Source organism: Podarcis liolepis (genome assembly GCF_965112155.1).
Source record: "Podarcis liolepis genome assembly, chromosome: 5".
Lineage (NCBI taxonomy): Eukaryota > Metazoa > Chordata > Lepidosauria > Squamata > Lacertidae > Podarcis > Podarcis liolepis.
In genome coordinates this window covers 51,516,999-51,639,447 of record NC_139556.1, presented here as the reverse complement: position 1 = coordinate 51,639,447, position 122,449 = coordinate 51,516,999, and the positions used below count along the sequence as shown (strand labels likewise).

Here is a 122,449-nt window from a genome sequence, read left to right as displayed (position 1 = left end):
CACAGGTTTTCCGGTTTCCCATTAATGTTATCCAGATTCAAAAGTGCAATGGAGTATTAATTATTCAGAGTCACTGTTGTCCCTCTTTTCCTCTAAAATAATGGTTATTGGATGGTATGAAAAACTACATGTCTCTGAGTGATGCTTTAAGATTGCAGTCCAAACAGCACCTACTTGAAAAAGCTGAGCAACAGCAAGATTCCGGGGTCTTGGCACTATGGGTAAAGAGTTTATCTTTGAGGCAAACCTGCGACTAGTGTTTTTGAGAATAAAGGTTTGTTTTATACAAATTTACAACCTGAGTTTTGATGGAGGAAGTGCAGAACATTACACTCCAATAGTGGCTCTCATTGCTCCTCTCATAGCTTCAGCAAGCTTGGGTCTAAAGCAGCAGCCAGTCATGTCCCCATCCATGTCTCCATGCAGCCTGTTCTAGCCAGCCCACATTCAGTTTTGGCCTTCTCCTTCCCCCAAACCCTTGCTCAGTTAAAAAGACAAGTGGTGATATCACACCTCATGTTACCTGATAAGTGACCTAGAGATAGGTCAATTAATCAAGAGTCTAAATTTAATCACACTGGACAAAGAATTGATAATATTGTATCCTTTGTGACCTTACTGCACAATGCACTTCTACATTGTTTAAATAAAATAATAAATACCTGTAAGTTAAAAGGGAGTTTTTTAAAAAATCCTTTTAAAAACCCTTAGACATGTCTTCTGAATTGTTTTGGGGATGGATCCAGGGCGGGGATAAGTGGGTGTCTGACCTGCCCCCCAATCAACATACTGCAGTGCGTTGTGGGGGTGGATTTTTTTTTTAATGTCTGGCAATGTTTTGTTGGGTGCCATCCATCACCAAACACCCTCAGTAGGCTGCAGCTGTTTTGAGCAAGTCTGGTGTTCCACAAAATTTGAAGAAAGAGAGAAAGAAAGAAAGAAAGAAAGAAAGAAAGAAAGAAAGAAAGAAAGAAAGAAAGAAAGCGCCTGCACAGGCAAAAGGATGCATGCCCAAAATGAAACCAGGTTTTCCACAACTCAGGGTGGGTGGGCTGCACACATTTTAACTCACTGTTTTGCACAGGTCTGGTAGATAAATTATTCAGGGTGGGTGGGAACACATATTTCAAATACATCCCATTGAACACTGCCCCCTTGTGCGGATGGAAAACAATGAGATGATGATTTTAATTGAAAGGGCTCATGTGTGGACATACATATGCAAAAGCACACATTAAAAAGTTTGATGTACGTGACGCACAAACTCATTAGCACTTGGGTATGTATACAGCCCTAGTCCTAGGACCTTCTGGGAAGCACAGAAGCACATGAAGGCAACTACCCTCTCCTATATCTTACCCCTCAGTCCTTGGCATTCAGAGGCATATCAACACTGAAATTATAAAGCATTTCCTTTGTTTTGAATGACTACCCTCAGTTCACAACACCGTATTTCAACCTAACATAAGGTGTGTTCTTTATTTCCAACACAAGAGCTCTTGTTTTTGAAACTGGATCTGGCAACCCTGCTTTTGCATAACCACTTTATGGAAGGGAGGCTTAAATTGCTGACAGGTGCAGCTGTCTAGCCCTCCGGTGTCACATAACATATCGGGATGCAATTGGCATGTGGCACATGGACAAAAAAAAATGACATTAAGGGATGTGAATAGATCCAACCTGGCCAGATAATGCAGGACACATTGCTGCAAAGAGGAGGAGACTGGGCAGATGGCTTTTTGTCCTCTTATTCATTCTCTCTCTCTCTCTCTCTCTCTCTCTCTCTCTCTCTCTGTGTGTGTGTGTGTGTTTTAAAGGGAGCTAAGGCAATTGTCACAGGTAGGTAGCAACTTTAATTCCAATTTGTTATTTTTGTACACCAAGTATTTCTGATTCCCAACACGTACATTCATCTTGCAACATAAACACTGGCAGATTTCCAACTATGTGTCTTTTAGCAAGCTACTTTTTCCATTGTGTCTTTTGTGTGGAGAAGATGGATAGGGAGCAGTAGAACCTTGCCCTCTCCAATGAAGCAGGAAAGTTGGAAGATTAAGGAAAAAATAAAGTACTTTCATACTTTACATAGTGCATAAATAAACTGGGGAATTTGCCCTCACAAGAGATTGTGATGGCCACCAAAGTGGATGTCTTTAAAGAAGCTTAGACAAACACAAGGAGAAAAAGACTATCAATTGCCACTAGCCAGGATGGCTGTGTTTTTACCCCCACTACTGAAGGCAGTATGCCTCTGAATACCAGTCGCTGGGAATCACAAGTGAGGAAAGTGTTGTTCTTGGTCCTCCATGCAGGCTTCTCCTGGGCCACTGTGAGACCAGAATGCTGGAAACCAATGAACCTTTGGCCTGTTCAACAGGGCTCTTTTTTCCTTTGCTAATCACATTACATGTATAGTTAGGGACTATTACATTTACATTATATAAGATCAGCAGAAAGGCAGGAATGTGAAGCCCAGTCAAGCAAAGTGTGTGGAGCTACACTAAATCAACAGCTATGTTTACTGTAGCAGTTTGATTGCTTACCAGAAGCAACATACAACTCTTTGATTTCAAAGTTGCCACACTTCTGGGATTAATATTCAGGGCCATTAACATGATTTATTTTGTCCACAGCAATAACACAGGTATTACGGTATATGCACCACAGAAGGAGCCCACGTATTTTTCTGTATTAATAATATATAAATACGAGTTAATGAAGGGCGGGGGGGAGAGAGCAAGAGAGACAGTTGTGTTAATTGACTTTCCGAGATGCTAATCTATGGCTCATTAGCTTTAAACATAGGTCTTGCAGCATGGTGCCATGTAGAAATAATGTACTTTAGCTGGAAACACAGCACAGTAAATGCAGCATGGTGTTCATCCATTATTCAGCTTATAAACACACACACCCCTCTATTTGTTCTCCGGAGAGTTTTAGGAAGCAGGATGATTAAAGGCACAGGAAGAGAGGTCTGCAGATAAACATGCATAATAAAAGCCTGGAGAGGAATAAAGAGCTGGTGCTTAAGTACCAGGAAGAACTGTTGCCTAAGCTACATGCTGTGGTGGTAGTAAAAAAAAAAAAGGCATCTCAATCACAAAGCAGAGATGGGGAACCTACATCCCTCCAGATGTTGCTAGACTACAATGAACATCATCCTTGGACAGGACCAGTCCAAAATATGGCAGAGTGAGACAGTTATCTTAGGATGGAGGAGGGGTGAGGACATTGGTGCTCCCCAGATCCTCTGCTCACTTCATTATTAACTTGGCATATATTATTAACTTGGCATATATGCTTAAAGCAGCCTTTTCTAGCTTCCATGACAAACTGTGAGAGCAACTCTGGTATCCTTCTGGCCACTTTGGCCAGAAGGTCTCATTCTGAAGGATCCCCTTGGCCTTTTCTCAGAGTGAGATGAGGCAGTGAGGAGGTAGAGCAGAGAAACCACCACTATTGCTGGTGATTGGGGGGGGGGGCACAGTGTGGAAAGACACAAATGTCTTTGCAATGGCTGAAATCTTAAAGATGCAAATACTCAATGTAGGGCAGAAACTCAAACCAATAAAATTTTATTGAAACCAGATATAGTGACATGCCAGCCAGCCACCTTATGATTCAAACAGCATCCACACCTTATTGCCAAAAATACACTAAATTCTATTTTGAAGCACAGGCACAAAACCATACCTTAGCCAAAACACATATATTTTCTCATCCTTCTATTTAATGCCTCCCTCTAGCCCAGGGCTGAGAAAAAATGTTGGACTACAGGTCCAATCATCCCTAACCACTGGCCATGCTGGCTGGGGCTGATGAGATTTGGAATCCAACAAATATTTAGAGGGACACAGATTCCCCACCACTCCCGCAGCCCTCCATGCGTTGGAGAGTTAACCTCTGCAGCAAGGCTTTTCTATACATGCAGGCTCCCAAACGGTTTAGAATCCTAATATTCCAGGGTTCTAGACCATGCAAGAAGCTTTCAGGACTAGAACTGGCTCCCTGCTGCAGAGGTTCAGCCCCCAACAAGTGAGAGAGCTCTGGGAGAGGTGACAATGAGGTCAGCCAGAGAGTATTGCCATGCTTCCACTCATGCAGTGATAGTCGCATGGGGCGAAGAACTCTGGAAGGCTTAAACTAGTGATTGACAATAGTTCATGCCGCCTTATGCTAAATATATGCAAATCTGTTCTCTTCCGAGAGTGATGAATTTCATCTTTCCTTTTGTTGGCAATGCATACATGCCCACCCTTGCTGCTTTTTATGAAACATTTAGACTTCTGTACATATTTTTATGGGACACTGGTGGCGCTGTGGGTTAAACCACAGAGCCTAGGACTTGCCGACCTTTCGGTAGTTTAAATCCCCGCAACAGGGTGAGCTCCCGTTGCTCTGTCCCTGCTCCTGCCAACCTAACAGTTCGAAAGCACGGCAAAGTGCAAGATAAATAGGTACCGCTCCAGCTGGAAGGTAAACTTCATTTCCAATCACTGCTCTGGTTTCGCCAGAAGTGGCTTAGTCATGCTGGCCACATGACCTGGAAGCTGTATGCTGGCTCCCTTGGCCAATAAAGCGAAATGAGCGCCGCAACCCCAGAGTCGGCCACGACTGGACCTAACGGTCACTGGTCCCTTTACCTTTACCTATTTCTACATGTATTCAGTGCTTTTTTCTGGGGGTACTCAAGGGTACACAGTACCAGACCCTCCCCCCCCGAAGAAAAGCACTTGTTAAAAGTGTGGCACTTACCATAACAACATCATAGTGAATACCGGCACCTTTTTCCTAGAATAAAAGCACTGCATACTTCCCAATCTCTGAACAGTGAGAGATTTGAAGGTGCGAGTGCATATCTCTTGTTTTGTTTCCTTGAAATTAAGATCACTAGAGACTGAGTTGTATTTGAGATATATGGCTTTATTTGCACATGAGCATGAAATTTAAGGGCTCAGAACATTAACACTCTTGCTCCCTCATTGTGCTGAAGTGGCGGGGCAAAGCCCTGTCTTCAGACTCAGCATAAGTCCTCTGTGTTTCCCCGTTCCAGATACACAAGAGGTAAGATGAGACTGGCCCTTGACCTTTTAGTCACCCACTGAGAATGACATTGCCTCCACCTAGGGGAGGGGAGGAAGACCTGCCCCCTTCTCCTGGAAGTATATCACACTAGTAATTCCTATAGGAACACGCCTGTACTTGGCCTACTATTTACTCATGCAAATATATACTTAGTAGAACTTGTTAGAACCATCACCCTAGCAAAATGACTACTTTTGCAGCCTCTTCCCTACAGAATCCCATCTTACAGATATAAAACCACAGGCTTGGAGGAAACCTAAGGTGACATCCAGACCAAGCCTGCATCCTGTAACATAATTGTTTACGAAAATGGACACGTGTTTCAAACTTAGATATTCCCTTTAAATATACATAAGCAGGGCCCTAATTCTTTCCCGCAGCACCTTGACATATCTTAAAGGGGAAAGCTGCATTTGAAAAAGAAGTATCAATGACTTGGCGGCGGCATTCCCCATCTGGCATCCTTACCCTGTAAGTCACCTTACACAAGTCTCATCTGATTTGTGCATAAGAGTCGGCAAGAGAATGTTGTGCAACTGGCTTCACCTCTTTCCCCAGCCTCCTGTGCAAAGTTAGCACAGAGGGACTTTCATAAGCTGTGGCAATTGAAGGGGACAGCAAGTGAAACAACATCCTGAGCTCCAAAGCAGAGAGGCTGTTAAGACAGAAGTCTGTTGCCCTTGCTTTCCCTGAGAGCAGGTTGTTTCTCTTCTCCTTTCTCATCCCACTTTGCTCAGCCTAAAAGCAGGCCCGTGGCTTAGAGATATTAATGCATGGGGAAATCCTTTTGGGTGAACAGTGTTATCAGCCAGGCTAATCCATTTTGGCCTGTGCACCTGCATCCCTTTTAAGCTTCGTCCTTGTCTCACCCCACACTGTCAATGGCTGTTTGGATGAGGAGCATTTCTAAGTCTGCCCAGGAGACCAGTAATAGCGCATGGCTATTGCCAAATAAAGGAGAGCCAAAAAAGCTACTGTATCATCCCGATCTTCTCTTCAACAAGCCTGCAATCCCACATAGAACCTGGGAGGTTATCAAAAGGCTTGATATCCTTCCTCCCGCCTTTGCTAAAATCAAGGTAGTTGTCTGTGTTTAATTTTATACTAGAGATTTGTAGGCCTTAACACCACCTCCTCACCAGCTGTTCAGTGCATCTGTTGTTGTAATGTGATCTATGTTCCACTCTCTGACTAAGGCTGCAATCCTATACACACATATCTGGGAGTAAGCACCACTGAAAACAATGAGACTTACTTGGGAGTAAATTTGCATGGGCTCGTACTATTAAATCTATGGAAGGGTGTTGAAAATATTAAAGATGTGAAATGTTTAATGTCCCATGAGCAGGGTAAACATTACGGGTGGCATTCAACTCCGTTTTACTCAGAGCAGATCCACTAAATTAATGAGCATAATTAAATTAATTTCTACAGATCTACTCTGAGCAAAACTGAGTTGAATACCACCTTAGACTTTATCCTTTTTCAAGGACCATGATTTCTTTCTTATAAGCAACATTTGGCATATGACACTTTTCAAGTCTTAATGAGTTTTACATAGATGAGTCCTGTAAGGCAGCGAGGTATTATTAGCGCTGTATTGCAGCTTGGGCATTGAGGCTAATGATCTGGTGTGTACATGATGGTAAACTGGAGTAGTATGCTTAGCATGACCACATGAATGCACCAGCTCCCAGAAAGCAACTCTTACTTGTTTGCTCCTCCCTGAGATTTTTAGGTCAGCATAGCAGAAGAACATGGTTGCACAGCAACATGGAATATTGGTTTCCCACATGCTCCTGCGGGTATATGATGAAGGTAAATTTTTTCCTCCATTGCTTTGCTGTCTCTACAAGGGCTAGACAGAAACATGTGTTATCAGTCATGAGCAGTGCTTCCCCCCCCTAGAAAAATAGGTGCCGTTACTCCCCATAAAGTTGTTACAGTAAGTGCCACACTTTTTAACAACCAAAAAGAGGTGCCAGTACTGCATACGTGGCCATTGCCTAATATCCACCTAGTGTGATCAGAACTGAGACATCTTCCTTTCTAGGCACCTCTTAGGAGAAAAGAAGGGGACAACTTGCAGCCTGTACCATCCCTAACTCACAACCCCGTTAAGAGAGAGCAGCACACCTTGCAGGTAGCAAAGAACAAAGAAACAGAATTTTGACATTTTCAATGGGCTTTCTGTGAGCATGAAAGGAAATGATACTCAGAGGAATGATAGTCAGATACCCATAGAGGCTAGTGGCACGGGGCACCTCCCAGCATCAGCTCGCCACCCTTGCGCACCTCCTCCATGCCCCGCTGAAGCAGCACCGCGCCCGGAGCCTCCGTCTGCCATGGCCACCACGGCACGAAGCATCCAGCTGAGCTGGGAGGCACCGCATCCAGCCTCTGCCTCTTCCCCACCGGAGGAGCTGCCCTCCAGTCACTGCCTGCCTCCTCCAGCCCCTCTAGTAGCACCATCCTCCCTAAAAAAAGGTCAAAAGGTCAACAACTCTGGGAAATGGGGGGGAGGGGCACTGGAGGGAGCTTTGCACCACGGCGCTGGATATTCTTAAGACGGCCCTGAAGATAGTACCTGTGACCTAGGGAAAAGAGGTGTGTGATCCAGGGAAGAGTTTTAAGATAATTGCTGTACTAGAGTTAGGAGTTAACACTAGCCAGTCACCATTGCTGTGAAATGAACGGGAATGATGAGTCTGGGAAACTGGAAATGTAGAACATTAAAACAAAGATTAGGGATGGAATATGAGTCTTCTCTTTTGAATGTGTGGTGTAGTGGTTAAGAGCAGTGGACTCGTAATCTGGTGAACTGGGTTCGCATCCCTGCTCCTCCACATGCAGCTGCTGGGTGACCTTGGGCTAGTTACACTTCTCCACTTCTCTGAAGTCTCTCAGTCTTACCTCACAGAGTGTTTGTTGTGGGGGAGGAAGGGAAAGGAGATTGTTAGCCACTTTGAGACTCCTTGTTGTTGTTGTTTAGTTGTTTAGTCGTGTCCGACTCTTCGTGACCCCATGGACCAGAGCACGCCAGGCACTCCGGTCTTCCACCACTACTTCCTCCTCCTCCTCCTCCTCCTCCTCCTCCTCCTCCTCCTCCTCCTCCTCCTCCTCCTCTTCTTCTTCTTCTTCTTCTTCTTCTTCTTCTTCTTCTTCTTCTTGCTTCTACCTTCTGCAAACACTTGGTAGCTTGTACTTTTCTAATTCTTTTTACTATAATGTTATTTCTAAGCGAATTAGTTTAAAAACTGTTAAAACTAATTACTCCTTTTAAGAACCTTGTTTCCTCAAGTCAGCATTTTACTAAATAGCAAATAGATCCTAATATTGTAGGGCTGTACCTGACATAGTCATATTCCAAACATGCCCACTGAAATCAAGTTAGTCATGACTCTTGACTAAATTAAGTTCACTGATTTCATTGGGCTGTGTCTGAGGTTAGCCAGATGCAGTCCACACTTTTTGCTCTAGGAGAAATCAAGGGCAGGTTTCTGGCAGTCAAAAGAGAAATGCTCAATGCTTTGAAGAAACTGAACGAGACACAGAACATGTGAAGCTTGCTTTTTCCAGTGTCTGAGTGCCCAGGGTACTCCTTAGTGTGGAACCACTGGAAAGCTGCCACATAATTATTATACCTCAAAGCATGGTCTCCTCATCCTGCACCAACTGTCCTCAAGCATAACTAAAGATCAGTTTGTACTCTGTGGCTTTATTATCATTGGTTATAAAGCCTGAGGTTAAAAGGCCGTATTGCACTAAGTTCCAGGGTGTTTCACAATTTTGCTCTTGGCCAACCATAAAATTCAGTTAAAAGTGCACAAGCTGCAGCATTTCCTGGAGATGTCTGATCTGGTGGTATATGACTTAGTTACATGCTATATGTGTTACATGCTATATGTGAAGTCTTTGGAAAGTCTTCAGAAACTTCAGCAGGTCCAAGATGCTGTGGCCAGATTACTAAACTAGATGAACTAGTGGCCTGACTCAGTGTAAGGCAACTTCCCATATTGCAAATTAGCAGCTTTTTTTTTTTTAAGAACATTAACTTTCTACAATATTAAAAAAGGATTTTTTGACAACTTTCAAGATGCAGAATGTGCATATGGTGGAAGTAATACTCACATACACTACAGAATCACTCTCCACTTTCATATGTGTGTCTCTCAATCAGATCCAGTAATGATAATTTCCTTTTCGGTTCCTTTTAAGTGTCACATTTTGTTGTTGCACCAGAAATATGAATGAGACTGCACTGCTGGTTGCTTTACTTATATTGGGGCTGCAGGGAAAGAGAGAAGAACTGCAAAAGGAAAAGTTTGGCAATGAATTTGTCAAGAGACAGTGGCCACGAATATGCTTCGGCTAAGTGCAGCAAGGCAGCTTGCGAATTTGTAAGAATGGATTTTGTGTCCGAAGAATGACAGTCCTGAGCTGCATGCCCTGAGCTCCGTGTCCTTGACTGGGAGTCCTCCAGATCTGGAAGTGGAGAAGGGGAAATCTCTCTGCTAGTGTCCCAAGTGGACTTCACTGCAATCTCTCCTGCCAGAGAGCGAAGGGGAAAGCATTGTCTTCATTTGCTGCTGTCATGTCATCCTGCGGTGGGGGGATGGTGCTGCCCAGAGGGATTTCTCAGGCAACTCTGCTAATATTCTCTCTCAGTTTACAGGTGTAAGGTTACTGTACTCAGTAGACCATGCATCTGACTCACTGCAGCAATTCTTTCTCTATGTTCCTGGGCTGATAGCCAAGGCTTGATGTCGGTGGAACAAAAAAAAAATATTACCCAGATTTAGCATCAAGAAAGACTAGAATATATGTGCCTAGAATATATTTTTAATTTTCTAAACAGCACCATCAAATACCTTCGTTAAATGTTATTCTCATTTTTATTTTGGCATACTAGTTAGACAGTTAAGAAAAAGAAGAGGAGGAGCATCATCAGTACAGAACAGAAGATGGTATCGGAGTGCATGGAAGAGGCACAATGGCCTTTGCTGTACAATCCTCTTTTCACAAAATGAATGCACATTTGTGGTGTTCGGTCTACGCATCTCCCTGCAAGGTAGTACTTTTGTTTTGATAGGATCATACTTCTTCAGCAAATATTCAAAGTGCAATTTCTCTAACCTGAGAAGATGAGTATCATTATTGTGATAGTTGGCTTCAATGTATGTGACATAACAGCATCCCCCCCCTCCATATTATTTTATGATTTTTACATAGTAATTGGGGGGAGGTGTTAATCCTTTTGGGGCAAGCCACTCTCCCACTCTAAAATCTGTATTGGGATATATTTAAGTGCAATAAGCCAACCAGCCCTAAAACCCAGACCTAAGAGTCCTCAGGTATCTGAGCTATCAAGTAGTTGGCCTATAGCTGACCTCAACTGTCATCTAGTATTCATTTTTAGAACAGGGGGGCCATTTGAGAAGCTTTCTTACAAATGGAAAGCTTCCCTTTTCCAGACTTGATACGTTTTACACATACACACACTCTCTCTCTTTTATAAAGCTCTTTGATGAATTAATGGCCAAACAGAGAATCATACAGAGCTTTGAAAACATTAAAAAAAAAAAAGCGAACAACAGCCCATGTTAAGTATGGGGAAAGGGAAAGGCCAGCAGTGGAAAGAACTTTAAATTATCTGGTATTTTCAGCAGTCCTTCAAATTGCAGAACTGGGATTCTGCAACAATAGCTCATGCCACAGCTTCTGAATCCATTGTGAGTTCTCAGAATATGGGAACAGCTCTCCAGGGTTTCAGGCAGAAATCCTTCCCAGTCCAATCTGGAGATGTTGAGAATTGAACTTGGGATCTTCAGTCTTGGGATCTGCTCTGCTTGCAAAGCTAATACACTATCGCTGAGCTACAACCCTTCCCCCTCTTTTTATATTCCATGTGCCTTCAGACCTTCACTGTGGTAGGTATCTGAATTCTTCCCCCACTCTTAAAATAAACATCTTGCTAATATTGATCTACAGTGAGTTTAAAAAAGTTTAAAACAACAATCCCCTCAAAAAACCTGAGACATTTTTGTTAGGAATAGTTCAGTCTGAAGTTCCTAGCTCTTAGGAAAAAATATATTTATGTACGCAACCACAGCGGCTCGAATTTTGATAGCCCAAAGATGGAAAGTGAGCAAGATCTCTAGTAAGGAAGATTGGCAACTTAAGATGATAGAATTTGTGGAAGCAGCAGGTTTAATTTATGGAATAAGAGAGCAAGAAGAATCTTTAATCAAAGAGCAGTAGATTTTTTTGCTGAACATTTAGAAAATAACTGTACGGTTGAAAATGCTGGTAGCATTTAAATGAATTCAACAGTATAGCAAATATTTGAAGGATGTAAAATGGAGAAACGATTAGATTGGTTATAGTAAAATATGCAGGAATGATAGATAAGTAAAATGAACCATGAAAGGGGAAGGAGGGAAGTCAATTGTTACACATGGTATTATGTAAAATGTTTATTTTGAGATGTATAAACTGAAAAATTAATTAAAATTGTTATTTTTTAAAAATAAAATATATATTGAACAAAGCTATTAAACTAGTTTGCCCAGTACTCTGGATACAAATGAATATGCCAGCAGAGCTTAAAATAAGCTGCTTGAAGTGGATTAGAAAAAAGAGAACAATTTCTCAGTTCTCAGGATTGGCTAGAGAGGTAGGCGTCAGGGAACAGAGGCTGCATTTGGAGACGGACTGATACCACTTTCAAAGTAGCAGCACCTGCTTGTGGCTCACCTTTTCAATATATTTATCTGTAAGCAACTGTATATCGCAGTTTCCAGTGTTCCCAAGGAAACCAAACCTGCTCTAAAATGTCCCACCGGTTGAGGGAATGTGGAGTGCAAAAGAACATGTAAAATAGTGTCAGGTTTTTATACTTTGCTAATTTAAAAGTATTAATATAAATCTATCTATAACTTGATTTCCCCTGTTGTGCAATGCTTTTGTTTTCTGGAGATTGTTTATAAGGTTATCAATCCAAAAACAGTTAAAATCTGATTTTGTCACAGCACGGCTCTTGGGTTTTAAAAGGACCAATCCCCCCGAAAGCTATTTTCTTCAGCTTGCAATGCATTATGTATTCTGAACAACCACTGGTGTTGCCAAATTTGTGGGGGGGGGGCATGCAAGGTGTCCTTGGTGCCCCTGCCTGGTATTTCCTCCCCTGCTGTTGCTGTGCATTATCTTGCTGTGGAAATTTCTCAACCCCTGCCATAACCTTTGAGTCAGACTCCCTGTTCTGCCAAGGACACTTGTTCTTTTGGATTCAGAGGCCTCCAAACATTGCTCATAAGGGAATGCAACCCTCAGGCTGAAAAGCATTCCCCAACCCTAACATAATGCTCACATTATTTTCCCAGTTCTGGTCAGAACCATTTACAAAATGGGTGGCAGATAGCTAGTTGTCCAGGCTGCTGCTGCTGCCGCCGCCGAGATCTCAGTGAATCTCATCTGGAGCCATGCAGCTGGTTTTTAAAGTGCACCCCCCCCCCATTTGCACTGAGAGATCTAAGCAACAGTTCTGCTAGGAGATCAACTGCAGGAGCAGTCCAGGTGGCTGCCCTCAGCTTCCTTTGGCCCCTCCCTGAGAGCATGGGTTGTGGGTTCTGTATTTGCGTTCAGAGACCCACCCTTGGGGATGTCATTCTTTATTAATGGAATCATCTGGCAGCGCCCGTCTGGGCAGGAGACAGTTGCGCAATAAATACAAAATGCCTTCGCCCATCCTGGGTTGATTATGAGCAAAACAGTGACATAAAGATGAACGCTGTTAAAGGAAATGCATTTCCCTCCAGGAGGAGGTGGGGAAACCCACCCTCCACTCTTAAAATAAACGTCTTATTGATTTTGATGATTTGCTCTGTCTTCAGGTTTCTAGTAAGCCTGGAAAAAGGCTCTAAGGCATTGCAAAGTGCCTCCATATTTAACCACATGATAATGCAGCTGCAGCACAAAGTTTCCTGTACGTATAGTGTCAATAACATTAATAACCACAAGCTAACAATTCCAACAGAAGTATATACTGCAATTGACTTTTAGCCCTCTTAGCAGTACACTGAAGTCATCAGGATACTTTTACATGGCCAGAACTGGCTGTGCCAGAATTGACAAATTTGACATAAATATAATATATCATACAGATTCTATAAGTATGCAGCAAACATTATATGATGAGTGTAGAAGGGTGCTGGGAAGGTGCTGAAGGTTGATATGCAGGAATTTGGACCAATTGCTTCCACTGTCTTTTATCCTGTTGCCGTTGTGATGGGGAAAACCTTTTCCAGATACGTTTTTATGCACCAACTGTTTGCCAGAGGATAGTAATTGCATACGATGCAAAGCTTCCATGGAGCAAACTGAACTATGAAAATTATTGCAAATGAGGCTGTTGCTCTGGGGCAGTTAGTTTGGCTGTTCCTTTGCTAATGATGCTGCACAGAGCAACACATAGTAATGGAACTACAGCAGCATCCTGCATGTAGTCCCACCTGCAACCCCACCCTTATGTTGCAAAGTCACTTGCAATCCCATAGTTAGTATAGACAAATGCCTTCAGGATACTGTGTAGGTTAAATACCCCTAGATTCATATTCATCTTGCCTATATGGCATGTTGCAAATGGCATGATGTCTTAGTGCAATCACTGTATTCTCTTTAGGGCTGCACTTAACAGTCAACCTTGTAGCAGAAAGCTGAGTTATTGAATACAGTATAAGAACATAAGAGTCCTGCTCTCCTGAATCAGGCCAAAGGCTGATTGGTTGACTGTCCGAGGTTGTGGGGAGCGGTGGTGGTTGTTGTTGTTATTTTGCAGATGACAGTGTGCACATGATTCCACACATTTATTCCCCTTACAGATATACTGCCTCCTTGTAGGAGAAATATCATGTATAAAATGAAGCAGTCCAGAGCCCACAATTCAGTCAGGTAAGAATTTGTATACTAATGACTAACTCTGCAAAACTAAATGGTCAGAGTGTTCTGCTGAGCCTGTGATAAATCCTTCTTCCATTCCTGGAATTCTAAGTATGCAGAAGCTGAAAGAACACTGGCCTAGGGTAAATAATGCCTCTGCAAAAAAATACACAAAAATCAAAAAATCCCAGGGTCAACTGTCCACCTTGTGCAAACTGACATTTAGTTAGAATACGGACAGAATGGAGTCACTCTGCTACTCCAAACAACCCTCCATTTTAACGTGTTCCCAGGTTTATTTTACCATAGGCATATTACAATTTAAAGCAAACTAATATAAATGCTAGTATTTTTGTTATGGTAAGTTACAACCAAGTCCTATGCACATCTACTCGAAAGTAGGGTCTGTTGAGTTCAGTGTGACCTACTCCTAGGTAAATGTATGTAGGATTGCATCCCAAGAGAATAAACAATTACAACTTTTTTGTAGCAAATCTCACTTGTTTCAAAAAGATTCACCTCTTATCCAGGAAGCTGTGTGTGTGTGTGTGTGTGTGTGTGTGTGTGGATTTTTAGCTGAAGAAAAGGAAGTAGCCTTCCCCTCAACTTAGTCCTCTTTTCACAATTTTAAGCTCCTGTGGCTAATTTTCCTTTAAGACAAAAACAAAAAAACAAGACCTGTTGAAATGAGAAGTCACAGAACTGCAGTGTAGTTTGGCCCCTAACCAAAATGTTAATTCACACTTTCTTTAGAAATTGAAAAGGCTCAGTTGTCCTAATACTATTCCAGTTAAAGGCAGCAGGAGACAGTGAAGACTTGCTGATTAGATCAATTAGGTATCAGCACTACTAATCATTTCCCTTATTTGCCTATGGGCTAGCAGTGAGTGACATCTGAGCTACACACAATTAATTAACGTGGCTCTGCAGCACAGAAGGTTTTGCAGATTTATTCAGCACGCCGGCTGTCCTTAAAAGCTGGCATAGACTTCTTTAGTTGTCTCTCCTTTTCCCTTTCTAGAGGTGCTCTACAGGCAGGCTGCTTGGTAAAATTGCAGAACATAAAAGACACAACCTCAAAACATGTCCACTGAGCGTAAATTCCCCCCAAAAAAGTCCAAAAAACCCCTCAGGGAAACTATTTATTATTATAGAGAAAGTTTCATGAGAAGCTGGCAGTAGATATGCTTGTAAGAATCAGATTATCTGGATCCATTTCAATCTGGACTCAGGCCCAGTTTTGGCACTGACAAAGTCTTGGCTACCCTGGTTTATTGATTTTCTCAGGAGTAAGATAGAGGGAGTACAATCCTGTTGATTTGCCTTGATCACCTGAGGGTTTTGATACTATCAGCCATGGTATCTTCCTGGATCAGCTCTGTGGGTTCGGCGTCAGAGGCGGGATGATATGGTGGCTCTGTGCCAATCCGCAGGACCATTTCCAGATAGCAGCATTGAGGAACTTCTGCTCAGCTGCATGGCTTGAAAGGTGTGGGGTTCTGCAAAGCTGCATGTTGTTCCCCTCACTCCTTAACATCTGATGATGCTGGAAGGGGTCGTCCAGGGTACGGGGTGTTATGCCATCAATATACAGATGACATGCAGCTCTGTTTCTCCTTGTCATCAGAATAAGGTGAGAACCATTATCTGAAGACAGTAATTGGCTGGATGCAGGTCAATAAATTGAGGTTGAATCTGGACAAGGTGGAGGTGCTTGGGCTGGTAACTTTCAGGTCCAGCAACTGAGTATATGGATGGAGTTATACTCCCCTTGAAAGAACCGGTGAATAGTCTGGGAATACACCGTGATTCAGCTTTCTCCATCAAAGCCCAAGTGATGTCAGGGGTCCAGCTCTGTCTGATCCACAGCTATTGCCATTATTGGATAGAAACATCAGCTATGGTAACCCACACTTTGGTAGCATGTTACTGTAATGCACTCTGTATAGTGCTTTCCATGGAGACAGTTTGGAAACTGCAGCTAGTGGAGAATGTGGCTGCCAGTGCGTTAGACCAGTTCAACTAGTTGGAATCACATAATGTTGAATCTGAACTGCTTACCTGTATGCTACTGAACTCAATTCAAGGTGTCAATGCTAATTTATAAATCTCTAGAGAGCATAGGAGCCAAGAACCTGTACTAGCTTGCCTGTGCAATGGGCTTTTGTTGGGTGAGGTATACTGTGCTGAGACATAGAGCAGGTTGTCTGTGTTGTGGTTCCTCAGTTATGGAACACACTCCCCTTGGGGATTTGACTGGCATCTCTGTTTTTCACCTTTCTATACCCATGTTATATCCCATAATATATCCCATAATAAAGTTACTGAGATTTAGGTACTTGCACCTCCCCGCGAATCCCCGCGGCGGGGTGAGCTCCCGTCTTCGGTCCCAGCTCCTGCCCACCTAGCAGTTCGAAAGCACCCCCAAGTGCAAGTAGATAAATAGGTACCGCTTTATAGTGGGAAGGTAAATGGCATTTCCGTGTGCTGCGCTGGTGCTGGCTCGCCAGATGCCGCTTAGTCACGCTGGCCACGTGACCCGGAAGTGTCTCCGGATAGCACTGGCCCCCGGCCTCTTAAGTGAGATGGGCGCACAACCCTAGAGTCGGACACGACTGGCCCGTACGGGCAGGGGTACCTTTACCTTTACCTTTATTTTTACTTCCAGTGCAGTCAGTTATTGGAGATTGCCTTGCTCCTAGGTAACAGCAGCTATGCCAAGCCAGCCATGGCTGTTATCAGCATAGGGCCCAGTGGCGGCACCAGAAAAAAAATCATGGGGAACACAGAAGGAGCAAAATATGTTTCTAGGTGGGAGGACTGTGTCCTACATGTTAAGATCTCTGAAAGAAAAATAACAGTTTATTTCACACTAGAACTGCCATCTTAGGAAACTCCCCCCCCCCAAGTTATATATTAGTTAATGTAGGTAATAATTTTTTATTTAGCATGTGTTAACCAGATACAAATTACAGTTAGAGTCACTTCACAAACATGTGGGAATACCTGTATTCACAGGTGAATGTGTATAATACCTGATAATAATCTAAAATCGAAATTGCCCCATTGAAGTTAATGGAAGTTGCATCTTCATAATAGCTAGGATACAGTGACCCTGTTAATGCATGTGCAAGGGCTTCTGGGTAGTCAGGAGGTTTTCTCCTATTTCGTCTCTGTTTCCCCCAACCTCGCTGCCCTGCACACACACAATTGGTGCTTCTTTTGCTGTAAGAAAGGATGTTGGTAAAGCTGGCTCAAATGTCAGAGAGCATTGTTGAATGATGCTGGTGTGTGTGTGTGTGTGTGTGTGTGTGTGTGTGTGTGTAAGTGTGGCTGTCAGAAAGAGAGGCCTTAAAAGGTCTACTAGGTCAGGCATGGATGTTGTTGAACTACAACTCCCATCAACCCAGGCAAGCATGGCTGATGGTCAGGGATAAAGGGAGTTGTAGTTCAGCAGCATTTGGTAGACCACATCTGTGCTACGCTGCATGATTCTTTGGACGTCAGTCAATTTTGATAGAATTTTTCTGTAATGATTTCAAGGGAGAGACTGTAGCTCAGTAGCAGAGCTGCTTTTTCAAGATGGGGAACCTGTGCTGCCCAGATGTTGCTGGACTCCATCTCTCACCATTCTTGCCCATTGAACACACTGGCTGGGAATGATGGGAGTTGGAGTCCAACAACATCAGAAGGGCATCTTGTATTGGAAGGACCAGGTCGCAAGTAATATGAAAGATCCTTGCCAGGGTAGACATGGCTTCCTATGATAGCTCCTCAGTTGACAGTTAGATTCCTTTAATGATAAACTCCTTGGCCTTCTGGGAATAAGGGTGTAAGAAGATGGACGATACTGCTTATATTATTGTGAGTTCCATAAATGCGGCAGCTAGACTGGTGACTGTGAGCGGCCGCCGAGACCACATAACACCGGTCTTGAAAGACCTACATTGGCTCCCAGTACGTTTCCGAGCACAATTCAAAGTGTTGGTGCTGACCTTTAAAGCCCTAAACGGCCTCGGTCCAGTATACCTGAAGGAGCGTCTCCACCCCCATCGTTCTGCCCGGACACTGACGTCCAGCTCCGAGGGCCTTCTGGCGGTTCCCTCACTGCGAGAGGCCAAGTTACAGGGAACCAGGCAGAGGGCCTTCTCGGTAGTGGCGCCCGCCCTGTGGAACGCCCTCCCATCAGATGTCAAAGTGATAAACAACTACCTGACATTCAGAAGACATCTGAAGGCAGCCCTGTTCAGGGAAGTTTTTAATATGTGACATTTTAGTGTATTTTTCATCTTTGTTGGAAGCCGCCCAGAGTGGCTGGGGAAACCCAGCCAGATGGGTGGGGTACAAATAATAAATTATTATTATTATTATTATTATTATTATTATTATTATTATTATTAAACTCAGTGGATATTTTACCTTCTAGACCAGCCTTTTCTTCTTTCTTTATTTCAGCTAAGTGCAATGTTTTGCCATGTACAGTTATAGAAATTCACTTTCAGGGATTCTGCTCATGTTGAGAGTTTGTCCTTGAGATTCGGGTGAAAGCGACTCTCTTGCATGTATGTTTTTTAATTGCAGTTTTTAGAAGGTGCAGGCAAACTTGTGCTGTTTCCCTTAAAATAATGACACTTCCAGGCAGATCAGATAAATTGCTGCATGCTTTTTATCCTGATGGGGCTAATGTCAGTAGCTATGTTCTAAATGCAATCATTTAGCAATGCCCCCAGAAATCTGAACCAGGCAGCTTTAACCACATCCTTTATTACAGTAAAAGAAGCAGGGTGTGGGTGCAGGGCAGAGGGCTGGAGAGGAAATTTAAGGAGCTCCAGACCTTTTCTAGGTTTCCCATTTTCTATGTTTCCCAGTATAACTAATCAATCAATCAATCTTGATTGATTAGATCAGGATGTTGAGTTAATGGTACAAACCATTAGCTACTGCGCTAGCTCGATAGAAGGAAAATGAAGACTAGGCAGATCCAGGATTGGAGAAGTAAGCAAAAGAGGAGGATTGGCTTCATCAAAAATCATGAGGCCCAGCCAAAGCACCAGAGACTGGGAGCAAGCAGAGGCTGATCCTTTAGGGCAACCTCAATTTGTTGTCCCTATGCCCTTGCCTTCTTGCTTAACAAGTTCAGGGGGTGACTGGCTGTCAGCTTTCTCATCCTTAGTCTCAACTTTGCCCTTGAAGAACTCTGCAGGGAGGGGGAGGGGGCAAAACTAGAATTAGTGGGCTTTGCCTGTCATTGTCTCTGGCTCCACCTACTGTTGACCTCCCTGCCTTCAACCCTACCGGTATCAAAGGGCACCAGCTACAACTTTTGGAAACCTTGCAATAGGCAGGGATCTAGGAGAAGGCTGTGCCAATTAGCCTTGGATGGAGCCTGAAGTGTTAATTCAAAGGGTGGACTCATATTTTAATTATCTTTTTTTTGTTTTGTTTTTATGAAGTTTTCTATTGTATTGTCTATATTTTTATACACCACCATCTGATATTGTATAAACTGGTAGTAAATATTTTATTGAATGAATGAATCAAAATAAATGTACGGCAGAGTCCAGGTACCTTCTTTGTACACTCACAGCCCAATTCCAGATATCTAATTATGATCATTGTAAAGTTTTGGGAAATTTGTGTTTGTGCTCAGAATGCAAGCGTTCCAGTTCTTGCATGATAATTTATGGTATTGACTAGAAATGAACATCGGTCCTTTTAAAGGAAGGTATCCTTCTTTGGTAGGCTCAGAACTTTTTTAAAATTGCTTTTTCAAGGATCTAGGAAACACAGAAGATCTCCCCTCAATCCATCTCCCCTCCCCCCAGATATGCATGAAGAAACAGCATTGGCCAAAGTTCCCACCAGTAATAAGGGTGGTGGTTGTTTTTGTACACATGGCAGGCATACAAGATACAGGAAAGTCTCTTATCCTTTAATGTGCATAAAATCTACCCAAAATCAGGTGCTGTTTTTCAGAAGCATGGTGCTGTGCACTGGAATTAAGAAGGCAGGCAGGTTGTCTGGTGGCAGAAGAGCCAGCCCCCGCCGCAGATTGCCAGGAATGGATAAGGCAAGGAAAAGTTCTTACCAACTGCTTTTCATTCAATAGTCACAGAGAGAGGCTTGGGAATGCAGCCTCTTGGAATAATGATGTTGCCCCGAGTGAGTCTCCACCCCACTTCTCTCCCTTCATGCGTCATCACTACAGGTGCTGAGAAGTACCTCCTGCCTTTGAGCTCTTTGCTCTCCTACTTTCAATGCTTGCCGGGTTCTGGGAAAGGCGGGTGGTGGTGGTCTGGAATGCTTTCTAAGGACACTGTGTCTATCAGCTGTCGCCCTCCAGGTGCTTCCTCTTCCTCCTCTCCCATTATTCCCTAGCTTTCCCCCTCATCTTCCTCTGAGCTGTGACCTCCCTCAAACCCCTGTTGTAATTCTGAACTGTCTTCTTCTTCTCTGGAAGGGTCAGGCTGGGGAGGCGGTCTCCACCATTCCTCCTCTTCCCAGTCCCTGACACAGGTGGGGGCTGGCTGAGGTTGGCGGGGCAGTTCTCTGTTTGCCCTAATAGACAGCCTCCATTGGATTGTCTGGCATGGCATAGCAGGGTGGTTACAAAAACAATGTACTTGGGTGTGGTGTGTGTGTAAGCAACAGTCTATCCAGGTGAGGCTCACTGCATGTTATATGCAACTGTAAGAATATACTATTGTAAGAAATAAACTGGATTTGGAGCCCAGTAACTGGGGGGGGGGGGGAGGAGGTTAACTCTTTCCTTGCCTCCACTTGGAGTTAGCTTCAAGTTGTTTTCCCATGTAGGGTTCAAAATATGTGTTTGCGACAGCAGCCTTTGAACAGATGGTGCTTCCTTGCCCCTAAGCAAAGTGTTGCAATCTGTACAAAGTTAGACTTCTTTTGTCAACAGTTCTTGCTGAGACGAGACAGAAGTGGTGAGGGGGGGGGGGGAGTATACAAATTCATATTTCTTAGCTGTGGTGTGAGACAGTGAAAGAGATGGGATATTTTTTGAGTCAGAGCAGCTGTATTATTTTTTTTAATCTGAGGAATTTGATCCCTATAGAATTCTAACTCTCGTGGCCACTTAGTTAAATTACTTCAGAGTAGTCTAATTAATACTAGTGGCATGGCTCCTGAGTAAGTTAGTTTCCCTGCAGGCCCGCCAAATTATACCATGGCTACCTGCTATTAGAGTGGAGCAAAAAGAGATCTCCAGGCTGTTTTCCTATCTCTTCATTTAGCTAGAGTCAGCTGAGGTGAGTGCTGCAGATCAAGTACAATCACATTCCATGATTCTTATCGGAGCTCTAAACAAGTGAACACTCTGACCTTGAGGGAAGAAAATCTCTATGCACATATTTAGCTTCATTGGGGAGTTGCAGTTACTTAAACCCTGTGCTAACACATGTTGCTGAAATCCTGTGTGTCTCTGTGTACGAGGAAGGACAAAATAGGAAGAAATGGAAGAAGGGGCACAAGGGTTATTTATTCTCATGCCTCCTCAACCTTGAAGATTCTTTCTGTATATTGCAAAGGGGCAGTTTCTGGGTGCTTCCAGGTGGGGCTTAATTTGAAAACAGGCCATAGATAGCACAAAATGTGTCATTAGGTTGTTTTTAGTGATTGGATTCCTCCCAGAAAAAGTAAATCTGGATTAAATGGGAGGGTTGCGGATTGGCATTTTGATGCCAATAACACACACAGGTGGGCATGCACGATGATGGCCAATCCTGCAATAAACATCCATCTGTAATCACCATTACTATGGATTATTTATTTTATTTATTGTATTTATATTCCCCCTTTTTCTCCAGGGAACTGAAGGCGGCGTACATGGTTCTTCCTCTCCTCATTTAATTAACTCAACAACCCTGTGAGGTAGGTTAGGTCAAAGGGCAGTGACTGGTCCAAGGTCACCCAGTCAGCTTTAGGGCCAAGGGGGGATTTGAACCCTGGTCTCCCAGGTCCTTGGACGATACACTAACCACTGCACCAAACTGGCTTTCAGCTCTCTAGTTTTTTAAAGGTTCCCAGTACAAGTGGCCAAAGCTGTGCTTGTGTGGTGCTTTAATGAGTACTATTGATTTATTTCCATGTGCTCAATTTCAACAGGTCTTGTTTTCCGTGAAGTAGTTTGTGTTGCATATCCGTTTTCACAGCTGAAAAATACAGGCGCCCTTGTGTACTTATTAACAGCCCTCTGTAACTCCTGCCCATTGTTGAAAGCTTTGCCTCCTGCCTCCTGCCTCCTGCCTCCTGCCTCCTGCCTCCTGTATTAATTTAGCCTGGCCTGACTTCATAAACAGTTTGTTTATTCTCTTAGGCTTTGGTTCTACACACTCTTACTTGGGAGCAAGTTCCATTGTACTCATAGGGCTTACTTCTCAGTAGACATGCCTAGGTTTCCACTGCAGCAATACTACAATCCCCTGCACACATACCCAGAAATGAGTCCCACACTGATCACAATGGTGTTTCCTCCCAGGTAAACATGCATAGAATTGGCTGGAATGTTTGTTCTGAATGTTTCATAGAATAAATGCTTTATTACGCCATGCAAGTGTGTAGCTTTGGTACAAAGGTGTTACAGCTCCCATTTAACTAGTCATGGCCAGTGGCGTAGCGTGGGTTGTCAGCACCCGGGGCAAGGCAAGTAATTTGCGCCCCCTAACCCGTGGATTTGCGCCCCCTAACCCTAACCCCCAGATGTTGCGTCCGGTGTGGCCGGGCCCCCCTGCACTCCCCACGCTACGCCACTGGTCATGGCTGCAGTTCACTTACTTTAGAGAAGAGTAAGGGCAAAAATAAATTTGATGTTAAATGTGTGAATGCAGTTTTCAATGCCGATAATATCATGTAGATGCAAACACACACACACAAACACACACACATGTACCCTGGCATGCATGATGCTGATCAGTCCCACAATAAACACTCATCCCAGTTTTTATTTTCTTAAATAATAGCAACTGGAGTGGGAAATCAGGGGCACTGGACTTCGGGAACATGGATTTGCCCCTTTCCTACTCCTGCAATTCTGATGAACCAACTTTTTGACCATTTCCCACAGGCATCTAGTTGGCCAGTGTGAGAATAGGAAGCTGGACTAGATATGCCATTGGCCTGACCCAGCAGGCTTTTATGCTCACCACCCCTCCCAAAGCTGCTTTCATCCCTAGGAGGCATCAATGGAAGTTTTCCTCCTGGGCTTAACAGCAGCTGTGGGGAGGAGGTGGCGATTTTCACTGGGAGTGGGAATGGACCCACTTTCTCATAGACCTGATGCCCCACCTGAGCTGTTATTTAGGGTGGGGGTGGGGAGACAGGACAAAAATGCACCCACACATTTAATGTCCCCTCTAGTTAGGCACATAGTTTCAAGGTGCTTCTAGATGGCAATTTATTGGTGCTGCTCATACACATGTTTGTCACGGCATCCACATGATAGCACCAGCATCCCAATGCTAGTCTGTACTTTCTGTCTTCTTGCATTCAATCTGGGTTTCTGCTTTATGCAGAAACATAACCTGTGATGCATCCACAGCCACTACTGGTGTGGCAGCTCCTTTGTTTGGTGGGAGGCTGGTCCCATGTGGGGGGTGACATTTCTTTCCCCACACCCCTGCTTCCGTTTGCTCCTCATCTGAGCACAAGCTAGCCAATTTGTTTCTGGAGGTGCAAGCAGTACAAGTGTGTCTGTTTGCACTGAAAGCGGCATGCTGAAGGCAGATTCAAAATATAAATGACCTCATATGGAGAGGATTACCTTGGAGACTGCAATCACAGAACAGACATAATTTATCATCCTTGTGGAAGTCTTGCACAAGTCATCTTGCCTAAGACTAGGGATGGGGGAGACACTTGATTCAGGTCTCGTTTGAAGCCAAATCCATCAAATTTGAACTTTCCAAAACAATATGCAAACCAAAACACAGCTATCCTTTGAAATTTGCACCTATCCAAATTTTGCTAAAGCAAACAATGTCTTCAAAACTGCATATATTGGGGGGAAATGTTCAGAGTTTTATCTACAGTTTTATTATGTGCACCACTTGGACAGCTCTTTAATTAGGTGGTTTATAAGTCTAAATAAACAAACAAACGAATGAATGAATGAGTAAATAATATACTATTAATTCTGTTTATGTGGTTCTTGTATTGTTTTTACTTTGATTGCAAATCATGTTAGGACTTTATTTTAGTGGGAAACCTAAGCTAGCCTCTATTTAAAACAAAAAAATTAAAACTATAGCTTCCTTTTGCACAATTAGTTCTAGGAGATTACATTTCCTTTCTATTGCTCATTATTGTAATAATGACAGTTCAATACAATTATTTCATGGTTTCAATTCAAACTCGTTATACAAATGGTACAAAAATATACAACAAAGATGCGCCTATAGAAAAGGTTTTTGTAAAGCTGATCCTTAGAGGAAATAGCCATTTTATACTTGTTACCACAAGGTGGCAGTATTGGTCCACTTCATGCAAGTTAGAAATCTATGAAGGAGGAAAAATAAAACACCAAAAAGTTTTCTTACTAATGTTATGTTGCTTATAAGGTATCTGCAGCGTTTGTCCCAAGCCCTGCCCCACCATCTCTCTCTTACTCTATCTATTGAACCTTATTAACAAATATTTATGCCATGTATCTGTCTGTTTCCCATTTGGAATTATATCACACAAGATTATATATAACAACGAGCCTAACCTGTATCTTCAATAAAATGATATTGTTCACTGATTAAAATGGAAAACTGAGAAAATGATGAACTGGCACCTTGGATTAGACTGTGATTTATTTATTTTTTAAGGCAAAGGGAGGAACTCTTGTTGCATGTTGGACCTCTGTCAGTTCTCTGTAGGAATGGGGGTGGGGGTGGGGCGGAGAATTTTGGTTCAGTTTGCATCTTAATGGAAACATAGTGTTATGAGTTTTGCAGAGCGTAGGCTGTATTCCAAGACCCTTCTAATTCCTGAATCCAGCAAGTTTTAAAATCTAAGCAAGGATTCAAATTCCTAGAATAGCCAGACTAGCTTCCTGGTGAGGTAATGGCCCTCTAAGTATGGGCCATTAAGGTAACAAAGGAAGTGGCTCTGTGCCAGATGTCAAATGGGTGCTCCTCCCCCTCAACGGGCTGGTAGTTAGAGAGACAAAGCCCCAGTGGCGTAGTGTGGGGGGTGCAGGGGGGGCCCGGCCGCACCGGGCGCAACATCTGGGGGTTAGGGTTAGGGGGCGCAAATCCACGGGTTAGGGGGCGCAAATCCACGGGTTAGGGGGCGCAAATTACTTGCCTTGCCCCAGGTGCTGACAACCCACGCTACGCCAGTGCAAAGCCCAGAGCTGAGAGCTGACAGTTGAGTTAGAAGCTGGAAGCAAGGCAGCAGGCTGGGATCAGTATGTGCCAGCTGGCACAACCCAGGCTCACAGTGACTGCTTTGCCTTACAATGTCAAACTGATTGCATTCTTTTGAGTGACATGTGTTATTGCTGAGAACAGTTTACGCGCTTCAAGGCCACAGTCCTGGACAGACTGCTGGAGGAGAGGGTTCTTAATGGCTATTGATGGCTATTAGCCATGATGGTTATTCTCTGCCTCAACAGTTGGAGGCGGCAATGTTTCTGAATACCAGTTGCTAGAAACCACCAGACGAGAGAGGGCTCCTGTGCGCATATCCTGCTTGTGGCTTTCCCACAGGGACCTATTTGGCCACTGTGAGAACAGGATGCTGGCCTAGATGGGCCATTGGCCTGATCCAGTACACTCTTCTCATGTTCATATGTAGGCCCTGTTGCAAGTTCTGCTTTTAACTGTTGCTCTTTCTCACACCATTCCCCTGAACTAGGAGATATTTGACATTCACTTAGATGTTATTCAGAACTCTTTGGTTGATCTCAAAGCCTGGGTTTTAGAAACATCAAACGAGAACTGTAATGGGGTTTATGTTTGCTGTACGTTCTTCATCAGCACCGTACTCTAATGTATCTTTGCATCTCAGCACCCAGCAGATGAAAGAAAGCTGAAGAAACTTAGTCCTCCTCCCAGTAATGTTAATATGTCATCTATAAACAAACTCCCTCCAGCTCAAGGCTCCCTTACTGGGGCAACTTTTCATTACAGATCTCTCAATAACCCCGCCGACAAAATTATTCTGACTTTAAAGGCTAAGCAGGTTATCCCTTTTTCATGCAGGGGGGACCACAAACCATCTGACAGTTTAGCATTTGGGAAGACTTCAGCCCATAGAGATTCAATTAATTTTTCATATGCCCAGAAACAGATTCAAGATGTTCTCTCTCAACTTGGACCAAAAGATCCCGGCCCCTATCTAAGTTCTAGATCAGCAAGCAGCTGACTTCAAATGTGCCAAAGCCGTAATTGCCATCATGTGTGCTCGCTCACGCAGGCGAATTGGAATCCAGCAAAAACAAGTCCTGGCACCGATTCGGCGCGCGAACTTCACGTCCATGTCGTCCTGCCGCTGGAAAGCATCTTCGAACAAGCCCACGCCCCAATTACAACGCACCTTATAAAATAAACAAGGTTGGACCCTGTCAATTTAAGTGTACGGCAATCTTCAAACTGCAAGCATACGTAAAACTTAGGTAAGCTTTGCCCATGGCAGCTTTTTAGTTTTACAGGCATTTTTGGCCGTGACCCACAGGGCTGTGCACAAGGGGACTTTTACATCCACCGAAGGGCCGCTTCTTACCAAACTATCCCTAAAACTCAGGAGTCCTTTCATTGAGAGCAGCCTTCAAGGCAGGACTGAGAGTAGAAAATTGCTAGGCCAAAGGCTCCCGAGGCTTTTTGAAACCTAAAGGTAAAGGGACCCCTGACCATTAGGTCCAGTCGTGACCGACTCTGGGGTTGTGGCGCTCATCTCGCTTTATTGGCCAAGGGAGCCGGCGTACAGCTTCCGGGTCATGTGGCCAGCATGACTAAGCCGCTTCTGACGAACGAGAGCAGCACACGGAAATGCCGTTTACCTTCCTGCCGGAGCGGCACCTATTTATCTACTTGCACTTTGACGTGCTTTTGAACTGCTTAGGTGGGCAGGAGCAGGGACAGAGCAACGGGAGCTCACCCTGTCGCGGGGATTCGAACCACCGACCTTCTGATCAGCAAGCCCTAGGCTCTGTGGTTTAACCCACAGCGCAACCCGCACCCAATTTTTGAAACCTAGCATCATGTTAAAATCAAATGACACCCCTGTAATTGTTACATCCCACAACAAAGTGCTGCAGTGGGGAATGCTGCTGCTCAGTATTCCATTTCCTGGTTTTCCAGGCTCCGCTCCTTTCCCAAGAGTCAGCATTTCACCATCACTGAACACACTTGGTCCTTACTGGACTATTTTGAAAGTTCTCCCCACCCTAGAACTTTAAGGCTTTCCCTCCTGACTAGTTTTGTATGTCTGCACATCTTGTGGTTCCCCAAGCCTGATACCCCCTCTTGCATGTTGATAGCAGTGCATTGGCTGCATAAGCAATGGCACTCACCTCTGGACATTGGAACAGAGCAAACGCTGGGCTACAAATGACGGTTTTTATACTACATACGTGCCCCAAGCCTTCTTTTAATATTGGAGGTAGTTAAAAATTATTATTTTTTTTTTTGCAGATTAACAGTTTTCTTTGACTTGCTCTTATCCCAGGGAACAAACACACATTCGTTTCTCAATTCCATCATGGCAGGGGTGTGTTCTAAAAATTTCTATGCAGCCACTGCTAAACTTTTTATGAAAAATGCACCCACATGGGTAGTTAACAGTATCCTACTATGCTTGTTTACGGTTGCGAGTAGTTTCTCTGTTGTGTGCACAGCCAGGGTATTTTTGTCTTATGCCAGTCTTGGATCAGTTGACTTTTTTTTTTACTCCTGAGAGATGTTAGCTTATAAAAGCAAATTACACATACATACTTGTTGAATTCTTCGTTCCCCAGATGGACGAAATTATATCTGGATGTGCTTAAGTTTATAAAATCCTGTTCTTTTCTTTTTTCAGTTTCTTTTTATATTTAAGAGATAAGAGATATGAACCACGTTATGGTTATTAGCCTTGCCTCCTACCAAATGAGGAGCTTTTTCATATATTTTGGTTTTGTCTTTCTGTTAAGTTGTATGTATCAAATTCTGTAAAGTGCATAAATAAAAAGGAAAAAAAGCATAAGGCAAAAAAGAAAAGGAAAGAAAAGAAAATGTAATGAAGCCGATTTGCAAGCAAAAAAAGAGTTTTTTTCTGGAACAAAAACTTTAGGATTAATTGAAAAAACATTGAAGCTCCCTGGGTGACTTTGGGCTAGTCACTTTCTTTCACCTTAGCCCTACCCCAGTCCCTACCCTACAGGGTTGTTGTCATAGTAAAATGAGGGGAGAATCATATATGCTGCCTTGAAGTCCCTGGAAGAAAGGTGGGATGGACTTGTTATAAATACATAGCAGGTTTTTTTTAAAAAAAAAAACAACACAAAACAAAAACAAAAAAACCCAGCTCAGCCAAAAGTGGTCCTCTCGAGATTTTTTTTTTTTTTGTCACAGATCATGATTTGGAATTGATTACTTATTTATTTATTAACAACTGCAAAGAGGGAGAGGGAGAACAGGATTGCTTCATACTGGAACTCTAATAATAATAATAATAATAATAATAATAATAATAATAATAATGTTTCCATTATTATTCCAATACGTTTCCGAGCACAATTCAAAGTGTTGGTGCTGATCTTTAAAGCCCTAAACGGCCTTGGTCCAGTATACCTGAAGGAGCATCTCCACCCCCATCGTTCTGCCCAGACACTGAGGTCCAGCACGGAGGACCTTCTGGCAGTTCCCTCACTGTGAGAAGCCAAGTTACAGGGAACCAGGCAGAGGGCCTTCTTGGTAGTGGCACCCGCCCTGTGGAACGCCCTCCCACCAGATGTCAAAGAGAAGAACAACTACCAGACTTTTAGGCAACATCTGAAGGCAGCCCTGTTTAGGGAAGCTTTTAATGTTTAACAGACTACTGTAGTTTAATACTTTGTTGGAAGCTGCCCAGGGTAACTGGGGAGACCCAGCCAGATGGGCGGGGTATAAATAATATAATATAATATAATATAATATAATATAATATAATATAATATAATATAATATAATATAATATAATATAATATAATATAATATAAAAAATAAAACCAACTTTTATTTGTATCCCTCCCTCCCCGACCGAGACCGGGCTCAGGGCAGCTAACATCAAATATAAACATTGATATAAAATCAAACAATAATTAAATCACCTCTTAAAAACAAGTCAGGATAAAATTAAAATCTGAATTAGATGGCTTTCTGCAGCATTTGGGTTGGGAACAGTAAATGCTCATCAGGCCCAACTGTGTACGCTGATCTTACTCTCCAGTAAAGAGGAGACTGAGTGGAGATATGATGGCCATCGTCAGATATCTCAAGGGTTGTCACATGGACAATGGAGCAAGCTTGTTTTCTCCGGCTCTGGAGGGTAGGGACTGAGCCAATGGCTTCAAGTTACAAGAAAGGAGTTTCTGACTAAACACCAGGAAGAAGTTTCTGAAAGTAAGGAGCTGTTCGGTGATGGAACAGTATCCCTTGGGAGGTTGTGGACTCTTCTTCCTTTGAGGTTTTTAAGCAGAGGTTGGATGGCTGTCCATTGTGGATGCTTTAGATGAGATTCCTGCATTGCAGGCGGTTGGACTAGATGACCCTTGGGCCCCATCCAACTCTATGATTCTGTGAAAACATCTACCATTAATAGATACCGTATTTTTTGCTCTATAAGACTCACTTTTCCCCTCCTAAAAAGTAAGGGGAAATGTGTGTGCGTCTTATGGAGTGAATGCAGGCTGTGCAGCTATCCCAGAAGCCAGAACAGCAAGAGGGATCGCTGCTTTCGCTGCGTAGCAATCCCTCTTGTTGTTCTGGCTTCTGAGATTTAGTTGTTTTTTTTCTTGTTTTCCTCCTCCAAAAACTAGGTGCGTCTTGTGGTCTGGTGCATCTTATAGAGTGAAAAATACAGTACTTTTGCTTCCTGAACATTTACAAAGCATCTCAGACAAGTCCATATTCACTTTGCAGCTGAGCTTGCCTGAGCTCCTTACAATTATTTCCAAATTCTCAAACTTAGTGTTTTGTTCCATTCCCTGAGTGGTTCGAAACTGCCCTTAAAAAAGAACGAGGCGTAAAATCCACACAGAAACACATCATTGCTTGTTTCAACTCGCTTGTGGGAGTGAAAGAAGGAAGGTCAACAACTGGAAGAATTAGAGGAACCATTGGAAATGACTATGAAAAGCAGTAGAGATATGAGAAGATCAGAACGTCCCATTAAAAAAATTATAATTTGGCAGAATATTTGGACTATTTGATATGCATATGTATAATTTGGAATATTTAATATGATTTGATTGGATTGTTAAAATGGAAAACTTAATAAAAATCAATTTTTGTTTTAAAAAAAGAATGAGGCGAGGCTTCTGGCAAGAACTATATCCCTTTCTCTCTACAAAAAAAAAAAAAAAAAGGTAATTCTCTTCCTAAAGATGTTTTCCTGGTGGCTAAGGACTATTTTGCCATTTGTTTCAGGAAATAGGCCAACCGATCAGGAAGACTGAAGATCTGAAATCATGCAGAGAGCTTGTCCTTTCACAAAAAAAGTCCACCCCTGATTAACCTTCTACTGTACGTTTCAGCAGCCTAGTTCAGGTAGGAAAGGTCATTCTGTTGTTGCTGTTGCTTTAACTGGTAGGCATCAATCAGAACACCTTCCTGATCTCAGTGGCGGACTTTGGACTTTAAAATTTAAGCGACGCTCTGTGCGATGCCAAAATTCAGCACCTCCCCACCTCTTACCTTCCACCTTGTTTGTTATTGTTGCAGCACCCTCTTAGCTTGGTGACCACTGTGTGTGAACCAGACACAATCCATTAAATAGAGTATCACAGCACATGGAGACTTCAATCTTTGGCCTCCAGTGATATATACCGTATTTTTTGCTCTATAGGACGCACTTTTTTCTCCTCCCAAAATTAAGGGGAAATGTGTGCGTCCTATGGAGTGAATGCAGGCTCCTTGGCTTCAGCGAAAGCAACGCGAAGCCTCCGAAGCGCAGAGGGAGCGCTCCCTCCATGCTCCTTGGCTTCGCGTTGCTTTCGCTGAAGCCTAGAGAGCGAGAGGGGGCGGTGCGCACTGACCCCTCTCGCTCTCCAGGCTTCAGGGATAGCCGCCTGAAGCCGGTGGAGTGCAGCGCGAGTTCCCGCTGCGCTCCGCAGGCTTCAGGTTCCTTTTGCTGAAGCCGGGAGAGCAAGACTCTCCTGGCTTCAGCAGAGAGGGAGAGCTGCACAGCTCCCCTTCAGCCAAGTGGGAGGAGAAATGGAAGGGGCTCCGTTTCTCCTGCCGCTTTGCTGAAGGGGCGCTGAGCAGAGAGGGGGAGATTTTTTTTTCTTGTTCTCCCCTTCTAAAACAAGGTGCGTCCTATGGTCCGGTGCGTCCTATGGAGCGAAAAATACGGTAGTTATAAACAACTTAGAACATGGCATATTTAACCTATTGTATGTATTAGAGAAGAACACAGAAAGAAGGATTGTTTTCTCTTTTGGAAACATTATCTACAATTGTACTCTTTTGTTTTGTCTTCTTTTTAGTGGTCATAATATGAAAGTCTGTAGTTCTCTATCTAGAGGGAAAGGGGGGGGGTGTGTCAATGTTCTCAGCCAGCCCAAACCTGCCTGTCTTCTTACTTACAGCCAATGTTGTGCGGCTCTGCCTGTCATCAGCTCCTTGCCTTCCTCCCTACCTGTTCACTGATTGCCATTAGAACTGGTTCCCCCAACCCCCCACCCCCACCTGCAGTCAGGAGCAAAGTAAAGAGAGAAGGGGTATTTAAACCCCCCCCATGGATCCCAATAAAACCTAATATTTGGGGCTTGGGGAAAAGGTACTCCCCGACTGGCTGCAGAAGGCTAGACTTCTAGAAGGAAAGTTGCTATTCCACTTCCATCTTAAAGCCTCACAAGAATACTAGAGTGCTGTGAAATTGTCTACATCTGGAAGTACCTCCAGTTAGTAGGTGCACAGGGCAGAACCTTCTCCATTAAGGCACCCTAGCGAATGGATTTTCTAGTCCATAAGATAGGATGAACCCCATCACTAATGATATGGTGATAGCTTTTTAATAATAATAATAACAACAACAACAACAACAACAACAACAACAATAATAATAATAATAATAATAATAATAATAATAATAATTTATTTATACCCCATCCATCTGGCTGGGTTTCCCCAGCCACTCTGGGCAGCTTCCAACAGAATATTAAAATACAATAACCTGTTAAACATTAAAAGCTTCCCTAAACAGGGAAGAAAGTTTTTTTCCACCACACCTGAAGAGCCGCCCACAAAACCACTTAGACCTCTTCCATGCTTCTTACATAACAAAAAGCAGCTGCAAGGGGCCCAATCGATGACAATGGCATTAGCCGCCATGCTGTTCTGCTGCCCAAACCTGCCTCTCTGGAGCTGCTATTTGGTGGCCAAAGGTACTCTGCGCAGTAATTGGCCTCAGTTGTGCTGCTATATCTAGCTTTGAAATAGCAGTCTGTGTGATAGGCACATTGTTTCGTTACTTTGTCTTCTCAATTGTCAGTTTTTATTCTGAGAATTCTATTGGTTAATCAATTAAGAATTCTTTTTTTTTTACATCTACCTTTTAAAAACTGGTTCATCTCTTCATGCATTTGCAGGATAGCAGACCTTTCCATACTGAAAGATGGAAAAACTGACAGGTTAAGCAATGAAAGCGAGCTTCTTACTAGATGCACAACAGGCCATCTGTAACATTCTCTTTTTCTTTCACTCCTTTGGTCCCCTGCTGATTAACTTTTTTTTTGTCTTCTGCAAATTAAACCCATGCAGTCTTGCTGCCCTACTGGAGAGTAGTTTGACCATAGACTGGATGGAAATGTGGTCTGCTACTTAACGAGCAAAAATATGAAAATAAGCAAAATCCGCCAGCTCAGAAGAGGCCGCTCTAAATTTTACTTAATGTCTCTGCACTGTAAAAGTTAATGCAAACCAGTCTCGCTGATAAAATCTGGAACTATAATATTAAAGAGAAGGAATTTGGGGGGTTCTTGTGGTGGGAATAAAGAGTGGCATTTAAATTCTGGGGATTTCCCTCTTTGCTTATGAGCTTTTTGTGTTAGCAGCTACTGCAGAAGGAGGAGGAAAAATCCACATTTCAATGGAGCAGAAAACTGAAGACAAAACAGCATATTGAATTTGGATCAGAAAGGGAAAAGGCACAGAGCAAAACCAGAAGGCAAGTGGGACCCACAGAGAGAGAGGCCAAAGCGGCAGGCTTTAGGTTAAACAAAAATCCTCCATGCTATTTGCAGTTGAATACAGAACGGGGGAGGAAGGCAAAAAGAAAAGTTCAAAGCCAGATATAGTAGCCGAGAAGGAAAATAAAATTCAAGGGAGGAAGGAGGGAAAATAGAAGCAAGCCTAATAGGTGTTTGGCTACATTAGCAGCTAAGGGTGATTAATGATTCTGTGTGTTATATCCACTTCCGGGGAACAGCTCCATTAAATTCAATGGAACTTACCGCTGAGCAGACATGTATAGGAGTGTGCCTAAACATGTCTAAGGTTGTGCTGGATTTGACCCATAAGATTTTCAAACAAGCTTTTTTAAATAATCAGTTTCCTCCTTCTACAATTGCATATCCCCCTCCCCCTGTGGATTGACTAAACGCCAACAGAGAAATACAAGCACATCTCCAGTAGAAAGAGGCAAGAGGGAGAAAGGTTAGAGTTCTAGGGAACAGCTTTTGCTCACACCAAATCAGTTTAGCTTCAGCGATGTGTGTTCATGTCTTTCTTTGTTAATTTGCCCAATGATGTTGAAGGAAACGCATCCATCTTGCCCTAAATTAAAACCATAGTAAACTCTTTCCTATCCCAACCGCCTGCTGATTCGCCGAGGGTGAGATCATTGGAGATGGTTTAATCTGAAGAGGAAAATCCTCTTAGCTATTTTCCTAAAGACTTGCTGAGTGGGCTAAGTGTAGGCATTCATGCTGGAAGGGTTGGAGGGGAAGAGCCATGAGATTTTCCCAAGCAATAATTTGCCAGAGAACCACATTAAAAAACACAAAAACCTCTTTTTTATATAATAGAGGAGATGCCTTTTAGGGCAGATCCCAGACATCCTAATAATTTCAATTAGCGTTACTCATATAACCATCCTGTAGCCAACAGGCCTCCATGCTACCGAATTTCAATCCGAACTTTAAATTTGCTTTGACATGGTAACTTCTATATGTTGGGTGCATGGATCAGGAATACCACACAAGACTGAATCAACTCTTGCTGTAAATGTTCTACAGGTCCAAATAAGCAGGGGGAAGAGACACTTAGTCTGGTTTCCATTTTCATGTGATTCTAATTCCCAACTTCCTTACACAATACGTAAACCAAAGTACAGCTGTCCTTTGAAATTTGCACTTCTCCAGCCAAATCAATGCACAAAAGGGGAGATATTAGGGGAAAGTGTGCATTGAAATGCATGTATTAGTGAAAATGACATACATCTACATGGAGGTGTAATTTGCTTTGCTTTGCATTTTAATGCAAACCTACCGGATTCATACTTCCCCAAACAATGCTTGAACCAAAATGCAGCAGTCCTTTGGAAAACACACTTCTTTGAAATTCTGCGATGCAGATCGCCAACCAAAAACTGTACTAAAATGCACCTACCAATATTTGTTAAATCATCATACAAAAATGGATTATATTAGGGGTGCTGCTTGCAAAAATATGTATTTTTTAGGTAAAGTTGCATGCAAAAATGTTTATTTTAGGAAAACTGCACACTAAGGTTCTCGTGAATTTTCATCACAATTTTTTTTTAATTGCAAATTGATGCAGAAATATGGCAAACTGAACTTAAGACTGGATAGATTAGAAACTGAGACAAACTGAAATTGTCCAAACTCAGCTGGCAGTGGAATCCCTTCTATGGTTAAATTATCTGGTGCTCCCTTCACCCAATGTGAATAGGGTTTCCATCTTGGCCCTTTCTCTAGTTTTTTCTTCAGCCTGGTGAGGAAGGTTAGGCTGAACGCTGGTGGTTGGCTCAAGATCACCCAAGAAGCTTCATGGCCAAATGGGTACTTGAACCAGTCTCACACTCTAAGCCCTACACCACCCTGGTCCTACAACAGCCCTGTGCAGAGCCAGGCTTTCCTAGACCTGAGCCTCCCTCCCTCACCTCCTTTCCTTATGCATTTCACAGGGTGTGCTGTGGCTCTGAGTAGAATCCTGCTCTTTCTCTCACCCAAGAATGCAAGGCGCCTAATTACGCAGCCTCTGTTCCCTGTAATTCATGTTTCCCCAAGAGCCCATTTCTCATTTTGTGTTGTATTCCCCCTTCTGTCTCTCACACTCTTTTATGATGATGTTGTGTAAGGTCTCATTAGATTATCTGCCTAATTTGAATTGGAAGGTTCCTGAGAGTAGCAGCCTTGTGTTTGGCCTAATGCATAATACTCCTCATGCTGTTAGAAGTGTCTCCGGGGACTGTATTAAATAGGAGTGGTATATCATTAAGAGAAAGCATCTGGTGGCTTATGACACCTGAGGTCTGCTCTGTCCTGGCATCAACAAAGTACAGTAGAGTATCATGAGCCAGTTTGGCCTCTTTAATATGTGGCCATTTCCACCCTAACTGTTCATAGCTTCATCCACTTCCAGTAGTGGCCTTAAAAAGGAGGAAATGGGTGATACGCGCCATGTTCCACTTTGCAAGCATCTGCACAAATATACTACTTATTGATCACGGCGCTTGTGCTAATCGCTCCCACTTTCCAGGGATTATGCTGATAGGCTTTAAAACAGGGGTTGGGAACCTTTGGCCCAGAGGCCACATGAGGTCCTTCAGGGCTCTCCCCAGGCCACACCCCCTCCTAAACCACACCCCTCTCTTAAGCCACACCCCTCACCAGCCCTACTTTATATCCTCCTTGAGTGTTTTTGCCTGTGTTGTTTCCATGGATAATGCCTCTGACTTGCCTGGATGGAGAGGGATGAGAGTGTGTGTAGGAAGTAGCCTACTCTACAAAGCTACGTATTGCATTCCTTGCTTTGTCCTGCCTCCCACCAGCATGTGGCCCCCGGAAGTTTGCCCAGACCAGAATATGACTGGAAAAGGTTCCCTACCACCCCTGCTTTAAGGCCAGCACCAAATGAAGAAACCTATATCTCCAGTAATGCTACCAAGACAAAGGCCACAATTTCTCTGGTGAGCATATCTTGTCCAATTAAAGCAATAGTCCTATATATATGCTTACCTGTGAATCAGTTGGATCAAACTCAGCAAGACTTACTTCTGAGTCGACGTGCAGAGGGTTGTGCTGCTACTGTCTAAAACTCTACATGTTCTGCATCCATGGTGCAGACTTTTCTGCAATGTCTGGAGTTTTATGACATGAAGCTTATGTATAAGCCAATAACCAAGCATCACTTCCAGAGGCAACGGATTAAAAATATAGTGAGTTGGTTGTCCTGCCACTCCAGCAGTAAACTCCGTTGACTATTTCAGTGAAAAGCCAGAATGGCTGGTTTTTGTTTTGTTGAGACGAAGGTAACAATAGAAACACAAGTGCTTCCTGCCATCTAAAAGAAGATGAAAGTCAGGAGTTTTGTGGTGGCATAAGAGTGATTTAAATGTGCAGTGTGGAAGTTGCCAAAGGCATCTGTAGAATGGGGTAGAAAAGCCCAGCTTGAACTATTCTGAGACATATTTCAATTGTGAATGTGCTCATTTCTTTTAGTCTTTTTGTGGTGGTCAGATTCTGCTCCAAGACATACACTGCCTGACTGCTCAGCACCTCTGAAAGTAAAGATTTAAAAGGGACCCTAATACAAGGAAAAGAAGTGCTTAGAAGAGCTCAGCATCAGAAAACTCTATTAAGGCTGGCCTGGCACCTAAAAAGAGAGATACATATAATCAAGGGGGATTTGTGAAAACGAGGTGCCTTGGGAGGATGGGGGGGGGAAATGGACCCATTATTTATTTCACATTTCTACCCCTATTCTTTCTCAAAGTATCTCAAGCAGCTTACAGATGATTTCCAGGTGGTCTCCCACCCAGGCAGCTTGTGCAGCCAGTTCTGCTTCTCTTTGGTGGTGGAAGTGCTCCACACGGCGTTCCTTGCCTTCCCATCATTCTCTGGCTATGAATCTGCTTGCAACTTCTTCTGCTCACACTAGATGGCAATATATGAACACAGAAGGATCGGCACATTGCTTGTGGGGGACTAGGAAACAAAAAAAAGAAAGAAAGAGTCAATTTGGAATATGGAACACATTTGGAGTAGAGTAAGCATACTTGGGTCTGACAGGATAAAAGGAGGATGAATAGATAGGCTGATAAAACATATGAAATTACCAAACTACACAGCAACAGCCATATGGGCAAATAAACTAAGTATGCTTTCATAGTGCTGATCACAACCATGGGGGAGAAGACTAAGGGAGCCATAAGCTTATTTCTTTTATTCCTCTAGAGTAAGAGGACAGGCAGACTTCAGACTTGTGGGATCTACTTTAAAAGAAAGAGCGAGTGTGTGAGAGAGAGATCCCTGGGGTCTTCCCAGCAGGCCAATTACAAAATGGCAGTGCAGGGTGGACCCAGCTACAAAATGGTGGTTTGGAGGGTAAACTCTGTCACCGAATGGCATTGTGGGGTGGCAAAAGCCATATGTTGGGCCTGCCTCCCAGTCCAAATCTGCACACAAGCCATTATAGATCAAGGATTCCAGCATCAGCCCCGCTAAAACGTACTATGGCAGAACCAACTTCCTGCAAAGCTTATCTTAAGCTGCAGAGCCCAACCTTCTGCAGGTTTCCTCAGAGGTAAGACCCAGCACAGCTACTTTTCCAGGCATTATCGGAACACCAGATTTGCTTTGCTCCGCTTGTAAATTCTAAACTTTAACTCGTTTTGTACAAAGGCAACCACTTGCAAAGCTTATTCTAAGCTGCAAGGTGGCATAGGACTGTAGCAGGCACAGACATTTTCTTTTCAACGGCCTTTAGCTGGGTTTAATGCCCAGCAGATAACACATTATTTTCATTCGGGCTCAGCCCTGGAACCTATGAATAGGGATCTCAATGTGTGTGTGTGTGTTTTCCTACAAAGGCTTCTGTGCCATTGTTGCAACTCAGAAAGAAATTTAGCAGGTAAAGCTTTTTTCAGAATGCAGATGAAGCGAAGGAGGAAAGCCTCACCTGCTAAATTTCTGTCTGCCCTGCAGCTGCCAATGGTTCCCTTTCACTGGACGTTCCACTGATATCAGTGGGTTGTATCCCCGGAGTAGACTCGCTGAAATTAATGGACAGGACAAATTATCAGTTGCTGATCCATTAGGGTGAATAGAACACTGCTTCACCCATCTTAGTCCTGCCTTCAGCCAGTGCCCCCTCCCTCTGTTGTTGTTGTTGTTGTTGTTGTTGTTGTTGTTAACCAGCCCAGCGGGTGGGTCTGGCTATCAGCTTCCTCCCTCTTAATCCATGTAGAACTCAAAAGGTCTTCTATGGCCTGGTTTGCACATCATCATAGGCTACTGAATTATGGTTTATTAAGCCATGGCTATTTTATTAATATTATTATTATTTTATGACATTTATATCCCACCTTTTTCTCCAAGGAGCTCAAGACAGTGTACATCGTTTTCCCTCTCCTCATTTAATCCCCACAACAACCCTGTGAGGTAGGTTAGATTGAGTCAGTGACTGGCTCAAGGTCACTCAGTGAGCTTCATGGCTGAATGGAGATTGGCACCCTGGTCTTCCAGGTCATAGCCTGACACTCTGACCGATACACCACACTGCCTCTCACTGGCTTAGTGTCATGTGTGAACCCTGACACTCCTCCCCAAGGCAGTCAATTATGGTTGGCAGAGAATGACTGAGGAGAGATTTGGGTGTTTGAAATCTTGGCCATTTTTTCTGTGGTTATGTGTTCTTCTCGTGTACCCCTCTTAATGAAACAAAGATTCTATCACAGAAGAAGGACACAGAAAATTTTAAATGTTGTCAACATCCTAAGAGAGAGTATCACATGTGCACTGTGAGGGATTTGGAGCCCTTAGAATATGTGGTAGCATTGAGTTCATCCAGGTGAACCATTATCCTACCACTTTTTTGATCACACATCAGGACCAAGCATATGGCCAAATCTTCCTTACCATTTGGCAGGGTGGTACAGAAAACCAACCTAATTCATGGCAAGACAGCTCAAGCCAGGATAGTTGGGGTCATTTGTGCAGGCTCCCTCCCCACCTCACCCCCTCCATCTGCTAGCAGACATTATTTCTCACAATTTATCGTGAAGAATCTTGACAAATAATTAATCCTTAATAGTGCCACAAGGCACAAGTCCTCATTTCCTTTATGTCCTGAGACTAGATTTTCAACTGGCAGATTGTTATCTTCACAGATTTGGCCAGATGCGTAAAGAAACTTATTATGAACTTATTAACTTTGAGAGAGCTGGGTCAGTTTACATTGGCTGAAAGCTGGGTTCCCTGCTTTCTGATAGACTTGATACTCCAACGATAATATTTTAGCTGTTGTATCTATGAAACCAGATGATCCCACAGATCCCAGGCATACTTTGTATGTATAAACAATAATAGACCGAGAGTTTTTTTGCCTTGTAAAAATACATCATTTGTACATTTCAACTTAATGAGCAAAAAAAGAGTTGCCAAGGTGCAATTATACAAAATATATACTGTGCTGATTAGGGATTCTGGTTCTTTAATGTTCTGAAGAAGGCTTTGAGTTCATACTAAATCTTTCTCTCTCCCTCTCTAATGAGATATGGCTTATCTGACTCAGGGCACTGAAAAGATGCAATTAGCTTGGGGGAAACCACAGTTTCATTGGTAAGGAATGAATTTATGTTGCAAAAAGTGTTAAGATGAAGGCTCGATTCTGTTAAAGCTCCCCCAAGAGAGTTATCTTATGGGGATGATGAACCTTGCAGTGAGCAATGTTAATCACTTGAAGATTCCTCAAGCGGGACTCTGAATTGTATGGGTATGGCTTGACACTACTCCCTAGTGCTGGGTTGAGAAACCTCTGGCTCTCCTGGTATTATTGGACTGCTATTTTAAAAAAATCTAAACATACACAAATGCACCTCCACACTTAAGATGCTATCAAGAACTGTCCTTTGTGATACCAGAATTGCTTCCCAGGTTAGATTGGTTTAGGTGAGATCAGGTGTGTCAACTTGGCCCCAGGACCATGGGTGCCCGGGGCCGTGGTTGCCATGCATGGCCTTGGCACCAAATTTTGTGGGTGTCCAGCCCCTTCATGGGGAATTTTGTGGATCCTTGGGCCCCCAGGGCCCCTGGGAGTTGGCACCTATGGGTGAGATTGATGGTCGGTGTGGTAGAAGCTTTTTCCTGAAAAGAAGCAGAATACATGCATTATGAGATGAGACTAACAACCCACTTTCTGGAATTTCATCAGCTTGACTGTTCCAGCTGATGCGACTCTATATTTATTCTATGGAGCACATTCTGTGGTTTGATATGTAAGCTGTTGCATTCTGGCTGCCTCCTAGAGATCTTTTTGGGTTCACAGAGCTCTGCTGCTCTCTAATCAACCCAGATCCGCCTTAATGTTGTTGGTGACATGCTTGGCCTGCTTAGCAAGTGTTCGGATTGGTAGGTTCATCAGCTAACACTAATAAGCAGAAGAGTTGCTTGCTATGGTATGAAAAACTAGAGTTAATAATCAGGGAAGTAGGGCGAGGGGGGGAGGGGAATTGCAACAGAGCCATTAAACGGAAAGGAAAGTCTATGGACTGAGTCAGTTTTTACAAATTCCTAGTGTTCATGGAAAACACTGGCTGGGCAGAACTATTTATTTAAGGCCCACCGCTAATGGCTTGATAATTTGGCAAGGAGAGTTCTTTTCTGCATATGACAAAACCCCTGACCTTTTTATGGATCACAGAGTGATTATAATGAAAGATTGTCTTCGACTCTGGAAAACTTGAGATTGATCGCTTTAAATATTCCAAAGTAGAGGCATTTTTAACAGCAGCCAAATGAGTTCCTGAATATGATCAGTATGTAGAAATGGTACATTAGGCATTTGCATACACAAGAAAAGGAGAACTTGTGGTTCTCTAGATGTTGCTGGACTCCAGTTCCCATAATCTCTGACCATTGGTCATGCTGGCTGGGGCTCATGTAGTTCAATAACATTTGGAGGGCCACAGGTTCTCTACACCAGATGTGCAACCAATTGATTTCATTAGGATTTACTTCTAGGTCTTCTTTTATGTCAAGGATCGTAGCCTTTTTCAGACTGAAACTACCGTATCTCTGTGCAAGATAGGAAAATAATTTTTAAAACAAAACAAAAAATCATTTTCATTTTCATTTAAGAGTAACGTGGGTCATAATTACAGATCATCGATGTGTTACTAAGGATCATGATATTAGCACTTATTTTAATTGGTTACTTTATTGATTAATCAGTTAAAATAAGACCTTTTGCTGATTAAAAGCCTTAAATTGGTTGAATGAAGGGAAATGATTCTGAGCATTTGGGAATATGGAAAATATTGCTCAGGAGGGTTCTTCCAAAGCCAGCTGCACCAACATGATAGTCCATTAGGGAATCCTAATGATATCATATACAGTGAACTGAGGCCACAACTCCTTCCATACCTTAATATTACATAATTGTTTCGGGGGAGGGAACTGGAGAAGACTTTAAAGTTTAGGGTTTGGTTATATGCCAAGGGCTTGGAACATAAATTTGGTTCCTGGGATATCATTAAAAAAAGAGATTGAGCAAATGAAACACATTATATATGATGGAGTTGAAGGCAATTATGCACATATCTTAAGAGAACAAACTTTAGTGACCTCTTTTCTCCCTTTCCCATCTTTAGTCCATATACATGTGATGGATAAACCTGACAACTTCAGTTTCTCTGTTTCTCATTTTTTCCAAACTAAAGTTCAGTTGTCTACATTTCTACATCAGTTTTCAAACTTACTTTAAAAAAAAAAAGAATGTCCTTGTGAAAATTAGCCAGCAGTTTCACATGCATTTCTCTTAATATACTAATTATTGTATGCACTTTTGCTTAATATACATGTTTTTGCAACCAATTTCAATAATGCATTTTTGCATGTTAACATATGCATTTTCACACACACTTTCCTCTGGTTCATGCATTTCTATACACGGTTTCTGGAGATCTGCATTGCAAAATTCAGAGCAGTGTGACTTTTTTTGTCAAAGGATAGCTGTGTTTGCAGTAAGGAGATAGTGTTGCTATAAATTTTCTGCTTTCACAGCTCTAAAGTTCCAGGTGCCTTGACAATCTTCATAAAAGTTTATCCCTCCTCTTGATTTGCTTCTTGTACTTAATCTCCTTTACATGATAGGAACTGTAGCCCCAAAACAGCTGGAGACCCAAGTTTGGGATCTAGATGAAGTGTGTAATCCTATTTCCATTTACTTGGGAGCAAGTTTCATTGAGATTAGTAAGACTTTTTCCCCCATGTAGACATCGAAGTTGGATTGAACTTATGTCACATTGAAATCATTATCAACCATTATGTCAAGGGGCTAAGTTTAGCCCCATTTATTTCAATGAGAACTCAGGCTGCAATCCTAACCCCACGTACCCGGGAGCAACTCCCAATGAATTCAATAGAATTCACTTCTGAATAAGGATGGGGGAGAAAATTGATCCACGAACTGGTGTATAAATGTGGAGAGCTGAATTTAAGACTGGAAAAAAGAGAAACTGTAATGAACAAATATGTCTATCCCTACTTCTGAGTAGACATGGTTAGGCTTGCCCTGCCCATGCAACTAATTTAGTCCAGGCCCAACCAGTTGTTTCATCTCCTAAGTTAAAATCCTCGGTGTCTTACTCAAGATTGATTCTTCTTTGACCCTTCATTGGTGATGCATCTATTTGCAATGAACAAGCCTTTGCCTCCATCCCATTATACACACTTCTGATCGTAGAAAGCACAATGACATTTTTCTTTTCCTACGCGGGGGCAGGGGGGGGATTCTTGCGTTAAAGAAATGCCTCCAAAGAACATAGGAATGGATGTGAATCTGCTAAAGGAAATTGTTTTGGGGATGTAAAGGCTGGAGTGGACAGCATGATTTTTACGGTCATTAGAAACAGTAATAAATATTCCAGATTGTATCCAAGAGAAGTGCAGAGGGACAAGTTCTCAGAAGCCCAACAGGATGACAGCCAAAGCTACAGTTGGGGAGGGAAGGGGAGTTGCGGGTGAAGACCCCCAAAACCACCCCCAAAAGAAATATACAATAGACACAGAAGTTTAGTTTAACATTTTTGGCATTAATTTGGCCACAACTTTATTGAATTACAGCATGTGAGTGGTTGCCTAGGCATTGGTTCCTGACTACCTGACCCTGCATCGTAGCAGGACAGGACTGACAACTGGACTCCACCAGAGGTCAATAAGGGAAAACATACTGGGGGAGCATGGAGTTGAGTGCAGGCTCCAGTTCACCCATATGCTCCCAGGGACTCTGGTGTGGCCCTAACCCCTGAAAGGGGATCGGACAAAAGCAAGCCGAGTGCCTGGGTTCTTTAACAGAATCCCCTAGCAGCAGCAATGGAGGGGCAGGCACAGCCAACCACTTCCCCTCCGCAAAACATTGAACCAATGCCTAACTGCCAACCTTACAAAGTTGTGACGATTTGCTACACAGTAGGCAAAAACCAAATGGCAACAGCCAATCAGCCAAATGGCAAAATTCCTACCAGGCCCCTGCTCCAAGACAGACAACCCCTAGACAGACATAGCAAGGCCAAAGAACAGCCCTAAATATAGGGTGGGAGGGCGGGTGATCCGATGCACGGCACAAGAAAGAGAAAGCTCCAAGTTACGTGCAGCAGCTTAAATAGCCCCTTGGTAGCCAATAGACAACCTAACAGGCCAAATTTCTGCCCCAGCAACCAAGGGACAACCAATGGGGTGTTGTGGCTATCCAAACGGTCCTGCCCCACAACAGGGAGGCAGTTCAGGTGATCTCACCACAACACGTGCTTTCCATGATGGAGGACACGATTTATCTGTACTATTCAGTTAGCTGGGGGTGGAACAATTGGGCCTTATTTGCCTGGCTTTGTATCCATCCCAGTTCCAACTCCTTACTTTTACATCTCTTACAGGGTGATAAAAATATTCTCATAATATCCTGAATCTCGATCAGAGGTAGCATTTCCCCCCACCAAATAAAACCAGATAGATATTTCTTTCTTATGGCTTCATAGTCAAATGTCAGATCTGAAGCACCAGGGCTGCTATTTTCTTTCATGTTCTCTGACTATCATTTCTGTCACAATCATTATTGCCTGTTATTAAGTTTGCAGAATACACAGTGCTTTACATTGCAAGGGTGGCCCATCCTGATTTTCCATCTGAGGCAAAATGAGAAGGTGGCACCCCCCACTCCCTGTGCCCCCGCCAAAGTCTCACTTACCCAGATTGTGTGGTGGTGGCATCAGCTTTCCAACAAGATCTCATGAGATTTCATGGAACTCTCATGAGATCCTGCAGAGAAGGAAGTTACGTGCTCCTAGGACCTCACTCTGGTCAGCAATTGTGTTGCAGCATTCTGCACTAACTGCAGCTTCCGAGGAAAGTGCAAGGGATTGTATTGCAGTAACCTAGTCTATATAAGGGAAAGTGTGCAGGCAGTATAAAAGGTAAAGGGACCCCTGACCGTTAAGTCCAGTTGCGGATGACTCTGGGGTTGCGGCGCTCATCTCGCTTTATTGGCCGAGGGAGCCGGCATACAGCTTCCGGGTCATGTGGCCAGCATGACTAAGCCGCTTCTGGTGAACCAGAGCAGCGCACGGAAACACCGTTTACCTATTTATCTATTTATCTACTTGCACTTTGACATGCTTTCAAACTGCTAGGTTGGCAGGAGCAGGGATCGAGCAATGGGAGCTTACCCCGTCGCGGGGATTCGAACCACCAACCTTCTGATCGGCAAGTCCTAGGCTCTGTGATTTAGACCACACCGCCACCCGCATCCCTATACTTTCCATTTATTCCCTGATCAATTGAAACTGTAATACTATATACTCATAACTAGGAGTAATTCCTATTGAGCACAGCTGAATTTACCTCTGAGAAGACATAGGTAGGATTGCACTGTTGATATCTTTAAACATAGCTTTTTACCTATATTGATGTTCTGATTGTTCTCCAATTGTTCCCTGCCACTTTACACAGTTTCTGACAGTGGACCCTGCTTGTACACTCTACCACACGGGTTACTATTTGTAGCTTTTACTCTGGGAACTAAATGCCATGTGACTATGTGGCGGGGCGGCGGGGAGAAAGAGGATCTTGGTTGGATGCTTTGCTTCTCCCTTCCTTCCTCTCCATAATTCATGTGCAAACTCAAGGGCATGGAAACATTGCCAATCATCAGAGTCTTAAGGAAAAGCCATAGAGAAGGCTTAACTAGCAGGCAAACCTTTTAAGGGAACAGGGCAAGATCTGATCTATCATCAACAGGAATTAATGTAGGAATAAGCTCAGTAAACACTAGAACATTTAAAAAGTGGGACTAATTTCTATCATTAACTGTTAGAATTCCTTGCCATGTGAAAAGGTCCCAGCTGCTCCCTCCAATCAGCAGAAGTGGACCAAAGCAAACATCTCCCATTTGTCGGCTCTCCAGTTGTCACTTTCTGCCTTCCAGCTGGAAGGAAAAGAGGCCCTTAATGGTCATTTCATGCCTGCCAAACAATTCTTGGGATTGTAGTTAAGCTTTACTCAGAGTAGACTCATTGAAAGTAATGGACCTATGCTTATTAATTTTGATGGGTCCACTCTAAGTGGGATTAGCATTGGACGCAGCCCTTGATTCAGTTTTTAGTTTCTTTTTTCTTTTTACCCCCCCCCCCCCGCAAAGTATTTCACTTTCATATCATTTGCCCAATTTGGGGCCAAACCACACAGGAATTGCTCCATCTTCATGATCATAGAAATCACATATTTAGAAATCACAAATCAGGAGCCATAGATCAAGAAATCCATGATGGACTGCTGAGTTCATAGCTACCACCCACAATGTGGAAAGAGAAAATATTAGATTATTTACTATTTTCATCTGCTAAATATTATGATGCTACCTTTTAAGTACAAATCCTCCTGAGAAATTAAAATTAATGCAACAAATACCAAAATGATATGCAAAACAGCACAGATTAAAATGTAATGAGCCAACAATAAAATCATTGAAAGCACTGATGGGATAATAAAGAAATTCAGGATCCTAGAACTATGGTTTCCCCTCCTGCTAAGTTATATTCAGAGAAGACCTATCAAAGTGAATGCACCCAAGTTAGTTGTGTAACTTAGAATGTACCTAAGTTAGTCATTTCAGTGGCTCAACCCTGAGTAGAACTAACAGTAGATGTGACCCAGTTCTCTCAAACATACTCTTTTGAACTAGATTAAGTATCCAGATTGCTAGGCTCTGTTTTCACAATCAGACTCTCAGGTTGAACTTTCAGGCTAGTGCTCTTGGAGTGCTTTCTCAAAGCCACTTCATATAGATTAGTTAACCTGTAACACACCTTTAACAACTTTATGACACTCTCTCACTCCCCTGTGCGCGCGCGCACACACACACACACACACACACGGATCCTCAATTCCATGATGATCTGTGACTTTTAATCTGGACGAATTAACCGTCAAAGTCATCATAATCACTATTGGCTGAATCACATCACATCATTACAATGAGAAATCGGGAACAGGGGGAATAGGTTACACAGTGTTAGAAAATGGTTAGAAAATGATTCAACAGACTGATTGGAAGCTTTGCTGTAGAAAATTTAGGAGTAGAAAGGATAAGAAATGGAATATTTGGAATGAGTTGAATACTTAGCAGGAGACTCTGGCATGCTGACTCGTGGTGTGCATTTTTGTTCCATAGACTTTGATAGGTTGGCTTTGTGGGAAAGAGTTCTCCATTTGTACTGTGTCTTTTGGGAAACATTTTGTTGTGTTAGCTGAAGTGGAATGTCTAGTGTGTGCTTTTTGTCTAATAGCAGTGTTAACATGCTTGTAGTTTTTGATGAAAAAGGCGATTTTGTGGCCACTGCTGGTCAATGGGATTTCATAACAGTGTCCCTTGCACACATGCTCAGTACAATATGAACCTGTTGTGGGAGGTGGTTAAAGCGGGTGGGCGTTGAATGGAATATTGGGTGGAGTTAGAATGACTCGAGCAGAGCAGGATGGTTGGAAATTAAAAGAGTAGCTGTGTAAGGAACAGAAAATGAGTGATGGATTGATATAAAAGCACTGACAAACCAGGCCTCAGCCTTAAAGAGTTTATACTTCAAGTAGGTCAAGTGTGAAAAGATACAGGAAGAAGAGATCACTGGAGTAAAAATCATTTGAGAGGCATGGGGTGGAAGAGGGGAAAATATCTGTGAGGTGTGCAGCACCTGGATTTCTGATGGGCAACTTTTGAAGGAACAGGGAGGCCTTTAAGGGAAAAACAGGAGGGAGATTTAAGGAGCAACAGTGTGACGGTAAGTGCTTTTATCTTCTGAATTCCTCTTTTCCTACTTCAACTTTGAAAGGGTTCGCCAGTTGACCTGAAAACTACCAGCTGGACCCACTCTGGTTCCCTTTAAAACCATACAATGTGCAGGATTCAGCTGGGGTGACGGTGGGGCATGGGAATCAACCCGAACCTTTGCTGATGTCACCCAAGGAACCAGCTGTTCCAGGCAAAAAAAGGCAGTGGCATCCAGTAGAAGTTAGCAACCCTGTTAAAGACACAGGAGCCGGATGAAGCAAAAAGCAGTTGTTGGCCTTTATTTCTAATCTTGTTTCACTTAACAACATAGGGGTGCACCGGTGGGGCTGCATGGAGTAACAGACCTAGTAGCACATCTGCAACCTTGCAATGCACAGCAGCCAGGGCAGAAGGTGGGGGAGGCAGATTGGTGTGACAGCCTGAAATTGGCACAGCAACCAGGCTTGGATGGAGATTGATGAACAATAAACCTCTCAGTTTAATATGTTGTGTTCAGGGCTTCCCATGTTTACTCAAGCTCTAAAATGTCAGGATATTACAGCTGTTAAGCACCACACCTTCAACAGATGTGTTATTTAGGTAATATGACTAGGGAAGGGTATCTTATCTTCTGGATCGTTCCAGCTTCATCACCTTTGGAGCTGGATGGTTGTCAGTGGCGGGGTGGTTAACTGAATGGAATCACCTGTCTAGCTCAGATGGAAGAGCAAACCACAGTTTCCTTCCGTAAAAATAAGTTGCACTGGATTTCAGGCTTGTGCTCCCACTCCTCTCCTCCTTCTCTGCAGTTGTGAGATCAGAACTTAAAAACAACAACAATAAATAGCACCTTGTAGGCAAAGCTTTTTGCTTACAAGAAATCTTAGTCTAGGGAGTCATAGTGTTTTCAGGAAGGCTGCCGAATGCAGACCAGTGGAAAACAAATTTCATTGGCAACAAAAACTCTTGTAGCCCTCAAATTAGAATTTCATCACTCATTGGATCATTTTTGCATGCAGTTTTCCCCTCTCATAAATTGATAAAAGGATTTGTGTGTGTGTAGGGAATGCAGAATAACTTTTTTGGCACAGCACAAAACTGAGAGCAAACCAGAATCTAAGACCATAGTTTGATCCTGGCTCACTCTCATTATTCCACAGTTTAAAAATAATAAAGTTTCCAAGTGCAGGTGTCACAGGAAACTGTGGTTAGTTTGCATTTTCTTCTTCCTATTTTAATCTCCCTCTTGTGGGAGGAGAAAGAGTGCTGATCCCTACAGCTTGTTCACCTGAACCAGGTGATAAGAGTGGAAGTTATTCTAGGGATTATTTTGTCTAATTTTGTGTGTTGCCAGAATTCCTTGGTGTTCATTATGCTTTCAGCATTTGAACAGAATCTGCTAAATTACATATTAAATCATTTATGCTTGAAAATGCATTCCTAAAAGGACAGATATATGCAGCTTCAAATTTTTGAACAATCAAATTCTTTAGTCTGCAATCCTTCCTTGCACACTTACCTTGGAGCAAGCTCCATTGAACATAATTAGGCTTACCGTACTTCTGAGGAGAAATGTATAGGCTTGTGTATAGGCTGCTACAACCCTCTGCCAGTAATCCACCGTAAACATTACTCACCTAGTATAGTCTAGGTTATTTATTTTGTTGTCTGCCATGCTCAAGTGCAGAATGCAGTCAATGTAAATTTTTGAATGTGTTAATAATAGTAAGAAAGAGAGAGGGAGAGAGAAACTCTGCCACATAAATTGGATGCAGGAGGACAGCTGTAGACTGAACAGGAAGCGCTGGCCCAAGGCTAAATGAAACAGCTGTTGCCATTGTTCTGAATAGAAAGTGCCTTTGCAAATTCCACACAGCCCAGGATCAGAAAGCAGATGTTAGTAATTACAACACATGAAAAGAAGGGCACAGGATCAGGCAAGTGACGAAAAAGCAGCAGGACCAATAGATTTATAACTCACTGCTGCAGCCCAGCAACTACCAAGGAGAGTGTAACAAGTGTCAGCATTTAGCTCTCCTTCTTCCTGTAAAGTTCACACTAGGGGTGTCATCACTCATTGTCTCCCCATGTTCAGCTTGCAAACAAATAACCAAATGAGCTGAGCACTGTAAGGTGAAGGTGAAAGAATTCTGTGATTTATCAAAACAAAACCTCCCTAATTCGACTGTGTTTAAACAAGGCTCCTTGGTACGCAGCAAAACCAGTACAAGATACTTTATAGTCAGTTAACTTTCATTTTTTGCTTTGTATTTATGTACATAAGCCTAGATTGGTGTTTTTTCTTCATAATTTTGAATTTATTCTGTGTTTGCTAAATTGTTGATTTTTGTTGTTTTGAATTTACTGGCATGTCCCGTATATTTGCATTTCCAATGTTCTCTTTTGTAATGTTTTGAATGTTTGCTATAAGCCACATAGCTCATTGTGTAAAAGCAGCTTCTAGGCTTCCGGTCCTGCCTGCCTTAATGGAGGCAGCCCCTGCGACATCAGGAGATTGTCTGTGAACAAAAAACAAGCATGGCGGAGGGTAAATCATCCTTGCAAATTCCCCCCAGGGATGGGGGGGAATGGGCTTCACTCGCAGTTCGTCTCGGTACCTGGCTCTCGCGCCAGCATGGAATATGGGAGGCAGGAAGGTGTGGAGTGCAAAAGCACTTCACCTGGCGAAAACCCTCCTACACTGCCATTAAGAAACAGAAGTTCTCCGTTTAATTGGATCTTTAATTGGCTTTAAAGTACTTGTGTGTGATGGGCAAGGGATGCAACAACATACTGTGCAATATACCAGCTACATAGATCAAAGGTTTGAATTGAAATAAGGTTTTATTTGGCATGAGAGTCGGCTGGGGAGAGGGAAGCCCGCAGTTTGTTTATTCTAAGCTGTTTTTATATATTTATGATTCGGCAACCCTCTCCAGAATATAAGATAAAAAGATATTTACAAGTGAGGAAGGGACATTGGAGTAATATTGATATTAACTAGCAAAAATGGAAACTGTGTGTGATCTAAAATAAAGAAAGGAGGGGGAGAGGAAGCTCATGTATGACTATGTTGGAAAGACAGAGTAATTCCCCTCACCTCCGTTTAAAAACAACAGACAAGGAAAAAGAGACTGAGATTTGTGTGTGCTACTGACGGAATGTAATCTAAGATAAAATTTAATTAAGCCATAAATCTCTACTTGGAAGGAAAAGAATTTGGAGGCTGTGATAAGAACGCTGCAGAGATTCTGGGAATTGGAAAGGAGTATTCAATCTTCAGCGCATTTGAAAACTGCCCACCTTTTTCTAAGCAGAGGAGGAAATGGCAAAGATCTCCGGTATGTTTTACTAGTGAGACAGAATGGTTTCTAGCAGACGGTCACCTGTTCCGAGACACTGAAGCAAGGGTTGGAGAGATAAGACCTCTGAGAAACTTCAAGATTCGGTTCCTCCACAAGCCACGATGGGAGAAAACAACAGCTGGGAAGTGAAAGAGACAACACCATAAATGGACAGAAGGAATCTCCAAAGACATAACAGTTTTCACATGCAGGGTAGAATAAAGATAATAGTTTGAGTTTCTCACTTGAAGCTTTATACATTCATATATTGTAACATCACGAATGGAAATCATTAATTATGTAGATTATTATTAAAACTGAAAAGTAACTGACATTAATTAAGATTATGGAATGTAGTGATAAAAAATCGGAAATGCACCCAAACCACCATGCGGGGAGCCACTTTAACTAAAATGTATTAATTGGAAGTTGATTGACATTTTGATAATTGTACAATTTGGGAATTAATTGTTATCGTTACAATTTGGCTATTATTGGGGGTATATTGGAAAGATAGATAGATAGATAGATAGATGATAGATAGATGATAGATAGATAGATAGATAGATAGATAGATAGATAGATAGATAGATAGATATCTCAGCATATAAGTGAAATCAATCAGTCAGAAATAACATGAACACTATTTTGAGGTTCACTTCCCTTGCATAGTGACAATCATATGAGAGGGGGCAAGCCTGTTCCATCCAACACATTGCTTTGAATTCTATTGGTTCTGGAGTCTATAATGAATTTGAAGCTACTGGTTGATTTTTGCAGGTGCCTTCTGGACAACTGGTTTCTTATTCTGTAGTCTCTGTTATTCCCTTACTGATGCACATCCAGGCCCAGTGTGCCATTGTGTGTCAATGCCACTGACGCCAGCACAAGGCCAAACATGACTCTGAGACTCTTCTGGATCTCCAGCATATTTAAGGAATCTCATCCTCCTCCCAGAACTTCTACTCCAGTTTTTCAGCAATTAATCCCAAGATGCAGCTCCCAAGTATTTTTGGCAAATCTGATCACAGATGACAAGGTAGGTTGAAATTTGACATAGTCAATGTTGTGGACATTCTGCAGCAGTGGTTAGGAAGACGTCTGAGTGACACATCTCCCTTACCCTTCCAACTTACTTCCAGCTACCAGGTGAATGTGCTGATCAGCTGAGATATGTGGTTATTGCCCCTTCTCTACTAGTCAGCTTAGTGGAGTCTTGCAGGGGGGTGGGGAGCAGAAAAAAATTGCCTGGGGCCTAAATCAAGCCCCTTGGACCAAACAGTGGACCAGTAAGATGTCAGCATCGCTGCTACAACACCAATGTCAAATATGGCTGCTATGGCTGAGAGATTTTTATACCCTTTTCTTTAAAAACAGGGACTGTTTCCTGCACTTTTGGTTTGGGGGTAAATCATACAAACAGCAGCGTAATAAGCTTCCATCCAGATATATAGCTTAAATTTCAGCCATAAATAGGAAAGAAGGAAGAAGATGTGATGTTGTGAGCCTGATATTGATTTTGATAAAGCGTTTTTAGGCTTAACATCCTTTGGACGTCTTCTCCATTATTTAAAACCATGCACACATTTAATCAGAAAAAAGAACACACACCCCCACAGCCCATAGCAAGGAGCACAGACTGTAAGAAAGGTTAGTCAAAAGGTAAACCATGTGTTTGCCATCTTTGTTCCTGATATGGAAACCATATGCTTAAATACACCAGCAACCATACTTAATATAACACTTTTTTTTATTAAACCTGGTTTTATAAAAAGCTATCCACCATTCTCTCTGTTAGTGACTTCCAGATAGGTCACATATTCCTCACTGCAACTATCATTACATATTTAGAGCAAATTAGACAGCCTGATAGACTGGTTTTGATTATTACTGCATAGGAGTAAGGGGGCATCTTATTTTTCTCCCCTGCCCCTGATAAATTAAAGGAACTGTAATGGGCAATTTCTGCAACCTGCAAAAAGGCAGGCCCATCTGTGACTCATTTAGCACTAAAAAAGAAGAAGATTTATTTTATTAATTTGGGCAGAATTTAGAGAGAATATAGATGCCCCCCACTGCTCCTTTTTAGTTCTCCTGCTCACGACTGGGAGAAGAAAAGGAAAAACCCAACCTTGCACAGACATTTCAGGAATGAAAAACTGCCAGCATGTTGTTATTATAAGAGCAAAGTTTGCTGCCTTGGTGGTGAGATAGTGGATGGTTGCCTGGCCAACTGGAAGAACTCTGCTCAGGAATGGCTTTAATATCCTATAGGCCCTCTGCCACCATAAAGCACTATACAGAAATGAAGCACTGCAAAGAAAAACGGGCTGGAAGAACTGGCTGCTCAGCCTACCTTGGTAAAGCATCAAAGAGACAATTTGCAAAAGCCCATTATTATTATTTTCAAATTAAGTTCTTTGGAATTATTCCCATGGTATGATTTCAAAATCAGTGACAAGTTGTGGAAAAATCTGCCTTCCTGCCATTGGTAAACTGCAGAGTATATACGCTACATCAGTCTTCCCCAATCTGGTGCCCTCCAGATGTTTTGTACTTTGGTTTCCATCAACTCCAGCCATTTAGTTCAAAACATCTGGAAGACACCAGGCTGGGGGAGGGCTGCTCAAGATAATACAGGTATGTTAACCTTTCATGCCTACATGATTTGCTCTTTTCCTGAATGAGCAAGATGGTTACACTGTGATAAGATTCCTTCTTCCGCCATTTCCCCTTGCATGTTGATGGAACCTTTCTCCATGGTTTGTCCATTTTGGATTCATCAACTTGAATTTGTCTTGTAATCATTAGCACAGTGTCACCACCCCACCACTTCTATCAGGCATTGGAAATCTGTGGCTCTCGACATGTCAGACTACATCTCCCAACATCCTTGGCCATTGGCCATGAGAACTGAGGATTTTTGATGTTGGAGTCCAACAACAGTTGGAGTGCCACAGATTCTCCATCCCTGTCTTAAATACTCACTTGAAAAAGTGGGAAGTGCTTGCTATTATAATGCTCTTTCATAAATGTTCTATATATTTCTGGACCCAAGAGCCGGCAAATGCTAGTGATAGTAACTGAAGAAACAGAAGTTTCATAAGCTGGAAAAATAGGGAGTTTGTGAGCCATCATTTGAGCAACAGAGCTACACAACACCCTATTGGCCAGATAGAAACTTGATTTTTTAAAGTGCTCATACACAAAAGGAAGCCTAGATTCTTATGATTTTTCTGAACCTGATGACCACTAGGGTAAAAGTAAAAGGTAGGTAAAGGACCCCTGGATGGTTAAGTCCCGTCAAAGGTGACTATGGGGTGCAGTACTCATCTCGCTTCAGGATGAGGGAGCTGGCGTTTGTCCACAGACAGCTTTCCAGATCATGTGGCCAGCATGACTAAGCCACTTCTGGCGCAACGAAACACTGTGATGGAAGCCAGAGTGCATGGAAACGCTGTTTACCTTCCTGCCACAGTGGTACCTATTTATCTACTTGCACTGGTATTCTTTTGAACTGCTAGGTTGGCAGAAGCTGGGACAGGGCAACAGGAGCTCACCCATTGCGTGGATTAGAACTCCTGACCCAAGAGGCTCAGCGGTTTAGACCACACCATATCCTGACTCCTGGGTAGTATGAAGAGTACAAGCAAGGGAGACAGCAGATTAACTGAGAACATGTCTGGTTTGTTCAGACCACATAGCAAGTCTGACTTGAAGCCTTTGATGGTGAAGTGAGGTGGAGTGGTGGTCAGGCCTACCAATGTTTCAACAGGATCTTATCATAGGTCATATCTGCATCATATATTTAAAACACATGACCTCCTAAAAAACAAAACAAAAAAAAATTCCTGGGATATATACTTTAAAGGTGGTGGGAATTGTAGCTCTTTAAAGGGTAAACTATGGTTCCCAGTGATCTTTGTGGTTTAATTGCATTGTGTGGATATTATCCTAGATAGCAAAAATAACTAGGGTGGCACATAGCCTGAATTTCTGAAAGCCACCACCGCTGAGAACTCTGTATGGGTGCAGGAAGGCTGGAACTCTCTTCCTGAATGTGTATGGGGAATGGTCTGTATGCCTGGCATGGCAACCCATTGAAAGCCATGCCAGCAATTCTATTAAGGCCTATACAGGTCCTTCTGGTCAGCATGCCATTCCTTCCATCAGCCTCTGATCTGTGTGTGGTACACAGGCTGGATCTCTGCTTGATGACCCCCAGGCTCAGGATAGGCCTGGGTCCTGACACACAGTGTGTTTCCTTATGGAACGGTATGAGGGGAATGGAGGTAACACCCCTTCTACCCCCGCCATTGCTTAAGAAGAGCTTTCCGTGCAGCAGTGTGTGGAGTTAGCCCCAAACTCCAGTCTCTTTATCTTTCCTGACAAGCAGGAAGAATGAAGAAGATCAAAAGCAAATGAAAATCGATAGGATTAAGGTACTGAAATTCTTCTGTTTTGCCACAGGCTGTCACTCTAACTCCACGTCCTTTGCAGCTGGGCAAGATTTCTCTTTAGAGGAAACCAGATGAGAGAGGAAAGGCAGCCAGACAAAGTAGTTCAGAAGTTTGCTCCTCCTTTTTTTGTTGCCTGTTTCTGAAATATAATCTCCCTGAAGATTTGTTTGGCAGTCGAAAGCCCCCCCCCCTCTCTTCAGAAGAAGAGTCAGGAACATTCATCTTGATAACACACATGCTGAGCTATAGGGAAGTAGGTTGGTTGTCGGGTTGAGTACGGCCAAAAAAAATTAGAAGCAAATCTAACGACAGCTTTAATGTTGCTGGGCTTTGCATGTGCGGGCCATTTGTGCACCTGCACAAGTTTGGGGAGAGGGAGGGGAGTCTATTTGCACATTGAGAGTTGCTGAGTCCAGCTGGGCAAAAGCCAAACTCCACAGTGGACAAAGGATGAGGGTGCCTCAATCGAATCTTTCAGATGTTTCCATTGACACCAGCCAGAGATAAAAGCCCAGTACAAACACTCCCCCAGGCTTCAAGCGTCTTTGCATAGTCTGTTGATGCCTACGCTCTTCTCCCATGCAGATAATGTCTGCTAAGTTCCTGCCTGTGCGGCAAAAGCCTTCGCGTGTTGCAAGGAGTGGAGTCTCCAACCTCTCCTGCCGTGTGGAGGTGCACCGCATGTGATTCCCATGGCTGTAAATATTCGGTTCACATGGTGGTTCTCTTTCAATAAAGCAGGGAGGTGGTGCAGATTGGACACAACGCTATGTTCACATTGGAGAGAGGTACACAGAGCCCTCTCCCATGTGAAAATCCTGGCTGCTACCCGAGTGAGCATTTGAAGCAGCATAACCAACATTTTTGCGCTAGCGAGAGGCTATGGCATGGGTGGGATGGTTGGTCTTCTGCCAGCCTTTGAATAGTCAATGGGGATTGTTTTCTTGCTGTCCTTCCATTTCAAAAGCAGGCCAAGGCATACAGAGGGGGAAAGGAGGTGTGAATGGGAAGTCAAGAGATGAAAAGTGCCTTGTCAAAGGTCAGTGGGACAGATTCAGTGTCCTGGAAAGTGCGCATGCAGATGTCTTGGGCACTACTGGACAAAGCTGAATTTTCAAAGTCCCAATGTTTGTGGGTCGGACAGACTTAAACTATGATAATCATAAGTATACTTAGTACAAAGTGAAAGCTATACATACCCCCTATTCTGTTTTTAGGGTTGTCTACTGGGATGCGGGTGGCGCTGTGGGTTGAACCACAGAGCCTAGGGCTTGCTGATCAGAAGGTCGGCGGTTCGAATCCCCACAATGGGGTGAGCTCCCGTTGCCCGGTCCCTGCTCCTGCAAACCTAGCAGTTCGAAAGCACGTCAAAGTGCAAGTAGATCAATAGGTACCGCTCCGGCGGGAAGGTAAACAGCATTTCCGGGCGCTGCTCTGGTTCGCCAGAAGCGGCTTAGTCATGCTGGCCACATGACCTGGAAGTTGTACGCCAGCTCCCTCGGCCAATAAATCGAGATGAGTGCCGCAACCCCAGAGTCGGTCATGACTGGACCTAATGGTCAGGGGTCTCTTTACCTTTACCTTACTGCTCCACCTGGTAAAGCTGTGGGCCACAGTCTAAGGCAAATAATCTCTAGGTTTTGTGGAGGGGCCATCTAGATAGAGGAGCTTGTGTCTTGAATATTGAATGCCCCAGGTTCAATCCCTTGCATCTCCAGGTAGGGATGAGAAAGGTTCCTGTCTAGCACCATGGAGAGAAACTACCACTCAGTGTAGACCAGGGATGGGGAAACCTGCCACTCTCCAGATGTTGTTGGATTCCAGGCCCCAGCCAGCATGGCCAATAATGAAAAAAAAAACCAACTATCCTGGAATGTGGCAAACAACTGATAATCTCCTAGAAAAGCACCCTCTGCCCTGCAGAAGCCCACCACCATTTTTTACGTACACATGCTATTCCTAAATTTATTTGACCCTCCTAAAAAAAACCCAAAAGACTAGTGGGCAATCCTCCTGCAGCAAGGCTGTCTTACACAATGCATGGGGAGAGGTTATTGTGAAACACCTGGATCAGACTTAGCGCTGGGAATAAAATCTGAATTAAAAAAATAAATAAATCTGGAGAGGAGTCTTCATCCAAGTCACATGGTCAGAAACTTAATAAGCTGCCTTTAAACTCACCTTTTTCTGGGAAGCCTTTGGATCCACTCCCTAATCCCTATTGTAACCAAGCCAAAGTACATCTAATGGAAGTCATCTTCTTGTCTATTCATGACTTCATTCCTCCCTTCCTCTGCTGTTTTCCCATGTCGATTTTGGACTGTAAGACCCCTGGGGCAGGGAGCTGTCATACCTGTGCTTTGCAAAGTGCAATGTACACAGATCAAGCATGGTGAGCATTGATGAAATGCAGCCTTTGAAGCTCTCCTGAGGCCACAACCCTCCCTGGCCCTGCTTTCTACCCTACTTCAATGGTTTTTGTCTGGCTGGAATCATGGAATTGTAGAGTAGGAATGTGTCCTTGTCCTCTGCTAATGCCTCCTGCTTGCTTGCATGAATGGAGGAAGTGGCAAACTGTACACAGCTGAATTTTGCATTTGTTGCTCCACCCACTTTTGCTTCTGGCCCCTTCCATGCTGGCAGGTGGCCCTAGAAGGTTTTCCAGGAGGGACTGTGGTCCTCTTGCTGAAAATGCTCCCCATTTGTGACATAGATGGTGCTGCATAAATAACAGCAATATGATAAAGACGATGCTGTCAAAACATCCTATCTGTATTTTAATTATTATTTAATTGGTTACTCACCATTTCCAACAAATCCAAACACTTGTGTGAAAGGAAAGTAGAGGGCAAAGCAAATTTGTCTGCTTTATAAGACACTGTAAATACAGTTTGCAAGGGACACCGATGGGAAGATTTTTAGCAAACGAAATAAACTCACTTGAGTTCTGCAGCAAAAGGCCCATTTAGGTTTTCTTTCCAGATCACCTTAGGGGGGGAAATACATTCACATGGTATGGGAAATGTTTGTTGTTTCTAACCAGCTTCATCTCAACCAATCCACCTCCGCAAGCTCCAGTGTTCCCACAGATGTTTCTTGCTGGTCAAGAGGAAGCCACCCTAATTATGATCACAGCATTCTGTCTTTGTAAAAAATAATTATGAATATGAAGTGCGAAATTAATTTGTGTGAAAATGCTCCCGTGTGCCATGCAAAGCAGAATATTTCTTCAAGCAAACCAACTCAGGAGCGGGAGGATTAAAAAGGAAAGGAAGAAGCAATAGAAATTCCCGAATTATTAGAATTATTGTAGTGTTGTGAAAGAAAACCAGAAGACTCGGCTCGCGTCCATCCATAATGCTGGCTAGGAGCAGGCGCAATTATCATTATCTGCTGTGGATACCCACCAGATGCTGTTGACTCCAACTCCCATCATACCTGCTCATCAGCCATGTTGGCTGAGGGTGATGGCATCTGGAGTACATCAATACCTGGAGTGCACCACTTTGGTTAATCCTGATCTACTGCAGTGAAAGAAACTCTATGTATACGCCTAGCAGAACAGAATGCTCATTACTGAGGTATCAACTGATACAGGACAGAACCAAATGCTGGTTCCCTGCTCTGAGTATCAGTTTGTGTGCTCAGTGTCTCCCAGATCAGAAGCAGCATCTGTTCTTGAACTGTTTCTGGACCTCAGAGGTGTATCCCAGAACCCCTGTAATGCCACAAAGTAGTCTGAAGAGTGCTTTGTTCTAGTGAGGACCAAAAAAGTGCACAAAAAAGAAGGTCCATGCCAGAATTATTTTGAAGAGTTAAGGGGAGTGGGTTGTGTACTCTCAGTTTGTGCAAAAGTTGGGACACTGGGCTGAATGCAACAAACTTGTTCCACTAGCAGAAACCATTGCAAGGACTCTCACTAGTGCAATGGGGGGCATGCCCCCCCAAATCTGCCATGGAGGGTCAGAAGAACCCCCAGAACAGTACAGGTGGGAGGGTGATAGTATAATGTTCTGTTGGGCAAGCAGACATGCTTGCGCTGAGGGAACCATCTCCTTAGTTCCACACTGAATTCCACCCTCTAGAAGGCACAGGCAAGAGTCATTCATAGTTCCACCAGAACTGAGCCCCAGTGCAGAAATTCATAATCTGTTGTGGCATTGCAATATTATTTCCTCCAGGTTTCACCCATGAGGGCCATCTCCTACCTTCCCCTCATGTTGAGAGACAACAAGGGCCACTGCCTTTATCAGAAAAGAGCTATAGCTGAGTGGCAGAGCATGCGTTTTCCTTAACGAAGTTTCAGTTTTAAATCCCTGGCATCTCTAGTAAGGGATCTTAGGTAGCACACCTGGAGAAGAAATCTGCCTAAGACTTTGAAGAACTCTTACCCATTGGGGACAATAATGGGCTAGAGTTGGGTAGCCAATGCGGTGCCCTCCCGCTGTTGCCAGATCACAGCTCTGAATATCAGCCATGCTGGTTGAAGCTGATGGGAGTTGTAGTCAAACAACATCTGGACAGCATGACATATGTGCTCATACGGTACATCTTTGGTTCACTTCAGCTGCAAACCTAGAATGGGGAGAGGCATGTAGGTGGGTCATTCATGTCTAACAACCTGCTGGGCTCTTGCCAGCAGGGTGGAAGTGAGGGTGGAGGAGTGCTTTGTGCTCTTCCATCCTTTTTTCCTGGTGGGTTGGTTTGGAAACAACGAAAGGGAAATAAATGAGATTGTCTTCTGCCAGCTCCAGGGTGTATGGGTGTTGGGAAACTGGGAAGTTATTGGATCTGTCAGATCTAAGCTTGCCCTGATCCTCCACAGTATTGGCAACACCCCCCTAACATGCCACCTTCTTGACTCTACTGACTTCAGAGCTTCAACATTGGTAGGGCCAGGGCTCTGGAAGTTGCTGTGGTGGCGGTAAGAGTTTGTCTTACCTGATATCTCAATCTAACCTTGGAGAGGGAGAGCTAATGCATGCCATGGCCCCTTAGATGGCTTTCCAGGAACCATAAAATAGGATAAGTTCCCAAGCAAGAAGCAGTGTTCAAGATCTACATGCATGATAGATTCCCTTTCTATACACTTTCTATACAATACACACCCCTTGCTGACTTCTGTCATCAAGCATCAAGGTTTTAATGTATTTTTAATCTCTGTTGGAAGCGTCCCAGAGTGGCTGGGGAAACCCAGCCAGATGGGCAGGGCACAAATAATAAATTATTATTATTATTATTATTATTATTATTATTATTATTATTATTAGGTTATATTTGCTGCTGAGATGTTTAGTTTGCTGGCTGACACTGTAGCTGAATCCCTTTGGGAGACTTTGCAGATTCTTCCCTCATTCCACAAACAGATTGATATCTGAATCATGCAGTTCAAAAAATTGCCCAAACCATTTAATTTAACCTGCTGCAGATTCCAGGGCTGGTTGGCAGGTGTCATTTAGAAAACTTTTCATGCATTGTGACAATCATTGACCACCTACCTGCTCATCCTTGCTTTATTTGACTTGTACATTGTAAATTCTGTCTGTGCTTTGTCAGTATGTAAACTGTATGTATTATATTTCCGGCTGATTTTATTGTAAGGAGCGGCTCATAAAACAGTTTATTTGACTTGTTTAAATGAGATATCAAAGGGCTTCCCAGTTACACATATTGTGATGGAGAAGTATAAATGATCACATGCAGATAGTAGAATTCTCATGTGCTCAAGAGGGTGAATCTCCATGCATTGTTACACTCCCTTGCCAATTTGGATGATCTTTCTTTTGTTTTAAATTTTATTTTATTGAAGTAGGACTACATACATTGCAAGATGAAAAAAGCCAAGAACAAAATACAAAGGTGGATACAAGAGCATATAGCACACATAAATAAAGCCATAATCCCATAAAACATGAAGCAGATTACAGCTACTATCATAAGGCAAGAAGAGTTCCAATAGGAAAATTGAGATGGAGGATGAATTCTTGCCTCCCACCTTTGTTGGTGAAAAACAGGGATGAGGAACCTTTTGCCCTGCTGGCGTTGTTGGACTACAATTTCCATCATCCCTGACCATTGGCTATGCTCTCTGGGGTGATGGGAGTTGGAATCCAACAACATCTGTAGGGCCACAGATATACCAACCTCTATGGAAAAGATTAACAGAACCCACATTTCAGAGATGGAATCTTGCCCTCCATACCTCTTGTCAGTTCACTCTGATGCATTAACTTTTTAGACAATGCCAGAAACAACATCCTTGTGGATCAATTATTGGGTTGACTGTACAGATTAACATGGTGAACAGTGTGTGATATAATCTCAGAAACTGGTTCCCAGAATGTCTTAACAAGTCCACCATGTGCATTTCAGAGACCGTTCTCCTTAGTGTCTCCTCAAGCACAAGGAAGACACTCATTGGCTAATGTGATGAAGGCAGATGGTGGTAAGGGGCCATCTATGTATGAAGTTGACTTGAGCAAGTCTTTGGCCCGTATGAATAACCTGTGGAACTCTGAAACAGGGATCCCAATGACCTTTTCACACATAGTTTTATTTTAAATCATCTATTGGAATGAAACCTTTAGTTTTGGGAGCTGAGGCAACAAGTACATTTTCAAACACTGTCAGATATCTTTTTTTTTAAAGAATGCCTTTTAATGAAAATCCATAAGATGCATCGGTTGGCCCAGGAAATGATCAAGACTAGCAGAAGACTAATGCTGCAGCCCTAGACAAAACAAGCGATCAAGCACTGCACACAACATTGCACAGCAATAGCGAGACCAGACAGTGGGAAAACCTTTTTCTCTATTTTCATAGTATCTCTCCAGCACAGACCAATTTGGGGTTATTTTATTCTATAGCTATTTAAAGCCAAATCCCACATTTTGAAAGATTCATTCATAAACATCTGTGTGGCACGAAGCCAGCAGAGCTCCTTCATCTGCCTAGGCTCACTGAAACATCCATCTTGGAATGGTTCTCTTCCCCCCACCCCTTGCGTATTGCTAGCCAGAACAAATGTGATCATCTTTTAAACCATTCTTGTGCTTTCATGTGGTGTTTTGGCATATTGGTGCCTGAAGTGTCCTTAATTGTTGCTGTAATAACAACATGGGCATCCTTTGGCTTGAAATGGCATTCTCTAGCTTACGCGCCTACAATTCCCATTACTAGCAGGATAACTGAAATTCTTCAGCAATCCCATATTTGCAGCAATTTATTCTAAATCATGTTACTCAAGGGAGAAGTGTGCACAAGACTTTAGAATAATTATTATCTTGCTGGAAATGTGCAAAATTTAATTCCAAAATGGTTCTTAAAATGAAATCCTCAATGAAATATATAGTGTTGACATCCTGGACCATTATAGTTATTATTTTTTCAGAACATTCTGAGTCTTTAATCTTGAGGGAATTATTTGGCATATCTCTTCTCTGATGTCCCTGTTCAAGTAGCCAAGAATCTCGCTCTGTTTGATATATAGTGAGTCTTTAAATCTTGTCTTGGATAGGGTTCCAACATTCTAGACTGGTGAATATCAGGAGACAATGGGGATCAATGTAATTGCGATTTCCATCAAAACCCTGTGGGTTTCAATGCAAATTAGCGGTCGAAGCAGTTCTTGGCTCCTGATGTTGGGGAATGCACGTGACCTTTCCTCCCTGTGATTTTCTCATCAGTAGAAATTTTAGTAAATAGGAGAATTTGCTTTTACTACATCAACTTAGGAATCTCTTTACATTTTAAATGATGTGTGTTTGTGTGCATTTAAGTGTGAGTGAATGTGGGGACAGGACCTTTTCTGTAGTGGCCCCACAGTTGTGGAACTTCCAACCCTGAGAGATACAATCAGCCTCCTTCTTGCTGTCATTTAAGCATGCTCTAAAAACATATTTATTCATGACTGCTTTTAGTGACATTGTGTAAGGGGGTAGGGGGCTCAATTTTTGTTGAGAGGTCAGACATGGATTAGAATAAATGAAATGTTGTTTGATCTTTGATATGGGTTTGGGTTATTTTTATTTGTTTTAAGATACCATGGGAAGATGACATATTTTAAATGTTGCATGTTAAATAAAACTAAATAAGTGGATTCAGGGCCTTTTCTTTTCTAGAAAAAGATGCTGGAACTTGTTGACCCTTTTTTAGGGGGAACACCCACCCCAAGTTGTTGAGTGAGTTCCAGCTGAAAAAAGCAGTGATTGGATTCTTATTCACATGCCAATCTCCCAGCAGTGAGAAGCTTCGGAGATGCCACCACCTACCTTGGATTGGCTTTCTCATAAGGAAGATCACAGAAGATGGTTGTGTCTTTGAGATATGTTGACTTTATTTATACATAAAAACAGGCTGAGCATAAAATGGAAGAGCTCACAGCATCAACACTCCAACAGATCTTCCTCCCATACTAGATTTCTAGGAGAGCACCCAAAGCATAGATTTGGACACAGCACAGAGAACAGGTCAAGCTGCTGTGCCTTCTGGTTCCAAACAAGACTGGTCTAAGTCTATTGCTCTCCTACATTTACTGATGCCATCGCCTCCAGCCAAACAAAGAGGAGCCTGCCCCTTTTAGCTCCTTCTGAAAGTATCTCCATCTCGTAGTTCCGTGGAAACCAGCCACCTGTGCTCTTCATTCATGCAAAGGGGTAAATTAACAGAGTTAGCTAGAGTCATCAACTTAACAGAGGGACTGGTCTGACCACTTTAGCAGCCTCATTTTCTGTAGAATCTTACAGATATAAAACCACAGGCTTGGACCAACCCCACCATCCTATGACAATATGCATGCTTTGGCCTTGCCTGTTGCTGGTATGCATACTCTCACCACTTTCCCCCAAAGGAAGCAGATAACCAGGGGGAAAATATTCCCCACCTATGCTTCAGAATGTTTCGACAATCATCTCTGAATGGTACCACGTGGTATAACCTCAGTTTTATTTACATCTTGCTCAACTCCTTAATATATATTGCCAAGGATGCAGCTTATTCGTCCACTCCTGACTCTCTTTATTTAACATATTGGTCTGGATTTGAGAATGTTCCCTTCCCATATAAATTAGCTTACATTGATTCATTAATGTGTTTTTCTGTGTATCTATCTCACATGATCGTATACTATATTTTTAGCAGGATCCCAGGCTCAGGAAGCTTTCAGGATCATCCAAGCTTAACAAAAGAGGCAGCTGTTCACTATTTATTTTTATTGTCTTTGTTCGATGTATGTCCACATACCCCTTACATTACATACCATCCATCCTCTGTAGTTAATCAGGCAGGGATCTTCAGTAACTATAATTCATTCATCCTGACTGTGTTGTGCTGCTTCTTTCATCAGACACATGTGAGCGCAAAATTAGATCCTGCACTGGACTTTCACCCGAACTTTATTGTTTTTAAACTTCGGTCAGTCCTCCATTTTACCAACATAATGTTTATGTGGAATAATTATTTAGCCTAGAAGTACAGAAGACAACTAGCACTAGCACTGCATGTTGTTCAGACTCAGTTCCCGGACTGCCAAGTCTCTTCTCTTTCACAGTCTTATGCAGATTCCTTTATGAGATCACCTCCAGGCAAGAATGGGAACAGTAGAGAAAGACATGTCCCAGGGGCAGACTTTGGTCTTTCAAGGCCAAAATTTGGATACACCCCCCCAAAAACATCTCACCTTCCCTTCTGCTGAATTCACTATGTCAGAGATTCCTGAAAAGGTTACCTGAAATTATCATTCCAAATCATATCACAGGTCAGACAAATGGCTACAACCTTGAAAGATTGTGATGATACGATACGATACGATACGATACGATACGATAATCTTGTCATTGTCCCATACAGAACAACGAAATTGAAAAAAATCTACACCAGACATTCAAAAACCCACAAGCCTGCTATCCCAGCTATCCCAGACTGGTCAGCCCCTAAAAACTCTGATACCCCATAATTGAATACAATATACCCACATAAAGACTACCTTACACTGCGTTTAAAACCAAAATCACATTTGGATAGAAACTGTTTCTCAGGTGGCTAGTCCTAGTCTTTATAACCCTGTACCTTCTTCCAGAAGGCAGAAGCTGAAAGAGATCATTTCTGGGGTGTGCACTATCCTGCACTATCTCTGCAGCTTTCTCATGGAACCTGGAATGAATGGAATTAATCAAATAGAAGAGAGAGGAAAGAAATGCTTTCTCCACCCTGTCCTTTACTGTCCTTTGTTCTTTACAACTCATACAGGCTGTGTGCACACCATACATTTAAAGCATATGGTGTGTACTCAGCCACAGTGATGATACAGTGCTAGGGATGCAGGTGGCGCTGTGGTCTAAACCACTGAGTCTCTTGGGCTTGCCGATCAGAAGGTCAGCGGTTCGAATCCCCATGATGGGATGAGTTCCCGTTGCTCTGTCCCAGCTCCAGCCAACCTAGCAGTTCGAAAGTATGCCAATGCAAGTAGATACATAAGTACTGCCGTGGTGGGAAGGCAAACGGTGTTTCCATGTGTTCTGGTTTCCATCACAGTGTTCCATTGCACCAGAAGCGGTTTAGTCATGCTGGCCACATGACCTGGAAAGCTGTCTGTGGACAAATGCCGGCTCCCTTGGCCTGAAAGCGAGATGAGCGCCACAACCCCATAGTTGCCTTTGACTGGACTTAACTGTCCAGAAGTCCTTTACCTTTACCTTTTAGTGAAATTTATTACTCCAAAGATTTGGCCTTCAGACTATGAAAATAAGGGGAGGGGTATCATATTAATTCTAACAGGCCTTGAATTATATCTACTTTCTAACTCGGGACTCTAATAAAGTATAAGCAATCACTGTTGCCATTTTGGAAAGAATAATAACTATAGTGAAAGCCTATATTAAGCTGCTTCGTTTAAGTATATGATTTATGCATTATAGACAACGTAGATGAGATGTGTATACACATTCCAGAGCCTTCAAAACTTACTCATGCAATGATTTATCACTTACCATGTGCTATAATGTTGCAAAAGATATAGAACATAGAGTTTTTTTGGTGGGGAGGCAATAAAAATGTTGTCAACACATGCTAAATGTATACAATTTTCAATTTTAGTTTTTCTGGGAATTGGAAAAAAGGCCAGTATAGTTATTCTATTACATGCAATATCAGAAGGAGTAGATTAGCAACACAATCCAGTTTATAGCACCATTTGACATGAAACTCTCGCTAGCTGGCCACAAGAATTTAAAGACATTCAAGACAAAGATTTTGGGGAGATTAAAGAGATTTTGGACTACCATGAACACATTAGGACAAATTCCACCCTAACCATGTTATTCTGGGCAAGAGACTACCTCTTGGATTCTTTGTGTCATGTGTAAAATGGGAACACTGACCAAACTCATAGAGCTATTGTGAAGAAAATGAGTAAAAAATTGCCCCAACGTACTTCGGGCATTAAATGTGCCAAGTTTATGTCTGCTATTAAATATCGAAAAGCCTTTGGTTGGAATTCAGTGTGGCACTATTACAAATGTTTTGGCTGCACAAGTATATCAGTTTGCCAGACAGAACAATTCCCCTTAGCCTCCCCAATGATTTTTGGGGAGCTCAAGGGGAGGAGAGTAGAGAAAGCTCCATTGTGCTAGTGCAAGCCCTTGCATAGGGCTTCCACTGATGGGGTTCATTAGGTGAATCCCATCTTTTATGACTATCATAACTGGATAGCTCAGTTTGTTAGCGCATGGTGCTGATAACACCAAGGTTGCAGGTTCGATCCCAGCTGCAGATTCCTGCATTGCAGGGGATTGGATTACATGATCCTCAAGGTCCCTTCCAACTCTATGATTCTATGTTCATTAACTCCACATGTATGACCAGTTTCTTTCTTTACATGTCAGATATCTTAACGAATAAAAACAGCAAATGTCAGTGATAACAACAAACGTATGTGAAAATGCTATTTCATCATGCTTGCTGTAGTGAAGTCTTTCGTACTAATTCCGTAAATTGGTAGGAAGGCAGGGGATAGTCACACAAAAAATCAAACTGCTAACTAAACAAACATAAGAATGTTTGCAGTTCAGCTTCTGTTAGAGAAGGGGAAATCAAATAGGAAGATAAATATGGCCTCATCACTGCTAGTCTTTGATTTATGAAGTGGATGATGTCTGTGGATCACTGCTAGTCGTTGTCATCATCATCAACAACATACTGAAGACATATTTATACAAGTCTTTGTTTGGCTAAATTGCTGCAACTGAATTTTCATATATTTCAGAATCTTGCAAGCTACCTTATGAAGGCTGTGTGCCCTGAAAAGTGGGTCTGAAGTCTTTTAAATAAATAATAAGAGATGGAGCCAATTTTACTATGAATCCACCATGCCTCCAAATGCCAGCTGCTGGAGTAAAACAGTGGGAGAGGCTATTGCCCTCACATCCTGCTTGTGGGCTTCCCATATGCAACTGGGAGAAACAGGTTGCTGGACTAGATAGGCTTTTGGTATGATCCAGTTCTTCTTATGACCACTCATGAGTATCAGCTGGTTCAGCAAAATATACCCCTGAACTATGGACAATAATTTGTAGAACAACTTGGTCCCTGAGCATGCTGAATTGGGCTGTCCTGGAACATTCCACTATTCTGATGTAACAGCAGATATATTCGGAACCTAAATTAATTTTTACTTCTTGGATGCCCAGGAGCAGCTCTGAGTTCTAGCCATGATGCTCTTAAAAGTAGTAAATTACAGACTAGAGATGAAGTGTGTTAAAGTGCACTTAGGCATTGCAGAAAGTGATTCATAAACCAACATGAAATGCTCTTAATGAGAAACGGATTACAATGTGGTCCAGATTTACAAAGCAGGGCATTAGATTGCAGCGTATAACATGGTTATGGATTACTCAAGGCACAATTCACTGAGCTTAACTTCTGCACAAACTTTCATTCACTTTGTCATTACACTGTAATAAACTATTTTAACACCTGCACTTGACATCTGTGCAACCAATATTGTTGTCGGATTTTTTACTTCATGGGCACATTAGAGTCTGGGGAGGCTCGTACACAGGATCATTTTGTGAGAAATGAAAGCATAACTGAACCCATTTGATGTATTATAGTATTTTAATATTCTTTTGGGAGCCGCCCAGAGTGGCTGGGGAAGCCCAGCCAGATGTGCGGGGTATAAATAAATTATTATTATTATTATTATTATTATTATTATTATTATTATTATTATTATTATTATGCAAGAAGGGAGACAGATCCCAGGCTGCACTGCTGTTGCATGGAACTAAGCACAATTTGAGGGGTTGCTGGTTTAGATAGCTTTTTAGATTGCTCCACCATCACCAACAATATTGCTGTGTATAATGTGATTGTGTGATTAGCACAGGCACCATTTGGATAGTGACTAAGGTTTCATTCATGACAAGATACACCATCCCCACTACAAGTCCTTGTGATTCTAAACTATCATTCACAGCTACTTCTACAGGAATCTTCCCTTGAAGAATCCGAGACCAGGGAGAAGAGTCGGTGGAAGAAGACTGGAAAAAGTTTAAAGACTATTTACAGAAATATTGTAAAATTAATGAATGTTAGAAAAATGTTGGAATGAAGTTATATGGCTTTAGTAGAAATGTTATAAGGAATTAATTATAAATAGATTAATAGAATATTAAAGGAAAAAATAAGGTTAGAATGTTAAGATAATTATAGGATAGAAAACAGAGGAAGATGGAAAGGAATTGCTGAAACAATTAATAGAAGTGGAATACAAAAAGGGAGGTGTGAGGAGGTCGCTGAAATAAGTGAATGAAAGATAAGATATTGAAATTATTTGATGTGTTTTAAATTGCTTTTGTTTTGTTTTGTTAGTTTAATGTGTTAGTGTTTTGTGTTAGTGTTAGTGTTATGTAGTGTTTTTGCATTGTATTGTATTGTCCATTCTTTTTCTTTTGTTGTTTTTTGTAGTGTTTAAATTGTTGGAAAAGCAATAAATATTATTATTTTTTTAAAAAGGAATCTTCCTTTGACTGTGGTGGCATATGCCTTGATTTCTCTTATCTTCTTTTCTTCTTCTTTTTTTAAGGGTGGGAGGACTTCTCATGGCATCAATAACTTGCAGATAACCCATTACTGTTGGCCTTGATTTTCTTTTCATGGATTCCAGTCTTCAAGAGGCTGCTAATCTTTCATTATGCTACCCAGGGAATTGCATCTACAAAGCTCACCTGTTGACTGATGCAGCTATACACTTGTCTAGAGCCTGAGAGTTTTGCTGGACTGGGATGCATGTGAATTGACCAGCATTCCCCCCCCCCCCAATACCAGTGGCACATTTTACAGTCAACCGAGTGCCAAACAGTTTTGAGAGGCAATTGGCATTTGTAGTTGTGGTCTGGCAGAATCGCAACCAGGCAATAGGGTGTGTTTTCTATTGGACTAGCTTGCCAGGAAAGAGAAAATTGAATATTTAGAAAGGGTTCCAAAACCAATTTTATACAAGGAGAATTCTGCAAGCTTAAAATAGTAACAATGATAGTGCTGGTCAGTGGATAATGTTGAACTTAAGCTTCAGTCTCAATCAATGCCAACCAGACCTAGGCTCACTAGGTGGTCTTGGGCAGACCACTTCTTCTCAGCCACATGAATGTGTCATCACTTGACTCTGAGTGATTCTCACTGTTGGTTCAGTTTCTATATCATACTTGAGCTGCTCAACAAGATTTAAGTGAGGAGAAAACAGCCACCACAACCAATCAATAACACTGGATAATTCCACACTGCAGTTTATTGTGATCTAGTGCACTGCTCATTCATGAAAGGTTTTGTTTTGTTTTCTGCAGCATCCACATACCATCCTCATCAAAATGCCATCCTGTCCTCCACCCCCCCAATTTAATCTGAATTTACCTTTTGTGGATTTTTTTTTTTGTTTTTCACTTATGGGATTTTCTGCAAAAACTGACTCAGAATTAAATGGGGAAATATGGGGTAACAGTTTGATGAGGATGCCATGTTGTGGGAAGCACACAACGCCCGTATGCAAGAGCAGCACACTAGTCTACAATAAACTGCTGTGCAGAAGCACCGATGACTTTAAAAATTTAGAAAACCTCAACCATCTGCTGTATAGTTTGGAAATTGTCTCTTGTGTCTTCATCCACACTGCTGGATTCAGGGGTGCAAACTTGAATAAAATATGGGGGAGCAGGTAAGTCCCGCCCTGCATAATTGATCACATGATGTGGTGCGCACACACCATTTCAATGCCAATGTCCACCAAGTTTGCAGAGGGACTCCTAAGATATTTTATTGGTGGGATGAAGGGACCTTGTTGGCAACAAACCACATAAAAGGCAAAGATGGGAGTCTGAAGGCAGGCTGAGCCCTCCATAGTACAGAACCCCCATTGCAATGAAGATACACACAATTCCTTGGAACTTTTATGTCTCCTTGAGTTAGTTAGGCATAAACAGAAGGAGTACAACAGATTGGCCTGCCTCAACCATCCATTGATTGGGAATATAGGGAACTGCCATATACTTGGTCCATCTAGCTCAACATGGTCTACTCTGACTGGCAGCCACTCTTCAGGGCTTCAGACAAGGGGCTCTCCCAGCTGTATCTGGAGATGCTGGAGATGGAACTTGGGATATTCTGCATGCAAATAAATGATCTACGACTGAGCTACAACCCTTCCATGTAGATTCCCTAGTCTGTATTTCATAGGGCCAATTACAAAAGTGGGTTGGCTAGAAATTGTAAAAACAAATGAAGTAAATTGTAAACATAATAAATTAAGTAAAAGATCAGTTCTCAGACACAAGTTGTCATTCATGGATAGGATGCAGTGATGATGCCAAATTTCAGAATGGGGGGAGGGTCAAAACAGCCCCATCCTAGTAATGACATATTAAGCTTATTTATGCTCTAAATTGGGCCAATTCTGTGCTCTTTCCCCTTTCCCCCAAAAGGTGCCATCCAGTAGCAGCTGGAAGGGAGGCAACAGAGAAGGCTGCTTCTCAGGCACTCTCACCCACATGCAAAAATCCTGGTACCTGGGAATTTTGGATGAGCCAGAAGCCTTGGCCAAGTAAAACACGCAGTGGACTTTGCACAGGGAACATCCTGCTAGTGAGGCTTTAGGGCCAAGATCCAAGAAGCAGCCCTCTCCTTTGCACACAGCCCTGACTGCAACTGGAAGGTAGGCTTTCAGGAAAAGGAAGGAGCAGAGGGGCTCACAACAAGGTGGGGGAGCCCCCCCCCCCGTTTCATCAGGGAAAGAGGAGTGGTAGGGGAAATTCTTGCTGTTGGTTTCCCTCCCTTGGATTCTTCATGGCTGGGGCCTTGCTGAACTTTTAAATAATTTTCTGAAACAGCTCAGAAAGGAAGAGATTGGGCCTTGTTTTGCTCATCTCTGTGGCAGGTCCCCTTACCTTCATTTAATTGCCTCTCTTTTGTACCATGCCTATTTGACTGTGATATGTATAATGCTTACAGAGGTTAGCATGAAGGGTGAAAGATGGTGGCTTTGTAGAATAAAATTAAGAAATAAATATTTGGGCCTGGATATGAAAATCAACTCACTACGTCAGGTAGAGGAAACCCCTTTGCTTACACACCAAAATAAATAAACTCCATTGTATCAAACAAAAAGGAGGCATTAAGGGTTTCATCAGCTTATCAATTATATCATTAAAATCAGTCAGTTGCAGTTTATCATTTTCTGTGCAGAGAACACTTAGGTCAGGCAACCAATCTTGGGATATTGTTGACCATGGATCATCCTTTATCCTTTTTAGTGTAGAAAATTATCTTTTACCAGTACAGTTTGTAACCATTAAACACAGGCACAATTTGAAAATTGTTTCCACATTTGGAAAAGCTGTCTGAATTTTCTCCTGGAATATTATTTGATCAGCGGCTTGGCTGGCCGCTTGGGTGCCCAGGGTTGTTCTTCAGTGTGCTTAGACTGATCAGGGTAGTCTGGTTGGTTTTCTCCTGTTTGAAAACAAATGTTCTGTATCTGGGGGGTTCTGTAGGGCTGCTTCTGCCTGTTGTACAAAGCCATATAACATCAAAATTAAATATTATAGTGATTCACAGTCATATAAAAAGAATCCTCACTTGTTCTCAAAATGCACACTATGTGATCTGAACACTTGTATTGCTTCACAGCTGACTTTACCATTTGATTCTTACTAAATGGTAAGTACGCATTTGTATAACTGTTATACAGTCATAGAGACTCATGCACCACATGTTTGATGTTACTAAGCAACTGGGCCTAGATAGTAAAAGCTGCCTTTAAACAAAATGGCAAGAGGCCAAGGTCATCCTAGGACCTAGATGGATGCCCTAGGCTGTAGCCCACTCATCCTGTATGTATATCTGGCACTACTTGGGCCCCACATACCTGAAGGGTGAAGCTGGGTGTTCACTGGTACTGTGCTTTGTAGCACATGCTGCCATTCTGTAAGCAAAGTTTATTTGAAAAGGAGGGGAGGGTCAGGAGGTACAGGGCCTCGCACAAAAGGCCAAACCACCCCCTAAGCAGACCCGTAGTGCATGGACTGGGCAAAAGGCAGGGAGTCCAACAGTAGGTGGCACCAGAGACAATGACAGGTGGCACCTATTCATTCTAGTTTTGAACCCACCCTTCTTCCTCCTGAGTTCTACAAGGGCAACACTGAGAAGGAAGAAGCTGACAGTTCCTGGGCTGGCTGCAAATAGGAAGGCAGGCAGGTGGGAGCTGGCTGAGAGCCTACTAATGTTGGTGGAGCACTGCTGCATTCACCCTCATGGACCAGTTTCCACTGCCCTGGTGTGCCCCCCTCTTACTCCTGGCAGAACTGCTGTTGTTCTCCACTCCCCCCCCCATTTCACTCTGTGCTACAGTTCCCAAGAGCCACTGCAAAACCACACCACCCTCATGCAGGCCAGTTTAGAACTCTTGGGGGTAGGGATTTCCCAACAATGTTCACAATTGGTTGCTAAATTATAATTCAATATGATGAGAGTTCAACCATCACTATGCAGATGCCAGCATCGGAAATGTGTTGCACTCATAGCTTTTTATGGAGGCTTCTGTGAATGGCTTTTGTGAGTAGCAAAAACAGATTTGCATCACCTGTTTATTGCAGACATGTTCCATTTAGGCTGATTGAGAAATAATTCCTTTAAGTGGTCATGCAAAGCAGGCTTGGCTAGCTGGGGAACCCTAGCACATGTGCAGTCAATCAGAGCTCCTTGCAGCTTAATAATTGCTACTGCTATTTGCTTTGCTCTCTGTATGGTAATGAGTTTCAAAACACATTTTTTAAAAAAAGTCTGAACAAGTTTCAGCAAGCACTTAGACCATCCTTTTCTTGCAAAAGAAAAAAAAAGCATTGTAGTGGCAAACAGATGTTAGTTTGTTGATGCAATTATCCGCAGATCACTTTTCTACAGTTATTGTCCACTTTTCTACAGTTCGTTTAGAAAGAGGAGTGGGGGAGAGAGAAAGGTTGAGCATAGCAAAGGTATTTGTGCTCTGCAAAGATTTGGTTATTTAGCCTCTGTGATTCTGAGCGACACTAAAACTTCACTAGAAATGTTACAACTATAGAAGACCCTTCCATGCAGCAATTAATGTGAAACCTACATGTGGATTATGACATGCCACAATCATCTCACATGTGGGATCTCATACTGCTTTCCAGCACAAATGCATGGCCCAGCCTTCCTCAGATGTACCATTTGAAATGCTAGCGGTAGTAGGAGGATACCTACATGTTCAGAGGCTTTTCACTCACGTGTGTACCCTACAGGTTTTTTTCCAGGTGGCCAGTTAGGTAGAGCTAGATAATTTTAGGCTCTGAATTTAATCACCTTTCAAGGCCTCCCTCTTTAGATGGTAATGTGTATGACTTTACTTCCTTCAAAGTGGGAACCCTGTTTTGTTAGGGGCTTTCCTGCTCATTCTGCTGAGCCGGGTTGTGGACCCAAAGTCTCCTCTTGGTGGCACCACTGCTGACGGTCCTATCTACATCTTCCCTAATAATTCCATGGTTTCAATGAAGCGGTTCCCGTGAGCCAGAGATAGCAAAATACAGAATTCTACTGAGCGCTGCTGACCTCTTGCCGCCATCAGCTTAGTTGCAACCTAAGAAAGTACGTCCCAGATGAACTTTGATAAACTGGAGTAATCCTTGAGAAATGGATTCCGATGACTGACCTTTTTGTGATGTGTGTGGGAATTGTTATTTTTGTGTCTGTATGGTTTGTGTACATAATACTGTTGCCATATGATATCATATCCTCACTTATCATTGCATCTATCAAATCTCTGCATAAATCCCCCCTCTGTTTTTAAATTATCTATTGGTTAGATCATTTTGGAATGGCTAAATATGTGTGTGTTGAACATTCTCTCCCAACTTCCCTCTTTGGCTCCCCCTCCCTCTTTCACCCACCCCCAGGAATTTTCTTGGAAGTAAACCCCACTTCTTGTAATGGAGTGTGCACACCTCAGTGGTTTAGCCTTGAGGTGTTACCTATTGTGCAACAGGCTGTTTTATCATACACTGTATCTTCACAAAGATCTTCTTTCGTTTGCATATCCTATTGAACATCTAACCATCTGTACTGGCTTTCAGATCAATGCCCCACCCCACCCTGCATTCTATAGGAAAAACCTGTCCTTAAAACTTGACCAATTAAATCTCTACAGAACATATTTTTCCTTTCAGGTCTGTTGTCCGCTGTTCTTGCCTGATGTGAAGCCAATATTTCACGTTAATGGTTGTGAGATCATTCTCATTGCTCTCCATGGAAAAGGCTGGTGATTCCCCCCTCCCCCATTTTATTTTGGATGCTTTATTTTAGTCTGGCTAGGGCTGAGAAAGGGATGAAAATGAACTCCCTGCCATGGTACAAGCAATAATGACCTCTGTAAGAATTTCAGATCTGTAATCTGACTACATTTTATGTAACGATCAGGGGGCAAATATAACTCCAAAGTCTTCCGCTGTTGAGTTAACTTAAGTTACTTGAAGGAGAGTGTAACAATGTGTATTTGGGCAACGACTGCTTCTCTTACCATTCCCAGAAATCACAGCATCAGCTCACAGTGGCTCTATGTCCCAGCCATTCGTTTCAAGTTATCTTTTATTTTAAAAGTTTACACACCCCAAAAAGGGGCCCGGAAAGAAATTAGAGTCAGGCTTGAATATTTTTATTATCTTTATTAAAATATTTTATTTTCAATTTACTTTTTTCCAAAATGATTTTTAAAATGTGTTTCTAAAATCCTTAACCCACTGAATAAGTCCAACGCACAGTTTAAACGCACTGCATCTTTTCTCCCAATCCTTTCCAAAAGGATAATGATGTGCATCTTTGTAGCTAGAAAGGAGTTTTTGTAATATTAGGCCAGGGATATCCGATATACACAAACTCACACAGGCTCACAATGTATACCACCCCTTCGCCCAACTGCAAAACTAACCACCCCATTTTGAACAAACTTGAAATCGCTCCACTCTCTCACACACAACCAAGAAACGCAGTCTGGAGCAGCTGACCAATGAGCCATTGATACCACAGATCGCCGCTCTAAGTTCGTCATCGCAACGTGGCCTGCTTTCTATTGAGTCTGGTCAGCGAGGCAACCTGCGAAAGGATCGCGGGAGGCGGAGGGCGGTCCACTGCACTCCTGTTTTCCTGTCTGTGGAATGCAACAAGGGAGCAATGTTTCTCCTAGCTTTCAAGGACAGGGGAGTGGATTGAGGACGAGAACTTTCAGCTTGTACCTTGTGAAGCCGAAACATAGCATTCTCCCAGATCTTTACGCACACTTATGCGCAAGCAAATCCCAGCTGGAGCGTGGGGGCAGGCTGTGTATATTTCTCTCCCGCTCCCTTCCTCGGACGTAGGGCATCCAGGTTGGCATCCAGGGAAACATCCTTTCTGTTTGGGGAGGAAAGGAGCCCTTTCAAAAGGACGTTTGCTCCGGAGAGGATCCCATTGCGCTCCAAGGCTTGCTTAGACAGAAAGTACTCGCCTAGAAGTCAGTTTTAAAACGGTCGGACGTTCAGTCCGAGGAACCTGGCATTTTATCCCGGCTGCGGTGCCAAATACCCTAAACCCCGTTTGTCACTTAAAGAGGTGTCGGTCGGTTGGTTTGCTTGTGTCATTACAAGCAAGGATTTCATCGGAGCCTGTTTTACGAGCGGCTTGTTTCAGGTGCCTTCGGGCAGAGGCGTCTTGCAGACAAGAAGAACCAGGCGCCCCGTCGAAAACCAGCCGCAGCGCAGCTTCAGAAACGTGGCTTCGCACAACAGAAAATCCTCCCGCAGCCCCAGCGCCTGCTCGCCCCCAATGCTTAAGCTAAAAATGTCTCTGATTCCGTTTCGGAATCGAGCCAACAAAACAGGTTGCCCTGTGTGACGTTAAATTAAACAACAACCCACGAACCTCCGAGTGCGTAAACTATCACGAACAAGGCAGTCTGACACACGAGACCCAGTCCGCGCCGTCTATCTTCTCTCGGGTCCTCTGGTTTGGACTTCCCTCGACTCGTTTTCGTGCCATGTGGGGCCACACTATTTAGGATACCTTTTCAGCTGGATGAAGGAATCCCGTAACCCTTGTGTTCAAATACCAGTTCAATGTCTTCTGACCTAAGCTAGCTCCCGTAGACTCTCTGGCTTGCATAGGTATGCAAGACTGGGTGTGTCCACGGGGGAGATAGTCGTAGATAAGCTTAGGAGTTCAGACGTTAGGTGCCCGAAGGAATATGAGAAGGTAGGACTTTTATGCTCAAGAAGGTACGATGCTGCGCACACACGGAGCTTGATCCACATTCCAGCGGACAGGGTTAAGCTGATCTTAAAGTCCCACTCAGTCAATGGAACTAGAAGCGTCCAGTCCTAAGCGCACATGGACTTAAGTGCCGCGGGCAAATCCTCAAGCGCACAGCTTCTGTACCTTGACTTGAATGAAAGTTTATGTAAGACAGGCTTGTTTTAAAAGCCACAACGGGAAGAGGAGAAAAAATGGGAAGGGGTTCCCGATACAATTACTCCGGAGCAAAAGCTCTTTGGAGTCAGCAAAAGTGACTGCAAATCTTTAGCAAAGTCGTCGCAGCTTCGGCTGCGCTAGATCCTAAGTCCTCTTACTTGGAGGATTAGCTCCGGGGGATTTACTTACTCTAGAGTCTAAGTAAACGTAACTCAGGGCGTGCCAGACATTCAAAAAGGGTTACAAAAAAGGAGAATCGTAGCTACGGATCAAAACGGATCAGGCCTAAGGGAACTTTTTGTTCAGTTTCAAAATGTTCCCAACTTCCTTTTCACGCTTCCATGAAAGCTTTACTTTCCTTCTATATCTGTCAAATACTTCACCCCAAACAAACCTATTTCTGTCATTAAAAACTAACAGAATTCTGAAGCTTATTTATGTGACCTCTCTCATAGATGTCCGCTCTTCAAAACATTACCTGGCGAATTTAGGATATGGGCATTAAGCCGATGAGCTAAATGGAAGTGGGAAAACCTGAAGGTTTACTTCTACATGGTGGCATAAAGCCTGCTTCATATATAATATATATAGCAACATTATTAAAAATCCACAATAATAAATAGGCTTTAAGGTTTAGATGCCAGACTGGCACCCTGGTTCTGCCCCACCCTTTTAAAACTTACTAAGAATTTCACTCAAAGAACTTCTCCCTAAATGGGCTTAGGGAAGAAGTGTGAAGTTAAGGCAGAGACTGGGAACCGCCCGGCCCATTCCTTTTGGGTTGAATTTACTCCCAAAGGCACACAGCTAAGGAGCCAATTCTAAAGCCCTGAGCATGCCCTCTTGCACTCCAGAGACAGGAGCCGTTTTCTCATGCCTAACCCTATTCAAAAGAGAAGGAGCAGCTCAAGAGGCTGGGGGATTGTGGATTGCAACTTGGACCTGTTTGTACAACTGCAGTTCCCTAACCAAGAAGCCGCCCTTCATTACTGGACACCGTCTTTTAAAAAAATCCCAATATTGGAGATTTCTTGGGAAAGGAGACAAGGCTCCCAGTGCACCTGCGACCTCATTCTAGCCTGTTCAGAAGACCTCTTTGCGTTGGTTTAAACGTCACATTCGTATTAGGCCCAGCCAAACTCCGCGCACAGGAGAAACGCCAAGTTCTATCTCAGCGCGTCACGTCTCGGGAGCGAGCGTGGGATTGCCGAGCGTTGCTGTTTGGGAAATGCACAGTTGGGTGAGGGAGGGAATCAGCAAAGAGGTGTGTGTGTGTGTGTGTGAGAGAGAGAGAGAGAGAGTCTCAATTCCGCATACTTATGTTCCTAGTCATAAGATGCCACTGCAAGCAAATTACGCTCTTGAAGCCCTTGAAAAAAGCATGATTTAAAAGGAAATAAGTATTAATTAGTATCCTAAATGACACTTTAATGTGCTAATATTGAATCTGTGCTTTAGAAGCGGGGCTGACTTATTATTTGAATGTGTTCTGTCTCCTCGGTTAAATTCCTTCTGTCTGTCTCCTCTGTAATTCACGCTCCAGACTGCTGGAAATGGGGAGAAAGGGGGGGGGAGAGAGAGGCTGCAACTCAAAAAATGAAAGCGGGAGGGAAAGGAGAAGGTGGGTGCAAAACCAAGCTCATCCAGGAAGGCCTAAAGCTCGTCAAAGCCCAGAAGAAGCTGCGATCCGCAAACCGCTTCAACAGGCGCTATGAGTTGGGGGTCAAGCTTGAATTCGCTCCAGGCCTGGGTGACGCCACTGAGCCGACTCAAGGTGGCTCTTTCTTGAATGGGGAAATAAACAAAAGGTCTTGGAAACCGACCACCGGAAAGAAGCCCGGCCGGCCTATCTGGTTGTGGATCAGTGGTAGCAGGAAGCGGCTCTGGCGGGAGCGCGTCCGGGAGCGCAGGACTAAATGGGTGCCATTGGATTGTGGATAAACTTCTCCACAGACGCATACACGAAATGTCCCGGATGTTTCTTCACCCCAGGGGTCGAAGTATTTCTCGTGCTTTCGTTTGTAGCAACGAAAGTATCCAACGAACTAGTCACAACTGACTTCAAGTACGAGCTCTCCATTTTAGCATGAGCTTGACTTGCGGGCCCCTCGCAGGACCCCGTGGAAACCGATAGAGGCGTTTGCCACTGACTTCAAGCGGGCCACATGCACTGTGTGAAATCCTTGCCCGCGATAAATGGGTGCGCTACCTCGCCACCACTGGTCTAGAGGCTTCAGAGCACTTTGCAGTCCTGTGAACTCAGGAACTATTACAATAATCATATCTCTGTCTCTGTCCACACCTACATACACATCCTTAATAACCTGTTATTACGCTTCATGCATCTGGCGATGTGGCCTGTACTATGAGAACGCTGGCTAACCTTTAAGGTCCTACAAAACCCTTCGGGTTGTATCCAGCTAAATTTCGCTTGGAGCAGACCCACTGAAAATAATCCACCCAAGTTAGTCGTGCCCCTTAATTCCAATGGGTCTACTCTGAGTATGACTATAGTTGGAGTCCCACCCTTAGTTGACGTTGCGCAGAGAATTGTTGTAAGGCAGACCAAGAAGACACAGTAATATCTTTCCCCATGCAGTATTACAGGAGAGAAAACGAGGAGGTCAGTGAGTGAATGAATTTCAGCACTGCAAAGGCACGGGCAGAAGGAATACATTGTGTGAATTAGATGAATATAATACACATCAGCATCTTGTGCACCATCTATTCGAGGACCTATGAAGTTTGAGGCTTCTGGGCAACCGATCAGGGCTTCCCCCCTATTCTTCTCTAAAGGAATCTGGAGAGAAACGGCCGATATTTAGGGCAGTAGATAACCCGCGGGTTAGCCACCCCTGGTATATAGACTCGAGGCCGAGGGGCAACGCGAAAAATGGCATGGATCCTTCCGAAAAACGGAAGTCTTCGACAATGGAAGCTGCAGTACTATCGTTCATCAGATGTGCGAGTCTTTAAATTGGCTTGTGGTTTGCGTTCATTCTAATCATTCTGGATTTCGCCACTGCTGGTACACCCCCCTCCCCCCCCAACCACGAGGACTAGAAACTTGTAAATACGAATCTAATCTGAAGTTTCCAAATGCTTAATCCACGCAATCTACGCTTTTAAAGGTTCGAGCCAGACTCTGCTAGAAACCACAAGAAAGTTCCCTAATGATTTTAATTATTATAGCGAATGCCCATTTTAAAGATGCTAAGAGACGGAGGTGGTGGAATAATCACAGCTTCGTGGTGGAGGTTATTGCAGCAGTACTGTGCCAAGATCCTTGGAAAGGTCTTATTTGGGAATTTCTATGGACGTTATCTGCCTTCTTCCTCGCGCTAGGAAGGACTAGCTGGGCCAGTTAGCCTGGCGAGGCTCCTGATCCTTGTCGACGCGACTTGGTCCGCCGAAGGCAAAGCGAGAAGGGGCAGCTGGAGAGAGCGGTGGGATTTGGAGAGAGCAAGCGAAGAGGTCGCTGGATCGGGCTTAAGAGTTCCGGACATCAGGCATGCATGAGGAAGTGGGGAGGGGGCTCCAGCGACGGGTCACAAGTCCAGCAGTTTGGAAAATTTTCGTGGAAGTCCCTGTCCAAACGGAGATCAAGGGAGCTCTTCCAGGGGGAACTGGCTGGCGCACTGCCTGGGGCAACGTGTCCAGGTTGCTGCCGCGCGTAAAAGGCAGCGCAGGACTTCGCGAGCGATCTGGTCCCAGCCAGCGCGGAGCGGGGCAGCGCTTCATAGCCCTTAGTTTATTATCTAGTCTAGTGGGTCTTGGGGTGTGGGTGTGTGGGGGTGTGGGTGTGAGGTTTATCGCCTCAAATCCCTAGGCTAGGAATCAGGCACATCCCGAGTACAGTACAGATCAGGTGGAAAGGAAAAGTCGCTTCCTCTCCTTACCTCAGGGTTTTGCCAGATGCAAAGAATGGGAGTTTGATTCCCACACCCAAAGGAGAAAATTGGGAACATGTTCGCCTGAAAATACAGACTTCAACGGAAGTGATTTGCAAATGAGGGGTCCAAAATCCATTTTCAAATGCACGCAAAGGTTTAAATTCCAAGAAAAGGGGCGGGATGGATTTTGTTGCTGCTGCTGCAGCAGCAAACTGGTATTTCAATAGAGCCCGGATAAAAACATTTCTGGAATGTAAGAAAAATGTGGAGAGTGGGGGGCGAAGAGCTATATTCCTCGCGTCTGATTTTTAAAAAAATAAAATTCTGGAGAAATCTATATATTCGGCACATATAATTCGGAAATGCAAAAGACAGCAGCACCAAATATAATTTTCGCTAACCAGCATTTTGGCAACTAGCACAGGAAAGATGCGACGTTTCACTCTGTTTTTTGAGGAGTGCGTTTGCCATCCCAATTCCAAATAAACTTTGATTTTTTTTTGGACATGAAAACGATAGAGAGTCTCGTAGCACCTCTATGGTGGCGTAAGCTTTCCTGACCCACTGTCCACTTTATCGGGTGCAAATTAGTCCCCATTCCATTGCAAATTAGTCGCAAGTGCTCTTTAGGATGGGGTACTAAAGCGCATAATAAGATACAGTAGATGAGCCAGGTGTGTGTGTGTCTTTAAAGACACTTCCCGTGTAAAAATAAGTTTATAATTTTCTTATGCGTATGATTTTTAAAAATAGCAAAATTATTATATCACGCCTTGGATATAATAACATCTCGAAATTGTAAAACACCATGCATTTATAGCAGTGTTAATGATGAACGGGTAAATTACAAGAAACGTGTATGTGTGTGTAGAAAAAGATCTCTTCTTCTGCGATAGAAGATCTCTGTGTTCGAGTTTTCCAGACGTCATCCACTAGGCGGCGCTACATGCACATATATTTTGTTAAGGGATGAAAGAAGTATTGGTTAGAATACTTTTTTCAAAAACGTCTTTGCTGAACACTAGACTCTTAAAAATAAAACATTTGGTAATGAGCACACATTGTGGAAATAGCTTAAAGCCCAAGTTAATTTGCAAAAGCATCTGAATTAGGAAAGGCATAGAAATTATTTTAAAAATTATTCTTAATGTAATAATTTGTTTTCTAACAAAATTGGCATTTTCTCTGGCCTGTTAGAACTTGTTTATATTAATATTTAGGCCACGCTCTTTCAAAATAATGCGAATAAACAATTTCCATACAAAATGAGAGAGAGATGTTTCGTGGAAAGTTGCATCTATCCTTAACATGATTTGAACCACATTTTGCTTCTCTCTGAGTAAATGATACTATGAAAAAGAAGAATGAGAGGGAGAGAGAAATAGTTTTAAACACATAAAATGTGCTGGGCAGAGTGCCGCCAAATTATGCTCGATGGCTGGAGCTCCAATCCGATTAAGGGTTTCAAAATTGCTAATTAAATCCTTAAAAGTTTCCGGCTTGGCTCGCTCGATTTTCTATTATCATTTAATTTCTGCTTCATATCAGTAATCTGATGCGATATGTAAAATAAGGCCGTTAATGCGAATTAATCAAGACCCTCACATCTTTTCTTTTCTTTTCAACCCTTCATCCTGCACATATATGCCCGAGATCTGGTATATATTTTGATACTGTTTGACTGCTGCTGGATTAAGCAAGCCCAAGAGGGTTCAGCCACGCCAGGGCTGCAACCCTCTACACACGCAATTACTTCGAGGTAAATTCCACTCCAACTGGAGGCGGCCTCTTCCAACGAAATGCGCTCTGGACAGGAAACCAACAGTTCATAAACAGAATAGGCAGGAAGATTTGTATCTGACAAAATTTGGTCCACTACAGCCAAAAGGGACAACGATTTCAGTCCAGTATTGGGATCCAGGAATACAACTCCAAAACATCCGGGAGTGACCGCCGTCCCACCTACATTTGTTTACTAGTCTGTTCCTACCTGTTTCTCTGCTTCTTGTTTTAATGTTGTTAATTCACAGTTGGGCTACAGGGGGGATCAGCCTCTGGTGGTTCGCTCAGATGATTATATTTGGACATCACGAACCACTTTATGACTCACGGAGTTTTCATGGGAACCCATCTGACGCGTAAACGCCATTACTCCGGTTTAAGCGCCCACTGCGTCATTACAGAGCCTGGGTCCTATCCTGCAGGCTGTACCAAAACTGGACCTCCGAGAGGTAGTCCAAAATTAGCACAGGGCAAACCTTTCAATCTCTCTGCTGAGCAACCCAAACACGTCCCCAGATGGTCTGCAAGTCGGAAGACTCTTCCCCAGGCTGGCAAGTTAATATCGCTTTCCCCCTGCTCTGCGCGCTGTTATTGGGAGAGTCGGTGTGTGGACTCTCTCACTTTCTAAACTGGTGTGTGCGCGATATATTCGGGGGTGGGCTGAAAAGGGATTTCCCTGTTCCAAATAGACCGTCCAGACTTTTAATTCTGACTCTGTTAGTATTAATTTTGAACATTAATTGCCCAGTTACCCCATTCTAATTCTTGACGTCGTGTGGTTCTTAGGGGATAGGAAGAGATTTGTGAATGTTAACTTGGATCTGGAAGAGAGAGGAGCAACTTGAGAAGTTTGCAGAGAGATGGGCAACTAGTAGATCGATTATCTCTCTCACGCACACACACACCCCAATCCCGTGTATATTCCCCCAGCAAACCCAGAGAGAAGGGCAGTACCAGGAGAAATAAGCCGTTACCCCCCATCCTAAAGAGGCTCAATGAAAAATGGGGTGGGGACGCTCCATTCTGTTCAAGGATGCATGGGGATCCTTCTGGGGATCTGGACCCGAGAGGATCCCAGGCTTCTTGGATCCCTCTGTGCCTGTTGAGGTTTGGGAACAGAGGAAGGTGGGGAATTGCAATTCACTTTGGCTGGAGGTCTCGCTCTCACCTCAGACAGCTAATCCACCTGCGCGCTGCGGAAAGCAGCTTGCGAGCCTCGGGCGGGGGCCGCCTGGCCTGACCCGCTGCCCACGAGCCTGGTGTCCGGCTTCCAGCCGCTCGCCTCTTTTATCCCGCCGGCCCGGCCCGACCTCGGCTCCCGTCTGATCTGCCTGCGCCAGCCAAAGAACGGCAGAAGGGCAAGGCCCGGGCCATCGCAATCGCTCCGGCTTATGGCGCTAAAGACGCTTTTAAAAGGGGGCTCGCAGCACGCCTAAATCTATTTGCGGAGATTTAGGAGCTGCCTTGTGCATTTAAGCCACGTAATTATCCCTCCAGTTCCCAGCCAACCAGAACCACCACCACCACCCCACCTCAGCCGCCACCCCGGCCCTGCTCAGCATTTTATTGTGGGCGCAATCCTGATCCATTCCAGTCAAGGGCGCCTGGGCCTGGGCAGCGTCTGAGCGACCTCGACGGCTCTCGGTTATTTCGTCAGGCTGGTCAAATTAATAAAATAATAATAATAATAATAATAATAATAATAATAATAATAATAATAATAATAATTAGACTAAAAAGAAGTGGACAACTGTGCGATGAGAAGAAAGATCACTGGGGTTGTGGGGTGAAGGTGGAAAGACTCAGATCTGGAGCTAAAAGGGATCTCATCTTGGAGAGGGTCCCAGAAGTCTCAGAAAAGACGGGGAGGTAGCCAGAAACGCCAACACTAGGGCAAAGGTTGGGCTTTGGGAAATAATTTCTAACCCCACATGCAGCAGGGTCAAGTGAGCGCCCTATTTTCCCCTCGCCTTTTCTGGCTCAACTTCCCCCGCTCCTCGTTGTTGTCACAAATATGCCAACCCTCTCGCAAAAGATCCTCTTTCCTTTCTGGAATCCAGAGTTCAGATTCTGCATGGTAATTTTTTGCCGGTGCCTCCAGCAAAGGGCGCGCCAGGCACCGGCCTAGGAGAGAGATGTCGGGCTGCGATTATTAACTTCCACAGAGAAATGTCCTGGCAAGAGTTTCCTAAGGCGGCGAGCGGCGCGTTTTCTAAAACCTAGCTCTGCCCGAGAAAAACTCGCGGGATGATGAGGGCACCGTCCGGCCGCCGCGTTGTCGGGAAACAGCGAGGGGGAGATGGTGGGCTTCCCTCCCCACGTCCGAGTTCGGTCTCCGTTTTCCACTCGCTGTTGGTTTAAAAACGGGGGGTGGGGGTGGGGTGAGCTGGATCGAGACTTCCTGCTCCGGATCTTGTTAGAGGACGCGATACCCCTTTTACATAGAATCCCGCGGCAAAGCCAGCTCAAAGAGGGTATCTATAAAGAGCCACGATTCGGGGACTTTTCAGCCGCGCGCCAGGCGACCTAGGAGGCTTTGGAAAGACCAAAGGCTTCCACTCAGACCGGCCATTCATTCACAACGGGGATCTCTCTATACCTGCGCAGAGAAGCAACTTTTAAGGAACTCGTTTGAAGGCATCCCTCGCGTTCAAAACAGGCAGGCTGAAATCTCCTGGCTGGAGCTATTTAAATAGTCAGATTTCTTTCTATGGGATATGCTTGTTTAGGAGGGTTCTTTTTTCTGTTTTTAAGCTGGTTGCCTTTCTTCCTTTAGCCCCGGGCTAGATTTTCCTCGCCACTACTATACGATCCCTTTTGGACATTTCAGACAATAGCAGGACTAAGGTTCTAACTTGGCACCTGGGTCATCCGAAGCATATTTATCTGGCATTCCTGGCCCCGCCATCCCGTTGATGGCATTAAAACACACACACACATCCGGGTAAATCGTGGTGAGATCTGGGGCCTGCCAATCTCTTTGCATTTGTAAATTCCCCTTATTTCAGCGAAACGCCCTTTCATACTAGTGCACTGAGGATCGCAGATGGGCGCCCTTACCCAAAGGATTTAAGAAACACACAATTCCCCACCCCCTTCCCAATAACCTACACCGAAATTAATGAGCTCATTCCCACTTCCGTGATGTCAGAGTGTAAATATGGTGAAATACTTGCTGCGGATCCCACCAAAGTCACTTGAGTTTCAGTCCAGACATACACGCAGGATGACCTGAATTGTGGATTGGGCTATATGACATTTTAACGTTGTCCAATTTTCTCTTGAGTTTGCCTGTAACACCAACATCCATCTCACCCCGCTTTGCTGGACTTTTAAAATTCACTTTCCATAACATTTGCGGGTGAAGGAAGGAGTCGAAATTGGTCGCTTTACGACGAGAGTTAATCCTTTAAAAGACAAGCGGGATTTTTTTTAATTGAAAAAAAAAACTTCAAATGGGTCGGTGGGTGAAGGCAAAGCAAGGCGGCTTTGAAAAGAGTTGTCCATTGTCTTTACGCTGCCCGTTTCGATTTTTAAAAAACCAATTAAAGGCACAATAAATAAATGACCACTTTATAGTTTAGTAGCCAGAATGTTGTATTGTATTGCAGGATGATGATGATAACCCCAAAACATCAAACGCAGGGAATAAAGGCAGATTAAAGAAAACACACACACACTCCTGTCTTCTTGGTTGCATACAGCTGCCAGCGTTCCTAATCTGTCCACACACTTCCACCCACATGGGCTGCAGAGAAATAGGTGGGATTTTTGCATAATTAATAGGGCCTAATAATAATTTTAGCCATATGCAAGCTCCATCTACGAGTTTATATTTATACCCAATTTATTTCTAGCTTGTGTGGCATCTGGTCGTAAGCATAAAAGCAACGCACTTTATACTGTCTCAAGTATGTGTGCGTGTGTGTGTGTGAAAGAGAGAGAGAGAGAGAGAGAGAGAGAGAGAGAGAGAAAGAGAGAGAGAAATTATACACAAAATACGGGGAATGTATATGAATTCACCCCCTTAGTAACTCCAACTGAAGGAGAGACTCCTCATCTTATTGCTCTAGTGACACAAAGTCTGGGTTTTTTGTTCTTGTTTTTTGTTGCTACCCGGACAATATGATTAAAATATAAATTAATTTTTTTTGTGTGTGTTCCTACAAGTTACAACGGAAAAGGCAGGATATATTTCGACTTATATTTAAATGAATGTGATAATCAGGGTTTTTAAAAATAAAAAAATAAAAGTATTCCATCAAATAGCTTTTATTAATAATATTAAAGGGATGCTGGAGAAACCATGAAAGGGAAAACTTAAAAGCTTTTGGAAACAAGCTTTCCCCTCCCGATTTCCATGTAGACTCCGCTGTGCATCCTCTGCACCTTTCGAAATAAATCACACCGCAGCGTAATAGATTTAAAATACGCCAGATTTTTTTTTAATCATTAATTGAGAACGTGAAAAATACCTGCTGGTACTTCACTTTAGAAGAGTGTAATTGGTAAAAATAGGAGGTTGATGAATAGATAATAGATCCTTAACTACCAATAAACAGTAAGCAGCAGCCAGCAGTACTAGGATGTGATCATAATTATTCGATCGCAGCAGCCAATGGGAGCGGGAGGACTCGGCCCTAAAAATCGTCCCCAAACGCCGCGGTAATCTCGAAAATGCGGACAAGGCCGGATTCGCCGCCCGTCCCTCTGCCGGAGTCCCAGCTTTGTCTGCAACACCTACCCTCCTCCCTCGTCATCATGCTGCCCTGGAGATCAGCAGAAGGCGGCGAGCCACACCCCCGCTCCCCCCCACCCCCGCCAAAAAGGTGTTTGGGGTTTCGCGTTTGTCTGGGCGCAGAAAACTCCTGGAGGTTTCCTGGGCGAAAACAGCTCCAGTAAGTCGACGGCTTCCTGCTCTGTAGGGCGGTTCTGAGGAAAGGGGGAAGCGAGCCACCCCATGGCTGAAGATCAGCTCGGGGCACCCAAACAGAACCGACAGAGAGGGCGGACTCGAAAGGCGCTGGGAGAAGGAGAGGACAGCAGGCGGTAGACATTTGCCACCACTTCCAGCACCGAGAGAAAATCCTCGCCACAATTCTTCAGTTGGGCTGTTTGGGGAAAGCCAGATTTCAGGCGAGCGAGCTCGGTGTTGAACCCCAAGGAAGAGTCGTCGTCTTCCTCCTCCTCCTCCTCCTCCTCCTCCTCCCCCGCCCCCCCGTCAAAGTTGTGAAACCTCCCACGCTCCTACCTGCATCCTGGAGGGATTTCGACTCCGCTCACACGGGTGGGACCTCTGGCAGGCTGCGTCTGCTGCGTCTGCTGCGTCTCTCTCTCACTTTCCCCCCCTCTCTCTTCTCTCTCGTGACTTTCACCCCCCCCCCCTTTCCTTCGCGTTCTCGCCCGGCACAGAGCGGTGGAGTCCATTCCAGTCCGGGCCCGGATCCATCCCTCCAGGATCGCGCCGGCCACAAGTTCGCCTCTCCCCTCTGACGCACTTTAAAGAGTCTCCCCCTTCCACCTCCGGGCGAGTAATAGCGACCAATCATCAAGCCATTTACCAGGCTTCAGAGGAAGCTGTTTATGTGATCCTCGGCACTAATTAGGCTCATGAACTAACAAATCGTTTGCACCACTTTGGGCAAAGGGACCCGATCGCAAGCTCGCTCGCTCGCGCTCTCGCCTCGTTCTCGCTGGATTGCCGCTGGACCTCGCCGGGGCCGCCTTGGGCGCTGCACAAAAAAGGACAAGACGGAGGTGCGGGAGGGAAGGGAGGAGGAGGCGGAGGAGGAGAAGAAGGGGGCCAAAAGAAGAAAGGCAGAACTTCGCCCAGCAACTTTTTCTCTTCCCCACTTCGCTTTCCCGTCGGGCGGATGAAGTGAGCGCAGAGCTTTGCAGGGCGCTCGCCTCTCCATGTGGCCGCACGGCTCTCTTGCTGCTGCCGCTGCCACCGCGGGCGGCTGCCCGACTGCCAGACTCTGGATCTAGGCGGGCCCGGCGCCCCGATCGTCTCTGCCGGACCTCGACGCCTCCGAGGAGGAGCCGCGGGCGCAGCGGAGGGCGCGCCCGCCGCCCGGTGGCCCCGGTGCCGGGCGCTTGGCCGCCAGGATGTTTCAACCGGCGCCGAAGCGCTGCTTCACCATCGAGTCTCTGGTAGCCAAAGACAGCCCTGCGTTGCCCGCCTCCCGCGCCGAGGATCCCATCCGGCCGGCGGCGCTGAGCTATGCCAACGCAAGCCCCATGAACCCTTTCCTCAACGGCTTCCACTCGGGCGGCCGCGGCGTCTACTCCAACCCGGACTTGGTCTTCGCAGAGGCCGTCTCGCACCCGCCCAATCCGGCCGCCGTCCCGGTGCACCCGGTGCCTCCGCCTCACGCCCTGGCCGCGCATCCGCTGCCGGCCTCGCACTCCCCGCACCCGCTCTTTGCGTCGCAGCAAAGGGACCCCTCTACTTTCTACCCCTGGCTAATACACCGATACAGATATCTGGGCCATCGGTTCCAAGGTAAGGGCCGAACGGAGGGGGTTGCCCCACCCCCCTCAGCTGCTGGATTTCCTATTGCACATATTGGAGGGAGGGAAAGGGGTCGGGAAGACCCGGGAAAGTGCAGAAATCTCTCCGACCAAGGCAGAGAAAATGGGAAAGGAAATGTCTCTTTTTCCAAAGGCCGTTTGTCTAGGCGACGCAACGAAAGCAGAGTTGAGGATAGGCGTGGAGGGGTGTCTGTGTGGGGTGGGGGAGGGGGCAGAAATTCTGAATCTCTCTTAATTCCGTTGCAAAGGCGACTATTTGCAGAGGAAGCGAATTCGAGATTGTGCTCTTTTTTAGAATGTTGTTAACTTGAGCGATTGTCGGAAGGGTTGGGATCAAGGGGCAGGCAGCCTAACCCTCCCTCAGTTTGGTCTAATGGATTCCCTCCGCAGTCTCCCTGATCCCCTTCAGGAGGATCGTTATGGAACGAGGGGCTTCAGGAGTGAGTCGGTCTCTGCAGCCCGTTCCTTGAAACTTTTTTAAAAAATCAATCTTCCCTAAAGAGTGAGTTCAAGAGGACAACTCCCTCCAGTGAATTAGCAACCGAAGGTCTTGTGAGAAGAATAAGAGCTGAAAGGCAGGTAGAGAGACAACAGGGGGAAAGGGGGGTTGACAATACTAAAAGCAGGAGGGGCGGGGCAGAAACGATTCTCTTTATGACTTTAAAATGATTTAAAGAAAAACCTCGCAGGTAAATTTCTCCTTTTAACCTCCCAACCAAAGTCGACTTCAGCGGAGAAATGTGGAGTCAAGTCAAAGAGCGAAGCTTTCTTTGAGAGGCTCCCAAGACAGCCCAAAACAAGGCTAAATTGCAGAGTTAATGGTGGTTTAATTTTTTTAAAAAGAAAAATGGGCACCCCTTTTATTTCTTGGGAACAAAACCGATAGCCGTTCCAAGGCACTTCCGAAGCTGCCATCTCATTCACGCTCCAGTGAAACTTTACTGGGAAAGAACGCTCAGTTTGAAGTCAATGACTCCTAAATTCCCAGTGTTGTTTGTTTTAAAAGGGATCGCACTGGAATATTTCCCCAATATATATATATATTTTTGCCTCTCCCATAAGCCCACCCCGACCATCTTCCAGAAAAAAAGAATAACGAAAACAAGGCAAGAATTGGAAAAAGATTTTGTAGAGAAATAACTTTCTTCCTTTCACTTTTCCATGGTTTACACGGACAAACTAACAGGAGAGAGAGCACAAACGGGCAGGGCTAGAATATTGCTTTCGTGTGTCCCCCCCCCCCCCAATGAAGGAGAGAGAGAGAGAGAGAGAGAGCGCACAAGCCATTTGTCTTCGGGAAGCCAAACGTTATAAAAACGAGTTTGAAGGGTGATAAGGAAGTGTGGCCCGCACTCAAAGGAGACCCTCCTACCTGCCTCTTACCCCACAGTTGTCCTGCTAAGATCTGGAGCTTCTGGGGACCCAGAAACCGAGTTTGTTTGTATCCCACTAGTCTTATTAACTTCCTTGCTAAGTCCCCCCCCCCATCAAGTAATTTTACAAAGTGCAATAAGAAGTAACCAAAGGGGTTGGGAATCCATGCAAGCACCTCTTTTGAAATGGAATGGTTTCCAAGAAGAGGGGACGGAGAGGGGGGAGGGAAGGGAGGGAGGGAGAGAGTCGATTAGGGTTATTAGTATTATCGTTATAACCTCTCGGTGGGAAATGAGGGGTTTCGTTCACCCAGTCATTTCCCCCGCTGTCGTGAGCAGCTTTCTGAAGGAGGCTCCATCGCAAAGGAGGGATTTGCCTGCCTTGCTATTGTGGCCCCGCGTCGGATGAAACGACCGAGGCGCAAAAATAGGTAGAGCGATTGTGGGGATGGCGGGTGTCTCTGCAAAAAGCCTGGCGAGGAAACTCTTCCAGCAATTGACAGATGACAAACGCGGCGGCTCTGTGGGCATTGGAAAGAGAGCCCCCGCCCTCCTCTTCTCCCATTTTCAGCCCCCATCCCTATTTAAAAGGACGAGTCTGGATCTTTTTGCTTTGTCAGATGTTCGCCAAAGCAGCTCTTTCTGCTGGAAGTTTTCAAGGCGGTCGAAGGTGGCGACTTTATACCTGGTGCAGGTCTTCGAAAAGATGGTTCTTGTGCGGATTTTTATTTTATTTTTAAGTAACTACCTGCATGTAAAAGGCGGTGTCAGAATAGGATGATAGGAAACTCCTTGGAGGAAGAGAGGGGGGTGCCATTTTTCGAAACTGGGGTTTCCTAGAAGAGTGTTGCGAATTCTCCTCCTTAGCTCGCTGAATGTTGGGGAGATTAATTTCCTTGTGAAATAATTAGTTGCTTTCTTGTATTGAGGGGGCTCTTTCCCCCTTAATCGGAAGTCAGCTGTCCCCCTCCCCCTTGCACACCTACCCCCCCCACGCGTTCCTTCAAATACCCAGAGTTTTTGTTTTTTAAAAAAGATATATGAAGCCGACCAATTGGCATTTCCTTTCCGTCGCTTTCTTCCTTGGGAGACATTCTCTGAGTGAATGTTAGTTTCGTTCTGATCTTGCAGGGTCTGCACCTTTTGTCTCTCTCTCGCTCTCCTTCCCTCCCCCCCCCCCAAAAAAAGTCAGTCTGCTGGGTGAGAATTTAAGCACATGTTAAGTAGGGAAATCACTTCCAAGCAGAGGTGCCAAAGACAGAAAGGTTTAAAATAATGGGAAGACTTTCCGCTTCAAGTCCCCCCCTCCCCCCCTCCACCTTCGATTAGACTAGAGATGCAAAATGCTAATAAGTAGGCTTGCTTGGCTCATGAATGTTTTTTTTTTTTTGTCTCGGAATCCAGGCAATGAAACCAGCCCGGAGAGTTTCCTCTTGCACAATGCACTAGCCAGGAAGCCCAAACGGATCCGCACCGCCTTTTCCCCTTCCCAGTTACTGAGACTGGAGCACGCTTTTGAGAAAAATCACTACGTCGTAGGGGCAGAGAGGAAGCAACTGGCGCACAGCCTCAGTCTCACAGAAACTCAGGTGAGGTGCAGGAGGAGCGTCTCTACCCGGCAGGCCGCTCCGGCGCGCGCTCAAAGACAAGGCCTGGGCCTCTGAACAAACCCCCACCGCCCTGGGTTGAGTTTGCAAGGGCTGCGGGGGGCGGGAGAAGCCAGGTTCACGTGTAAGAAGATAGAGGTGTAGGCTAACGTGGGAATTCTAAATTCTGTCCCTGTGTGTTGGCAGCCGCGATTCTTTCTTTCCTCCCCATCACAAAAGCATTCTGGATCTTTTCCCAAAGATTTGTCTTGTTTTGTTTCAGAAAGCTCGTGGAGTATTATTGGTATTGTTACTGTATTAGAAAAATGTATGTTATGTCAATTATTATTATTGTAGATCTAGAGGCTACCTGTTTAAGCCAAAGTAACAGGATATTTCGCCCCAGCGGCATGAACAAGATTTTTATCATCTTCTATCAAGGTAGTTCGGTTTAAATGGCTTCCGGATCGTACCGTTGGGATTATCCAGGGTCAAATTTGAAGGCGGAGAAATAAATTGCATTTCTAAATTGAACTCCATTTAATTAAAGAAAATGAGGAGTTTTGAAATATTTAATGTGTGTTTATCGCTGAGAACTATCCAATCGATTTTTGGTTTGGTTTGGTTTTATAGTTTGTGAAACTGCGCAGTGCAAAGGGAGCGTTTTTGCTTTGTTATTCGAGGAGCAGACTTGGTTTGGGAAATAGGTGTTGTTCGTTGTGTCTTTTTTCCTGAATGTAGGATTTAAACGATTTCAAACTATAGACAGAGAGACCTCAAGCGGAAAGTTGGGAGTTCTCCCCCCCTTTGTTTACTTCTGAAATTGAAAGTAGGTTCCTCCATACACTTAACTCCATATAGTTTAATCCATTCCCCCATTTACACCAAATTAACAATAATTAAACCCTTTCACAGTCCCGACCTGAATACATTCCGATTCCATTTCGGTAGAAGTAGACTCTGAGCGAAAGTGTTTCGAATACTTTCTAGTGACGTTCTATTGACCCAGCCCGACGTTAAATACTACGCATTTTAAATGTGTGATAAATATATATCTACACACACTCACGTGTTCAGTTTGATGAAGCGGTTTTGAGTCCAGGAAAGCTTATGCCCCAACAACCGTGTTAGCCGCAAAGTTATTTGCGTGTTAACTGGACGCCCCAAAAAACCCCTGCATTTTGCATCAGAGTAACAAAACCGCTTTAAAACCCCCGTATTTAACTGTGCTGCGGACCGGGCGGTTTATTTCCCGGGGGGCTGGCAATATTGGTCGTTGTCTCCCCCCTTTTCTTTTTCTTTTTTGAAGCCCTTCCCTGCCAACGGCGTATGTCCCGCTGACCCTCCAGCAAATTGTGCCAGTGAAATAGAATGATAAGGTTTGGGGAGGGAGGGAGGGAGGGAGGGGGGGACCACATCAAAAAGCTGGTGCGGAGGGCGATCCGGCGATGGGAAGAATGGCGTTGTTTGACAGTCGCCCAGATGAGACTTGCGCTCGTTTATTGGAGAGTGTGCCAGGCAGAAAGATCAATTGTGTGAACCTTGCAGTGTGTGCGCGCGAGATCAGATCAAATTAATCTGTTCGACTGCCCAGCTGCCTTGCTGTATATATGTGCGTACGTTTCAAACCAGATGGTTGGTTCGGCTGCTCGGGTTTTTTGTTTAGGATGCATGCCGTCGTTCTTCTTTTCTGTTTGTTTGTTTGCTTGAGGGGCTCCGTCTCTGGCCTCCCCCCCCCCTTTTCAAATATCTCGATTTTCAGAGGCTTTTGTTACTGCTCTCCTCCCTTAACAGAAGTTCGATGGCCTTTTCCAAACGCTTTTCTCTCTTTCCAAGACGCCGGGGCTATTTCGAAAGGAATGTTCTCTCCGGGGCTCTGCATTTCAAGGAAGCGAAGAGGGGGAGCAAGGCAGAGAAGAAGGAAAAATAGGCGCAGCTTAGTTCAAAGTTCCCAGTAAACAGTAACGTTCTTTGGTCGGATTAAGTTGTAACACTTTCGGCCCCCCCTCCTCATTTTCTCTCTCTCCCCCCCCGTCCCCTTTTCCTGCCTTTCTTTGGGGGCGCCTTAAAGAGGGCCGGGCCTTTTGTTTTAAAGATGTCTCCCCTAACAAAACCCCCAGTAAATGGGTCGCCCCTTTGATGAGGTTCGCCGAACAAGGGCCTGGTCACAGCCTGATTTCCACTGGCAAAGGCCGTATTTAAGGTGGTCTTTGTCCCGCTTGATTCCGAAGCTGGTCGGGGTCTATTGTGGCGGTGTCAGGCCTCCAGCCCCCGACAAAACGAGCGCCCCTTTGGAGACCAGGCGTGGAGAAATGAACCGTCGTCCCCTTCAATTAGCAAACTGAAAAGCGAATTAAACTCGCCCTTGTATATCCCCCCGCTCAGCTATTTAAAATGGGAGGCTTTTTTTTTTTAAGAATATGAAAATGCGGCCGAGATGTGGGGAGAGGGAAGGGTGGGGGGCGTCTGGCAGCGAAGGGCTTCTGAAGGGGCAGCGAAGCGGGTTAAAGGAGCTTATTAAAATGGTCCCGTTTTCGGATTTACGTCCTCCCCTCCCTTTACGGGCAGCGTCTTTATCAGGCATTTTCAGGCCGAATCAGAGCAGAAAGTGCTTAAAAAAAAGAAAGAAAGCCGAACAGTGTTTACCTTTGGCCGCAACGAGGATCGTGTGTGTGTGTGTCCCTCTCTCTTTGGAGATAATTTCGGGATCAATAAGATCTGCAATTAAATGACTGACAGGGTCAGCTGGTTATGTTTAATTCAGATTTAGGCGAGCCAAAGCAAATTCGTAGGGGGCTTCCCTTCTCCTTTCTTCCCACCCCCTTCCCCGAGATACTTGAAGGACTTCCCCATATGGCTTGCAACCCGGGCCGCTGTCACCGAAGCATCACCGGGAAATATGTCCTTCTTGCCCCTTTGATGATGAGGGAGGCAGGCTCGGGGTACAAAAGACACGTCGATTTAGAGCAGGCAAATTCGAACCTCCTACTTAATTAACGCAGCTCTTCAGCTTCCCCCTTTTATTATATTTAATTAAGGTTGAATAGTCCCCCCCTCCACCTTTAAAACCTGAAACCGGGCTCAGCTCCTTAGGAAAATATATCCATATTGTAGGCTTTAAAGACCAGTTTCACAGCCAGGAGTTTATAAATACGGACGTTAAATTTATATAAAACCGGTTATGAGATAAGTGGTGGTGAAGATTTAAAAAATGCAACCATCTCGGTTTGGTTAATTGCTTGATTTCGAATGGCTGCCGATGCGATTAATATTTGAGGGCGGGGAAGGGGAAAATGCCCTTAGAACTCTCAATGTCCTTCTCAATCCCACCGTTTGTAATGCAAAGTGCAGTTGACACGAGTATCAAGAGAGAGCTGCCTGGAGAGGAAATATGTGAGCTTGAGAGGAGAGACCGGGACACGGCATTCACACACGCACCATTCATAGGTGCACGGAATACACGTGTGAGAGCAAAGCGAGTCGGAGTACGTGCGGTGTTTCTAAAACGCATCTGTAGCAGATAGTATGGGCGGATGGGTTCACATCTGCAGAAAAAGTGTACATTGCAATGCATATATGTATAGGAGCATCGTGCAGACCTGACTGCCTCAGAGTGGCAGATCACCCACATACAGATGCGGAGAGAGGGGGGGAGGGACGCCACAAAATATTGTCCTTTCTGCTAGTAGATCACATGCACAGCGTCTTTCTAAAGCCAGACAGACGGTCTAAATTTGAAGGCTCTATATAGAGACCTGCGTGCATATGGGAATGGGCACGGATTGCCCAGTGGGGCGATCTCAATTTCTGCTCACAATGGAAGTCAGTCTGGCTGAATCCACGGGGCCCGTTTCCAAGCAAACTTATTTAGGATCGGAATGTAAGGCTATACAGTAAACAAGCGAACTTATCTGGCAGTAAAATCACTTCTTAAGGCTAGGGGACTTGTTTCCGAGCGCAGCCTTTGGGCCTACGGTTGACTGGGCTTATAAGGAAGATCAGACGTGCGCTGCCTATAAGTTGCAGATCCCCCAGGCATTAGGATGGGCTCTAATGACTACTCTGGAGTAAGTAAGTGGAGGAGCATAGACTCGGTGTTCTCCTGAGTTGAGCGAAAATACATCCACGGCGGAGACGCCGGCAGGATCTTCTGGGGTTCCAGCACACGAGGGCTGCCTGCACCTGGGGAGGGAAAAGGGAGAGGCTCCTTGTCTGGGCCGTGCCCCGCCTTCGCGTCTCCATAGTTACACTTCCGGCTCTCAGCGCGACGGGGCCACCGCGTGCAAAAAGAGAGGATCGCCATAGCTGTAGCCTCTGCTTCGGAGTAAAGCCAGATCTCCACTGTAGTCATTTGTTTACACTGAAATTCAAAATCCAGTTCCCCCCATTGCGATCCACAGCGAAGCTGAAGCGAGATGCTTGGATTTCCAATGCATCGGCACGATGATCCTAAACGATTTGTTGTTGTTTTTTTCCTGGGACGTGAACCCTTATTGATTTCATATGGAATGTAATGCCACAAATGAGTTCAGAATCGGGGTGAAAAGCTGCAGTCCTAAGTTGAAATCAGTGGGGGCGCATTTCCAAGGGCTGCGCTCAAAGTGGGGGATTAGTCTTAAAACCCCAATTACTGCGGCTTAACTGAGTCCTAGGCGAGGCAGGAGGTGAGCTCCCGTGAAGTCAACGAGATTGCCTTTGATCCGGGCATTGTCTGTCTAAGCAACAGGAAGTCCCATTAATTTATATGGCGTTTACTTCCCAGTAAGCATGCAAAGCAGGCGAGAAACGCCACATCTCCTCCAGTCCTGCTATAGCCAGAGGATTCTCCGAATCTGAACAGAGCTGTGTCCACGCGATTGCTTAACAGCAGACTGAGCACAGCCCGGCCCCTTCCAAGCGAACAGCCATAGGATCGCACTGCGTGGCCACATGGCACTTCCAAGGAGAAGGTATCGAAGTCAGGGAGGGGAAATTAGGAAGCTTGGAGTGCCTGACCTAAATACCCTTTTTTAAAAAAATCGATTTCAAACCCGACCTTGTTCCTAATTACTCAGAAGCAATTAGTTTGTTTTAGTGCTTTGCGTTTTATAATGAAGATTTTTTACTGTGTAAGCCGCCTTGAATTCCTGCTTGGGGAGAAAAAAGACGGGATGCAAATACATTAAATAATCATCACAATAACCCCAATTGAGTTCACGCGCAGAGGGTCGTTGTTGCCGGGTTAGTGGGTGCTGCTAGGGCGAGAATGTCCCACTGCTGCTATGCTGTGTCCATTTTACCCGAGACAGACATGTCTACCTGGTGTAAACCATCAGGAGACCTGTTTCCGAAGCGAGGCTTATTCTCTTTCTGCAGTGGACCCGGTAAAGGTGCAGAAACCGCCCCTTGTGTTGTGTGTGTGTGTGTGTGTGTGTGTGTGTGTGTGTGTGTGTGAGAGAGAGAGAGAGAGAGAGAGAGAGAGAGAGAGAGAGAGAGAGAGAGAGAGAAAGACCGACCCTTGGGCCACGCACATCCGCCGCCCGGGAGCTGACAGCCCTGCTTGTGTTGTTTCCCTTTCTGCAGGTAAAAGTTTGGTTTCAGAACCGAAGGACAAAGTTCAAGCGGCAGAAGTTAGAAGAGGAAGGCTCGGACTCCCAACAAAAGAAAAAGGGGACTCATCATATTAACCGGTGGAGGATCGCCACCAAACAAGCCAGCCCGGAGGAGATCGACGTCACGTCGGACGATTAAATAATCTCTCACTTTAAAAAACACACACAATAATAGTAATAATAAAAAGACGACGACGACGAAGCGGCGGCGGCGGCAAAACTCCCGGCTGGCACTTAACAGACTTTCCCACGAACAACTCAAGTGTTAAAGGCTCGCTACAACCGCAGGAAAGTGAGTGGCGCGGCCAGGGCGAGGGACAGCAAACCGGCTGGATCCCACCAGGCGATTCTCGTTTTTCTGTTTTTCTGTTTTTGTTTGTTTTTGTTTCTGTTTTAGAGAGGGGCAGTTTGAGAGGGGGTGAGAGCCGGCCGGCCAGTTTAAGCGAGCCCAGAAGTCAGTCCATCAAGGGTGGGGGCCTTGGCTGGTCCTGCACTGGTACAATTTTGTTTTAAGCGCAAAAAAGAGAAGGGGGGAGGGGAATCTGTCAATCAAAGCCAAACCACCAAGACGAGGTGATTGACCAATATTCCGTTTCTCGCCATTCGAACTCAGATCGCTCCAAATCTTTAAAGGGATCGCGTACACACGCAACCGTACCGGGACACTTTGCAGTTGACGAGGGATTTTGTTCTTATTAATGATGATTCTGAGTGTCTCCCAGGCTTTTAGGAGAGAGGATCCCATACCCAGCCAAAATCGACACACCTGTTTCAGAGAAACTTGAACTGCATGCTTTCTTTTTAAAAATTTTAAAAACCTCGAGGGAGGGGGAAGAAGAAGGAGGGGGGTAGGGCCTTTTTTTTTTAATGGTCCCTAAAGTCAGACATGAACTGCGCTTTCCCCCCTCCCCTCCTCAGAGACAGGTTCTGTGTGCTTTTTAAATTTATTTTACGAGAAACTGTGCAGTCTGTAAACCTTTTTATGATAACTTCTGGCGTCAACGTGGTTGTGAAAACTCAATGAAGTAGCGGTAACAAATTCTAATTTTTTATTTTATTTTTTTAATTTTGTTTTTGCTTCCCCCTCCCCCCCAATGGATATAACCTTTGAAGAAGAAAAAAGGGGATGGGTTGTTGAGGGTGGAGGGGTGGGGAAGGGAACTTTTGCTGCAAAAACAGACAATAATAAAAAGAGAGATTTAAAGAAACTAGTCCCCACATTCTAAAACTTCGATTCTTCCTTCTCCTTGGATGGGGGTTTGTACTCAAACTCCCGCAGGACTTCAGAAGGAGCAAGGGATCTTGCAGATCCCTCTGTAGAAAACATTTCGACCCAGGCCCGTTTTCATTGGGGACAAATTTCAAGCACTGATGTTGATGATCCAAGATTATAGAGCTACTAAAAATGACAAATGTTTCCTTAATGTCTTCTTTACCAGAATGTAAATATTTTTGTGTTTTTTGTGTTTAATTTGTTAGAATTCTAACACACTATATACTTCCAAGAAGTATCTCAATGTCAATATTTTGTCAATAAAGATTTATCAATATGGCCTAACAACTTTAAGCACAGTTTTTCCCTTCGGAAAGGTTAAGTCCCTGCCACTTATCTCTTCTCTGCTGGCCCATAGACCCGATGACCTTGATTTGATGCTAGCAACAGGCAGCCACCCCTCAGGAGACGTTTAAATAACAGGGAAGCCCAATAGAGATCTCCTCACCCTGACCATCAAACGCATTCCTCCCCCAAACCGTTCCCAGAGCAAACGGAGGACTTTTTCTACAGTATGTCAGAACCGGCCCAACTAAATTCTAAGTGTGCATCTAAAAATGAATTATGGATTTCACGAAAACGTATGGGTGTGAATTCGTGTGCCGTGCATGTGCAGGCACCAGAAAGTCAGAATTACCGTAGCTGCCTGCCCTGAATGTGCAGCGCCTACGCGGTGGCAAACTCGGGTTTGCTTGAGTGTGTGTGTGAAAGGGCCCCGTGATTCACAGTAATCGGAAGTAATCTTTCCTGGAAATAAATGGGCTCTCCTTCGTGGGCGCGTTTGCATAGCTGCTGTTTTAGTTCCGGTAGAAATCCAAATACTCTCTGACACTGGCTTGTTGATCGCTCTGCTGGCGAGTCCAGGTACCTATTAGTCAAGGACAGCTTTGTTAAATCGGAGGCTCCACTTGAATCAACGCGAATTTACTTCCGCATTAAGGGGGGGGGGTATAGAGCTCATTTGGTCATTTTTCTTTCTTTAAAACCTGGCGTCGCGGTTCCGTTCCTTCTTTTTAACCTCGCCTCCAACACACGCAACTGAACTCTTTTCAGTTCCACCCGAACTTCCTGCAGCTTTACACTCACTTAACTTGAGAATGCGTCCCCGGTCTGACTCATTGGGGCTTACTGTTGAGTAGACGCGAGTAGGATTGCGCTGCTTCTGGCATGTTTTTAGGATAAGCGTAGCACGACGCTTTAGAAGCAAGTCTAAAACGAGGCGTTCCGCAGCTGTAGCAGGCTTGCAAGAATTCCTTGGGAGCAGGAGAAGCTGGTAGGATTTTTATTTGTTTCCTTGTCGTATTAATGTTTATACTTTCCGAGAGAGAGCGAGGTGGGGACATAGGAAGGGGAAGGGAGGGTTGCCAACTTGAAAAAGAAAAGGGTAAAAAGTTTCCCCTAATCCTTGAGGAAGCTAGCTGGCTTTCTGGGGTGCCCCAGGTTGTTGGTTTTTTCCCCTCCCCCCCCAACAAAAAAATTAATTCATGCTTCATTTGCTCCTTAGCCTGATAGGCTGCATTAATCAGTTTTCTTTCCATTGACAGCGCAAACCTCGTCTGCAGTGTTCCAGCTACAAAGACTTTTTTGTCGAAGTGCAAATCAGTTTAGGCAATTATCATACCAGGAATATGAAGGGGAAAGAGGAGCCATTGCCCAGTGGTCTCCTTTAATCTCTTAATCCGTGGATCCAGGGGGGCTAGTTGGACATAATTTAGGACAATCTGACTACCCTTTACACTGTGATAAGGCGAAGTTACAATGCGTCGCGAAAATACCAGCTTTGTTCAGCATCCTGCCTTGAAAGTTCAGATTAGGCATTCCGCGCACGTGCTTGTCCAGTATATGGCGCTATGGAAATTCGGTTTAAAAGGTCCGGGTCGGGTTCTTTTCTTTTTCAGGCCTTTAAAAAACAATGATGATGATTAATCATAATAATTATAATGACCGTTCTTTGTTTCTCCTTTCGATCCTAATGGGTGACTTTCCACCCAGAGAGCAGTGAGAAAGAGAAGGTGCCCTGGGAGAAATTCCCTCTTCTGTCCCTTCAACCCCGCCGTTTCCCACTCCACATCTAGGAGCCAAACTTCTAAGGTAAACTTCTCTTCGCCTTTCTCTTTCTCCTCCTCCTCCTTCATCTCTCATTCTTTCCCCTCCCCCAGCCTTTCTTCTCCTCCTCCTTCTCTGTCTCTCCCTTTTAAAACTCCTCTTCCAATAAAATCGGGCCACGGGAGTTTGATTTCTTTAGCACCTTAAAAAAAAAAATCCCTGCTATAAAATAAACAATTGTTTCATTTCATTTCATTTTTTTAAAAAAACCTCTCCACATTACCCATCTTCCTAGGCTTTAGTCCTCGAAATGGTTTCCTATCTTGATTTTTTTTTTGGGGGGGGGGGGGGAAACAGCTTATTTTTTCCCCTCTGCGAGATGCAGGAGCTTCTCGCTTCGGATAAATAAATAAATAAATTTCGCCTCTTTCTTCCCTTAAACCGCAAAAAAAGGGGGGGGGGGAGAGAGGAGATTGAAGGAAAGGGGAGAAGAAGAAAAATATATATATTAAGCGTCCTATGTAGCGTAACAGCAATAAAATCTTCAGAGAATGCTATTAGCTTTGGGGGGGGGGAGGGAAACCCCTAAAAGCTTTATTACAAACCAAGCTTTGAAAATAGGGGGGATTAGGAGTCTGAAAGAGTCCCACAATGGCTAGAAGAAAAGGTTTCATGCTAATGAGGTTAATGCCCTTTGTATCTGAGGACTCCACAACTTCATTACTCGCTATCTCAGGCTCCACCGAGCGGCTCAGAACACTGCAGCCCACTCCAGCTTCCCCCTTCCCTGCCTAAAGAAGGATTTGATAGCAGCTCTGTTCAAACTAGATAATTATATCTTTTCAAGTCGGAATTAAGATAAAGAAAGTGAAGCAAAAGGCGGCTCGCCTTGATCCACTGCAAACAATTTGGGCGCACTTTTCTCTCTCTCCCTCCCTCCCTCTCCCTCTCTCTCTCCACCCCCCCTCCGCCCCCGTTTCCATAAGAAGCAGGACGCTCGGAATTATTAAGTCCTCATTTGCTTTATTAATTCATCTCTTTTAAAGTGCGCCCGGATTACGCAGGCCGCGCTGCGGCTGCTGCGCCCGGCGCTGGCGTCCGAAGGCGGGGAGGGGACCAACTTTGCGCCCCCCTCCGCAAAAATAAGATGCGACCCGATGGGACGGACCCCGGGGGGGGTCGCAAAGCGAGGTCGGGGACGTGACAGTGGCGGAGGTGGAAAGCGGGAAGCGGAGGCTAGGGGAGGCGGTGCGGGGAGGAGGAGGAGGAGGACCGCGACGGGGCTGACCGGGCGCTTTCCCAAAGTAGGTGCTGGAACGACTTCGGTCGCCTTCACTCCTGGTGTCTAGAAAATGCTTTTCTCCCTGGCTCTGCCGTCTCTCGCCCTCCCTCTCGCCCTCTCTCTTTTAGCCCGCTCCAATACTTGGTTGACTAATAAATCCTTTCAATAAGACCAAGGAAGCGCACCTGGCTTGTGTTCCTCTCCGTGACGCACGGAGGGCGATCCAATGCCGTGCAAATAGGTTCCATGGATGTAACTGGGGGCTAAGCCCTCGTTGCTTTTACACACACCCAAACAGCCCAATTCAGTTCCAGACAGTTTATACACCCCTTGAGCCAAATGGGGCTTCATTTCCACTAAGCTCACCTCATAGGAGCCAGCTCCTAGGGGGCGTGGGGGATTCAGTCCCCACAAGGAAATATTTGTGGCGGCTGCGCCCCTACAGAGTTGATGGGCATTCCCATTCAAATAGTGTTTGTGCACTGCGTCATGTGATCGATTATGCATGGCCTGGCTTACCTGCCCCCCCCCCATATTTTATTCCAGTTGGCACTTCTGGCTCACCTTGCTTTTTCGCCTCCCCCCCATTTCCTCCCTCCTCTATTTCCTTAGGTCTCCTTTCTCGTCCCACTGATTTTCCTTTTTTTAAAAAAAAAAGTTGAAATGAGTGCGCATGCGTGGTTCTCTTCTGAATGGGGCGGTGGTGCGTGCTTGTGATACTGTGAGGCTCATTCTCGTCTTACTTCGGATCACCAAGCCACGGTCCCGAATGTGGGTTCTTAAAAACCTGTGTCTTGCGCCGTCCCCGGGTCCGCGCGCCCCCTTTTCAGTCGGCAGGGCAGGTTCAGAGCAGGGCGCCCCGGTCACAGCTGGAGGCCTTGGTTGCATTTGGGGACGCGTCTTTGATCTGGTTCGGTTTCGTTCTGGGGCGCAAACGTGCACCAGTCAACTTCCGACCCAGAAGAGGTTGCTCCTGAGACGTTAGGCCTAGACTCGGAGGTGGGGCCAGAATTCCACCCCGCCACCTTCACACGCGCTTCCTAGGAAGTCTGGAGTGCTTTAAACAGGCTTTGGGAGGGGTCAGCCAGGAATCAAACCTCAGTCTCCGAAGACATGTCTAACTGGGGTGAAAAGGAGCCTGAACAAGGTTGTCACTCCCGTTAGACTTGTCTTTTGAAACTGAAGTTCTCCCCAAGTTCTGGCCTAGAATCCCAGAGGTGGTAAACCTGTGTACCTTGCGACTAAATGCTCTTCCAGATAAAGCTAACGCTCCCTGCACGTAGACAAGTAGCATGTCAAGGAGAAAGCTAGATCAGAACCTTCCGCTTCCCGGCTTGCTTCCCCTAGTCTTCGGGTTAATTCCAGTGGACTGACTTGTAGCAGGGCAAGCGAATACAAATTTCTGCAGAAGTCACTCCCAAGTATGTTTAGGATTGCAGCCTAATGGACGGGCGCATGGAGAGAATTGTGGAGCGTTTCCCACTTCGATTATTTTCCAACTCGGGTTAGATGTTAACTGTATCTGCAGAAACAGAACAATGTATACAATGTATGCGAGGCCCCAGTGGCGGGTTTTTTTTCCAGGGGTCTGTGCGCATGCGCAGATATTCACCAACTCCTGCGCTGACCATCTCGGATATTGCCTTGATATTTTTCGGTCGTCTGGGTACACAGGCCTGGGTGTGATCTCACGGAGGCCACTCCCATCAGTGGCTTTTGCCGTTCTCGCTCTGATCCTAAACCCAGTGGCGCAAACCTTTGCTTACCTGGGAGTAAGTCGCGTGGATCTGAGGAAGTATAGAATTTTAGAGTTAGAAACGGGAATCTTTTCGCCCAAGGTGGGACTCGAACTCACAAACCCTGAGATTAAAAGTTTCCTGCTCTGACCGCGTCCCCTTGCTTGAGCTTGGAGACGGTCCTGCGATATTGAGGCTGGAGATGGCAACTCTACAACCAAGGCAGAGCCCTGTTTTGTGGCAAAGAATGTGAATGCTTGTGATTATAATAAAAGTAAAATCCAGAAATGAGCGGCAGAGGTTAGGATCGCGATCCCAGACTGATTCCCTTTCATTTGGGTATGCCTTGCTATGAGGTGAGCACGCCAGAATGGGATCCGACCGGAAAACCGTACGTGCTTGGAAGTTCAGCTGCTTGCAGGTCTCTGGGAGGAAGCCTCACCCAGTTCAAAGAGACTTATTCCCTAGTACACATGCCTAGGCTCAGACGACTGGCGTAGCTCTGTCGGTAGAGCAGGAGACTATCAGGACCGAGAGTTCGAGCCCCAAAATGTTATGGATGCTTGAGCTGAGATTCCTGCATTGCAGGAGGGTGGACTAGATGAGCCTTGGATCCCTTCCAAAACCACAATTCTATGATGCTGTGATGACCCCGGAGTCCCTTCCAACGATTCTATGCCGGCATTTAATGGGTACACTCTCATGAACACGTGTTAAGGTGCCGCCGGTGTGGAAACACCCTTGTTCCCTAGTCTTTTGTGGTTTGGACTCTGGAAAGCCCCTGATGATTTAGGCTTGACTCTGTCGGCCCCAGATTCGTTTGTGGGGGTGGGGTGGAGGGGGGACTCTGGATTCTAAAGTGGGGCTTCCTTTCATTTCAGTTCCCCTTCCGTCTGCTTTCTCCGAAGTAAACGAGATGTTCCGTAGCGTGTGCAGAGAGCCTGGACCGAGCGCTCAGTTTCTCTGGCCGGTCACCTCTGGGTAATGAATGATCTTCGCCCCCAGCCCCAAAGGCGAACCGCTTAGGCGTGAGGTTAGGAAATGAGACGGGAAGCTCGGCTCGCCTCTTCCCGCGCCCATGCCATTGATCCAGCCCCGCCGCTCTCCCCTCTTTCCCCTCTTTCCCCTCCAGTGTTTCATAACTACTTAGAGCTCATCATATATCAATTGATTTACTTCTCCAAATAGCCCCCGCTGCGCCGTGGAAGTCGGAGTTTAGAGGACCTGGTGACCCCGAGCAATAACCTCGCTCCTTGCCGGAGCTTGTCCTGCTAGGACGCTCTCAGCCATTAAAGCGCAGCGCGGAGGGAAGAGAAGCAGCACTTGAAAGCGAAAGGTCTGATTAATCGGAGGCAATGGGCTTTTAATTGGCCTTTTGTGATTAGCGCTTGAGCCAGGGAAGCGAGATGTCAAACAGCACAGAGCGGATCCCAGGACCCCCTCCAGCTTTGGCCAATATACTAATTCTCCCTTTTAGATTGGCTGGGACTCCAGAGCTTCTTAAACTCGCTGTTAAGTTTCTCCCCGCCACTGAGGAATGACAGCAAGGTTCTTGAACATCCCTGGCGTTTACCTTCAGGTAAACGTGTAAAGGATCTGGGATGTCAGTCATTTGCTTATGCCCAATATATTTGGCGTAAGTGGCTTGAGGAGTGAAGTTTGACACCCTTCAGTCTGAAACAGGAAATTGAACAATGTGCAGTCCTCGTCTATGTACCTTTTACTCAGAGGTAAGTCTCCCTTTGCTGGGCTTTCCAAGTGGACCATCTCTCCAAGCTCACTTTCCACGGAATGAAGTTCCACTGACACCAGTGGGGGCCTGCTTCCAAGTAAAAGCTGTTCAAGGAAGGGATAAATGTTCCTAGAAGCTCGATCTGCAAATCACTTAAGCCGATTTCATAAACTGATTGTCACAGCGTGCGCTAATCAAAGGCGCTTGCTTCCTCCGGAGACTTAAACCGGATTCGTACCGTGTTCGCTGGTACGAATGTGGGCTTACAAGGACATAAGTGGGTTAGAAGGATCGGGCAAGGCCCCTTGAAATTAATGGGAGGGAAAGCTGTCGGACTTACTTTGATTTCTGTTGAATAAATCTACCTAGGATCGGAGCATACTTGACAACAAGTTTCCCTGAAAACGACGGGGGGGGGGGAGGAGGTTCCCACGTGCTTCGAATCCAAGAATGCACGGAAGTCTTCTGGGAAAGGAATAGGAGCGAAATCAAGGAGCGACGCGTGTAAATAGGTGGGTTTAGGGTCGCCATAGGCCTAGGACGCAACTCTTGGCTTACCTGGGCGCTGCCTGGTACCTTGGAAAATTCTAACCTGAAGTGCAGAGGGGAGAGTGTCAAAGAGGCGGCTGTCATTTGACGCCTCGCCTGAATTTAATACGCCGGCAGGTGCCTGGCTGACCCGTGAGCTCACAAAAGCCTTTTCTTTTCCAAATCAACACGGCTCGGACGAGTCTCTGGTCTGGGAGCGGCTTTCGCCACATCAGCACCTGACGCGTATTTGAGCATTGTTTGGGGAGAAATCCACGGACTTCTATCACCTTCTTTGGGCATCGTCTGTTTGCGGAACAGCAGCCTTATTTGAGCGCTGGGACTTGGGCTGTTCTTTAAAGTGCTTTAAAGGCATATTTTTAAAGGAAGGGTTAAAACAGTGTGGGGGAACCGGGCAGGTCCTCATCTTGATATTCTAACTGCAGGATTTTCTCTTCTGACCGGCAAGCAGGCGGTCCCCTGAAACCAACGAGACTTCTCCATTAAAAGTTTAGGAATCTCCACTCATCCAGCTGTTTCTCAGTCACAGCAGCCAATCTTTCCATATATAGATAGATAATTTCTTCATTGACACCTTCCCCTTCTTTGGCTGTATGGTTACAATTAACATAATTTTCATTCATTCACTGACTCTGGCCAGTCACTTTCCCTCTGTTCTCATCCCACTCATGCACGCTCCAGCTCGATCAGAGACAGGATTTCCCAGGCGTCGATTCCTCCTCCATCTTTGCCCGCCCCCCCCCATCCCTAGCGATTGAAGGAAAATCCGCCTCCTAACCAACTCGCCCATCACTTGGGCTGCTCCCTTTCGCCTCTTCCCCTCCGCAACCTTTCTCTCGCGCCGGTGTTGATCAACATTCCGAGTGCAGAGGGGTTTTATCCTTGATGTCCACTGCAACGTATTTGTTGGAGCAGTTTCAGTCGCTGTCAGGATCCCCCAAAGGGCCTTTTTTGGGGGGGGGAGGGGGTGACCCGCCCCAGCCCCAGGCCTTCCAGCCTTCCCTTCCCTGTCTGGGGAAAACCGGCTAATATTTATAGCTCAGCTCTCCATTGCACTTGGCTGGACCTGACGTCAGGAAAAAGGAAACAAACTCTCTCTCTCTCTCTCTCTCTCTCTCTCTCTCTCTCTCTCTCTCTCACACTCACACTCACACACACACTTGATCCGGCCTGCTTCTGAAACTGATCTTGAAATGAGAGAACAGACTCTACACAATTCCCATGGCCTTGACATAAGGTACAGCGATAAATATACACCACTAATGAGCAATTACCATATAATCACCTTCCAATTAGTTCGCATAATGATGAATTAAACATTCTAGCCGGCTGGATTAGGTTTCTTACTTTGTATATTATTTACGAAGGCTAGCTTCTGCCTAGCACCAAATATCAAATGAGATAGGGAATTTTCTGTTGGGGTTATTAGACATTCATATCATGTCCTCCTTTGGGGCTTTAAAGAGGGGGAAAAAGTTATTCGCTGGTTTGTTACCACTAGCCTAGCAGGAAATTCTACCGGAAAGGTACCGGCCACCCCGTCGCTCTGCTTCTCCCATCTCTAATTTAGGAGAGAAAGTGAGAGTCTTCAAGACAGTCAGGCTTCACCGTCCAGGAGCTTCTCATTTATGTTACTTGGCTCTGAGAAAGAGAATTTTGCACGTGGTCGGTGCGCTTTAAGGCTCAAACATCTTCCAGGTTTCTCAGTCCGGTCCGCCCGTCCCACCCTGAACTGTTATTTATTTCCTTGCAAAAAGCCTTAATCAACATCAAAGGCTGGAGGTACCAGGCGCCCCCTCCCCGTCGGAATGTTGTGCGTATGTTTCTTTTCTTCTCCTTTCCACCAGGACAATGAAAGATCAGCGAAGCTTCTTTGAAATGGGGAGGAGGACTAAAAGGAGCCTCTCAACGTCCGCCGGCCGCTGAGGGGCGCCTTAAGGGCCATCCTACGGCCCAAAAGAGCGAGGGGGGGGGGAGCCTGGGGGTGTGGGACTTTGAGCAACTGCCGATCCACTAGCTTGCAAAGTTTGGGGGAAAAGTGGGGATTCCAGACTGGTTCTTTTCTCTCTTTGGGTCGTTTGTGAATGCCTTTCTTTTTCCGAGGTCTGCTTTCATCGTCGTCGATATAGCGGAGCGAAGGAGAAAGGTTTTGGAAATTCAACTTGAAGTCGTGGTGGGAGAGAAGGGAAAGTGGCTGCGTCTTGGCTGTTTTTAGTTCTCCGGTGCAAAACTTGCCTACCCCACATTTTTAAGCCAGCAACATTCAATTCAGATCAATCGTTCATTAACACGGGGAGCTGGGAACGCAAAAAAGCCGTTCTAGGTTTTTTTGGGGGGACTGACCCACAGCAAATGCTTTGAGAGGCTGACCCAAGCTGCCTCTGCTCATTCCCGGTGGACCCAATGGGCTCGATCCAGCCACAATGAAACAGGTCGGGATCCATTCGATTATACCCGGAGAGAATAGTGGCGCAATCCTATAATGCTTCCTGAGAAGTTAAGCCACTCTAAGTTCAGTGGGGTTTATTCCCAGGTAAGTGAGCGGAGGATTGCAGCCTAAACTTGCCTTTCATTCCCCCCACCCCACCCCATGGCATTTCACTTAGGCTGCATCGTATCCCATGAAATTTTCTATCCGCAAAATATTTTGTTGCAGGGTTCCTGGGCCAGGACCCATGTAAATAAGGCAGGAGAAGAGAAATGTTTCGCTCCTAACTCTTGAATTTCTTGCCGTTTGTTAGTTTTCATTGATGACCTTTAATGTGCTTTAAATTAGTCATTGGCCTGTAAAGGAAGCCCGTGTCACTCGCCCCAGCCCTGAACCAAAGGTTTTCAATTCCTGGTTATCAAATGAGCGCGGGCACAGACCTGGCGCTCGAAAACCTCATTCAGTCGCGATTCTCACATCCTTTCGACGCGTTTTTCCACGTAGATCTCAAACTTCCTAGCAAATCGGTGTATGCCTTAGCTGGTCAAACCACATGGTGGGGGAGGGGAGGGGTTTTTCTAACATACCAGAACCTTGAATGCATTTACTCTGGAGTAGTTGCCCTTAGGGTCAAGCCTGGTTTACTATAGGGAAAATGTGCAAAGGATGGCAACAAGTTTAAAAGAAGGCTGATTTGAAGGCGACCAGGTTGCATTGAAGAAACTTATTCTTGAAAAGATTTCCATGCCGAGAGATCGTAATCTGCTCTGATCTTAATTATGGAAGAAATATTCAGGAGCAATTCGCACCAAAAGACAGGAAGAAGTTGCGTTGGAAAGTTCTGCCAAGCATACGGGGTGGGAAACAAGAGACCAGAATAAGGTCCCATATAACGGAGATAATTGCATAGGAGCAAGGAAAGACGTGGAAAGGAAAACGGGGGGGAAATCTTAACATTTTTTTCTCCAACACGGTCTCCTCCCCTCTCACTTTTGTACTTTTGCTCTAAATAGTCTACCTCCCCCTAGTTCACGTGAATGCTGGGGGATGTAGAGATGAAAGACTTTTTTTTTTATTTGGGGCCTTTTAAAAAGAAGATAGTAGAGGAGAGGAAAGACCCCCTCCCCCAAGCATCAGTAAAGTAATACCTTTATTAGGATAAACGAAAGCCTTGCAAAATGGCAAGCAAGCTTTCCGGTTCTTCACTGTTGTTCAGTATGGATAATAAGAAAAAAAGGGGGGGATGGCGGAGGGGACAAAAGAGAAAATCCTAGATATGTCTACAGTTGAGGGGGAGCTGCAGGAGATCAGTCTTAGTAACTGGTCCAAGTCCGGCAGCCTCCTCAAATACTGCAGCGGCAAGTTCGGTGGGTTTTAATGGGGCTTACACCCAAGTAAGCAGGCCTGATACTATAGAAGTGCCGCCCACCTGCCTTAGATTCCTGTGTGTGGCCGTGGGAACGACTTTTCCGCGCGCGTAAATGTGCTCTGGAGACGAAGCCCTAAGCGCACTTCATCGGAAGAAAACCCCGTGGAAATGAACTAAAGACGCAGAGCCGGATCCTATGCACGCTTCCACGGAAGTAGGTTCCGCTTCACTCAATAGGACTTCCTCACGAGTGAGTCCCGGGGGCGGGTAGTCGGGTTTTCAGACTCGCTTTCAGGTAAAGATCCGGTTGCGCACCTGGCTTGAGCGCAGGAGGAGGTGGGTTTGGAGAGGTGAAGCCGTGTCCCGGAAGGGGAGAGCTGTCCGTGGGCCCGTGGCCTGCGCTTGCTTGGCTCACCAAAAGAAGGCGGCAGGGCATTTCCAGACGGTCTTGGGAATCTGGATCTCATTCATCTAGCTCGCTCATTATTTGAGCAAACTTTTCAGGGGTGGGGGCTCTGTTTAGAAAGCAAAACCACAGGGCTTGACTTTCTTCCTCGAGAGTGAGGGGAAAGAGGGAAAGGAGAGCGTTCTGCTTATTATTCTAGCATTTGATCGCAGTAGGTACTAGAGCCAGAGAAGACACAGCAGTCTCGAGGACTCCAAAGAGAGAGAGATTCCCAGATAAAACTCCCCGGCGAGTTCCATTCATAATCTCGCTAATCGCTGTTATTTTACTTGGCAGGTTGGTGTTCCTTACTTTTGCGGGCGAAATTCAACCCAAACCGTAAACCTCTCTCAGAAAGGTTGTTTTGGTCGTATCCAGTGGGAGGGAAAAACAAAACTCCGTTGGATTTTTTTAATTAAAAAAACCATTTAAGCTTTGGGATCCTGCTTTCTCCGCTCCCTCTTGCAGCCCAATCTTATGCACGTTTACGTGGAAGTAAGTCCCACTGCGTTTAGTGTGTTGTGCTTTTTCCTAAATTAAGTGCGCGCAGAAGAATGGTGTGTGGTGGTGGGGCGGAGGGAGAAGAAGTTAGATTTGTGCCTCTATTATTATTTTTTAAACCTGAACTCTCCACCCCTTCCTCGCCCGCCAAGAGCCACAATATTTACCCTTGCTGATGAACGTCAAGAGGCCCCAAACCAGCTGCTGGTTCCAAGCGTCTGGGAGTAACACTCTGTTATGGTATGGGGAAAACAGAATCCGAAGATGTACTGCAGAGAATAAAGTGCTGGAGGTCTTAAAGTCGGTGGGATTAGAGTGAAGTGGGAGTCCACAACCAAATGTATAATCCCATCCAACTGTATGTTTACTGACTCCGAAAGTTCACTGTGTTCAGTGTAGCACGAGGTTGCAGCCTCAGCCACAGTTTCTTGGAAATAAGCCCCATTGAACACAATAGAGGTTATTTCCATGTAAACACGCAGCGGATTGAGATTTTTCCAATCCTAAATTATAGTCCTACTGAACCTGCATCCCAACAGGCTTGTAAATTAAAAAATAAATAAAAATATTCTTGTTTTTACTCTGTGGATTTCAGTGAGGGTTAATTCTATGGAAGCCCAAGCAGACTTACTTGTGAGTAAGCCACATAAGTTTACTGAATTTAGTGGGACTTGTTAATAAAGATTGTGGTTTAAGGGTGTTCAGAATGTCAACCTGAATGCAGCAGTTGAACTCTGTGAGACTCACACCCTGGGGTTTCCGAGCACAATTCAAAGTGTTGGTGTGGACCTTTAAAGCCTTGGCACAGTATACCTGAAGGAGTGTCTCCACCCCATCATTCTGCATGGATACTGAGGTCCAGCGCCAAGGGCCTTCTGGCGGTTCCCTCACTGCGAGAAGCAAAGCTACAGGGAACCAAACAGAGGGCCTTCTTGGTAGTGGTGTCCGCCCTGTGGAATGCCCTCCCACCAGATGTCAAAGAGATAAACAACTACCTGACATTCAGAAGACATCTGAAGGCAGCCCTGTTTAGGGAAGTTTTTAATGTGTGACATTTTAATGTATTTTTAATCTTTGTTGGAAACTTCCCAGAGTGTCTAGGGAAGCCCAGCCAGATGGGGTACAAATAATAAATTATTATTGTTATTGTTATTATTATTATTATTAGAATTGCCTTCTTGGTGTGTTAAGCACTTGATGTGTTAAGCACATTTACAAGCTTCTCCTGGGATTGCACTCTGACTCCAGCCAACCCCTCCATTGGAATTTGCATAAATTGAATGACAGTATTCCTTCTTTTATGCCTCTGAGGGCAAAGTAACTTTAGGCTGCAATCCTATATACACTTCCCTGGGAATACGTTCCTTTGAGTTTTGCTTTGGAGTAGAAATGCATAGGATTGTACTGTTAAAGTATCTGGCGCATATCATTGGGAGTCTCAATATGATGCTATTCTGTTGATTGTGGGATGCAAATGGTCCACCTCCTTCGATTTTAGGGAAGTGGGCTGGACTTAACAACTTCAGATTAGATAGCCTGTTGTTGCCCACAAAGCCACTGCAGTTTAAATGTGGATGGAGCTGACCTGTTCCTGAAGCGCCTGGGAGCAACATCAGGCAGGTGAGTGTGTGCAGTACCAAGCAAGAGGCATGCTCTTATCCAGTTCCATACATGGAGGTTGTCTTGGGACATATCCAGAAGACCTTTGTATTATGAGGACTTAGGAGTGGTGCTAGACAACTTCCCCATTGGATGCAGTCAGTGGGGCCCAGGCCCAGGCCTGGAATTGGCACTTGCCTGTAGTTAGACCATTGCAGTTTCATAGATTAGAGCTCTGTAAGAATTAACCACAGTTTACTGGAATCAGCACTTACTATAGAAAGCTGGCTGACTGATGGAGTGGGAGATATGAGGCCATGCATCTGCACCTGAGATCTACGTCACTGACTCAGCACCATGTAACGTAGCATGGGGATATCTAGGACATCACAACTCTTTGGAGTCGGCTTCTTGCCAGATGTAAACATTGACAGGTCATGGGGATGTGACCCCAAACACAGATGATCAAGTTTCACCAGCATTTCCGGAGAGTATATAAGGTTGAAGCCTACCTGGGCCACTGGGAGTCTCAATGCAGACCTTGCTGTCAACACTGGGTGCTGCACCAACGGCCTGTGAGGCATTTGACTCATTGTCTTTTCCCCAAAGGGAAGGGATTCTTCACCAGCAGAGGAGACCATAAGATGATCTGTCTGTTTGCTCTTGCTTTGCTCTTTACTCTCCTCATCTTGTAAATAAAGCCTGTTAAAGAGAAACATTGGTGGTCTTCATTGACTATCTAAGTCCTAAAGAACTGCTGCCTTTGACAAACAGGTAGCAGCAGAATGCAGGCATGTGAGGCGAGGGAGGAGGAGACTGAGACGCCCCACCACTTCTTGGTGATTGGTCCCTGTTCCTTTGATTTGGAGATGTTTTGGGTGGGTGGGGGCTCTCCCAATCCTTCCTCACCCTCCAAATTCCTGTCCTACATGGATCCTAATGACCTTGGGGGCATTTTGAGTATAGCATGGCTATTTTAGGAGACATCTCCTTTAAGTCAAGGGAGCAACAGCATTCAATACTGCTGACCTTCTGATTGGGAAAATATATGGTCCAGTCCTTGATTTATTAGAAGACATCAGCATTTTTTGACACTCTGGTGATGGTAGAGAGTATTGTGTCCTCCTCAGGACTATCACAGAGGCTTAGAAAGAAGCCCCATAGAAACAAAACCCAACCTTTAAGCCTCCCAGTCTCATTGACCTTTTGCTGGAAGTAAGTTCTGCCCATTCATTCTTAAATGCATAAAGATGCTTGGGAATTTCCCATAAAACTGAAGAACGGGGAAAAAAAATCCTGTCTTCAGTTTTATGGGAAAATCCAAAAGTTGTTTTGTCATCCAAAAGTTGTTCAGAGTTAGGATATTGAAAAGACAAAGGCTGTCCACACATCATACATTTAAATCACATACCACACCCAAGAATCATGGGAACTGTAGTTTACCCATCCCAGCACCCAGTTTTCACAGTTCTTTGGGGTAGGGATGTGCATTAAATGTATGATGTGAAGTGCTATTGGAGGTGGATGAGGAATAACCTGAAGAAAAATAGGGGAGGATTTGGGCCTCTCCCCTGTATGATCAGTTAGTCCACAACTATTTCCACTTGCTGAGTCCCAGCTCCCACTCCAAGAGGCAGCTAGGACTGCTGAAGTCTTCAATCCAATCCACACATTCAAAAAATGCTGTTACTGAAAATCCACTGAAATCCACCATGAATCACTCATAATCTGGAGCACATGGTTTGTGGGAGAAGGTGGTTAAAAAGCAACAGCTGTGTAGGTGCTGGTGAGCGATACTCACTTGTATTCAGCTGACCTAGATTGTAAACGTGCCCAATGCAGATAGTATTACCTGTGTTCTGTACAAAGCTGGCATTCTATACACTGTAATTACCATTTCTAGAAAACTGCCGCTACTACTACTAAGTTAACACTGGAGTAATTTCTGCTGGGCTAGGATTAAGATCCAGGTGGAAAGGAATGACTCCAATGAAGATGCAGCAGAAATTATCTTCTTGCAGGGCTTTGTGTGTGCTTGGGCTTTGCAAAGCAGAGGCAAACTTGGGAGACTTCTGGGACAATGGCTACCCATTTGGTCAATGGCTTAGCTATATGGATCATAAGTGACAAACTCAGTGGTGATCGAAGTTTGTTTGGAAGGTCTCTCTCTCTTTCTGCTTAGGAGCTTCAGGGTCACCTTGCTCAAAGGTATCAACAAACTCCCAACCACAGAACCTGACCTGGGAAGTTCCAAATTATCATTGACCTTCTTTCACTTAGCTAACTTCGCCTAACTGATTCAGACACCCTTTTTACCTGGGAGTAAGTCCCACTGAGTTCAATAGGACTTGGTTAGAATAACTCTGTTAGTCTTTAAGGTTATATGTTATATGTTGGTCTTATTGAGAAGAATGTGACTGGTGGAAGCTGGAACAAGCAATTTTATTTATTTATTTTTTTAAAATATTATATTTTCCGTTTTTCCATTTTACAGCATTCAACAATGGATATAAATATACTCAAATCAAATATTTTCTGCAACTTCCCTCCCTACCTTTCCATGGTTTCTTATTTTTCTATCATTTTCTTACTGCATATCCAAATTTATCCTTTTTACAAATTTATCAAGTATAATTCCTTTAAATTTCTTACTGTTCGTGTTTATATCAATCCTGCTAACGTTTTTAATTGTTTACAATTTGTTTTCATATGTTCAATAAATTTCCCCCCTTCTGTTACAAAAAGTCTATCATCTTGTTCTCTTAATCTTCTGGTAAGTCTCCCCATCTCTGTGTATTCCATCAGTTTTAATTGCCTATTGTCTCTATTTGGGGCCAGTTCCAGGCATATATCATTGAGGCAGTTGTGGTTACATACATAGTTTTTTCTGGTCTTTCAGCACCTCTTCTCTGAGTATACCTAGAAGAAAAGCTTCTGGTTTTTTTTTAAAACAAAGGTTATTTTCAACATTTTTTTCAATTCATTATGGATCATTTCCCAGAAAGCTTTTGCAATCTTACAGGACCACCACATATGAAAAAAGGTATCTTCTTTCTCTTTACATTTCCAACAAATATTACATTCAGACTTATACATTTTAGCCAGCTTACTTGGCGTTAAGTACCATCTATATCTCATCTTCATATAATTGTCTTTTAATGCATAGCACGCTGTAGATTTTAAATCTCCATTCCAGGGTCTTTACAACACTGTCATATCAATATTATGACCTATATCCATTGTGCAATGTATCACTGATGACTTGACTATTTAATCCTTTGTTTGCCATTCTAATGATAATTTATACATTTTAGACATTGCCTTTTGATTATTCTTTAGCAGGTCGTTTTCTAATTGAGAGGTTTGAGTTGTAAAACCATTTTTCTTATCAATCTTGAATATCTCATTTAGTTGGTGATATTGTAGCCAACTTGTTAATATTCCACTTATTTCTTCAAACTTCTTTAGTTTAACCTCCCCTTCCACCCCTATTAACAACTTCCTGTATGTTACCCAGTCCTCTTCCATGTTCTTTCCCCCCTACTGCTATCGCTTCTACTGGTGAGAGCCATGGAACAAGCCATTTTAAACCAACTCAGTCAAGCCACCAGCTGAGTTTACAGTGATATCCTATGCATGCCGGCTCAGAAGTAAGTCCCACTGAATTCAAGCAGTATGCTTTCAATATACTTTTTTAGGCCTGTGGCCTTAACTCTCCTTTCTGTTGCTGAGTTACCTTCCCTTCCCTTTAAATTCAGGGTCACACATGGTCTCCTTTCCCCTCTAGCCACTGTCTCTTAAGGATGTGTATTCAGGAGTAAATCATTTTTTTTGAGTGTAATGACTTGTAGGTGTGTTGAGGATTGCAGCTGTAGGTTCTTCCCAATTAGGGATGTGTAACTATGTCAGTTTTGGTTTCTCTCAGTTTCTAATTTTTCCACTTTCTACATTTCTACATCAAAATTGCAATTAAACAAAATCTTATGAAAGCTCATCATCATTTGAGTGCAAATTTATCCTAATATGAACATTTTGGCATGCAGGTTTGCACCCATAGACACATTTGTTTTGCAAAGCTTTCCCGTCTAATATAATGTATTTTTTTTGTATACTTCACTCATATATGTGTTAAGTTCACATTTTATTTTAGCTATGTGCAATTATGTACACATTACTTGGTTGGAGAGCTGCATTGCAAAATTCACAGATGTGTGAATTTCAAAGGACAGCTGTGGTTTGGTTTGCATCTTGTTTCAGAAAGGGTGTATTAGGTACCGTAAGTTTGCCTTTAAGCACAAACTGAATCAAAATTCTCCCCATCCCTACCTTGAATTTGCAATCCCATCTCTAATCTGGCTAATCAGAATTTCAAACCAATGGAATGATGTTGGAAAGCGAGGGGGTCCATTGTGGTGGTGGTGAGCTCCAGGACCAAGACAGCATATACAACTTATTTTCTACAAAAGGACACTTACATATCTCCCACCCACCCAATGATGTTCTGTTGATCACCTTTAGAGGCAATGGAATTATTGGAGGGTGGGAAATAGCTATTTTCCTATGCAGTTTTTAATGGAAAATGCTGCACCTTCCACAGAGCAAAATCAAGGCAAATCTAAGAGGCGGCCACATTTATTCCACAGGAGCCCAAGAAATGCCAGATCAAAGAAAGGCAGCATTATAGAAGTGTTGGGTGGCTATTTGGACAGAACGCCAGAAAACTATGCTGTGCATATGTGCTTGTACATGTCTGTGTCAATGCCTGTGTGTCTGTCTACTGAAGCTTCTTTTCCTTCCTCCCCCCTTACAGCCATTCCTGCTCCAGTTTGGTAAATGACTGTAATTATATGTTTCTATGGAGGGGGAAAACCCCCCCAACAACACAAAAAGCGGCGTCAAATAATTTAAAGCAGTTCAAGTGGAAGGTCTGTCAATTCTTTAAGTAAATGATCCTGTGTTTATTCAGATGTTTCTCCCCATAATTGTTGTCTGGAGGGAAAAGCTCACAGGCTAAACCCCAGTCAGTCTCCGAGGCTTAGGAGGAGACGTTGATTTGGGACTGATTTATTGAAACAGGGTGAAGATGAGGGAGGGGAGGTGTCTTTCATTTCAGCTGGGCTTCGGCAATACATGGGGCCTTTGCCAAAATAAGAGGTGGGGCGGGGAGAAAGGAGGAGAGCAGCTCTGCAGCTCCATAGAACCATCTCCAAACGGACTGCCACTGATTCATTGTTTGAACAGGTTGAAAGTCTGATAATGAGGTTTTGATGAATCCTGAACAAATAGTCTTCCTTCAAACCTGATTATACTATGCAGAGAAAGGGGATGGCGCGGGGAAGGAATGGAGAAGGGAAAAGGCATGGGACTCAATAGGAAGAGGCTACTGCAGAACTGTTGAGCCCTTGCACCCAAACAGCAGTAACATAGGGCTGTAAGCATAACATGCATGTAGCTCCCATGCACCTGTTCATCAATCAGGCGTTTTATTGGATTGTTATCACCTGGCATGTGAAGGAGGAAAAATGCAGGTTGGATGATGATGTAATCTCTTTGCCCTCTGTCGCTAACAACTGGAACTTGGAACCCAGCGGAATTGATCAGAAGTAGGTTCCAGAGCATACAAGGGAGGGAGGCGGTATTTTTTGCACAACACATAAACCCCTTCTGCCATTTTATGCCACAGGATGTGGAAACACTCACTAGCTTATGTGACTTGAAAAGGGCATTGGAACATTTGAGGGATGAAACTTGCTATGTTGGATCAATGGAACCTCTTAGTGAACCTCCCACCTGACAGGGCAGGGCTTTTAGTGGACTGATGTTGCACCAAGCAATGGCAACGTAAAGGTAAAGGGACCCCCGACCATTAGGTCCAGTCGTGGATGACTCTGGGATTGCGGTGCTCATCTCACTTTACTGGCCAAGGGAGCTGGCGTTCAGCTTCCGAGTCATGTGGCCAGCATGACTAAGTCGCTTCTGGTGAACCAGAACAGCGCATAGAATTGCCATTTACCTTCCTGCTGAAGTGGTACCTATTTATCTACTTGCACTTCATGCTTTCGAACTGCTAGGTTGGCAGGAGCAGGGACCAAGCAATGGGAGATCACCCCGTCATGGGGATTCAAACCACAAGAACTGTTTGTTAGTCAGAGTTGCCAGCATGTGATAGCCAGCTTGTTAACTTGAACAGAAATTCGGTTTTTGTGTTGGGAAGTGACACCCCTCCTGATCAGTCAACTCCATTTATCAAGCTTTAAACTTGGAGCTGTACATGAGTTTGAGTTGAGGCAACCTCTGCACTTTTCTGCTGTGTCACTCTCTAGAAGTGTGCAGACTGTGCCCCCTCCGCTGTTTCTGGATCACTGCCTTATCTTACATGACCCACAACATACCCTACCACTGCTTAGCCAAGCAGCAAAAAGAAGGCAGGGAAGGGCTCCAGATATTATTATTATTATTATTATTATTATTATTATTATTATTATTATTATTATTATTACCATCCCACTATTTCTCTGAAGACACCTTTTCCCTGAAGTCCAGCCCCACTCAGTCATGATCAGCTGTTCCCAAGTCAGCTGAGCAACACAAGATGGATTGCAGGGAGAGGAAAAATTCCTGATGGACTTTAACAACAACATTGGGTCAGTCAGTAGGGGGAAAAGGGCTATGAGCGAAAGAGTGTAAAGAGACGAGACAAGATGAGAGTTCCTTTGGAGTAAAGGTGGGATGAAAATTTAATAAATAATAACATACATGCCCAGTGATAGAAAAAGAAGACCATCTTACTCTTTCACTTGCTATATGGGTAGCTTGCTTTGAGAAATGCTCATGGTCATTGCTTTTATATTTTCCCTCCAAGGGTCTTTCCCTCCCTCTCTTTCTTTCTTTCTTTCTTTCTTTCTTTCTTTCTTTCTTTCTTTCTTTCTTTCTTTCTTTCTTTCTGCTTCTCAGCAGGCTTCTTTGAATTAAAGGCCAAATTCATGAACAAATTGCACACATGGGTTTCATCATTTCCATACTTGCTGCATGCAGTTGTATAACTGTATTGTGCTCATTAGGATAGAAAGGGAGGAGTCAGAACAATTCCGAGAAGAACAGCTCGGGATTTCCTCCCTGGAATATGAATGAGAAATCATAGCAGCAATTACTAGAAATCACCACCTTCAATAATGCAAACAGAAAAGGCCAGAGATGTACAGAAATCAGAGTCTTTCAATAGCAAATTATCAGGCCTCTTTAGAAGAAGCCTTGAAAGTCAGGGTGATCAAGGCAGCATGATGCACTAACACTAAAGTATGAGTAATGGGTCTACCACTGTGGTGGACCATATCACTTTTCCCTTCTTGACCTCTCACTTTTTCATTTTTGCAGTCTTGAGGAACAGGTGTGTCTCTCCAAAGAAGGCACCTGTGCCTGTTAAAAGTGACATTCAAACCTTTATTTTCTGAAGTTATATGAAGCTGCCACCTTGGTGAAGCTAAGCAGTTCTGGGATTGGACAGTGCTTGGTTGGGATACCTCCTGGGAACCTTGGATTCCACAATGGAAGAAAGGAGAGATATAAATGCAAAAGAATAAAATTTGATGAAAATCAACTTGATTTCATTTTTTGGGTGCTTGATTAGCTTAGGGAGTGCAGTCTTGCAACATTTCATCGTACTTCATTCTGGTCCTGCTATGTATGGTGCAAATTGCATGTGGCACCAAAGTCCTGTGCCATAGCAATCTTGTTCCATCTCAGACCCCTTCTGCATCCAGAGCCTTCACTGGGCATTGGCCACATTTCCATACCCCATGTTAGCCTTCAGGACTGGACAGAAACTTGTTTTCCCTAGAAACGAAAGCAAAGATTCTTAAAAGAAATTGTCCTTCCTTTCCCTTCCTTTCCCTTCCTTCCCCACTTCCTGCCATTCTACAGCATATGGATAGGGAACTTGTGACCCTCCAGATGTTGTACTAAAAACTCATCTGCCCTGCCCATTGACCATGCTGTCTAGGACTGATGGCAGATGGAGTCTAACAACATCTGCAGGGCCAAAGGTTTCCCATCCCTGCCACAGAGTGATAATGGAATTATAAACTACACAGAGATCTTGTTGAAGAAGCAGAGGTGCAGATTAAAGAATGTAGGGTACGTAACAAAATGGATATCTAATGAGCTGCATTTAGAAGTTCTGTCCTCCTGACTCATTGGTTTCTGAGCCTTGAGCAGTTATTTCCTGAAGGCATTCAGTCTTTTCTCAGCAGCCTGGAAGGCTAGAAACTTGCAATGAAATAATTAAAAGGTACAGGAAGGTTCTTAGGCTCCCGAGTGATTTACACTGCACTGCTGTGTTCTGTACCATGTGGCTCAGTAGGCTTCTAAATGTACACTACTGTATAAATTTCAAATGCTGACAAATCCATCCTTCCATCTACTTTATGTAGGTTTGAAGTTAAAGGACAGGGCTCCACCCAGTTGAAGTCAATGGTATGAGATCTTATAAGGATATATTTGTTGTAGAGCCTTGATACGCAGTTGGCAAGAGAGTTCTAGTTCTATTATAACTTTGGACCTGGATTCTTAATAGGAGAAGGTGGGAAGCTCATGTACTTGGTCTCTCTCCTTTTTGTTCACGTACAAGCATCAGCCTGGTTAGTCCCCATCCCTTCTCCCTGTTTAAATTCTTGTGTCTGATTATGATTCTGAGTCCAGAATTTGGACATCAGTTTTTCAATCAATCAATCAATCAATCATTTTATTCGACCGTCAGTCAGTAAAAAAATACATTTGTCAGTACACAGTTAAAAACTCCAGGAAGATTTTAGAACTTAATCAACACTAAAATGGGCTAAACAGATAGCCCCATATCAATACCGTCAATTATAGTCTTGCGACGCTTAAAAGCTAAAAAAAGAAATTTGGACATCAGTTATCATCTGCTTTCCTTGCTTATTGGTGCTCACACCTGGCATGATCCTGCTTGGATTTAGGGACAATTCACATAATTGTGGCATGATGGTGGTCAGATGATTGAGCTACAATTAGCTTGCCGTTTTTGGTGTGAAGATCACGCTTATTAATTTTTTTAAAAAGAGATGGGTGACCCCATGGCAATTAGAAGAAGGCACAATTTGCAAGCCTTTGTGAATGAAAGCTCAGGTGAAAGTTTTCCTTAGGTTTTTTTTTCATATTTAAGTTTCTACTTGACTCTTGTTCTCCAACAGAGGTGCTCAAAGT

At 44.3% G+C, this 122,449-nt stretch overlaps 1 protein-coding gene and 1 long non-coding RNA gene across 3 annotated transcripts; one reads left to right on the top strand and one right to left on the bottom strand.

Annotated features, from left to right (window-relative positions):
• Positions 1-32,397: 32,397 nt before the first annotated feature.
• Positions 32,398-88,541, bottom strand: LOC310707704. 2 transcript variants are annotated; one of them, XR_014526673.1, is made up of 5 exons: positions 88,435-88,541; positions 51,095-51,191; positions 37,181-37,375; positions 36,407-36,731; positions 32,398-35,935 (listed from the first exon to the last, which is right to left on the bottom strand). It is a non-coding gene; the product is annotated as an uncharacterized lncRNA (long non-coding RNA). The 2 variants fall into 2 exon arrangements; XR_014526674.1 differs by lacking the exons at positions 32,398-35,935; positions 36,407-36,731 and having other exon boundaries at positions 37,108-37,375.
• Positions 88,470-99,825, top strand: EMX2 (empty spiracles homeobox 2). Its single transcript, XM_083505027.1, has 3 exons — positions 88,470-89,688; positions 92,495-92,679; positions 98,239-99,825. The coding sequence occupies exons 1-3, from the start codon at positions 89,292-89,294 to the stop codon at positions 98,404-98,406; spliced, it is 750 nt and encodes a 249-aa protein (XP_083361153.1). The 5' UTR covers positions 88,470-89,291; the 3' UTR covers positions 98,407-99,825.
• The last annotated feature ends 22,624 nt before the right edge of the window (positions 99,826-122,449 follow it).

Bases quoted from the DNA above. Each gene is read 5' to 3' on its own strand.
- EMX2 (XM_083505027.1), top strand. From the start codon at position 89,292: ATGTTTCAACCGGCGCCGAAGCGCTGCTTCACCATCGAGTCTCTGGTA. The intron at 89,689-92,494 runs GTAAGGGCCGAA...CTCGGAATCCAG, and splicing joins TCTGGGCCATCGGTTCCAAG to GCAATGAAACCAGCCCGGAG. The intron at 92,680-98,238 runs GTGAGGTGCAGG...CCCTTTCTGCAG, and splicing joins TCAGTCTCACAGAAACTCAG to GTAAAAGTTTGGTTTCAGAA.